General features: G+C 43.5%; 3 protein-coding genes and 1 long non-coding RNA gene across 9 annotated transcripts; all 4 read right to left on the bottom strand.

Moving 5' to 3' along the window:
* Window positions 1-22,938: 22,938 nt before the first annotated feature.
* On the bottom strand, window positions 22,939-100,796 carry GAK (cyclin G associated kinase). Of its 4 annotated transcripts, XM_088658759.1 has the most exons (29): window positions 100,446-100,568; window positions 100,194-100,273; window positions 81,960-82,021; window positions 78,103-78,162; window positions 77,502-77,616; window positions 74,398-74,540; window positions 73,252-73,377; window positions 71,087-71,176; window positions 68,320-68,455; window positions 66,893-67,005; window positions 65,281-65,386; window positions 64,753-64,876; window positions 54,319-54,368; window positions 54,069-54,217; window positions 52,700-52,822; window positions 51,989-52,122; window positions 50,061-50,255; window positions 49,235-49,352; window positions 48,592-48,671; window positions 46,645-46,838; window positions 46,297-46,452; window positions 44,658-45,149; window positions 40,865-41,035; window positions 32,605-32,742; window positions 30,823-30,942; window positions 29,836-30,075; window positions 29,129-29,277; window positions 27,519-27,695; window positions 22,939-23,811 (listed from the first exon to the last, which is right to left on the bottom strand). In XM_088658759.1, the coding sequence occupies exons 4-29, from the start codon at window positions 78,103-78,105 to the stop codon at window positions 23,710-23,712; spliced, it is 3,744 nt and encodes a 1,247-aa protein (XP_088514885.1). In that variant the 5' UTR covers window positions 78,106-78,162; window positions 81,960-82,021; window positions 100,194-100,273; window positions 100,446-100,568; the 3' UTR covers window positions 22,939-23,709. The 4 variants fall into 4 exon arrangements, with proteins under 4 accessions (XP_088514885.1, XP_034953022.1, XP_088514884.1 ...); XM_035097131.3 differs by lacking the exon at window positions 100,194-100,273 and having other exon boundaries at window positions 100,446-100,796; XM_088658758.1 differs by lacking the exons at window positions 40,865-41,035; window positions 100,194-100,273 and having other exon boundaries at window positions 100,446-100,796.
* A 3,710-nt stretch (window positions 100,797-104,506) lies between these two features.
* Window positions 104,507-118,160, bottom strand: LOC118075409 (S-adenosylmethionine synthase-like). Of its 3 annotated transcripts, none has more exons than XM_035097368.3 (9): window positions 117,973-118,160; window positions 116,332-116,409; window positions 114,620-114,742; window positions 113,136-113,248; window positions 112,586-112,729; window positions 110,821-111,039; window positions 108,398-108,580; window positions 107,183-107,316; window positions 104,507-104,910 (listed from the first exon to the last, which is right to left on the bottom strand). In XM_035097368.3, the coding sequence occupies exons 1-8, from the start codon at window positions 118,043-118,045 to the stop codon at window positions 107,245-107,247; spliced, it is 1,005 nt and encodes a 334-aa protein (XP_034953259.3). In that variant the 5' UTR covers window positions 118,046-118,160; the 3' UTR covers window positions 104,507-104,910; window positions 107,183-107,244. The 3 variants fall into 3 exon arrangements, with proteins under 3 accessions (XP_034953259.3, XP_034953260.3, XP_088514887.1); XM_035097369.3 differs by lacking the exon at window positions 117,973-118,160 and adding an exon at window positions 116,874-116,991; XM_088658761.1 differs by lacking the exons at window positions 104,507-104,910; window positions 107,183-107,316 and having other exon boundaries at window positions 108,440-108,580; window positions 110,850-111,039.
* A 6,897-nt stretch (window positions 118,161-125,057) lies between these two features.
* On the bottom strand, window positions 125,058-130,161 carry LOC132591266 (uncharacterized). Its single transcript, XM_088658757.1, has 2 exons — window positions 130,035-130,161; window positions 125,058-125,620 (listed from the first exon to the last, which is right to left on the bottom strand). Exons 1-2 carry the CDS (start codon window positions 130,102-130,104, stop codon window positions 125,214-125,216), a joined length of 477 nt encoding a protein of 158 aa, XP_088514883.1. The 5' UTR covers window positions 130,105-130,161; the 3' UTR covers window positions 125,058-125,213.
* A 580-nt stretch (window positions 130,162-130,741) lies between these two features.
* LOC148683414 (uncharacterized) lies at window positions 130,742-134,322 on the bottom strand. Its single transcript, XR_015947310.1, has 3 exons — window positions 131,249-134,322; window positions 130,943-131,013; window positions 130,742-130,866 (listed from the first exon to the last, which is right to left on the bottom strand). It is a non-coding gene; the product is annotated as an uncharacterized LOC148683414 (long non-coding RNA).
* Between the last annotated feature and the right edge of the window lie 4,806 nt (window positions 134,323-139,128).

Raw genomic sequence — 139,128 nt, 5'->3', positions numbered from 1 at the left:
CAATTTTCTGCACTGCCTGCACTCTGCGTTGCGGAAACGACAGGTCCTCCTCTCGTGGTTCTCCCCGCAGCTTGCACAGTTCCCTCCTTCTCGTCGAGGCTGCTGTGGTGTGTGTGCTGCTTGAGTGCGCCGCTGTACTCGGTGTACTTCCTCCCTGTCAGATTCGGATTCGTCGGTGAGGTCTTCGTGGTAGACCCTCGGTTGGGATGGCGGGGCCGGTCGTGCCTCTTGCGTTGACCTCTCGGCGGCTTCGGTTGCCAGGGCTTCCTCCAGAGCAATCTGGAACGTGAGGTCTTTTTTGGCGTAGAGGCGTCGTTGCAACATCTCGTCCCTCAGGCCACCGACGAGGCGGTCACGAAGCATGTTCTCCAATTCTGAGAAGTTGCATAACTGGGCGGCTTGGCGGAGGGAGGTCACAAACCCAGTTATGGTTTCCCCCGGGGCTTGCCGCTTTGCGTAGAAGGCATTTCGGCAAGCTACCACCGAGGGCTGTGGTGAGAAGTGCTCCTTCAGCCGTTCCATTATTGTTTTGTAAGAGACGGTAGCGACATCTCTAGGTGCAAGGAGAGCCCGGGCGATTTCAAACGTCTCCTCTCCACAGACGCTGAAGAATGTCGCCCTCTTCATGGCATCGTTGGTGACTTCTTTCGCTTGCAGGAGGAAGTTGAAACGGGCGGCGTACCCTTCCCAGTCTCCTGATGCTGGTTTGAATGGCGAGAAGCTGCTGTCGGTTGCCATTCTGGGTTCCTTGGGTCCTGGAGCTGAAGCCTGGATGCACGGTGCGATGCAGCGGTGCAGCAGGTGGCGGTGCTGCGGTGCAGTGCGTGGTGGCGGTCAGCTCAGCAGGATCCCATCCTCGTCGCCAGTGAAATATACTCAGAGTCAAGAGTGAATTTCATGCTCTTTATTCAGCTCATAGTCATCAAGGAGGAGAAGAGAAGACGAATGGCTCTTTTCCCCAAACCATCTGCTTATATACATTATTTACACAATGGGCCTTGCGTGATTGGCTACTTCAGGGCTACACCTGTGGGCCAATTATATTATGGATTGACTTCTGCCTGCAGCCTGATTGGCTGCTCCTACAGGCCAATCAGGTAGCAGATTCACTTCTGCCAGCCGCCTGATTGGCTGCTCCAGCAGGCCAATCAGGTTGCGGATTCACTTCCACCTGGAGTTGGATTGGGTAGCTCCCGCTGATTGTGAATCCTATTGTTCTAGGATTCAGCTCAGTACATAACACCCCCCCTCTCGTAAAGAGGCATTGACCACTTCCCTGGCCCAGCCAGCTGTTCCCTCCCTGCTGGTTTTATCACCCAAGAGAGGCAAGGGGCTAGAGCGCAAGTGGTTGTCCTGACCGATCCGAGCACCTTGTCCACATCCCCGAAACTCATCCAACACTACAAGACTAGACTGTGCTCTGGACACACCATGAGATTCATCTGCTATAACAGCAGAGCCAAGGTCTAGGTGGATGCAAGTGATTTTATCCTCAAAATGCTTTGCAAACAAGTCACATCACAGCAAGCTACCGTTAGTTCTACCACCTCCTTTGGGCCAGTCGGAAAAAGCTCTGCCGGATGACATATTAAGGATGCCATGGAGGCAGCAAAGTATGCCTTCTTTACTGCCACTAGGTAGGCTCAGTAATGAGCCCTTACCAGTGTTTGGTTGCATTCATTCAGCTCTTTCCTCCACTTACATTCAAGCCGTCTCCCAGCTTGCTTCCTTGCCCTAAGCTCTGGAGTATACCAGGGGGCCAAATGGGCTCGACAAAGTGGGAGAGGGCGCTCAGGGGCGATCGTGTCAATAGCCTGAGCCATTCGGATGTTCCAGAGGTTGGCCAGGGCTTCGATTACATGTAAACAATGCTCAGTGGTTGGCACCATCCATGCTTCTCATCGTTTTAATTTCAAGAAACAGTAACTGTCTGCAGGGCTGGATTTAGCTTTGATGAGGCCCTAAGCTACTGAAGGTAATGGGGCCCTTTATATGTCCAGCTGTCCTTTGTCAACAACAAATTGTCACTGTTTTTTGTTGTTGAATATATGGTGTATGTTAATTTATGGACCTAATAAGTACATGCAGAATGTAGGTACCCTATATACAGAAATGAGCAAACCAGTGATATTTTAGGGAGCAGGCTGGCAAGTGGGGCCCATGACTTACATCATAGGAGCCTACACAACACAAAACACTGTTGCTGTATGTAGGTTTTATTTTATTTGTTTTTTTATCTTATATTTTGGAAATGTACATCCAAGTTCTTTTCCTTTAATTTTTTTTGGGGCGCCCCAAGAGAGTGGGGCCCTAAGCTATAGCTTGTTTAGCGTATACGTAAATCCGGGACTGACTGTCTGCGGGTTTTGACCTTCAGTGACTTTCAGTGCAGCTTTGGACAAAAAAAAGAGGAAAAAATTCACATTTTCTCCCATGTTAAAAGAGATCAATATAATAGTTCCCTTCCCCTGCCCCCCTTTTCAGCACCAAAGGCTCATCAGAACTTTTGGTTCTCCCCATGACACTTTTCTTCGGCTAATTTACAAAGTGACAAGCCTGACAATCCTTTTTAGCTTTCCTTGGCTTCAAAGTTTGTTTTAATTTCTACAAAATCTCTCTTTAGTTACCTTTCAAAAAAAGGGGGCCTCTGTTAAAACTCTTGGCTGCTGGCACTGCAAAGCTTTTTGCTTCCCCCACTGCCTTTCTTTTAAATTCAACTGTGACTGAAGAGGTTACTATGAGGAAATCAGTTCTCTTTGAAGTTGGAGCTTGGGATATGCACCAAACTGTGAAGCTTTTAAAAAAAAGAAAGTTGGTCGTTGCTTCCAACAGGTATGGGGTGGGGGGGAAGCTTTCTGTTCAAGTCACTCTCATTAGGGACTGAACAACCTCTATGACCGGCCACAAAAATATTAATAAACTCAAAAAAAAATTAGCATCAAGGATTTTTCACAAGTTACACTGTGCAGCACATTACTGTATAATAAAAAATTCCAGTGGTAGCCCAGCAACAAGATCCCTACAGAGTGCATGGCTAATGCCAGTGTTCAACCAAGTGGCTCCCTTCTCAGACACCCCTCACACTCCTATTCCTCTTAACACCACATAGATGTCTTTGCTTGTATTGTGACACCACTCCCAATACATATAGGGCACAAGGAAAAGGTGGAGGTAAAATATGTTTATCATCACCTCTCCCTCATCCCCCCTTCCCTTGAGCATCACAGAGACCAAAGCTCTTCCAATGGACCACATCAAGAGGACAGACCTATTTTCCAGGGACAGTCCCAGATTTACAGAAGCCATCCCAGTTTCTGATTTGATCCCAGAATGTCCCGCCTTTCCTTAGGACATCCCTATTTTCATCTGACAAACGTTGGAGAGTATGGAATTATGTGACACACACACACACCCCAAGCCAAGGAGATAAGTAAACATACAATAAGATGTCTGAAGGCAGCCATGTATAGGGAAGTTGTTTAATGCTTAATGTTTTATTTATTTTTATTTTTTCACCATCATTTTTTATTTTATTTAAACATTTCTAAGTTAGGTACATACAGCAATAAAATTAATATATATACAGAAATAAAAACAAACATACAAATCTGTGTACCTCTCCAATAAACTTACATTTGTACAATCAAACTTTAGTTGTGTCATATTTATCTTTACTTCTGTTATAGCGTTCATCTTCTCCACTTGTTCTTTCGAACTGGACTTCCTCCTGTTTTCTTTCTTGGTTTTATTTATAATTTCACCGTTTTCGGTGCCATACTCTTTCTTGCCTGTCCATTTCCCTTTATATATATATATATATATATATATATATATATATATATATATTCTTTCCATTTATTCTCATCTGTGTTTAACACATAGTTTTACTTATATTTTTTGTGGACAATGGCTTTATAATTCTTTGTTGTATTTTAAATGTAATTCTACTAGTGTTTTTGATCATTTGACATAATCCTTCAAATATTTCCTAAACTTATTCCATTCTTTTCGGTACCTTTGTTCTTTTTGGTCTCTTAGACTTCCTGTCATTTTTGCCAACTCTAAATATTCTGTCATTTTCTCTCTCCACTCGTCTACACTTGGGACCTCTGGTGTCTTCCACTTTTGGGCTAAGACGATTCTCGCTGCCGTAGTAGCATACATGAAGAGGTTTTGGTCTTCCTTCTTAATCTCCCTCCCCAGTATACCCAACAGCATTTCTTCAGGTTTCTTTGGGAAAGTGTAACACAATAATCTTTTTAATTCATTGTAGATTAATTCCCAATAGATCTTTACCTTGTTGCACGTCCACCAAAGATGGTAGAAATCCCCATCTTTTATATTACATTTCCAACATTTCTTATTATTTGTTTTATATATTTTAGCCAGTTTGACGGGCGTGAGATGCCACCTGTACATCATTTTCATGATGTTTTCCTTCAATATTATACAGGCAGTGAACTTGATCTGGTGGTTCCACAACTTTTGCCATTGATCTATATTTATATTATGGCCTAGGTCCACTGCCCACTTAATCATACATTCTTTTGTCGCCTCGTCTTTCGTGTGCCATTCAAGTAAAAGATCGTACATTTTGGACAGTAGTTTCTCGTTACCTTCCACTAATTCTGATTGGAATTTAGATTTTTTGTTTTCAAATCCGTGGTTCTTCCTATCTTTCATGAACAGGGCATTAATTTGATGATACTGCAGCCATCCTATTCCTATTTCTTTTAGTTGTTCGTATGGCTTAATTTTCCAACCTTCTTTCGAGTCTATGAGGATATCATCATACCGTAACCAATTTGCCTCCATGTTTGTCTTTTTTATACTTAGGACCTCTGTTGGCGACAGCCACCTTGGAGTTTTCCTTTCTAGGAGATGTTTGTTTCTAACCCAAACCTCATATAGTGGTTTCCTAATTACATGGGTTATAAACCCTTTATGTCCCATTTTTTTCTCATACCAGAGGTAACTGTGCCAACCAAACACGTTGTTAAACCCCTCGAGGTCCAGGAGGTCAGTATCTTTAAGTGTCACCCATTCTTTCAACCATGTAATACAGGATGCCTCATAATACATTTGGAGATCTGGTAATGCGAAACCGCCTCGTTCTTTTTTGTCAATTAGGAGTTTATGTCTTATTCTAGGCGGTTTCCCCTGCCATATATATTTCGAAATCTCCTTTCTCCATTCTGAGAATTGCCCGGTACCTTTTATAACCGGTACCATCTGAAATAAGAACAGGAACCTTGGCAAAATGTTCATTTTCACGGTGGCAATCCTGCCCCATAACGACAGCTGTAGATTCTTCCAGATTGCCAAGTCCTTTTTAATTTCGTTCCATGTCTTATTATAATTGTCGTTGAACAGATTAATATTTTTGTTGGATAGCCAGATTCCCAAATATTTTATCTTTTTAACCGAATCAATACCAAATTTTTCTTGCAACTCAGTCCTTTCACTCTTCGTCAAGTTCTTTGTAATCATTTTTGTCTTTTTCTTATTTAACTTAAAGCCGGCTAAATTTCCAAATTTTCCCAATTCTCTTAACAACTCTTCCATGCTAGATCTGGGTTCTTCTATCGTTATCACAAGGTCGTCGGCAAAGGCCCGTTGTTTATATTCTTTATTTCCGACTCTTATCCCCTTTATATCTTTATTTTCTCTTATCTTGTCCATCAGGACCTCTAATACTAATATGAATAGCAAGGGTGATAAGGGGCACCCTTGCCTCGTACCTTTGGATATATCTATCTCCTCCGATAATGTGTTATTTATAATTAATTTAGCCCTTTGCTTTGAGTAAATTGCTTCGACGGCCCCTCTAAATTTACATCCCATTCCTCTTCTCTCCATTAATTTCTTCATGAATTTCCAGGATACATTGTCGAACGCCTTTTCGGCGTCGACAAATACCAGAGCCGCTTTTTTTATCAAATTTCACCTCCAAATATTCAATAATATTGATTACGTTCCTTACGTTGTTTTTCATGTAACGGCCTGGTAGGAAACCTGATTGTTCTTTGTGTATTATTTCTGACAAAACCTTTTTCAATCTGTTCCCGACAATATCCGCAAATAGCTTATAGTCTAGATTTAACAATGAAATAGGTCTGTAGCTCTTTACATCTAGTAAATCTGAGTTTTCCTTTGGTATTAAGGTTATATGTGCTTCCTCCCAGGATCTAGGTATCTGTCCTCCGTCCAGAATCTCATTCATCATTAATGTCAATATTGGTGTTATTTCGTCTTTCAATTCTTTGTAATATTTTGCTGTAAACCCGTCTGGGCCAGGAGCCTTTCCTATTTTCATTCTACTGATTCCTGCCTGCACTTCAGCCGCTGTTATTTGGGCATTTAACATACTGACCTGTTCTTCTGATATTTTACCAAGTTTACATCCTTCTAGATATACTTCAATCTCTTCCTCCTCTTCTTTCCCTTTCCGATATAAGTCTTCATAAAATTTTTGAAAAGCTTTTCTAATCTCTTTTGGGTTTCCTGTCACCTTATCTTCCTTCCGAATTCCATGTATGTAGTTTTGCTTTTGTCTTTTCTTAAGTTGCCAGGATAATAGTTTCCCGCATTTATTTGCGTATTCAAAGTTCCTTTGTCTTAACCATTTTAATTTCCATTCTTCCATTAATGCTTAATGTTTTATTATGTTTTTTATATATGTTGGAAGCCGCCCAGAGTGGCTGGGACAACCCAGTCAGATGGGCAGGGTATAAATAATAACATCATTATCATTATTATGGAATAGGATGTCCCTATTTTCATCGGAGAAATGTTGGAGGGGATGAGGGGATCCGATAAGTGGAAACACAGGAAACTGTTCTATACCACGTCAGACTATTTGTCCATCTAGGCCAGTCGACTGAGAAGCAGCAGCTCAAGGAGATAGCCTTTCATATTACTTACTGCCTGATCCTTGTAAATGGAGAGACAGGCGATGGACTCTGGGGTCTTTTGCATGTAAAAAAGAAGGGAGGGGGGAGGGAGGGGTGGAAGGAAGGAAGGAAAATAAATGTTCCCTACCAATCACATTACTTATAAGGTCCAGATCTGGGGTCTAGCTTGTGCAGAGGAATAGTCAGATACATTTCTCCAAATAGCGTTATGATGCACAGCAGAAGAAAAGCTGGGTTTTTACCAACCTCATTCTAGTGCATAATCTGGCCTTAACACCTGGAGTTATCAAACATACCCCTTGCAAACATACCCATCAATCCATCAGTCAATAGCCACACTCAAACCACTAAATCACACTATTTCTCTTTCTCTCTCCCTCTCCCTCTCTCTCTTGTACACACAGCTGAAAAAGCAGAGGAAACCCTTCAGCAAATATGAGAGGTGCCATTTGCCCCATACATTTCTCTGCCTCCTCCACTGAGGCGCTTTGGCCCCTTGTGCATTCTCAGAGCGAGACATAAAAACTTTATAGATTGAGCAAAGCGTTGTCACAAAGCAACAAGAATGAAACAATCGTTTAGCTGGTCGCAAGGAAGAATCTGCCATTCATCTAATTCTCTCTCTTTTATTGAGTTTTTGAATAGCTTTTTCGGTAGTGCTTTTCAGGCCAAGTACAGCCAAAGCAAGTCAGAGCGCTTTGCCTATCAACATTTCAAGGCGCAGGATGCTGTCACTTTGCCATTTTCAAATGCCACCATTTGTGACACACCTGGAGCACTTGGTATAACAATAACTCTCCTCCTGGAATGGGGACGCAGCAATTACCTGGGAGCACATGGTCTCCTGGAGAACACAGAGCACAGGAATAGCACAGAGCTTACCTTGAAATGGTATCTGAAGTACTTGCAAACATCAATAGATTATTAATGTCAGTAGTAGTCAGGTTCCTTGGTACTACATAACATAGCTAGCCGAGGGACATGAAATGTTGTCTCTGCAGGAAGCACAGAGAAGTGAGATGACGATTAATCTGGGGCCATGAAACTAGAAGGGACCAGTTGCCAAAGAAAACCATCAAGGAGGAATCTGGCATTTCATTCAGATTTCTGGAAAACTAGGTCCAGTTCTTCAAATGTCCCAAACCAGGCATAGGTAAACTCGGCCCTCCAGATGTTTTGGGGCTACAACTCCCATCATTCCTTACCACTGGTCCTGTTAGCCAGGGATAATGGTAGTTGTAGTCCTAAAACATCTCGAGGGCCGAGTTTTGCCTATGCCTGCCCCAAACAAACTACTGGCTCCTCAAAGCCTTTGCTTTTCATAGAAGCAACCACTACAAACATTTTCACAAATGAGGCTTAAATCAGCCTCGTTTCAAAGGAGCTCCTGATGCAGCCATTGCTGTTTGCTGTGTACAGAAGTCCTGCTCCCACCCAGGGGCGTAGCCAGGATGAAAATCAGGGGGGGCAAGGGGTGGGGGGAGGGGCCACAGCGGGGCAAGGAAAGCTCCCTTCTCCCTTGCCAGCTTTCCCTCCTCCTGCCCCGGCGATCACGGAGGGGGAGGAGGGGATCAGAGCAGCCCGATTTCCCCCTCCGCGATCGGCAGGGGCCAGGGGGAGCCAGGATCAGCCCGAAATCGGGCTGCTCCGACTCCCTCCTCCCCCTCCGCGATCGGCAGGGGCCAGGGGGAGCCAGGATCAGCCCGAAATCGGGCTGCTCCGACTCCCTCCTCCCCCTCCGCGATCGGCAGGGGCCAGGGGGAGCCAGGATCAGCCCGAAATCGGGCTGCTCCGACTCCCTCCTCCCCCTCTGCGATCGGCAGGGGCCAGGGGGAGCCAGGATCAGCCCAAAATCGGGCTGCTCCGACTCCCTTCTCCCCCTCTGCAATCGTCGGGGCAGGTGGAGGGAAAGCCCCAGAGCCGCGCAAAGCGGTTGCCTGGCTTTTCCTCCGCCCGCCCCACAGCCAGCCAGGGAGAATGGAGACGGCACCGGGCGGGCAGTGGGGCAGGCTGGCCAGCGGCCCTGCTTCTAGGGGGGGCAATTGCCCCCTCCTGCCCCCCTGCCTACGCCCATGCTCCCACCTCTCCAAACAAATTAGCCCTACTGCAAAGAAAGAGAGTCATATTTGGTCCCATGGGAACTAGCAAGAGTTAAATTAGTTCCCAAGAAGTTTAGATGTAACTCACTGTCATGAGCCTGGAATGTCTCGCTTTTCCTTAGGATGTCCCTGTTTTCATTGAAGAAATGTTGGAGGGTATGGTATAACTATCTATTAATTTGGCAGAAGCAGAAACCCAAGTTTGGGTTCTTCATTTGGCAATGAGGCCTGGGACGCTGTCTCTAAATGGGAACTTGTTTTCATACATGCTGCAATCCTGCGCATGGCTCCTCAGGGACTTACAGCTGTACTCCCAGGTTCATGTGCTTAGCATTAAATTGCCTGTCGCCTTATTCTTCCTATCTTGCCATTTATGCTAAAAGCTGGTGCAAAAGAAGAAAATGTGGTAGAGAAGCATGTGCTTAGGCCAGCGGCAGCCACTGATGTGTTGTCCAGTGGTCCAAATAGCAAATGGTAAGGGACAGTGGTGCCCTTCAGATGTTGCCAGACTACAGGGCCGGCGGTGGCAGACACACAACTATTTAATCGCAAAAAGTAATATACAACAGCATAGATAAGACAACACAAGTAGCTATATCACAACTGATACCACTGAGTAAAGGACAAACGTGTTTATTCTTTGGTTCTGGTGGACTACCAGAGCAAGTGTTAAAAAAAAACACAGTAGGTATGGTATTTCCTGTTAAGTTACAAAAGGCACCAAAGTTGAAGGTTTGGCAACATGCAAATTTATTTAAATCTGACCTTCATTGCAACCATCTACTAATCTAGCATATGGCACCTCACTCATCAACTTTCATTAATTGACAGCCAGGAGGGGCTTGTAGATAGTGCTAGGTATAAATTTATATCAGTTTTCTATAAATAAATGCCACGGCATCCTGGGAATTGTACCACAGTGAGAATTCTCTGTTGAAAGACCTTTGCTAACCCTTCTAGAACTGCAATTCTCAGGGACCCCTGGAGAGAAACTATTAAAACAACATAAATCTGTGCTGCAGAAATACCCGCCTCCCAGTTGTGCTTTAGGATTTCAAAACGCTGCCCTTCCAACATTGAATATGTGATTATTTCAGTCGTCGGATAAAAATATCTGCCCAGCTGTCTCAATAAAGATGCATCATATTCCAAAAGATGACACACACACACACACACACACACACACACACACACACACACACAATCATTTTGCCATTTCCAGTTTCTCTTGAAATAGCGGACACGCTTGGAAACCCATTATTTTGTGAGCTGTTTGACAGCAAATTCCAGCATTATCAGGACATGTAATGCAGAACAAGTGTCTCCCCCCCCCCCGCCGCCGCCCCCCAGCTTTAGTTTGTCCACAGATGGTAACGCAGATAAGCTACAATTACCAATTTCTGAAACAAAAGAAGCCCTTTGAGCGATAGCAGCTAGCAGCATTATCAAGCCACACACCCTGCATATCTTGACAAGGCTGTCAGCAAAATTATCCTGCGCGGCTCCAGGGAGTGGAAGCTGTTTATGAAAAGGACGGAGAAAAGTACATTTCCTGGGAAAAGTACATTAACGGAACTGGTCTTGACACCAAAGTCGCTCTCCCTAAAAACTGATACGACACACCTCTCTCTTTTTTGAAAGGTGGATTCGATTATGAGGAAAGCAACCATACAAAGCAGAAGTGGGGAGACTTTAAGGGGTATGGGATCTACATTGCCACCCCAGATGTACAAGATCCAACAGCTGAAGCAAAGTATCTGCATAGCAGATCAGTGGGGCAAGCACACACTTAGAATTACAGCACATTTTAGAATGGCAGCACAATCCAGTATAGAAGAAGTCAGTTGAAAAACGAGTCTTACTGAAGTCAACATGGCTTACTTCCAGGAAACTGGGGATGAGGCTGCAACCTTTAAAGAAATATAAAACGTTATCTCCAAGCACGCAGTCAGCCCAGGGTCTGTTTTCATTACCAGAATAAAATGTGAAGTCCGAGTCTTTCCCTCACAAAAATATACTCCTGTTCCCCCAAATATTGTTTTAGGGGTGAGAGAGTTGTTAAATGCTTGAGAGTTCAGAGACCTATCCGTAGGCCCCTGTCTACTTCTTGCCCTCCTCTTCTAAGGGATGGGCAAATCTATCCCTTCTGATTTCTAATATTTCCAGTCTTAAGTTCAGTTCCCCAGATTCCTGCACCAGTTTATGCATCATTATTTTTTTAAGTCCCAATGAAAACCCACTAGCCTTTTAGTGTGAATTCTCTTGGTACTGTGGTACCTCGACTTACGAATGACTCGACCTACGAATGTTTTGAGTTACGAACAGAGTTCCGTCCGCCATTTTGGATGTGGTTTAGATTCGACTTACAAATTTTTAGATAGGATTTTTTTTTACTTATGAATTTTTTTTAAAAAAAATCCCCATTGCCTTCGACTTACGATTTTTTTGACTTACGAAGGTCCGTTTCGGAACGGATTAAATTCGTAAGTCGAGGTACCACTGTATACATGTTCTTGTTTACAATTTTGCCTCACGTACTCGTTTTTTTGCAAAGCAATTTCCCCATGTGTCCAAATTGGCCCCTGAAGTTTCTCCATCCCTGGGTCTACCCAGTGTAGCACTGTCTACTCTGACAGGCCTTTCCCACCTGAAGTCAGTTCCCCATTTGTGGAAGGCCTTTTCTGATGAGGTGTGTCAGCCTCCCTCATTATCAACCGCCGAGAGGAATTTTACAACATTTATTTTCTCTGGAGCACCACACAGTAGATGCGATTAAATGACCTTTTTAATTTTTTCCCCCTCAAAAATTCTTTCCTGTAGCACAAATGGATGAACTTTTGCCTATTAATGACTAAAATGAGGTCTATTCCATTGAAATATTTAAAAAGGTCACGCACAAATGGTTTTTAATTTTTTTGTATGCCGTTTTACCATTTCATAAAATTCTATTAACAATTCTATATATATTTCGTATCAAATTTGGACACCACACCACATTCCACAATGGGGAGTGTTCTTAGCAACATAGGGTATACAAATGTCACACCTGCGCAAGGTAAAAGCCCCTTTTTGGGACCTCAAAACTCAGCCAGCAGACCCTGCCGGGCATGCTGGGAAAAGAACCTACAGGAGAGGTAGCAAAACATCGTCCTCTAGCGGCGTCTATACTGTTACTGCAGCTAAAAAAAGCTTCCTTGTGTGTTTGATGACCCTATATAATGTTGTATATATGTGACTCTAAAGCTTGGGTTCAATTTTATATCTGCTTACAGTGACTTCAAAAATGGTCAAAAAACTGATACATAAAATTTTTTAAATCATTTTGTGCGTGAGGGTTTTTTTTAATCAAAACTCTTTGAAAGTAAGATTTTATCTAATCTTTAATGAAAGCTCATCAAATTATGATACAGGGAAATGAGGTTGTAAAAAAGCCATCACCCTAATGCACATTCTAGGCTTATAGGCCCCTTGAACTACTATCTTAATTTCTCTGTCTGTTTTCTCATGGCCACACCAGCGTGCAGCCCAAGGTTTGAGCACTGTAGCGTTGCAGCAATAAATAAACAGCAATATCCCTCACCGCCTGGTCGCATCACCGTCTTCCCCTATTGTCAGATGGATGCCTCTTCACACACACACACCCCCACGACATTATATTAAAGCGCTCCAATACTGCAATTTTCTCTCAGAGCTCTATTGTTGTTGCAATATGCCCAGAGGCCATTAATCTCTGGTAGTTACATGCTCTTTGACCTGCTGAGAACTTGGGCACCCTTGAGAACTCCCAGTACCGTAATAGTATTTGCACCGGGCTGAAACTCATTCTGCCCAGTACCGTAATAGTATTTGCACCGGGCTGAAACTCATTCTGCTGGTGTAAAGTGTAATGTAGTGCTCTGGTCTATCAACCAGAGCACTACATTACACTTGACACCAGCAGAATGAGTTTCTAAAGCGAGGCTAATTGTGTTTACCATACACAACATTTTAATGAATGTTAAGCTCTGTCGGATGCAACAGGAGAGGCTGGGCATGAAGGAATTAACCGTGACACTCCCCCTTCTCTCGAATCAGGTCCCATACCACCAAATGCCACCAAAGGTGAGAAGGGGAGGCCTAGTGATATATTTCATGGTTGGTTTTGTCTTATCAGCGGTGGGGAATTTGTGGTCCAGAGGCATGGACAGCCCCTTGGGCTAACTTTATTCACCAGTTATTTAATAATAATAATAAGAATAATTTATTATTTATGCCCCACCCTTCTGGCTGGGTTTCCACAGCCACTCTGGGCGGCTTCCAACAGAAAAATAAAACACAGCAATCTATTAAACATTAAAAGCCTCCCTAAACAGGGCTGCCTTCAGATGTCTTCTAAAAGTCTGGTAGTTGTTTTTTCTCTTTGACATCTGATGGGAGGGTGTTCCACAGGGCGGGCGCCACCACCGAGAAGGCCCTCTGTCTGGTCCCCTGCAACTTGGCTTCTCGCAACGAGGGAACCGCCAGAAGGCCCTCGGTGCTGGACCTCAGTGTCCGGGCAAAACTATGGAGGTGGAGACGCTCCTTCAGGTATACTGGTTATATAAAATAACCAGAGGCCGTACCTATGGTCCCTTGTCCCCTTGGGAATGAGTTGCATTGGCACCCCCCTCAAGGAAAAAAATCGCTTCACCGCAATAGCCACATTGGAAATGACGTTTTACATGGCCCAAGTACTCAAAATTGTGCAGTGTGTGTGTGTGGGGGGGATCACATACCTTTGGCTCATGGTGCAAGGATAGCAAACTTCTCCCACATTTGATCTCTCTGTGTCAATGGTGGCACATTGCCACACACATATGCATCATATACTTGATAGGAATCTGTTGTGCCCCTCCGCCTGGGCCTGGGCCCCTGGCGGAAAACAGTTTTGCCAACCTCTAAGTGCGCCTCTGAAAATGGCCGCTGACTGGACCAGACGACTGAATTACACGGTTGGTCTGATTCAGCAGGAATTTTTATATTTACATGCGGCTGCTTATATCCCCTTTTCCCCCTCTGTCCTTAACGTCAAGTTTTGCAGCAAAGAATCACAAGTGCATTCCCAAGGATTTCTCCCTCCTGCCTGCAATCATTAAAGAAGAAGAAGCGGAGATTCACCGATAGAAGCAGCAGCCATCAACAAGGGACGAGAGGTCAAGTATTCCATTAGCAGCTGTCAGAAAGGACGCCAACATCACTTAGTGTTATAGACAGTCATAGTGAAATTGACGGGATTCAACTAATGGCCATTAAGATTCGAAATCACAATGGGTATTGGAATCACATCGAGGCACCGCCAAAGAACTAGGAAGGGGAGGCTGGCACAAGTGGAAGGACTGGGCTTGAATGTTGTTATTCTAGATGGAAAAGGGGGCAATACTAGATGCCGCACTGATGATGTAGATCCAAATGAATGTGATAATGGCATACTTTCCTGTGTGGCTGTGGAGATGGGAGAGGTGAGGGAAGCATCGTCACTGGCAAAAGCCGGACGCTCATGAGTCGAGGGAAACGAGAAACTACTACAGAGCCCATGCATGCGAACTGAATCCTTATGAGGATGGAGGTCCTTCAAAACAAGAATCTGCAGTTTTCTTTTCATGTGTATTTAGTGGTAGGGGAATGGAGGGAAAAGAAAGGAGCATTTAAGCTTATAAGAAGTTGTGGTTAGATTGCCAGCTGAGCAAGAGAGCAATGGGTGGGAGAAGGGACTCAAGCAATGGAGGCTGATCCATTCTAGGGCGAGGCACTATCCCAACTGTCTCAGCCGGTCCAACCCTGCCTCCCCTCCTGTTTACAACCAGCCCAGGGAGTGGAAATACATGTCAGTTACCCTCAGTCTCAGTGTTGCCCCTTGCGGAATGCAGCAGGGAGGACGATGGGAACAAACCTAGAATTCATTGGCTCTGGCGCCACCTGCTGTTGACCTCCCTGCCTTCTGCCCAACCAGTTGCAATGGGCTGTCAACACACACAATGCAAGCTGGAATAATAATAATAATAAATTTTTATACCCCACCCTCCCCAGTCAAAACCCGGGCTCAGGGCGGCTCACACCATGTGGGTCACCTCCAGACTTTTAGGAAAGACTCCAATGCATACTGGAAATTTAGGTTTGCACAGTTCTTGGACTGCACTGACATCAACAGGATAGTGCTGAAGAAAAGGTTTCTGCTGCTACTCTGGTTGGCTTCAATACAATAAATGCGGAATGGGATGCTATAAGAACATAAGAAGCACTCTGCTGGATCAGGCCAAGGCCCATCTGGTCCAGCATCCTGTTATCACAGTAGCCAACAAGATGGCTGATTGCGTCCTTTGCCTCAGATGGCAAGAGGTCTTGCGGCAGCCTTGAGTCAGTTCAACACAGTTATGTTTCATGTATCGGTTTATGTACACAGTTTAAAGCAATGCAAAACAGGGCAGTGTGTTCACCCACCACAATCCATACACCACACGTTACCAAACTGTACACACCCAATTAACAACCTCCTCCTTTTTATAAGGATGAATAAGGAAAGCGATGTTCTGCTTTTGTTTTGTTTTTTAATGATTGAATCATGATAATTTCAAAGTAAAGTACTTTGATTGAGCACATTATGTGCCAAACATTCGAACAGATTATCTGCAATTGTTTACAAGGTGCAACCTCAGACAATGCTCATTTTATATACACACACATTTATACATTTTTTTTCATTTGACTGTTACCAAAATTACTCAGCACATAACAATTCCCATGAAGAGGGGGGAAAATAAGATTTAGGTTTCCCATTGCCCATCCACTTACCAACCCCAACCCTCCACCACCACCCCCAAAAAAACCCAAAACAGACAGACTACCTATAAGACAAGGACATGAAATGGTGGCATGTCATGGAGTAAATAAAATCCTCATTCATTGTTCCTCAGTTTCATGAAACAATGTACAGTACATTCACCAAAAGATAAGATTGCCAAAAATGTCCGCAATGCTCCTGTTTTGATTTTTTTTTTTAAAAAAAGTTTAAATACATGCATCCTTCATAAAAACAGTTGCATTAATAATTTGAAGTTTGATTCTGAAACACAAGAGCCATTTGGAAATAAGAGCCAAAAACGAGAAATCAAGTATGCGGAAATCAAGCACCCCCATACACCTTCCCATACAAATGTAATAGATCCCTTTTTTATTGCCTTAATATAGTTGATCTTAAAAAGCATTTTATACCCATTGCTTAATATTTTGCACCTACTGCACTGGTCAACGAAGCAATCCTAAGTGGCAGGTGGCCACTCCAGATATTCCAAAGAATTCACTTCAAAGCCATAAAAGCAATGCAAAAATCAACCCGAGAAAAAGTGATTCAGTCATCTTTTGCTTTGGATTGCTTAGCGGGGTAGCTAAAAAGAAAAAAAAAGGAATTACAGGGTGTCTAACTGTGTCAATAATGCCAGGGCTTGTAGCAGGACCTTCAGCCTGTGGGTGGCCCTAACTGGAGTTGACCCAGATCTACATGTTTGTATGTTCTACAGCAGTGGTTCCTAATTGGTGGTCCATCGACCCGATAGTCAACGTGGCACCATTCACATAACAAAAAATAGCATAGAGCTATCAATGTTTTCAAAAGTAGGGATTCCCTGGCTTGGCCTTTGGGGGGGGGGGAAGGGGTCTGCAGTACTTAGCTAATGGGGAACCAATGCTCAGTCTACAGCCTTCTTCAGGCAGGGAGAATAGATAAGTGCAACACCACCCTCTGTGAATGGCAGGCAGCAGGGGAGGGGCTCTGGATTGGTCAAGTCATATATAAATACAAGGAGTCTTTAAGGACTCTTGGTTGGACAAACCCATTCCAGGCAGGTTCCTAGCTTGGCCCAACCTCGGTTCACCTGTATGTATTCATGCCAGTTACATATAAGCAAGACTGCCTGCTTGATAAAGAAAAGAAAGCCAAGATATTTTTTTAAAAAAATCAGGTATGCGTTAGCACTGCATCTAACTCAATTTATACGTCTGTGGTTACAGTACTTGTTCCTATGAAACACCCCCATGTGGTGAAAAGTGGATAATACCATGGGGAAAGCAAAACTGGAAGTGTTTTGCAGGATTGGACCACTGATCAATATGTTGGGCAGCTTTCTCTCCCCCTTCCCCTTTCTTAATTCAAAAGAACCTTGGGAAGAAATGGATAAAAGGGGGGGAGCAGCTCTGAAATCAGACAAAAAGCTAGAGATATCAGGCATTAACATTACATTCTGAAATACCATTTTGGGGCTTTGTGGTCTGAGCGATTCCTTTTGATGCCACACTGCCGCTGGGAGAGAAAAGCATAAAGCAGTCTTCACTGAACTGTTTGAAACACTTGGCATGGAGAGCCTGGATAGCTCAGCTGGTTAGAGCAAGGCACAGATAACGCCAAGGTTGCAGGTTCAATCCCTGTATGGGACAGCTGCATATTCCTGCATTGCAGGGGGTCCGACTAGATGAGACATAGAGAAACTCCGGCCCTCCAGATGTTTGGGACTACAATTCCCATCATCCCTGACCACTGGTCTTGTTAGCTAGGGATGATGGGTATTGTAGTCCCAAACATCTGGAGGGCTGGAGTTTGCCTATACTGTACCTGGACTAGATGATCCATGGGTTGCCTTCGAACGCTACACTTCTATGTTCCTCCCATGACTTGTAGAGCAAGTGTGGTTTCTCACCCCCCCCAATCCGCCCATTTCACAGATTGCCCAGAGCCCCACTGATCTCCGCGAGTCCATGGTGAGAAAAGCTATTCTTGTACAGCTGGAGCTGACTTGCTAGGCCGCAGTGTCTGCGATTCAGCCAGTGGGCAGGGAAACCGTAGCTCAGCGGTAAACCACAGGTTTGGCATGCGGAAGGTTCAATGTTCAGTCCAGCTAAGAAAGAGTCAGGGAGCAGGTGATGAGACAGTCCCAGGGGAGGTGCTACCAGACAGAGTAGACAACACTGGACTAGATGGACCAAGAGTCTTGGTGTCATGGCAATGTCTTGTGCTAAGCTGTGACCTCCAAACACATACAGTACCCACAGCACGTACATCCCACAGAAATCATAGGAGCGAGTGAGAGTCTCAACGGCTGCATCAAGGGTCCTCAGTAGCCATATTAGAAATGAACTTTCCTTTAGACAACAGGGAGGAGTTGCGACAATTGGCTCCTAATTCAAAGAGGCATTAACATAGCCTAGAAGTTCAGAACTGCTTCTGGCTCCAGGGAAGACCCTGTAGGCACGCCAAACATCCGAAGGCAGTCTGTTGTCACTGGGGATATTTTAAGCACAGATGCACACCTCCACTTCTAACTCCCTTATAAAATATCCACCTTTCTTCCATCCCTCGTAACACTGTTGTTTTTTTAAAAAAAATAAAATAAACATCCTTTACACCAGTTGGTAACATTTAAATAGATTTGTATTTTACCAAAACCACAATATAGGCGGCCTTAAAATAAAATAGTCAGAGAAGTATAAAACTGCTTAAAACTTAAACTGAAAATTTCACTCCTTGCCCATTGTTTCAAAGCAACTTTTATTTTGATACCGTGTTACAATAATATACCAGAGCCAAATAGTCTTCAAAACAGGTGTGCCTTCTTTCAAAATTAAAGACTGTACTCCCACTTATTACCCTTCCCTTTCGCCATTCTCCTAATGCCTCTCTTACTACTGAAATTCAGACTGCAGACATCTGGGCAAGGACCTGCCTTTCATCTCACATTGCTCTGTAAAAGAACCATTAACACGGACGGAGCAATATTCATCTCATTTAAAGTACTTCTTACCCGAGTGCTCAATGCAGATGGCACTATAAATTTCCACCCACCACCAAAGGTGCAAAACAACTCTTCAAATCTGGTCTAGCAGCCCAACCACTTTATCAAAATAAAATGATACACTCGGGCTGCAGCATTTGAAACAATGGATTTTCCTTTAAACGAGAAATGTGTTCTCCCTCACCAAATGGCATGATCTATCCACCTTTCACGCAGCCACGAAACTCTGAACTTCTGTGGAACTCTTACAAACACACCCATTCTATAATAATAATAATAATAATAATAATAATAATAATAATAATAATAATAATAATAATAATAATTTATTATTTATACCCCAACCATCTGGCTGGGTTTCCCCAGCTACTCTGGGCGGCTTCCAACAGAAAAATAAAATACAATAATTTATTAAACATTAAAAGCCTCCCTAAACAGGGCTGCCTTCAGATGTCATCTAAAAATCTGGTAGCTGTTTTTCTCTTTGACATCTGATGGGAGGGTGTTCCACAGGGCAGGCGCCACTACCAATAAGGCCCTCTGCCTGGTTCCCTGTAACTTGGCTTCTCGCAACGAGGGAACCGCCAGAAGGCCCTCGGTGCTGGACCTCAGTGTCCAGGCAGAACAATGGGGTGGAGACACTCCTTCAGGTATACTGGACTGAGGCCGTTTAGGGCTTTAAAGGTCAGTACCAACACTTTGAATTGTGCTCGGAAACGTCCTGGGAGCCAGTGTAGATCTTTCAAGACTGGTGTTATGTGGTCTCGGCAGCCGCTCCTAGTCACCAGTCTAGCTAGTTGTAGTTTCCGGGTCACCTTCAAAGGTAGCCCCACATAGAGCGCATTGCAGTAGTCCAAGCAAGAGATAACTAGAGCATGCACCACTCTAGTGAGACAGTCCGCGGGCAGGTAGGGTCTCAGCCTGCATACCAGATGGAGCTGATAGACAGCTGCCCTGGACGCAGAATTGACCTGCACCTCCATGGACAGCTGTGAGTCCAAAATGACTCCCAGGCTGCCCACCTGGTCCTTCAGGGGCACAGTTACCCCATTCAGGACCAGGGAATCCTCCACACCTGCCCGCCTCCTGTCCCCCACGAACAGTACTTCTGTCTTGTCAGGATTCAACCTCAATCTGTTAGCCGCCATCCCTCCTCCAACCGCCTCCAGGCACTCACACAGGACCTTCACCGCCTTCACTGGTTCTGATTTGAAAGAGAGGTAGAGCTGGGCATCATCCGCATACTGGTGGACACCCAGCCCAAACCCCCTGATGATCTCTCCCAGGAGCCGCATGTAGATGTTAAAAAGCATGGGGGAGAGAACAGAACCCTGATACACCCCACAAGTGAGAGCCACAATAAAAGCACTGGGGCGGGGAGAGGTGGGAGAAGAGAATATCAACTGTTTCTAAAACGTTCCGCAGAGTTCTGAGTTGAGGCCTGAGACTGGAGCAGGGGCATAGTGTGGAGAGAAATCTGTAGTCCTCACTGTTGTTGAGATCATCCTAAAAATATCCCGGAAGTTCTGCCTTTACTTTTGAGATGGTTCACACAGGTGTCACCGCAATTGGTTTTTCTTTGGCAGGAACCAAGATGGGAAGGATTAACATGGAAGTCACTCTTTGAAGACAGGCTGGCCATCGAAACCGGAAGCATCAAGTTCCTAATATTGTGTTGCTAGAACCTTGCCAATATTTTGACATCACACTGTGCACTTCTCTGTCCCACACCACTGGCTGGTGAGGAAACACACAGAAAGAAAGAGGAAATCATTTTGCTCCCGATTACAGGGGTGGGACCTGGCACAGGGCTGCCTTTTCAACGACAGACCTGTGTTTGTTGAAATGTCTCGTTCACACATGCACAAACCCACCCCTTCTCCCATCATCATTCTGAGAGAGACAAACAAAAGGCAATAATAAAAAAATAGACACTGGTCCCATACGACAGGCTTGAAGTCTGTGTCCATAACTGGAGTTATTATTGAAGGAATCAGCCTCTTCGAGTGAATGTAGCCGCTTAGAGACTACTGAGGTGGATTGATCACAAAGCACCAGACGCAAGGAACACGTTAAAAAGCACATCCTTATGCGATGCTGACTGCACACAAGACTTATGCCCACGTCCACAACAGAGATGACAGGGAGATTGGGGTTTGGACATCCAAATACGGCAGCTGAAATGCTGTTCTGCAGCCCAATCACCCAAAGCAGAATTCTCTCGCGAAAGCAGGAATAGCAGGGCATCTATCTAACTGGGAAAAGCAGTGTGTGACATGCACTGCAGTGCCCTCTGAATTTGTTCTGCCAAATTGGATAGGTATGCGATGCTTTCTCCTTGTTGCTGCCGCCACTGCTAACATAAAGGGCTGGGCTGCCATCAATGTACAACATTTCTGCCCCGTTCTTAATGATCTCTCCGCCGTGTGACCAATTCTGCCGCTTGGTTCCTTCAGAAATTGCGTGGCTCAAGATCCAGGTTTATATCCAAAAGCTGTGTTAGCAACCCTGCTGACTGAATCTAGGAAGTGTGGCTTCAAACGCCTCCCAAGATAAAATTTTGGTTTGATCAAGGTTAAGGACAGAAACTCTGTTGAGGGGTGCTTAAACAACGAAGGGCCACAAAACTGAAGTTGCATGGAATCTTCTACTAGGGCTATTCTCTCCCTCTGTCCCAGCAGCTTAACATAGCCTGTCTTCCACAACTCCCATGTTGGTTCAGCTACACGTAACAGACAGGCCCATAGCTAAGCTCAGAGCCTATTCAGCAATCCAGAGCCCGATGTCACTTGTGCACACAAAGCAGATGTCTCACTGCCCCCAAGTGAAGTGCAATCCCATTTATTTTTCACACCTATGACTACCAGTTACAGGCTGAAGCGCCTGCTTGTTTCAATATGGCCTACCTAAGTGTGTATGTGTGAACTATGAGTCAATAAAGAGTAGTTTAGCTTATGCATGCTATTTTGGAGATAGCCAAGAAATGGCCACACACTTGATCAGCCTTTCCAGGGCCTTATAAAGTACGAGAGAGAAAAAATACCTGCAGTTTCACACATGAGGGGGGGGAAAGGAAATTCTTTTCAAAAAGTTGTAACTGATACACATTCTTCACTTCAGTATTATCTCTTTGGGCTTGGACATCTTCCCCAGGCTGACAGCCACGTTGCATGACCGAGTTTGATCGCTCTGGTTGTATCCCAAAGTACATTTCTTCCCTGCCTCCTCTAAGTCCACTCTCTACAGAATAGAGCAGCACTGACTGAGAATACTATAGAATTAGCAAGTAATTTGGCAGGTCTCTGTTTGCTGCAGCGTGGGTGGAAGGATAGGAGAGGTCTAACTTTGTACCAACTTTGATCAGAAAGCTGCTTGCCAGAAAAAAGCACTGCTCCCTAACAATGCCAGGAATTCTCCTCTGTGGCAGAACCAGAATGAATAAACCTTGATTGGCTTGCAGACGGATTTAAAAGTGGAATCCACCTGAAAGCTACACTGTATATTGAAAAGATGCCACCACAACCTAGACAACATATCGCTGATTGAATACAGAGCTGGTCTTGATGCTCAGCAGAGAATATTGTGCTCAATTCTTCGTTTTTTAGGTGAGACCAATCACCGGGCAAACAGTGTATTTTCCTTTACCATAGAACTAGCTGGTATATTCAGGGATATGTCAAGGCTTCAAGACAGTACATAGATCATCATCCTGTTGTTTGATCCACACGCATGAACTTCCAGAATCAACAGGCTTTCAGACACGTGGGGGGAAGTTGTCCCTGGTTGGCAAAAAGTGCACACACACCTTTCCAAATGCAGCTATGTGATGCAACACATATCCTTTTCAGCCTATCAAAAGCAAAAAAAAGTAAACCACTGGGCTCACAATTCAAGTCTCAGCATATGTGTCAACCTGCCAACTTAACAATTCAATTATGCCAACAGAAGGCACATATACCATCGAGGAGAGTAGGAGACAATGCAAATATATATAATTTCAAACAAACATTTTGGAATAAATATTTAAAGTCTTGCCTCAAAGGAGATCATAATAAATAGGACAAGACCATGCAATCCTTAAATTAAAGCCAAACTCTGCCTCCATCTTTACATATATATAAAAAAAAATGGGGGGGCGACCACAAACACATCAAAGAGTCATTCATGTCTTTTCTTCCCCACCAAATGGGACTGTTTTGGCTAAGCTACTGTTGATGCAGTGTAAGGAACGCAGGTGTTGTCAGAAAAAAAAATGTTTTAATTATTTACAGAATGATTACCGGAATGATTACATGAAATACCAAAGAAAAATGTACACCTCGCACAGAAACCAGAAAAAGAGATGCTGAGCAAACTCACAGCTGATAAGGTAAACTAAAGCACTTTGAATAAGGCAAACATGTAAATTTAAAAAGAGGAAAACGAAAACAAAAAAACAACCAAGACAAATCATAAAGACTACATAGAGGGGGGGAATAGAAATGCAAATTGAGGCTGGGTGTTTCCTCAAACAAAGGGAACACAAAACACACACACACACACAAAAGGGATTTGAAATGGATGATGCTTCCCATAGAAAATCTTGCCCACGCTAGCCGCCATCATTAAAATTACATGTGTGTTCAAACCCTCTCTCAGATGGCTTGGAACTTTCCACTCTCAGGGCACCACCTTCCGAGTGTCGATGGCCCCAAAGTGCCATTTGTGCACTGTGTCCTACAAGACACACCCCGTTTGTGAGAGTGTATAGATTCAAAGTGTGCAAGAACCGGGAAAACGTTCCCTGCCCCCCCTCCCCTCCTCAACCTAAGGAGGTGACACTATAACAGCACTCAGAAGATTCGGTTTTTGCTGCAAATACATTTTGAAATCCACCCCCGCTTTCAAAAAGGGAGCATCTTAGAAAAGTGATTTTGATCCTTGGTTTTCAAATTCTGACCACGCGTCGCTCAGTTCCATGAAGATCATTTTGGCGTATTGTTCGTAAGGTTGCCCCGTGGCCTGTAAGGAAGCAAAACAGAGCAGGAGTTACAGGAAACGTGGGTGTTTTCACTCCAAACGTGAACCAAGCAAGAATCCTCCGAGTGCAGGTGTGCTGCCAACACAGCAATTCTGCAGCCATGATACAAATGTACAAACAGTCCGCCCCTTCCCTGACTTGGGAGTGTCTGGTCAGAAATCTTGGAATCATGGAAGATATCAAAACACCTTGCCTGCCTCTTCTGCATCATTGGCTAGGCTTAGAATCATAGAGTCATGACATTGTAGAGTAAGAAAGGGACCGCGGGGGTCATCTAGTCGAACCCCCTGCAATGCAGGAATCTGTTGCCCAACATGGGGCTCGAACCCGCGATCCCAAGAATGAGCTATCCCAACAGGAAGTCTCCACGTAATCCTTCCACCTCCAACTGAACATTCTCGAGAGTCGAGTCAAGTGACAGTTGCCTGTAACAGCTCCATTAAAGGAAAGCAGACCTCCCCCCACCCCCACCGGAAAAGGGCTGCCTCTGAAGACAGTTCAGAAACTTCAGCTGGTGCAGAATTCAGTGGCCAGGTTGCTCATCGGAGCAAGACAGTTTGAGCATATTACACCAATCCTGGTCCAACTGCACTGGCTACCAATTAGTTTCCGGGCCCAATTCGAAGTGTTGGTTTTGACCTATAAAGCCTTAAACGGGCTCAGGACTGCAATACCCCAAGGACCGCCTCTTCCCATATGAACCTACCTAGACCCAAAGACAGGCACCCCCAAACTTCGGCCCTCCAGATGTTTTGGACTACAATTCCCAACATCCCTGACCACTGGTCCTGTTAGCTAGGGATCATGGGAGTTGTAGGCCAAAACATCTGGAGGGCCGCAGTTTGGGGGTGCCTGCCCTAAGATCATCTTCTGAGGCCCTCCTCCATGTGCCTCCCTCCTCAAGAGGTCCGGAGAGTGGCAACACGAGAAGGGGCCTTCTCTGCAGTGGCCCCCTGCCTGTGCAATGCTTTCCCCAGCGAAGTTCGCCTAGCGCCTTCATTATGCACCTTTCCGCGCCAGGCAAAAACATTCCTTTTAAACCAGGCCTTTGGTTGATCTCTTTGACATCCTACGCCCTTTCAAAATGTGGCTCCTTTTTTGGGGGGGGGATCGTTATTGGGTTGTTGTTTTTATTCTCATTATATATGTTGTGAAATTTTCTGCGAACCGCCCTGAGACCTCTGGGTATAGGGCGGTATAAAAACTCAATAAATAATAACAATAAACAACAACAACATTACAGAGGGAAACAGTAACACACCTTATCTAAGCAGCTCAAGCTGTCGCTTACTATGAGGTAGAGATGCTGTGGGGACAATATGCCAGCCTCACGTTTAAGCACTTGCACTGTTGCCATAGGCAACCAGAAATGCCGTGCGGTTCCAAGGCAGGAGTGAGTGAGCAGGCTGGTGGAGGAGGAACAGAGCTCTCCAATCCTTAAATCCAGCACAGGAATGTAGCTAGCTGCTGCTGCAAGCCCCCTTGCAGGCTTATATTTATTTATTTGCAGGCTGGTAATGTTTAGGGCAGTGTTTCTCAAACTTGGCTACCCGTGTCAGTTTGCATTTCTTAGTGTAGAAAGTATTGATCTGATGTGTAGAGTTCTTTCCTATTCTACTTAATCCAAGAGGGTTCTGGAAGCTTCTCTGTGTGAAAGAAACAAGCAGATGGTTCACGATGTTTGGGTTATTCCTTCAGAGAAGCTGAGAACAGCTGGCTTAAACTGGTTCTCTTATCTCTTCTGACAAGGTCACACTGATTATAAAAGTAAGGCCAGAAGGAGCCTGGGTTTTAGTTTCTCTTTCCATCTCTTTTCCTTCTGGTGTGGTGTTCTGTACATAGCATGCTTAGTGTTAAGGTTTAGTCTTATACAGTGGTGCCTCGCAAGACGAAATTAATTTGTTCCACGAGTCGCTTTGCCTTGCGATGAAATTTGCCGCGGCAAAAAAAAAAAACATCCTGCGAAGCACGGCCATAGAAAACTTTGTCTTGCGAGTCACCAAACACATCGCAAAACGCTTTCATCTTGCGAGTTTTTCGTTGTGTGAGGCATTCGTCTTGCGAGGTACCACTGTACGTTATTGTAAGTTAAGTCTGCTGCAACTGGATTTCTTATGAACTGTGCCAATCCTGACTGTATTGGATTTGTGACCATTATGCTCATTTGCCTTCAGTACCAGTAAAGCTTTGCTGGATGAAATACAGTTGTCTCTGGTCTATTTTTGGGGGAATCCTGCAACATGATTACGTTTTTACTCTGCTAACAATACATTGGAATCTGCTCTGGTTCAATACTGAGCGGAATTCCGTGACATCCCAGCTGTTGTGCAACTCCCAACATCCTCGGGATCACTGGTCCTGCTAGCTAAGGATAATGCGATTTGTAGTCCAACAACAGCTGGGGAACCAAGTTAGGGGCTTATCTACAAAGCTTCTGTAAGCTGCCGGGTGTGCTGCCACAGAGCGGATTCAGGAATTGTGCCCAGCTGTAATGGACACTGTGCAAAGGCTGCCTCACGGGTGTTACAAGCTACACACACGGAGGCCAATTCCTATTTCTGAGTTTATTTATTTTTTAAAATGTTATATACCGCTTTTCGAAAACTGCAGAGAGGTAAATGAAATCTCTGTGCAGTTTACAGAGAACAGGAAATGGATATGGACAATGCAAAATAAAAAATAAAATAGAAGGTAAAAGCAATTTCTGCAAAGAATCCACTCGTTAGATGCTCATTATTAGATCACTGCATTTAAGGAAGCTATTGTTGCTGCTATTTATTAAACTTATAAGCACCAAGTCCCTCAAAATGACTTAAAACAATACATGTTAAAACTGGTATAAATCAAAACACAGAAAAACCTAAGAATCATTCATATTTTTAAAAAAGCAGGATCAAAACATCCCACCCACTGAAGGCAGTCACCTGCCTGGCAGAAAAGAAATGTTTTTGTCTGGCATCTACAGGCAAGTAATTATGGTGCCTGTAATTAGAAGAGAGAGGTCTATTCATGCCTGTAATTATGGTGCATGGGGTCATGAAGAGTCGGACACGACTAAACGACTAAACAACAACAACAACAACAACAACAACAACAACAACAACAACAATTATGATGCCAGATGAGGCTCAATAAGGGTAACATTCCACAAGCGGAAAGCAAGTAACCCGGATACCTTTATAGGATTTGGAGGGAAGCACCTAACTTACTCAGGCTTAGAGCCTTCCTTGCTGTTATGGCCCATCTCCCCGCAGTTCCCTGCTCTGGCTAAGAGATGGCAGTAGCAACACATTTAGCATCCCTCTGGTCATCAGTTTTAAGACCCATGGCTGGCTCAAGTCCTGACACGTTTGTTGTGCTGTATGTTCCATTGTGCATTAATTTGGACCTCTGCAATGCCTCCTACAGGCTCTGGTTGAGCTGTCCTTCAGAAGTACCTACCGGGTGGATCACAGAATCAGAGTTGGAAGGGACCCTGAGGATCATCTCGTCCAACCCCCTGCACTGGAGGAATATGCAGCTGTCCCTTATGGGGATCGAACCTGTGACCTTGGCATTATCAGCACCACGCTTTAGCCAACTGAGCTACCCAGCTTAAGCAGGGAGAGCTCAGCACCTTGAATCTACCCTTAGGAATACAGCAGTAATTTGGCACTAGCAGTTTGTGAAATCTGCCAGAAGCACGTACCTTATCTGGATGAACGACAAGCACTGCCTTCCTATAGTACTTCTTGACTTGATCTGGGGTAACCAAGTCAGCCATGCCGACCTGCTTCCATTTGGTCTCTCCTTCCCAAAGCACAGTGTGAAGAGTAGATAATAAAGCTCTTATATTCCTCTCTTTTCCATCAATCCAATCTAGAATCTAGAGAGAGAGAGAGAGAGAGAGAGAAGTTCAAACGCAAGTATTGTGTTATTTTATGCACAGTTGACTTGCTGTTATTTTGATTGATTCTAGTTTAGAAATTTTGTATTGTAACTGTTAAGAGTGAATTTCAGTTTAAGTATTATTTGATGATATTTATTTTTATTGTGTACTACGATATTCTAATGGATTAGTGAATACTACTTTATTTGATATAAATTGTTTAAAGTTATGTTTTTAGTATGACATTTCTGTATTGCATCAAGATTGTTATAAGGTGTGTGATCGTTGTTGTTTCTTCAGCTTGTAAACTGCCTTGTGTATTGTAAAATAGAAAGGCAGTGCACAAATTCAAAGTGAAATGAAAAAGAAGTCTAGGTTTTTGGCTCAAGCAGGCAATCCCAAACTCCTCCACCTGTTCACTTCCAACAGAAGAGAGAGGTCTATTCATGCAAAGGAATGCAGCCGCAGAACTTTCTGTCCCTCCCCCTAAAAGAAAACCCTCAAATGAAGAAGCCCTCTCTAGCAGCAGTTCTGGATGTGTGTGTAGGGGGGGGGGGTGAAATTATGTGTGTACAGTATGTATGTACTGTACACATGTATGCATGCATGCATCTTCTATCAGTCCTGCTACTCCCTAAAGCACAGGAGGTCTTGTACATTCCCCCTCTGTATTATCTTGCTTGTTGCCTCAAACTCAAACCCAAGCTGTAGAAAACTGTGAACTTCTGAAGCCGAGTGATATGATATGTCTTTCACACCTTAAGGTCTTTTAATTACCTTTTTAAGAGCTCCTTTTAACAGGGGATGCCAAGGACCTTCTGAAAGCCAAGCATGTGCTCTGCCACTGAGCTACAGCCCCACTTAGGGCCAAATCTAGGAGGCTCATTTGGCTTGCACCCCAAGCTCAAAAGAGGCCTCAGGTTTTAGCCACTTGGCGTTTGATAAACTTTGAAACTCGTTTTTATGCGCACCAGACCGAAACGTGACACGCACACTCGGCTTACAGCTGCAAAATTAGGCAAGTCAAATGCATGACTTGGCAAAAGGCACACTTTTTTTATTACATGTTAATGAATTTTGTTGCAGTGTTTAAAATTTTCACAAATATTAATAAAAAGTCTGCCAGTTCTGATGGCACAAGGTTAGACCATGACCTCTCTGGTCAGCTAATTATATAAACAACCCCACTTTTGTTTGGTGCCTTATTTTGTTTTCACAGATCCTCATTTTTATTATTATTATCATGGGCTAGGGGCTTCTGAGAGGGCCTGGCCCCCCACTTTCCCCTCTCAACCAACAGCCATGCATCATCCAGTGACCGCCCTCCTCCACTTTTATGCTTCCACTTCCCCCACTTAGATGGCACGCCGCTGCTTTTCCAAACACCAGACGTTGCAGGATGAGAACTATTTGGTTTAACATCAGCCAACCTTTAGTTTCAGAGGGTCCATATCTTTAGACATTTCTTGCTTTCTCATCTCAGCAATTGTCTTTGGTCCTTTTCTGTCGGTTTTAGCTGCAAACCCTTGATTCGACAAAAGATCCTCAAAATGGCTTTCTGAAACTTTGGGTTTTTGTCCTAGCAAATGAGATAAAGAAGATGAAGCTCCTAGTTCACTAGTAAGTGACACAGAAGTGAAAAGCCTTAAATCATACATATGTACAAGAAGCCACATGCATCATGCTTACATTTCATCCAAACCCTATCACCTGGGGAGGAGTGGCATGGGATCGCACATCAGAAGCAAATGTAATCTTCTGCAAAGGGGCTTTACAGACCAATGCAACGACTAGATAAAAAAAAAATCTTTTCTCCAAGGTATATCATGGATTATGATGATTTTGCTGTACTTTTTTTTTTGCTGGTATATTTTTGCTGCTGTTTAATTTGGGTTTGCTACCTAGGCTATTGTATGGCTTCTGTTGTAATGCGCTGTTCTTTTTTCTGATTCATGCCACTCTTTAGGGTTTCAGATTTTGTTATGTCGTTTGGAGACTCTTGTATGCCAAGCAACTACCGTAATACAGTATAATAATAATAATAATAATAATAATAATAATAATAAAATTTTTATTTATACCCCGCTCATCTGGCAATATATGCAAATAATAATAATCATCAGGTAGAGGAACATACCAAAGCCAGGTGCCCTGATGCCTCTCTCCTCTCGTCCTCCAATGACACTGAAATTCACACTGTAGTTGGCTTTCGGCTGCGCACTCGGCTTAGCTTGTTCTGGCGCCTTTGGCTGTGCCTGGGGTTGCCACGATGTGCTAGCAGATTGTGTTTTGCTTGCCTGCCATTGGTTCCCTGCTTTCTGAGAGGGAGTGGACTTTGGAGCAAAACTACCGGTTGAGAATCCGCCGCTAGAAGCCCCTGGAAAGCAAGGATCAGGGTTTTGTTTTTTAATTTAAAAAGACATTCCATTTGGTTTAAACCTATGAAAACAAGCATGCCAGCATCTTCTGTGGCAAGGATGGGGAGCCTGTAGTCCTCGCAACGTTGGACTACAACTCCCATCATCCCTCAGCATTGACTGTGGGAACTGAAGCCCAACAATATTTGGAAGGCCACAAGTTCCGCAACCTTGGCTTGTAGCGAGTCATGTAGTGGTTCCTGAATGCATCCCCCGCTCCTCAGCATTACTTCCCAAAGATGGTCATAACTTGACAAGCAACCAAATTCAGACTCCAGGATGCAAATCTTATGGCATGATGCTGCTTGGTTTCAACTTTCTGCCTAGATCTCTCAGATTCACCCTTTCTGTAAATCTGGCTTTTTGTGCAGAACCCAAAATGTAGAAGACTACGGCACGTCTTCCTTCACAAGTTTAAAAGCCTTTGGTGGCCTTGTACAAAAAGCCTACAAGCACCAAACATGACAGCTAACACTCAGATCTGAACACGTTCTCTGCATGGCTGGTTTGAGGAGTGATGAGAGGGAAAGCCCCACAGCACAGAGGGGTTTCCTGCAGAGGTGCCCCAGTAAGCTGAACAAAAAGCAAACACCAAACAAAGTAAGCAAGGACTCTTGTATCGAAATGACCACATTTTTCTTATACAGACCCGCTCCAGCATTTTAACTACCCTACATTATCCACCCTAAATGCACTTAAACACTTACCTGGGAGGCCGGTTCTCAGGTTAGCAAGGTCAGCAAAAGGGTCAAAGTTCTGTGATTTTGCTTGACTGAATGAAAGGCCTGAAGTGGCATTTGTGGGTCCTCCTGTCGTAAAAGCTGGGCCTATGTAATAAGACACAATTATTACGCTCTACAAAATATCACATGGGTGGCTGCAAATACTGCTATGCCACACTATTCAGCATTCTTCAATCAATGGATGAAATATGCTTCTGTTCATTCCTTACGATTGACACTTTCGCATGCTATGATCTGTATATGTATATATGTGTACACACACAAAACTCGGAAAATTAGAATATCATCAAAAACTGCATTTATTTAATGCAATTTATTTATTTATTTATTTATACAAATGCTTTCTTTTGGAAATTCTACAGTAATAAAACAAATTTATAACTGACCCACCTAACGACAAATAATTACAATTACAACAAATAAAGGCTTGACATATCTTGCTTTGCATGTCATGCATCTATCTCATATATTGGTTTCACCTTTTAAGTTGCATTACTGAAATAAATGCACTTTTCGATGATATTCTAATTTTCCAAGTTTCACATGTATATATGGCTTTTTGTTTAACGATGAGCGGCACTTGGGAATTTTTATCTTTCCTGCTCTAATCCGTATTGAATTAAGGATGTTTACATTTTGGTGTTAATTTTTATCTGTGTGCTTTTTACATCGAACCACGCACTCACCTAAAACAATATCAGTTTATATTGTTCCAGGTGAACATGACTGCTAAAAAAGCATGCTAGGCTGTGCCTTGTGTATGCTGTCAACATTCAGTTAATGCTTTAGAACAGGCATCCCCAAACTGCGGCCCTCCAGATGTTTTGGCCTACAACTCCCATGATCCCTAGCTAACAAGACCAGTGGTCAGGGATGATGGGAATTGTAGTCCAAAACATCTGGCGGGCCGAAGTTTGGGGATGCCTGCTTTAGAAAGAATATGGCAGGGACAGCTGCATTGCTAACCACAGTTATTAGTTACAGGTAGGTAGCCGTGTTGGTCTGCCGTAGTCGAAACAAAAAAATAAATAAATAATTCCTTCCAGCAGCACCTTAGAGACCAACTAAGTTTGTCATTGGTATGAGCTTTCGTGTGCATGCACACTTCTTCAGATACACTGAAACAGAAGTCACCAGACCCTTATGTATAGTCAAAAGGTGGGGAGGGGTATTACTCAGAAGGGTGGTGGGAATGGGTGAGTGGCTGATAGGAGTGGTAAACTACTATCCTAAAGAAGTGTGCATGCACACGAAAGCTCATACCTATGACAAACTTAGTTGGTCTCTAAGGTGCTACTGGAAGGAATTTTTTTTAATATTTGGTTTCGACACAGTTATTAGGCTATCTGTCAGTATGCTTTTTATTATGCTTATATTACATTGATGTTCTGCAATGTGTTTTTAACGTTGTACACTGCCCTGGGAACTTTTGATAAAGGGGGGGATATAAATTGAATAAATAAGAGTAATAATAATAATAATAATAATAATAATAAACTGCCTTGCATGCAGAAGGCCTCACTCAGGTTCAATCCCCGGCATCTCCAGGCTGAGCTGGGAGAGACTCCTATCTGACAGCCGCTGCTACTCTATGTCATGGGCTTGGTATAAGGCAGCTTCCTATGTTATTTGATAAAAATCCAAGACTATTACGTGACCAAGTGTTTCACATACACACAATGGTTTGGTAGCTCTGCGTATACCGTCAGCTGCCAAATAAAAGTAAGCGACTCCCTTGCACGATACCTTCCAAAGTGGACTTCTTTGGTGGTGCGGGCGCCGCAGTGCTAATTGCCGGGGCATCTGCCCAGGAATCCCAGCCACCTAGGAGGTCAGGCTGGCTTGCGGAGGAAGCCATTTTAGGTGGGTCTGGTGCCAAATTCCCTAGAGGGATGCAAATCAAAATTCATGGATAAGGTAAAAGCAAGCAGGTAACGCTGCATAATCTTAGCAAGGAATATGATTCAAATGCAGCAATTATACTGGATTTTTTTTTTTAAAAAAGGTTATCTCTTAGAAATCAATTAGTTTGTTACACACACACACACCAAGTGGTAAATAAACAATCACTCTAAATCTGTTTCCACACATACTGAGAAACATGAACCCCCATATTGAGAAATAGTAATAGTAATAATAATAATAATAATAATAATAATAATAATAATAATAATAATAATAATTTATTTGTACCCTGCCCATCTGGCTGGGTTTCCCCAGCCACTCTGGGCGGCTTCCAACAAAGATTAAAATACATTTAAATGTCACCCATTAAAAACTTCCCTAAACAGGGCTGCTTTCAGATGTTTTCTAAATGTCAGGTAGTTGTTTATCTCTTTGACATCTGATGGGAGGGCATTCCACAGGGCGGGCGCCACTACCGAGAAGGCCCTCTGCCTGGTTCCCTGTAGCTTTCCTTCTCGCATTGAGGGAACCACCAGAAGGCCCCGAGAGCTGGACCTCAGTGTCCAGGCAGAACGATGGGGGTGAAGACGCTCCTTCAGGTATACTGGGCCAAGGCCGTTTAGGGAACTCTAGAAGGTTCTGTGGTGCTTTCATTCACAATAGTACACCATAGTTTAGTGCAGCGATGGAGAACCTGTAGTCTAGATGCTGCTGAACTACAACTCCCCTCATACCTGACTGCTGCTGATGTTGCAGGAGTAAAACAACACCTGCAAGGCAACAGATTTCCCATCTATGGTTTAGTGTTGTAAGGCTGAGCCTGACCTTCTCCAAAGTACACACACGCCTTTTCCTCTGGTTTGGCATGGCCGTGTGGTTGGAAGCTTCTGTTTCTTTTTCGGATCAAACCACAGCTTGTTGCATCACCCAAACCCTAAACTTTCATTACTCTTAAAACAAGCCTGGTTCATCTACTGTTTATTTCGGAAAGTCGCCCCGTGTGTTTGGATACAACAGTAGGGCACTTTGAATCAAGATGCTGAGCTGAACCTTTCAAAACTTCCAAAAAAGTTATGGATTTCTTAGAATTCTCAAGCAATGCTGCTGGGCCCGAGGCTGCTAGTAAACTATGGTCTAAAAGTGGCGGGTCTTTCCACTAACCATAAAAAAACCAGTATATGGTAATATTCTTATTATGGTGTCTGTGTCCTGCCTTTCCTTGAAGAAGTTCAAGGGATACATGAAGGAAGGTGTAAGCTAAGAGACATGATTTTCCAAAGGTCACACTGTGAATTTCATGACCAAGTTGGAACATGAATTTCCGGTTTCCCTCATACGAAACCCCACACAGCCTATCTTCCAGGCTCAATGCCGACTACTCTTTTGAACGTGGCCAACTATGTCAAATATATAAGAACTTGCCAGGCATTTCTTGCAAGCTCTGTCAGCCTGAAGCAGGATGAAAAGTTTTCGATGTTACTATCTTGATAATTGAGACTGAGAGACCCAAACTAGTGTAAGGTCATAGAGATAACTTAACCCAGTGCCACAAAACAGCCCTAGATTCACAAAGCTAAAGTGAAAGTGGACAGCACCCCTTCAAGTCAGCTAAGGCATTTCTGAGCTGTAGCAGGAAGTGGCAGCCTAGTAAAATGGGTCATTTGCTCCCCCTTGGGTGGAAAAGGAAATTGTCTTGAAAACGTCACACCAAAAAGTAATAGGCTTTCCTTGAGAATTTCTCAAGGTCCTAGGGAGTATTCCCTTTCCTGCCAGGGAGCAATGTCCCCTTTTCAAACATGAAATGATGGTGGGACAACATGCTTAATAAAGCAGCTCAAACCCACATTGTATTTTTCATGCCAGCTTTTGTTTCATTCTGTTCCAGCAGAGCTCTTTTTATGACATTATAAACAATAACTTGGGGTCACCCAAATGGACTGGCAACAGCTTCAGAGCAGACAAAATACAGCTCTTCTTCTCATGTGTAACATAACATGGAATTCAGCACCTCAAGGTGAAGAACCCCACCGCTAGCTTAGATGACGGAAAACAAACTTCTCCTTCATCAATTTGTCTGTGAACAGCTAATTGGCCATAGAACCCAAAGAGACCTTGTCTGCAGAGAAGCAATATGCCACTGAATAATCATGCCCTCCCTACCTGGAAGAAATTTGGTTTTCCTAGACCAGGGTTTCCCAAATTTGGGTCTCCTGCTGTTTTTGGACTACAGTTCCCATTATCCCTGGCTACTGGTCCTGCTAGCTAGGGATGGTGGGACTTGTAGTCCAAAAACAGCTGGAGACCAGAGGTTGGTCATCTAGAACTCTGGTCTAGATGAAGGTTTGAGCTGATCCAGCTCAAAAGGGTCTTACATTGCACTCTGAAATGCAACACGGACTGTAAACCAGCCATCCTAGCACAAACATTATGTCATATAGCTCAAGGAGATTACACACAACCAAGATATCGATTCTTCTTCGAAATCTGATAGTATGGAAACAGAACTATAAGCTATTGTAGCTGGCACCCAGTTGCAAATAGACTAGCCGTTAATGTTCACATAGGCTTACTTTTTTAATTTAAAAAAAGTCTCAACAGAAGATTTGCTTTGCAATGTGAAATATTTATCCAAATTTCAGCTACCAGCTGTGATCACCTAATCAAAATAATCCGTTGCACTTTTCAAATAATTAAATTGCAGCTGCAGCTGGGTCTAAAACTGCACTCAAAATAGTATGAGCCAAATCTGTACGTTGATTGTGGCTCCGTTCTAAAATTATTTACCGGACAGTCATCTGATACAGAAGCACTAAACCATAGCCTACAGGGCTATAGATCTAGATCCCGTAACTAACAAACTTCCCCTTCCCTGCTCATCTCTATCATTCCAAGAAAGCTATTAACACAGGACATTAGTGTAGCTAAGCAGGTGTCCCAGGGGCCTTGTTGCTCTGTGTGTCCAGCTAAAAGTTCTCTCTGGACAACCAAGGCACAGGCTAAAGTGTCACAGCTCTGATAAGCAAGGAGCTTATCTCCATGCCACTACAGGAGACTGTGCTTACCATACACCTAGACAACCACCTACGGTAGTCAAGAGCTTTGATCCATGAAGCTCAGTACTGTCTACACTGACTGGCGGTGGCTTTAGTTTCAGGCAGGAACTGGAGACACCAGAGATTGAACCTAGAAACTTCAGCATGCAAGGCAGATGCTCCATCAATATGCTGCGGTCCCTTCTCTGCTGGCGACTAAAGATTACATTGAGTCCTAAAGTGATCACAAGAGTAGCACTTAGCCATTAAAAGTTAGAGCTGTCTGAAGCCAAGGAGGGAGGCATCTCAAGCAGAAGGCTTTCAAGCAGTTTTAACCTGCTTTATAGCAGAGGCAGTTATAGAAACTCTGGTACAGTGGTACCTCGACTTACGAAGGCGATCCGTTCCGCAGCGCTCTTTGGAAGTCAAAGCGTCCATTTTGCGCATGCGCAAAGCGCGTTTTTGCGCTTTGCGCATGCCGCACACACCACTTCTGCACATGCGCAGAACACGCGCACGGCGAAAATGCTTCCAGGTTAGCGGACTTTGGAAGTCGAGGCATTCGTAAGTCGAGGTACCACTGTATATAAGCTAAGGGCCAAATGGCTCCTTAAACCAAGGTTGGAGTCACCAAAATGGAATGTCTAGTGGCCATTTTGAGTAAGATCTTATTTTTCAAATGATGGGCGGACTGTGATTTATTCTCAGTTAAACATCTGGCTAGTTCAGATGATAACACTAAGCCAGGCATCCCCAAACTGCGGCCCTCCAGATGTTTTGGCCTACAATTCCCATGATCCCTAGCTAACAGGACCAGTGGTCAGGGATGATGGGAATTGTAGTCCAAAACATCTGGAGGGCTGAAGTTTGGGGATGCCTGCACTAAGCATTACATTTATGCTATAAGCCCCAATAACAGAAATCTCCGTTGCTGCTATACTAACAGATCTCCAGCAAAGCCTTAAGGCAACTGTGCTCAGAAGATCTTTTAATTCTCTAATTAAAGATGACAACCAGGACGTCCTGAGGAGGAAGACACAGGTTCAGCATGACATAAGATTTAAGCCTGTCTAAGACTGATACACATACTATCACTTCGCAATCCAGCCACTGCCATCTAGAAAAGGCAAGATGATTCCATTTAAGATTTGTCTCCTTGCACTCACCACCTTAGGACCTCTTATGCAGGACCACAAATTTGGTGGCCAGTCTTTCTAGAGAACGCAACACTGAGAAGCTTGGAACTGTTCCAACTTTGGAAAAGACAATACAGTTTAAGTACGCTTCGGTTTGAGTATTTTCAGTTTAAGTACTACCGCGGACCTGTCTAGAACGGGTTAATCTACTTTCCATTACTTTCAATGGGAAAGTTTGCTTCAGGTTAAGTACGCTTCAGGTTAAGTACGGACTTCCAGAACCAATTACACTCATAGTTCAGGTTAAGTACGCTTCAGATTAAGTACGGACTTCCAGAACCAATTACACTCATACTTCGGGTTAAGTATGCTTCAGGTTGAGTACTCTGCGGACCCATCTGGAAAGGATTAATTCACTTTTCATTACTTTCAATGGGAAAGTTCACTTCAGGTTAAGTACGCTTCAGGTTAAGTACAGACTTCCGGAACTAATTGTGTACTTAAACCAAGGTACCACTGTATTGAGGTAGATGGAATAAGGGTCTGTCTCAACATAAGGCAACTGTAGATATATGAGTTAATAAGATATGAATGGGAAATGTGGATAAGCAGAATTCTGTACATGACCCATTCAGTATGCATGTAGGCCAACACAACGGAGAATGTGCATGCACTTGACAGCATATGCAGAGAATCTTGTAGATTAGGCAATCTGTATAAGTCTCCAAATGATATCAAAGAAATGCTAATTCAATTTAGGGATTTCATGCATTGCCCAGTCAATGAGAATTTCCATTATAATGTCCACACTTCACATTGCAACTCCTATCAATCACATCTTTTGTGATTAAAAAGGGCAACAGTACTAGTGAATCATAATACAATAACACCAAACAAACAGTCGCCAGAACCATTTCACAGAAAACCACAGTGTTCTTTTCAGAAGCTGGTAATGGAAAACATGTAAGTCTTGAAACAGGATCATAAGAGCAACTTGACAATGTAAATTCACTTCTGAAAACCTTGGTTTCACAATCAGCCAAGCAAATAACTTGTGCTGGGATGGTACACTGAGGTATGAATAGATGACCGCTTCAGTGATTGCTTTGTAAGTTTGCTTAATTCATGCATTGCCTTGGTTCTGTCAGAATGGCCCATGAAACAGAAACCCGGCTTACGTCAAATTGAACAACTTGCCCATCTAGCTCAGGGCCTTGAGGCCTTCTCGCTGGTAAGACACCTGAAGGCAGCCCTGTATAAGGAAGCTTTTTAATGTTTAATGTTTTACTATGTTTTTATATATGTTGGAAGCTGCCCAGAGTGGAGGGCAACCCAGTCAGATGGGCAGGGTACAAATAATAATTTGTTGTTGTCTTTGCTGTTGTTGTTGAGCTCAGAACCAGACAGAAGCAACCTATGTCCCAACAAGTCCCCGCTCCAAGCTTTCAAAGTTGTAAAGGCGTGCGCCCCCTCTAAAGTTTATCACGCAAGTGTGCACTCCTTTGCAACGAGTGGGTCTACTCCCCTCTGCAAAGGTGACATTTGGTTTTACGCAACAAGGCTACACCCTGGATCAGGGCTGGATTTAGCTTTGATGAGGCCCTAAGCTACTGAAGGTAATGGGGCCCTTTATATGTCCAGCTGTCCTTTGTCAACAACAAATGGTCGCTGATTTGTGTGTGTGTGTGTGTTGAATATATGCTATATGGTAAGTTATGGACCTAATAGGTATCTAAAGCCATTTGCGCATAACAAATGGGAGCCTACACAACACAAAACACTGTTGCTGTATGTAGGTTTTTTAATCTTATATTTTGGAAATGTACGTCCAGTTTTTTTCCCTTAAAATTTTTTGCCCCCCCCCAAGAGAGTGGGGCTCTAAGCTATAGCTTGTTTAGCTTATACGTAAATCCGGCACTGCCCTCGACCAAAGCGGCCTCCAGCTTCCTCATTCGGTTGATCAAAGCTCCCCAGCCTCAAGTCTCCACAAGGAGGTCGGGGGGAGTAGAGCTGGCACCCCTGCTCCTGCTTCCAAAGTGGCAGAAGGAGGAAGGAGGAGACCCTCTCCTCCTCCAAGCCAGGTTTCCCACCCCTCCCCCTCCCCAATTTCTTCCTCTTCCTGTGTCTAAGCACGATCCCAACGATGCTCATGACAACCACAGAGGTCACTGCCCAACGTGCCCGCAAATCTCATTCAGTGACCCACAGCTGATAATTTTAGAAAGACTGTGCATCTTTATCTAAGGCACAAAGCGGGTGCTATTTGTGTGCCATTAAGTCAGCAGAGAGATCTCTTCCTGATTCCACAAGCAGCTATTTTTAGGTTTAATCAGGAGAGAAGCCTAAACAACAAATGTGTGCGTACTTCTTCTAAGAGTTCAGAGTTGTTACAAGTAGGAGATCAGGGTTATTTTACACATCCTGTTAATACCCACACATGCAAGCCTTCAGCAAGAGCTTTTTTTGTGTTGAGCGGCATTAATGTTGTGCTCCAACATAGAGACACTATCCCACATCATTTTCGCACCCAACAGGATTCTAAGAAATCAGTAAGGAAAAGGGAGGAAATAGCTGCGACTTGATCTCTCATTTCCCTGTGCCTATGGTGGAAACACACACACGTATAGTAAAAAGCAATTGCAAACTTGCAGTTTTCTCCACTCTCCTTAAATGAGCCGGGGAGAAATGCATTTTCTTAGCACAGAAGAAAATGAGAGTCCTCCTGTGTGCAGTGGGCATTTGATCGGATCTGTGTACAGCACACTGAATTCATAGCATTCTTACTGATTTGATTAAAGCCAAGTGCCTATGCCATAATTGCCACAGGTGTCTGCATTCAATTCTTCAGGTTTGTTTCTTTTTCAATCAGAATGAAAAGAAGACTGTCAGAGGAATTCAAAATGCACAGGTACAAATCTGCAGACAATTTGCTTTTTAATATTATGGCATAGTTATTTATGTTTGCCTTTATGATTTCAGAGATCTAAAACTCTGCATTTATGCATCTCCACCTCCCTTACCTTTTCCAGCCTAAAGGAACTTCTTTTGCCAAACAATTAATAGTTACCACCACTAGTTCTCAAGTATTTGATTTCAAATCTACGGTAAATAAGCTTGAACTTAAGTTCCATTGAAGTCAACTAATTTAGGCTGTAATCCCAATTCCTCGGAGTAAATCTTGCTGAATTCAATAGGCCTTACTTCTGAGTAGATATGGTTGGGGCTGTGCTGTTAGTCGGGACCCAACCATTATCAGTTAAATCTTTGTCTAGCTTGCTTTTTTTTAACTGGAAAAAGTGATATCAGACTTCCTACACCATACAGAAGATAGTACTGAAATTAATATCTCCTAGTTAAAAGGATATGCAATCTATAAGTGCCAGGCGGTACAAAATGTTGTTACAAGACACAAGTGGTTAAGGATGCCAGCACACAGAAAGTTTTGAAAGTCAACAAGCTGATTTGTTCTATCATTCTAGAAGCTGAAATAAACTGTAGCTAGTGACCAATTTCATGCCTTAATGTTAACCCAAAGCATGGTATAAATTTCTCCATAATTTCACTGTTGTGTGACAGTTTATATTGGCAACATACACTGTTAACTCCCAGAATATTGTCTGGAGAACAGTGGAAGGGGGAATACTTACAAAGTTTAATAATTTTGAAATACAATGTGCTGGGAACCCAATTTCAATTATCTTCACCGAAAAGGAGCTTGTAAAAAGGTAAATTAGCAAAACTTTAGCTATGTTACAGAGGGAAAGATAAACATACACCTGCGACACAAAGCTTGTTAAAATAGCAACACCACCAAGTTGATCCGTTAGACATTAATCCACCTTGACTAATCTGAGTGGAGCATGTCACTCAACAGGCTATGTGACTGTCGGGGGAAGAGGGGGAGTGAGGAAGGCACATCAAACATGCACTTACCTAAATTAAGGAAGTCTGTGCTAGAGGAAGGTGGTGGTGCGCTGTGTGTGGAAGGAAATGTACCAGGTGCGGTTGGCTCATTCGGACTAAGGAAGTCACCAAATAGATCGGGACCAGTAAGAGTCGGATTGTCGGAACCCGAGGGCACTGTGAATGGGTCAAACGGGTCAGCTAGAGACAAAACACAGCATTATTGGTGTAACTTGAGATGCTTCAAGACATCCGATGAAAAAAGAAGAAGTGATTCTCTCGTGAGGATGGGCAAAATGAGAACATGGCACACCAAACTTTTTAGGGTATCTTGCTTCCAAGCACACTAGCACAACTCTGCCCTCTGCCACCCACCCATGTCACTGGGGTTTAGACGCTATTGCACAACACAAGGATTTCTGCCAATCACCAACAGGAAGAACGACGATCTGCTGAGACATTCGCCTGTAAAGTCCCCCCCCACCCCTTCTCCCTAAAAAGAAAAAACAAAACCTGGAAAACCCTACGACGTCAAGTCAACCACGTAAGCCCAGTAACAATTCCACCCAAGCAAATCAAGTTGCAAACTGAAGTTAGTGGAAAGTTTTTCAAGCTGGCAGATTCCCCTAGCAGAAACAGTTACCCAAGTGGACTTGCTACCCCTAATAGGAATATTTAAAAAGCCATACTGTACCAGTCTGCACAATGGAAGGCATTGCTGATCTTTTTTTCCCTTTCCTTTTAATTTTTTTTTTTAAAAAAAATTTAGAGCAGTGACTGCAAAGGCTGTGAAATAAATAAACGGAAGGATGCCAAGAAGGCAGCCTCCAGCCGGAAGGTCTTTCACTGAGCACTGTCAAGCAGCAGCTAATTGGAGCTGCTCAGAGGACAGTATTTATAGTTAGCAGGGAGTGGCAAGCAATGGCCAGCAGGGAGCCGGGCTGACACTCTTACCTTGCCACAGGGCTGTATTCACAGGCCAAGATGCTTTTAGAGTCCGGCCGGTTCTGACACACCCACCCGTCAAAGCTAAAGCTGAACTGAGTCCCATTTTGAATGCAACCACGGAAAAGGAATCTGCCCGTTTTAGGGAACACCTGCCCATCCCACCGGCTCTTTATTTCCGTTGCAAGAAGGTTGGTTGTTAAAGCTACCACCCCGGGCACCGCTAGTTTTCATCACGCTTTAACAGGAATTCAATAATGAGCAAATAAATTCTCAGAGCCAGCTGAGGCTCCACGTGCAATCTCCTATCTGGAAGCACTCGAAACAATCACGGCACTGTTGCTCTCTCCTGCGATGTCAAGATGTATATTGACAAGCGATGGAACAAGACACTTCTCCCCAAAGCCTTTTCCCCCTCCTCCTCTGGGAGTGGTCATATGACACAACCATGCTGCTCTTGCCTTCCACAAACTGCCCCCATGCCCCAGTGTTAAGGAAATATTTCAATGTTGAAACTGCATTTCCAGCCATCGGAAGACCCAATAATTAACGTTTATGATGATCACAGAAACACAGAGCTGGAAGGGACCATGAGGGTCGTCTAGTCCACCCACCTGCAAAGCAGGAATCTTTTTGCCCAACATGGGGCTCGAACCCATGACTCTGAGATTAAGAATTTCATGCCCCACCAAATGTGCTTAAACTTTTTTTAAAAGTAAATGGCCTCTGGAACAGAATACACCACATATTAAATTCCGCATGAAGATAAACCATTCTAAACTAGGAGGTCCATTTAATCCAAGGCATTTAATCCAAGTGGATGCTTCTTGTTACAAGGAATCATTCAGAATCCAGAAAGCGGACTGACTTATTAGATGACCAACAGCCAAACTGCAAGTCACAGCTCACTGGTGAGTTTTGGGAGCCTCTGGAAGTGTGGCCAGTCCCAAACAAATTATTTAACTGCTAGGAGAGACTGGCTAGCCAAAAGTGTATATGCTGATTTTGTACTCATTTTACACTAGCTAAGCTAAGAGACATTCTGCTGCAAAGTTCTGATTTGTAACTTTTTAATCTTCATTGAAGAAATGAGAGGAAAAGACTATCAGTGGGGCTAATGCCCCCCCACAATTGGTATGCTCTGCTGTCTGATGCAATCTGCTTCTAAATACTAGTCGCTGGAAATTGCTTTTGCTCTCAAGTCTTCCTTTGTGGGCTTCCCAGAGGCACCTGGTTGGCCACTTTGAGAAGAGGATGCTGGATGAGACTTGACCACTTGCCTCAGGGGCTTCCTGGGGTTTTTTGGCACCTGAGCAAAACATTCTGCTGCTCCCCATTGTGGGGGCCAAACTCCATAAGGCCAGGGAGACCAGCATCCTTTGGGGTACTGCTTGAGATGACCGCCTCACTCTGCCTCATGGGCAGGCGGGCTCTGACTGGCCTGATCCAGAAGGCTCTTTCTATGTTTCCTACGGGAGTAACTTTTGAGGCTCACAAGCACCCTCCCCAATGCCCATTACTCTGTGAAGAAGGCAACAGCTGAAGCAGACTGCAATGTGGTTTATTGGCACGTGAGATTGCCTCGATCCTGTAATTCGCCCTTCTCCTTTGGAGACAGATCATGGCATCTGCAAGATTATTATCTTTATTAATTAAAGGTGTATACTGCCCTTTATCCATAGATCTCAGGGCAGTTGACAACATAAAAATACAATATAAAAAACCACAAAGGACATGATAAAAACAAGAACAAAAAAACCCCACAAACCAACCAATAATCCTCTTCCCCCCCCCTCCCACAAATATATTGAAAAGGGGTACAGTGGTGCCTCGCTAGACGAAATTAATTCGTTCCACGGGTCTTTTCTTATAGCGAAAAATTCGTCTAGCGATTCCCATAGGAATGCATTGGATTTTTTTTTTTTGCCCATAGGAACGCATTAATTGAATTTCAATGCATTTCTATGGGAAACCGCGATTCGCTAGACGAATTTTTCGTAAAACGCATTCGTCTAGCAAGGCAAGCTCTGCTCGAAAAATCCTTTTCGTTAAGCGAAAATTTCGTTAAGCAGGGCATTCGTTAAGCGAGGCACCACTGTATAAGATTTTAGTCAGCCAAAGGCCTGGTTGAAGAGGAATGTTTTTGTCTGGCACCTAAAAATAGATAATGAAGGTGCCAGGAGAATCTCCCCTAGGAAAGCATTTCACAAACGGGGAGCCACCACAGAAAAGGCCCATTCTCAGGCTGCCACCCTCTGGACCTCCTTGCAGAGGAGACACATGAAGAAGGGCCTCAGAGGATGATCTCAGGGTCCAGGCAGGTTCATATGGAGAGAAGTGGTTTGCAGTTCTGAGCTGTTTAAGGCTTTACAGGTCAAAACCAGCACTTTGAATTGTGCCTGGAAACTAACTGGCAGCCACTGCAGTCGGGCCAAGATCAGTGTAATATGCCCAAACTGTCTTGCCCCCATAGAGCAACCCGGCCACAGAATTTTGCACCACCTGAAGTTTCCAAACCGTCTTCAGAGGCAACCCCACGTATAATGAATGCATTGTAGTAATCCAACCTAGAGATAACCAGAGCATAGGCGACACAAGCTAAGCTATCCCTGATGAGGCAGAGGCGCAGCTGGGTCGCTGGCCGGAGTTGGTGGAAGCCCGAGCCATTCAAATGTTCCAGAGCTCAGCCAGGGCTTTGACAAGAGTGCCAGCCGGAAACGTGCCAGAGCCATCTGGAAAACTATCTAAAAATTAAAGTAGAAGTGCACTACAGTTCTCAACAGTCCGTGCCTGTGGACTAATTGTGTACACTTCTAGGATGGCAGTGGACCCAACTGCTCCTCAGAATTCCAATGAAAGGAAAGCCCCAGTTACGTACCTGCAGAAGAAGAGGTGGCTCCCGTCGAGGGGGCACTGCTCTGGTGGGGATGCGTAGAGGGCTGTGCTTGGCCACCAAAGAAGAATTCTGCTCCTCCTCCTAGAAGGTCCGCGGCAGAGTCTTCCGAACTCTCTGGGGCACCGCCAACAAACAGTTCGCTCAGCAAGTCTGCGTTGCTGGAGGAGCTCTTCATCTCCGAAGGAGGCTGCAGCAGCTCGGGGGGAGCTTCTGAACCCAGCCCAAGCAAGTCAACGCTGTCTTCTGTGGGAGTCTCTTCCGGCTGACCGGGGGGAGTGTCAAAATCAGCTTCAAATAGCGGCTCACCATCCTCTTTTTCCAGGATGTGTTTCACCGTTTCCTCAACTGATCTGGCCTCACTGGGAAAGGCAGCAAATTCCTCGTCGGAAGGTTCGCTGTCATCCCTTTCCTCCATCAACCGAGGTCTCTCTTTGGGAAAGGGTCCCTCAGGCGCCGCTTCGGAACTTTTGCCTTCTGTTGGGTGAAGAGAAGGACATGACACCTTCTTGCAACAGGTTTACTGTCATGGTGCTATTCCACCAGTCTGCAACAACTTTTATTGGATTAGTGGAGCAAGACAGGGATGGGAAACCTTTGCTCCATCAATGGACATGCTCCTTTGGGAACCCAACCAAGGCTACATGCTGGTGGTGGGAGGAGCAAGAGTCAAAATCTGGTAAGGCAACCGCCCTTTCCCCTTCCTTGCCATAAAAGTGCCACAAAGCCAAGGACCATGTAAAATTGAGCCAAGGGCCAAAGGCATGGGCAGCCAAGGTCCCAACCCCCATTCCTCAAATCAGCCTGCTGCCAAGACCTAGTGCTGTGGACCTCAGTCGCTCCATAGCTCTCCTTTTGCTTCTGCATTGGCAACCATGATAGGGAGAGGAGGCCGGCTATCGCACAGGGCCTCTAATCACTGGCATTTATGGCACAGGAGCACATTCAGGACACGGGCCTAATGGCAAGACAGCAGCTCTGGAAGCCCGTATCCACCGAAACCCACAGGAACCCCAGGAAGCGAAATTGCTACTCTCTAGTGAAGGAAACTTAAGAGAAATCCTGACTTTTATGTGCTGGGGAATATTCCTTTGAAACTCTCCCCCCCCCCCCCAAACAGGCCTCCTATGAACACTCAAACTTCACGGTGGGATGGAGGGATTTTAAGCACTATCGTTCCAGATCCTTTGCAGAGAAATGATTGAAGACTCAGCTGCCCACAAATTGGGCTGCCTGAATGCTGCAATTCTGAAGGAGCAGGGCTTTTTTTTGTGGGATTTGGACAATTTCACACAGAAGGATCCTTCCGCTGGGGGGGAGGGGGGGAAGGAATTGAGCTCTGGCCAGAAATGAGAAAGGAATAGAGGTGGACAACACCACCACCCTGAGACCCCTCTATCAACATAGGGTCCTTGGGGACAACCTCTTACTTGGTGCCTAGTCAGAGACAGCATTGCAGACTCCAGCTTTTCTCAGCCCAGAATTTTTATTTTACTTTTGTAGGACTTGAGTACACAGAGGATGAACACACTGATGTCAAGATGACTACTGTAGCAAGCAGGGCTAGAGCAAGGCTGGTGTCAAGCAACCAGAGAAGTGCTATGAAGCCATTGGTTTGCCCTACCTTGCCAGTCCAGTGTGTGGAAGAAATCTGCCTCCGCACTGCCGCTCGGTGGGGAGTCCGACTCCATGGGATCACCTTCTGGAGATGATTCTGACTTGGAGGCTTCTGCTTCATACTGGGCAGTTGACCCCGGTTGTCTAGGTAGCTCGGGCTTACCTAACAGGCAAAAAGTTCAAATGCGAGAAATTTAGGAACCTGCCACCTGTTAGGGAGAAGGAAGAAATGAGAGCTCGTGGTAAAAACAAAGCAACGGGGTGGGGTGGGGACAGGAGATAACTCCCCCCACAATATGAAACGGAAGCCTTTGAAAACACTAAAACACAAAACTGGACACATTTTTCTCATTACCAAATTTTGTTAATATTTCTTGCTGCTCTTCTCGGCTGGAGAAAAGGATCTTGGGATTTAGACCCTTGGTGTTCAAGTTATCCCAGGGGGCTCGCTCAGTGCTGGGCCTGTCCCGAGGCTCTACTTCAACTTCCAGATTCACTTGGAATAAGTCCGGATATTTCTCTTGAATGTCACATGCATCCAGATCGTACCTGCAACAATTTTACACAAGTTGACGATGGCAACGAATTAGACCACAATGCACAGGGAAGGTATTCTGTGCAAGCCACAGTGAAGCCAGTGGGATACAAATTCAATCAACCATCCATCCATCCATCAATTGTATATAGCCAAAGGTCTTTACAATGTACAGCAGATGATAAGAACAAAGCTGAAATCACACAACATGACCTAAAAAAGCTAAAAACATAAAAATTTACAGCATGAGGTTTTAAAATTAGGAAGCATTAACATATCTAGGGGACTCGGGTGGTGCTGTAGTCTAAACCACTGAGCCTAAGGCTTGTCGATCAGAAGGTTAGTGGTTCAAATCCCCGTGACGGGGTGAGCTCCTGTTGCTCGGTCCCAGCTCCTGTCAACCTAGCAGTTCAAAAAAAGTCAATGTGCAAGTAAATAAATAGGTACTGCTTCAGCAGAAAGGTAAACGGTGTTTCCGTGTACTGCTCTGGTTTCAGAAGCAGCTTAGTCATGCTGGCCACATGACCTGGAAAAACTGTCTGCGGACAAACGTCAGCTCCTTCAGCCAGTAAAGTGAGATAAGCGCTGCAACCCCAGAGTCGTTCGCGACTGGACTTAACTGTCAGGGGTCCTTTACCTTTTTTTAAACATATCTAGAATGGAGCTTCTTATCTGCCAGAACTAACTTGGCTACCAGATTTGTCATCTGGAGGTCTTTATCGGCTAGGAACTCAACTGTCACCTCCTGGAGGGACTGGCCTGAGAGACAGTCAAGAACAGATGGTAAAAAAAATTCTCCGGGCATTGAATATAAGGGACAAAGCAGAAGGTTATACCTGACATCCTCAACCTGATTGCATCCATAAATGCACCTGCGTTCCACAGGGGGAATTCCCAAGTATCTCCGCTCTAAATATGCTGAGGATACCTGTTGGAACCTTAGTCCAACAAACGCCCTACGCAGCTGCGGGGAAGTCAGTGTCTCAAGGTAATGGGGCCTTGAGTGGTTGATCTTGATTTGGGGGTACCAAATAGAATAACAGGCAGCCATAATGGATGCTCTATCTTGGTTGTCCTGATCAAAGATCCAATTTCTTAGGTCATATAGACTGATACAAACTCGCCTTACCCACCCATGTGTTTGGTTATTATGATCGACAATCATCAACGCGGGTCAATGCCAACTTGGAGCAGCTCAGGAATAATTTTTAGAGCCCCAAATGCAGAGTGCCCACAGGTTTACCCGCTTAACCCATGTTTGGTGTTGTCAGAAGCAACAAACAGCTCTGGTGGGGAGACTCTGCACGCAGGATGGAAAGGGGCTGAGCCATGCAATCTTCAGCCTGAGGCTGAACCCTTAATTCCAGTTCACGTTACAATGCTGTGATAGCTCAGAGACAAAGTACAGTGGTACCTCGGGTTACAAACACTTCGGGTTACAGACTCCACTAATCCGGAAGTAGTACCTCAGGTTAAGAACTTTACCTCAGGATGAGAACAGAAATCGCACACAGCAGCAGTGGGAGGCCCCATTAGCTAAAGTGGTACCTCAGGTTAAGAACGGACCTCCGGAACGAATTAAGTTCTTAACCTGAGGTACACAGCTAAGGAAGAGTGTTAAAGAGAAAGCTACAGTTTAAACACACACACACACACACACACACACACACACACACACACACACACACACAAAACTGCAAAACTACTTCTGCAGTTAAAATGGGAGTACTTGTTGCCATTAAATCACCAAACAGGTTATCAACGTACTTCGCAAATTTCACAGTAGTGGCATTCCGTGGGACAAATCCTGTATGAAACTGGATCTGGAACATCTTCATTGATGCCATCTTGCAAAGCAATGCAAAGAAAGAAAGAAAAGGACAGGACAGGACATTATTTCTATCTTTGTGATGAATTTTAAGTTGTTCTCATTCTCTGTATGTTTGGTTTAAACAAAAAACAAAAAACCAACACCACGTTTTATGAACACCACATACAAATTCTGAGCATTGAGTGGTATCTAAATATCTAAAATTAATTAAACAAATAAGATATAAGAGAAATAATGTGAAACGAAGGAATTAATGCCAGGCAATATCGTGCACTGCATCAGAGATATTCCCTGCCTGCTGATGTTATTAGTGACTTTGGCCAGGGAAATCACTTTGTTACTTCTATAATTTATTAAAAGCATGTGAAGCGTTGTCTCCTCTTCTGCTTCTACAGATGTAGGGCAACTATAATCAGTCTTGTCCAGCCCTGTGGGCAAATGTTTTGCCCGAAATGTATTGCTACGGCAAGTAAAAATATTCCTCAAGAACCCCAGTGGAGTTCCATACAAAACGAAACGAAACAAAACAAAACGAAACAAAACAAAACAACAAAACATAGTTCTATCTTTTCAGCTTACCTTGGCTTGGAGTCTGCCACCCAACGTGGACCTGGCATGATAGATAACAATGAGAACATCTCCTTGGACTGTTATGCCTAATGGGATCAAAGCTTTGCCATCTTCCATCTTAAAATCCCTAAGCGAGAGGGAGAAAAACCAGGCATCGCACGTCAATATGCAGCAGTGCAATTTAGAAACATTACGGAACAGGTGGGGGAAGGCGCAGACCCGCTCCCTCAGATGTTGTCGGTCTCCAACTTCGATCACCCCTGCCACCATGGCCAGAGGTCAGGGATGATGGGAACTGTAGCCCAGCAATATCTGGAGGGTGCCAGGCTCGGTTCTTGAACAACTCCATTGACAAACGTTTCGAAACCTGAACGCCGAAAAGCCAGGAGTAAATGCTTTCATTTTCAAATGTGCCTCAGAAGTCGAATGGCTTCCACTGCGTGCGTGTTTTTCAATTTTCACAATGCAATTTGCAGACTGCTCTTTGCACCTGTTTTCAAACGTTTTGGAAGTCGAATGGTCTTACGGAACGGATTACATTCGAGAACCGAAGTACCACTGTAACTGGTTACAATTTGATTTCTTCAACCCCCAAGGAGCCCAGAGGGTGCGAGGTGGTGGGTTGCGGCAGCGAGGCCAAGCCCAGCTTGCATCAAACTACGCACACGGGGCTCCTATTCCTTCTCACAGGAGTGTTTTAAAAGGAAGCTGAGCTACTCACAAGTTGCTACACAAGAAAGCTAAGGATGAGAAAGCTAAGTGGGAAGTTTCTGCCTGGGCTGTAGATGACATTAACACGGATCCCTGAGAAACTCAGGCCTCGCTACCCACTTACTTCATTTTATCATATTCTTGTGAGGTAGTGGCTACTCTTTCGTCCCCGACATAAACTTCACAGAAAGGCCTGCAGCCATTGCGCTGCTTGTTGAACTGAGGGACTGGAGTCATGACAATAGACTTGATGAGGATTAGCTTGCTGTGAGGGATGATGGGCTCTTCAGCCATCATGTCGCACATGTACTCTATATACCTGTGGAAACAAGGACGCAGCAGAAGTCAAACAACGTAATGCTTCGAGTCGGTGAAACTGTGAACTCAACACTGCACACCCTGGTCGGTCGTTCACAGCCTTGCAAGTCCACAAAAAGTTTCTAGTCCATAGGAATATTTCCCCGCTCCCTCTAGCCACATGTGTTACATGCCAACATTTGAGGCCCACAGATTATTCAAAAAGAATAAATGGGCAGTTCTCTTCCATCGTTAACGCTTCCCTGTGCAGGGAAATGAGTCCTAGAAGACCAGTTCTCTGCCTTGCAGGCCTTTTCCCAGCTGGCCTGGAAGGGTGGGGCCTTGGCTAACTCCAGCCACAAAAACTGAAGCTGAACAAACTCTTGGGCTGAGGTACTATTGCAGATTTTAATTTTGTGTATCTTTATATTTTTACTCTTACGATTTATGTGAAAATCGTTCACTTTGTGTGCTTTTCAACGTTTTGTTTATGACTGCTTCTGTTACGTTTGCAGTTATGTAATTTTTTAATATATTGTACGCTGCGCCTTTGTGGCGCTGTGAGTTAAACCACAGAGCCTAAGGCAGGCATCCCCAAACTTCGGCCCTCCAGGTGTTTTGGCCTACAATTCCCATCATCCCTGACCACTGGTCCTGTTAGCTAGGGATCATGGGAGTTGTAGCCCAAAACATCTGGAGGGCCGCAGTTTGGCGATGCTTGGCCTAGGGCTTGCCGATCAGAAGGTCGGCGGTTCAAATCCCCGTGACGGGGTGAGCTACCGTTGCTCAGTCCCTGCTCCTACCAACCTACCGTGTTTCTCCAAAAATAAGACACCGTCTTATATTTATTTTTCCTCAAAAAAAACCCGGTGGCTTATTTTCAGGGGATGTCTTGTTTTTTTATTAAGTATGGTACAGTTTAACCTACAAGGTTAAACTGCCTATCACTACGGCTTATTTTCGGGGTATGGCTTATTTTCGGGGAAACACGGTAGCAGTTCGAAAGCTGTACGCCGGCTCCCTTGGCCAGTAAAGCGAGATGCGTGCCGCAACCCCAGAGTCGTCCGCGACTGGACCTAATCGTCAGGGGTCGCTTTACCTTTTAAGCTGCCTTGAGCATGGTTTTAACTTTGGGAAAGCAGCAAACAAATAAAATGATTTGCTGAGATTTTACACGTCACGGTTAGTCAAACAAGCGGCTATTTACAAGTGTATCTTACTGAATGCATATCTAATAGGGCATAGTTAAAGCTCACACAAATGATTATGGATATTTACAGAAAAGGGCCATATTCTGCAACTTCTGCGCAGTTTGCTACTTGCTTAGGGCAAACAGCCATTATTCCAGCCAAACCTGTGAGTGGCAGATGTCACTTGTTTCCTGCTCACTAAAGAATGAATCAACCACACCAGACCATATAGCTAGTCTGTGAAGTGCTTTCAAGCAAGCACCAAACAGATATTCAAATCCTATCAATGAAAGGGGAAATGAGGGCCATGCTAGCTGGACTCTGATCCTCACAGAGCCCCAGCTGCCATTCACATCTATATAAGGCCCCCAACATGTTTAGGCTTAGCCGGAGGCGGGAGAGGTAGCCCCGTGATGCAATTCAAAAAAAGCAATGTAATGTGTAATGTCTGCATGAGATTTTTTAAATCTTCCATCTATCTCCATTTTCATAACATATATCAGGGCTTCTGCAAAAGAGAGGGGGGGGGAGCACAGCTTCATTGAGCAACTGAACAATTGCTCACCTCTTATGGGATGGCCAAATGCCTGGCGGGCAGCGCTTCATGCTAAACATATAAACAGCAGCTTCAGCCGTAGTGAACAGACGGCAGAAACATAAGAAAGAACACACAACAACAGCTGACGCTGCTCTTCCATCCTACCAAAAGGAAAAGGAAAGAAAAATACAAGGGTAGGAACAGTAGCTATTGATGGGAAAATGTCATTTATTATATACCAGCTCTTGGATAATGTTTTCAATCAAAGGAATGTCACAAGTCCACTACCGAATTCACGAGCAATTAGGCACAAGCTCAGAGGGAGGAAGAAAGATCTCTTTGTTCCAGCGACAGGAACAGAGAACAGATACTCCTTGGACATTTTGATACAGTTTTGGTTAAGTCCCAACTTCCATATTACTTCAAATTCCCCCTTTTCTGTATACTTTTAACGGGGGTGGGTGGGAGTTGAAATTCTAAGTGGATCAGCTGCTCAGTGGTTTCTCCTCCAATCCTATCCTATCACCTTTCAAATGTTGATTCTAAGTTATGGTATCTCTCTTCTCTTTGCAATCTACAATGCTTAGCTTTTAAAACCATTCTATTTGCTTCCCCCCCCCCCGCCCAACCCACTCAACCTATCCATTCGTGGAGGGTTTTGAGACAGTCAACATTTCTTTCCAAGTTTCTTGTATTGTTGGGAGCTGGAGGAGCATTTCAAGACCTATTGCTACTTACAAGGCAGTGCACTATGCAAACGTTCTTTGGGTCTTGCTTCAGCCATAAATGCATGTTCTTGCAAATGCTATAAAGGTTTTGAAGATTTGGCGAACGCCTTGCTGGCCAGCCACATTCGGACACCTGTTTCAGAGACAGTACAGGGTGGGGGTGTGCATGAATTTAACTCATTTTAATCAGAAACTTGTGTGTAGCTTTCAAGTCTGCTATATAACAAATGAAATTTGTTCAACTTCCCTCCCCCCCCCCAAAAAAAATCCCCAGAAACAGACAAGGTGACCAAAGCCAAGACGTGCTATTTCAGACTCTGAACCCTCGATTATATTTTGCAAATTTCATAAAAGGAAGCTCAGCAGCTTAGCAGGCAAGTGACGACCTGCCATCTGTTTCGTGATGTTAAGAATGTGCTACAGAAAAATGCTAGGCTAACCTTGCTGAATTTCTGCACATTTCCGACCATCCTCATGATTTAGCAACATAACACAATTTAGATTAAAGTGTAGCACTGATATAGGTATAGGCTTAAAAAAAAGGGAGGGGCCTCATCTTGGTCTCACGGCATCTGTTCATACTGCTGCTCTAAACCAATTTCCACACTTTTTTGGAAACCAGAACCTGCACATGGCCCTTTCCCAATTTTCTGAAAGGAGTTAACATCCCTGTTATAAGAAAGCAGGGTGTGATAAAATACGTCTCTCTCACATGTTTTATCACTTATTTCAGCCAAGCAGCTCAGGATATAAGCAGAATGTTTCATTTTACTACAATGCTGCAAGAAGGGTGAGGGATTTGTGACTTGCCTAAGGCCACTGAGGAACTATCACAGCAATGCTTTCTCCCTAGGTTTCCCCATCTAAATCCAGAAGCTACCAATCAACCCCAAAGAAGTGAAATATAAACACACAATTGCGCTAACCTGGTGGCTTCCAGATGTTTTGGACTAGAACTTACATCAGTCTGAGCCAGCCTCCAGCCAACATGGCCAAAGGCCAGAAATATTATTATTATTATTATTATTATTATTATTATTATTATTATTATTATTATCATATCATCATCATCAAACTTATATCCTGCCCTTCCTTCTGAAGGGGTCCAAGGCACTAAACACATCAATACCAAAAACACTTTTAAAGCATTCTGGAAACAGTCCAAACCATTCAAAAAAAAATTCTCTCATTTGTACAGGGAAGCCAAGCAGGTAGAGGAGAAGAAAAATAAATGACATATCACTCCTCTCCCTACATCCTAGCAGGTCTTACAGCTTCCCACATGTCAAGGAAGCACCAGGTTACAAGTTTCTACTGGAAAAGAAGAAGACATTGCGATGGCAAAAGGAACAGTGGCAAAGCACCACTGGCTTACAAACCCTATTGTGAAATCTGGAGGGTCTGTACGTTCTCGGAGACAGATTGTAGACAGCATAGCGTCCGGGATGTTTCGAGTCTAAGAACAAGCGCACGTCTTCTATGTTATTTTTTATTGCAGACTCCACACCTTCTGCCGGAAAGGACATCACTGGGGAGGAAGGGGGGGGGAAACGATAGCAGAGGCTCAAGCCTTTGTTTTCATAAAAGCAGCTAGAATGTGCAATTTGATAAAGGATGATCTTATCATACCAGCAATTCTGGAAGTGATGTATGATAAATCCAGATCCCCCTTGGCATAACTGAAATATAAAGAGAGGAATACTCAAGTTAACATTACAGAACTTCTAGGCTAGTTCGAAAATGGAGACAGAGTTTTCAGGATGGGAAGTACCTTGCTAGCTTCTCTATGCCAGCTTCCCTTCAAGCTGGAATACCAACACCTCCCACCCACCTTTGGAGAGTCTGTCCTACACCTGTCTCAAATTTCCGAATTATAGAAGGTATCTAAAGAATCTAGCACAGCAGTGTAAGTTAGCAAGCAGATGGCACCGTCCCATTCATGAAGCTCTCTGTCTCCAGGGCAGAATATGTCACACCCTGAAACTGAATGTTTTGAATACTTAAAGCAACAAAGAAAATTCTTATGGGGGGCAGGGGGAGAGAGATAAGACTATTCTCAGTGATCTACATCAGCTTTCCCCAACTTCATACCCTCAAGATGTATGGGTCAATTCAGCTACCAGTCAACACGGCCAAGTCAAAAATGATGGAAGTTGTAGTCCCCAAGCCTGGAGGGCACTCGGATGGGGAAGACTGAGGTTTGTGAGATTAATATCCCATTATTCTCATGGCTACTGCAGCACTAACTTCAAGCCACAGGGGCTGTAGAAGCTTCCTTGACCAACAGCTACAGGTGTCCCAACACTGAGGCCAAGATTCGCCACCAATATGAAATTGACAAGCTGCTTCCCACCTCTCAGATCTGCTGAGTAGCACCTTGAGGATCTGGCAATGAGCTGATGGGGTTAGAGTAGGAGGGTGTACACTCCTTATTAAAATAAAATAAAATCAGGACTATACAAAGCAATACAATTTCAATGACTTCTCTCATCTTCTACCGCTTTTGGAGAGGGTTCAAACAAAATATGATTTCTGGGGCTTTTCTAGGTTCCCACAATGCTGACTCACCTAACCCGGTTTATGCTTCACTTGGCCACTAGTAAATAGTTTAGTCTGTGGTTTTACACAGAGGGGAAAAGGTTTAGGAATGTCTCTAAAGCAGAGCTTTAGAATCTGTGGCCCTCAAAATATTGGACTACAACTCCAATCCTTCCTCACCACTGGCCTGTCTGGCTGAGGCTGCTGGGATTTGGAGTCCAACAACATCTGGAGGGCACCAGATTCCCTTGCCCTGCTCTATGGTTAAACAAAAAACAGAGACGTTCCTAATTCATGAGCGCACAGAAAGAGCCTAGCTTAAAAGAGAACTGAATTAAGAGAGATGGATTAGCACTTTAAGTGGAAATACACAAAATACTATCAATAAACCAGCATAAAGGTATATCAGTTGCAAGCAAACAAGTGAACAGAAATGAGAAGAATTGAACAGAAGCAGGTTAACCTAGGTCAGCACCACAGGTATGTTCTAGCAGAGATAAGTGTGTTTATAATTTGAAATAGAGGATTGGCACTGTTAAAGAAATGTTGTGGAGGCAAAATATTACAGAGCAAGCACAACCCATACTCACCCTCCAAAAAGATAACCTTAAGATACACAAACTTCCCCCACACATTCCAGTAAGGCACAAGTTTCCTTCTTCTAACAAAAGCCATTGAAGATTACTGGAGGGTAGGGGCTTGGGGGAAAGAGTTTCATTTTTTAAATATCCATGTTTATGTTAGGAAAACTCCCACCAAGTAGAAAATTTGCACATTGGGGATGGCAGTTGTAGTCTAGTCCTTTCCACGGTGTATAGAAAGTTGTGTTTGCACATATGTGTGCACACAGAGAGAGCACTTTAAAAAGTACAATTATTTTCCACCCCTTCATTTACAGTCCAGTGTGGTGCAGTCCCTGGATGGAGTCCATTTTGCTGAATGTTTAGGTCAGCTGGTCAGTCCAGTCTTCTATTTCACTACTTTTTATGAGATGTGTGTGTCTCCACTCAACATGAAAGAATATTCCTAAACTAGAATAGGTTTATGTGTTGCCAGCTAGGTACAGTCAAACCTCAGTTCCCAAATGCCTCCGTTATTTTGTACGTTTCGGCTCCCGAATGCCAAAAACCCGGAAGTAAATGCTCTGGTTTTCTAACGTTTCTCAGAACCCTAATGTCCAATGTGGCTTCCACTTGAGTGAAAGAAGCTCTTGCAACCAATCGGTTGCTGAACGTTTCAGAAGTCAAACGGTCTTCCGGAACGGATTACGTTTGACAACAGAGGTTTGACTATACTTGTCAGTCAATCACACAGGTGCTTTTAGAAAAGGTCACCGACTTTCTTTTAAGCATTCACCCTTGGGGTCCAAGTGCATATGAAACGCTTCGTTTTATTCTCTTTAGTTCCACCACCCTGTGTGCCCCGCCATGCAACATGTTGCTTCTATTTCTTCAATGTGCTACCTGCCTTGCATATTAAAACCAGCTAAAACTTGTCTCCCAATCATTCCTTAGTTACTATCTGGACCAGGGCCAGATTTAGGTTTGATGAGGCCCTAAGCTACTGAAGGTAATGGGGCCCTTTATATGTCTAGCTCTCCTTTGACATATTGTCACTGTTTTTTTCTGTTGAATATATGCTATATACACGGCCCATTACTTACATCATAGGAGCCTACACAATACCAAACACTGTTGCTGTATGTAGGTTTTGTTTTGTTTTATTTGTTTTTTATCTTATATTTTGGAATGTACATCCAGGTTTTTTTTCCTTTAATTTTTTTGGGGGCCCTCCCAAGAGAGTGGGGCCCCAAGCTATAGCTTGTTTAGCTTATACGTAAATCCGGCACTGAACTGGAATAAGAGATGTAGGGCAGGATTCAGCTAAGTTGCTGCAGTTGCGGAAAGACGTCTGCTAGCGCAATGGGACTTTCCTCCTTCCCCCAGAGCATCCCCTACTAAACTGGTTCTGTAGTGGGGCACGACAGCTGAAAATAATGCCTATGCATTTCACATCTGGCAACCAATGTGCCCCTTTGGTTTCAGATGGGTAAAAGGTAAAGGGACCCCTGACAGTTAAGTCCAGTCATGGACAACTCTGGGGTTGTGGCGCTCATCTTGCTTTACTGGCTGAGGGAGCCGGCATACAGCTTCCGGGTCATGTGGCAAGCATGACTAAGCTGCTTCTGGCGAACAAGAGCAGCACACGGAAACGCCGTTTACCTTCCCGCTGTAGCGGTACCTATTTATCTACTTGCACTTTGACGTGCTTTCGAACTGCTAGGTTGGCAGGAGCTGGGACCGAGCAATGGGAGCTCACCCCGTCGCAGGGATTCAAACCGCCAACCTTCTGATTGGCAAGCCCTAGGCTCTGTGGTTTAACCCACAGTGCCACCCATAGACGAGTCTAAAAAGCCCGGGACGCAAAATTTCACAGCTCTCTAGTGCTTATGGTGACTCATTTACCAGAAGTAATACATCCAGCGTTAACTCTGGAAGTGCATACTCAATTCTGACCAAACTAAGCCTCCTAGAGCATCAAGAGGAAAAAAAGATGTAGAGATTTGGCAGATTTGTTTAAAACAAAAACAGAAGCTCTGAAGTTATACATGTATTAAGACTATCAAAAGATACTTAAGTAGAATGAAATTCGGCATCTACAGGACAATCCCTTTATTCATATTGCTGTAGGTCTATCAATCGTGTTCAGTGCATTGAACACGATTAGCGTGCCATCTCTTATGTATAACTTGAGAGTTCAGAAACTTCTCTGTATGACATAGTTAACGTTAGCAGGTTAAGACCAGAACAATCCTGTTAGCATGCAACACAGAGAACACAGACAACTGAGGCATATTTACCTTGGACTGCTAAGAACGTGGGCATGGATTGATGAAAGTTGAAGGGAGGGGAAAAAATGGGCAAGGAAATAAGCATCACACGCAAAATCAAGATGCAAAATAAAAAGAGAATGAGAGAAAGCCCTCTCCAAAACAACCATCTCATAACCCTCTGAAAAACAAAACTTGCTTCCCCTCCTTAACGAATGCCTTAAGTCACATTAGGAAAACACTACTATAGGTAATGAAAACCATTAATGCTAGGAATCTAAAAATAAATAAGAGCGCCAGCCATTGCAGTTTTATTTGTTTGCATTGCTTTGAAAAGCATTTAATGGCAAGATATACAGTGGTGCCTCGCTAGACAAATTTAATTCATTCCACGGGTCTTTTCTTATAACGAAAAATTCGTCTAGCGAATCCCATAGGAATGCATTGAAAAAAATTTTTGAATTTCCCCCCCATAGGAACGCATTAATTGAATTTCAATGTATTCCTATGGGAAACCGCGATTCGCTAGACGAATTTTTCGTAAAACGAATTCGTCTAGCGAGGCAACCTTCACTAGAAAAAACCTTTCATTAAGCGGAAATTTCGTTAAGCAGGGCATTCGTTAAGCGAGGCACCACTGTATAAAGAAAATAAGAAGCAATTTAAGGTTTGAGCTTCAAGTGATAGTATACATCCAACCAATTCATATCAGAACTGAAAAGAACGTTAAGCAAGTGCAACATTGACATAGAACATAGAAACCTCATCAGGAGTCAAGGGAATGGCATTTCATTTAGCCCAAAAGCAATTTGCATGAATGTTCCTAATACCCCACTGTTAGTCATGTTGCACTTCAGCGATATGTGCCAGTTGCACAGAGACAATGGATCTCCCCACCTACCTACCCCCAGTATCATGTTTACTTGGCACACCATCAGTCTCAAACCTGTTTGCTTCCAAGTAAACATGCATATGGTTACGGTGCAAGTGGCAATCTCACAGTTTGGAAATCACCTCATGCTAACATTATGGAAACTGCAGTTTCAGAATTACAAACCTCAAGACATAAGACCTTTCATCATCCACGGGGCCCCCAGATTACTTAAGATGGGATCCAAAAATTATTGTTAGCAAACCCAAAAGGCATTGGGATTTCTATTCATTTCTGTTTTCCCTCGGAAAGCATTCTGCCTGCTCGTTAGAGCAAGACTGGAGTGAGGGTGGGAGCAAGTCTGCTATTCAAAACTCCTTTCAGCGCCATGTTACAACGAAAGAGCAAGAAGCAAACACCAGCTACAAGACCCCTTCCGAAGTGTGGAGCTCATGCATAGTTCTTCGGATCTAGGCCTCAGTAGAGATGAAATATATATTTTGTGCAAAAAGGTATGAGCTGCAATGTGCTATGTTGTTGTAATCTGCCCAGGAGCCTTGTGGTGAAGGGGTGTGTGTTAAGAAAGCCAATATAATAGCATAAATAAACCTTTACACTGCTCATGCAAATTATTTCTTTTGGGGAGCAAGCAGGTATCTATCTATAAGTTAAATATGGCATCAGCTAACAGCGAGAACACAGAATTCATGCCAAACCCTTTGCTTTGGTTTTACCACAATAGCTCACCAGTTTGCAGTGGGAAAATGTAGGGTTTTTTTTACTATTTACATTCATAACATGTACATACAAGAGACTTTGATTTATTGCACATTAATGATTTCAGCACGGAGGATGCCAGCAATATGGCTTGGCTCATTAAGAACTAAGCACAAATTCTGTAGTGGGGTTTTGCTTTCGGTTTGGGGTTTTTTTTGACTCGGTTGCTATACAGTTCTCCCTACCGTCACTAACCAATTCCCCATGGTCAAGTCCATCCACACCTGGGCCCTCAAAAGATCTTTACTGAAGGGTCAGCTTTTTCACCTTGCCCAGGAAAGGCCCTGCTTGAAAGAGACGGTTCCAGTCCATCCCAGAGGGGTTTCTCTCTGGCAGAAGACGGCGGCTAGCATTCAAGCACCACACTTGGGAGAGAGCAGAAAGATGGGAGGAGGGCTGGCTGATCTACCCTTGGGCCTATGAGGCCTCTGCCCTTGGGTAACCAACAAAAACTGCATCATGAAAAAGGTGAATGAAAGATGGCTTACCATTGGTTAGCTTAACCTTGAGGTCATAATCACTCCTCAGTAATAAGCCTCAAGCCTCTCTTATTTTCCCCTGTATAAGACTAGGGGTTTTTTAACCCAAAAATTAGGTTTAAAATTGGGGCTCGTCTTATACACGGTAGTGGTGAGGGGGTCTTTTCTTAATTTGGAGTCCCCAAGGGGGCATCTTATACATGGGGACGTCTTATACACAGAAAACTTTATTATGTATAATGAGATAAGAATCCAATGTCCTTATTCAGGCCAGGTCTCTCCATGGTTTTAAGCTTGGTAATGAGTTGCAATTCAGCAACTTCTCTTTCCAGTCTGTTTCTGAAATTTTTCTGTAATAAGACAACTACCGTGTTTCCCCTTTTTTAAGACACCGTCTTATAACTTTTTTTTCTCAAAAAAAAACACAGGTTGTCTTATTTTCGGTGGGGTGTCTTATTTTTTTATTACCTGTCATCTAGCCCAAATTCTACTATCAGGTTACCCCAATGCAGATGCAGCACATGAGTGTCTGATGAGAGGGGAAAGAGACGGAAAAGGAGGGAGGGAGAGAAGTTCCAGAGCAACCCCCTAGCCCTCCGGATGCTGTGGGGCTGCAGGTCCCATCATCCCCAACCATTGGCCATGCTGGCTATTGGGAGTTGGAGTCCAGCAGCACCTGAAAGCCTGGCTTGGATTAACATCTTCTCGTTACCCCTCCCCATCCGCTACGCTTTGAGCAAAACGCCTAAGAGCAACGTGACGATGGGGAGGAAAGGTGGGGTTGGATTGAACCCTGAGAAAAGCAAACCCAAAAAGGTCCATACCTCCTGTTTCTTGTGCCCATTTCTGCTTTGCTGCAGATAACTTTTTAAAAGGAAAAGGAAACTACCCAGTTATATTCCCTTTTAAATGTGAAATTTAAACAGACAACAGAGTTCAATGGTTGTAAAGAACTAAAGAAAGACGTCTGTGCATTTCTCAATTGGCCGGGAGGGTTCCACAATTACACGCACACACAGAAACGAAATGGAGGGGGGAAATTGTAATAATAATGATGATGATGATAAGATATAGTTTGCATTTCTGTACATTACAAAAAGGGAAGAAAACAAGAAAGAAAATGCAAGAATCCAAAAGGCACACCCCAGTCGCCCTCCCACCCAGTCCCCTGATTTCTGCCGATCCGGAGGCCGCTGGCTCAGGCACTCCGCCCGTCCCGGCAGGGCGCTCTAAGCGCTTGCCACTGCAGCCGCCGGTTCTGGGCGGCGGGGAGGCAGGTCTCCTCGGCCAGGCCAAGCAGAGGCCGCTGGCTCAGGTGCTCCACCCGGCTGAGGTGCTCTGCCCGGCAGGGCGCTCGACATGCTCGGTGCTGTGGAGCGCTCAGCGTGCTCCATGCTGCAGCCGCCAGATCTGGGCACCGGGGAGGCAGGTCTCCTTGGCCGGGCCAGGCGGAGGCAAGACCGCTGGCTCGGGCGCTCTGCACGCTCGCCGCTGCAGCAGCAGCTGGCTCCTGGCACCGAGCCGGTAGGCCTCCTGCTGCTGCAGCCGGCGTTATGAGTCCCGCTGGCTGGCTGGGGCGCTCAGCGGTCTCGCTCCACATGGCATGGAGGTATGTCTTATTTTGGGGGTATGTCTTATATTTCGCAAATGTTTAAAAATCCTGCCATGGCTTACTTATGGCTACGTCTTTAAAAAAGGGGAAACACGGTACTTTGAGATCTTGTATAGAATGTCCTGGGAGATTGAAGTGTTCTCCTACTGGTTTCTCTGTCTTGTGATTCCTGATGTCAGATTTATGTCCATTTATCCTTTGGCGTAGGGTTTGGCCTGTTTGTCCAATATAGAGAGCTGAAGGGCACTGTTGGCATTTAACAGTCGTCAACAGGTTTACCACTCCTATCAGCCACTCACCCATTCCCACCACCCTTCTGAGTAATACCCCTCCCCACCTTTTGACTATACATAAGGGTCTGGTGACTTCTGTTTCAGTGTATCTGAAGAAGTGTGCATGCACACGAAAGCTCATACCTATGACAAACTTAGTTGGTCTCTAGGGTGCTACTGGAAGGAATTTATTTTATTTTTTGTTTCGACTACGTCTGACCAACACGGCTACCTACCTGTAACTTATACACAGAAAAATGTGGTACTTATTAGCTAAGTGCCTTATGACAAGGGCTTTCCCTCTCCATAGTCTCTGTCCATAGAGGCTAGGCTGATGGGTGCCAGGGGCAAGAGGAATGGCCTACCCCCAAAATCAACATTTTCTGCCAGCACTCCCAAGTTGCCTTCTCCCATAGAAGTACATGTAGGCACAGTACTAAGGGGAAGCCATGCTACAAATAACCATTCAGCCGTGGTGGAGCGTTTTTCGGTAGAGCCTGGGGTGGGGTGGGGCATGCCACAGGAGTGACCCCACCCACCCACTGGAGCTAAGCAGGGCTGTGCTGCACCACCTACCCAGCTGTGCAGTGCGGAGCCCAGCCGGCCGATGCGGTCGACCTTCTGAGACTCGCCAAAGCGGTGCAGGGCTGGCAGGTCGCGAGGCTGAGAGTGGCATGAGAAGGACGCAACAGCTCATGCGCCCCTCCAACAACAGTGCCTGGGGCAATGTGCTCCCCACAATCCCCCCTATGCTATGAGCTAGGCTATGAGCCTCTGCATTGAGCTAGGAAACTGTGCCCCCAAAGCCCGCTGATGCTTTCAGCTGCAGTGGCTGCCGGTTATCTGAATAGGAAAGGTAAATAAAGGCTGGCGAACCCAGAACACAAGCACACTGCAGAACTGCACTGCGATTATAGACACACCCATCTTGAAAGAGTTCCACTGGGTGCTGGGAAGCAGGGTGTTGGAGAATCCCTTCTACTAACCTCGAGGCTCTTCAGATATTGGGAACCACAACTCTCAGCATCCCTGAACATGGGCCATGCTGGCTGAGGTTGAGGGTAGCTTTAGTCTGGCATCACCAGGACGGCACCAGAGGATGGGTTAGGCTGGCTTATATTCGGGGAGGGGGGGGGGCTCTTGAGTGCCTCAGCTGTCTCGAAGCTAGACTGGCAGCTTCCAGTAGCAAGTATTTTCCTATGGTAGCCCCAAGCTTGTGTGTTCCCTCTCTCCCCACACCCCCCAAAAAGTAGCCAATCTGTTCCACAATTTTAGTTTGTAGGAACCGGTTCCTACCTTTCCCCCACCCCCAGGTTTACTGTTGATCCTTATGGGTTTAGAGCTGTACTATTCTTTGTATTTATAATATGCTCATGTTTTACTTAAAGAAACAAACAAACCATACATATGTTAAGCACCATCTTTTCCCTTCTTTTACACCACAAACTGAAGTATGGCAGTCACAAGAGACAAGGCCTTTTCAGTGGTAGCCCTGTCCCTGGGACATTCTATCTAGCTGTGTGTCTGGCTGTGAACGTGAGTCTTTAAAGACTTCACTATTCCAATCTGCTTTTAAAATGAATGAACTTACTGATTCTAATTACTGCACTTTATTTATGTGCTGCATTTTGCAGTTCCTGTTTTAGGCTTTAAATAGTTACATTTTTAATTGTGAGGCACCCCTTTTTGGCCCTGAAAGGCAATATAAGAACAGCTAAATAAACAAGTTAATTTGGAACACCCAGTAATATTTGGAGCTTGCCAGGCTCGGCAGATGGGGATTTCTGTGCCTTTCACAAGTTTATTTTTACAGGTGGGGGAATCAAGCCAATCAGAAACTGCTATGCTTCAAACGTTCCGTCTAAACATTCAGCTACTGGGTTATTACATATTTCTTAACCTATCCTGGCTAGGATCCCACGTTTGCCACTTGCTTTTAGCAGGTGGTCTGTAAACCAGATGGCATGGAATTGCAGGATATCACATTGCCAAATTGCACTGCATGAAACAGAAGGGTAGGAGTGAAGCCACAAACCTGGCTGCTGAGTGGGGCAGAAGACCTTATGCCCACTATTGCATCTAGTTCTGTCCTGAACTTGTGTGATTGTGTCAGTACAACATTCTCAGTGTGAGAGCTCGAACCTCTCCAATAATGTAACATTTGCAGTACAGTATAAACCAGGTTAGGGATTATTATTTTAAAGCAGCTTTTTCTAGTGATGCTCACATATAATGCTTCTTACAGCCTTACCTTGGATCCCGAACACTTTGTGAGTCCAACTTTTTGGCTCCCGAACGCCACAAACCCGGAAGTGAGTGTTCTGGTTTGCGAACGTTCTTTGGAGCCTGAACATCCGGCATGGCTTCTGATTGGCTGCAGGAGCTTCCTGCAGCCAATCGGAAGCCACGCCTTGGTTTCCGAACATTTTGGAAGTTCCAAAACCACATAAACCACAATATCTTGAAACAGGATAGTGCCCAAAGCACAGATTCACCAGCTGATCCTATCATAACCCACCCCTTTCTGCTTTTTCACAAGTTTTGGAGAAGGCCATCTCTTTTTAAAAAACACATGTGGGGGCGGGAAAGACACAGTACATAAAATACCCAATGCAGTGAGGGAGAGGTGAATTATGTTTGTGGATCTGCATTCCCTTTATCAGCACAGTTACGGTTCTACTTACTTGGCCACAGACTGAATAACTTTCGAAGATGTGTCCTTGATATTTGTGAGAAACCTCTCCGTCCCGCCCCTAAGAATATCAAAGAATCCGCTGTAAGTCTGGTCACATTCGGCTACTGTCAGACCTAAGAGCCAAGGGCACAGAAAAGTAACTGAGCACAATTTCAGTCCATTAGCTTCAGTGTCAAACAATTTGGTGATGTACTTATACTCTATCCCAGGCATCCCCAAACTGCGGCCCTCCAGATGTTTTGGCCTACAACTCCCATGATCCCTAGCTAACAGGACCAGTAGTCAGGGATGATGGGAATTGTAGTCCAAAACATCTGGAGGGCCAAAGTTTGGGGGTGCCTGCTCTATCCTATATTTTTTGCATTTCTTTAGAAAGGCTTAGTCCCATTATTAAAAACAAATGGTCGGAAAACCAATTGCCAAGAAGTACAACCAGATATGGTACTGGGAGATCTCACATATTTTGAAGTTCTGATTAAAAAAATAAAATAGGGGGGGAAATAATTCGGGAATATACCTGCATTGTACATGTTGTTGAGCTGTCCTGCTGGCTTCTGTGTTACTACAGCTGAAGATGTCCTGGGCGGAGCATTATTTCCATAGCCTCCATTTTGTTCAAGGAGCTGGAAAGAAAAACCAGCAATTTCCAGAATTAGCACTTCTATCTCTTTCAAACACACAAAGGGTACAAACAATACAGGGCATCTTAAAGCCCTTTGTCAGGCAGGATCCAGAAATCAATTGTATCCTGGCCATAAAATGGGTTCCGCCACTATTCTCTATTTTATTCATTTGGGGTTTTCATCTAATGAAGTTGGCAGAAAAATTAATTGAGGTGGGGGAAAACCCAGAAATCTTTATATGGAGGTCAATTAAGGACAAAGGAGGATAATGCTCCTTTACTCCGGAAGAGGAAATGTCAGCACATACCACTTCCCGCAGCCCTGCATGACAAGCTATACTTGCCAAGATAACTCATCAAAGCTGGAGGGAAATCAACAAACAGTGGTCCCTCGACTTACGAATTTAATCCGTTCCGAATGCACATTCGTAGGTCAAAATGTTTGTAAGTCGGAAAAAGCGGTTTCCCATAGGAATGCAAACAGAAAAATTTGGAAACAGAAAAATTCATAAGTCGAGTAAACCGCATCTAAAATTCGTAAGTCGAGAAAACCGCAACTGGTTTTCCTTTCAGATGTCAAAAAACCGTAGGCGTGTGGCCATTTTTTTTTCATTCGTAACTTGAAATTTCGTAAGTCGAGTACTTTGTAAGTCCCTCGAGAGACCACTGTATACAGTATGTGTGTGTGTGTGTGTGTGTGTGTGTGTGTGTGTGTGTGTGTGTGTGTGTGTGTGTATGGTCCCATAACACAGCACAGAGGTTAGAGGAGAAGAGCCCAGGTCCAAAAAGGCTGAAGACTGAAGCTCAAGCTCTTAGCCTCTACACCAGCAAAGTCCTTGTTTCAACTCTGCCCTCCAAAAGCAATCTCGCTAGGTAGCTTTAGGCAAACTATCACCCTCTCAATTTCCTATCGGCCCAACCTCATATTGCTTCTTCTGCAACACAGAGGTAGTACTGATCTACTTTACAAGAGGGACGCAAACATCACATTGCATGTGAAGCACCAAATGTGTTTGGTAGATTGTGGTAAGGGAATGTTGCAAAGTCTGATCAGCACTTACATTTCAAGCAGTTCAGAAATAATAAAAAAGATTATTCACGTGCAAATGGCAAGGTGACTAGAAATGAAGCAGAAATGAATGCTCCCTACCAGCCTCCCCCAAACTCATGCCCACCAACTGTTGTGTACTACAGTCTCCATTAGCCTCAGTCTCCATAGCCAATGGCCGTGGATGATGGGAATTGTAGTCCAAAATGCTGAGGGGCACCAGGTTGGGGTTCCTCTATACCTGCTACTCATTTCCCTTATTCCCTGACTTCTGAGATCAGAGTCCTGAGGATGGGAAACAGAACAGAATTTATTTGACAACATTGCTTTTGGGAGAATTGTATGAAACACGCCAATCTATTTGCCTTGTTCCAACATTGGCGCATCTTCAATGGGCAACTTGGAGTTTCAGTGCAGAGAACCCCAAACCATAAGGCTTTGCTCAATAGCTCCAGTTACCTCTGTGATGGGGGACTTGGGGTTCACATTTCTAGCAGCTGCGATCTCCTGCAATTGATTCACAATCTCCGTGATGGACAGCCTCTCTTCCGGATTCACTTTCAGACTCCATTCTAATAAAATTTTAGACACAATAGATTATTAAAACAGAGGTTTAATCTGCAGATCTCAAAGGCAAATTTCTGATTTCCCCTGCCCTAAGATTTCTATCCTGCCAGTCATCCAAAGAGACTTTCAACATGGGTAAAAGATATCTGGCTAACAAATATTTGCATTAACTTCAGTTATACCACAAGATGTGGCTTTAATTGTTTCAGTGATCAAGGGCTTCGAACTGTGAATAGCCGAGAATTCTCTAAGAAAAGGGGAAAGCTCAGAACATGCTGGGCTGTAAAATGCTTTTAGTCACCCAGGAGTGGTGAATCCCTTCCACATATGCTAGAACAAGGCTTCCCTGAGCTGGTGCTTTCCAAATGTTTAGGACTCCCAACTCCCATCATCTCTGATCACTGGCCATGCTGGCTTGAGCGGATGGAAGTTGTAGTACACATCATCTGGTGGGCCATAGATCCCCTACCTGTGCACTGGAATAAAGTCAACACTACAGTGATACCTGGGTTACAGACACTTCAGGTTACAGACTCTGCTAACCTGGACGTAGTACCTCAGATTAAGAACTTTATCTCAGGATGAGGACAGAAATCACGCGGCGGCAGCGCGGCGGCCCCATTAGCTAAAGTGGTACCTCAGGTTAGGAACATAGAATCATAGAGTTGGAAGAGACCACAAGGGCCATCCAGTCCAACCCCCTGCCAAGCAGGAAACACCATCAAAGCATTCCTGACACATGCCTGTCAAGCCTCTGCTTAAAGACCTCCAAAGAAGGAGACTCCACCACACTCCTTGGTAACAAATTCCACTGCCGAACAGCTCTCACTGTCAGGAAGTTCTTCCTAATGTTTAGGTGGAATCTTCTTTCTTGTAGTTTGAATCCATTGCTCCATGTCCGCTTCTCTGGAGCAGCAGAAAACAACCTTTCTCCCTCCTCTATATGGCATCTTTTAATATATTTGAACATGGCTATCACATCCCCCTTAACCTTAACAGTTTCAGGTTAAGAACGGGCCTCCAGAACGAATTAAGTTCTTAACCAGAGGTACCACTGTACACTCAAATAATAAAAAGATGCAACGGTTAACTTCACTGCCACTTCTAATTTCTTATATTCAAGGGTTTTCTCTTCAACCTGCATATATACTGTCATTTCCCATTAATTACATGAACAGAAACTGTTTTTTAAAAACAAAAATAAAGGTGCATTTTTGCAAAGGAAACAAACAAAAAGAACCTTAAATCCATACAAAACTATCAATTCATTCCCCTTTTATTTGCCCCAAGTGCATTTAGCATTACAGTCTTAAACTTACGAATGAGATCGTGAAACACTGTGTATCTTGTGTCATTCTGTGGAATTGCATATTTTCCATTGACTATTCGAAGCTTAGCTCCATCTTCAAATGGATGTTGCCTGAAGCACAACAGATAGAGGATGCAACCCAATGCCTGCAGCGAAAAAATGCAGAGGTTACCAAAAGAAAAAAGAAAACCCTCCCCAAATTCCTAAATAGTTAAGTTGTTCAAGCTTAAATCAAATCAGCTATGGGAGCTATTATTTCGTTTCATCCAATAACCTATAGTATTCAATTACTTCAGAGCAGACTACAGCATTGGATGATCTGCTGCAAGCATGCAGCCATAATGAGTGCCAACCACAGTTTGTTGCCTTAATCCTGGTTAAAATCCCACATGAAACCATGGCTTGGCTTCCCAGATTGAGCCCTGCCAATGAAAGAGGATACCAATGAGCCTTGGCTGCCACCCCAAGTTTGTATCTCAACCACAACACAACAGAGGGTGGCAACATGAGAACGGACCTTTCCAATGGTGGCTCACGCTCTCTTGGGGAGGCACACCTGGTGCCATTTACTTATCTTTAGGCGCCAGGCAAAAACATGCCTTTTTTCAATCAGGCCTTTCACTATCTATGGCCTATTTGTGTGGCTGAGATGTTTTAATGCAATTCATTCTTTTTTAAAAAAAATATACCAGTTATGATGTGCGTATGTGTTTGTTTTTTTTGCTTAAAATACTGAATGTCGCTTTGAGCTGCCACGGCAAAAAAGCAACTAATAAATTTAATAAATAATCGTAACACTGCAGCAGTTCCCATATCCTGCTCTCCAACCCATGAATCTGCTCTGTCAGAGATGAGGACAAGAAACGCAGGCGATCATGTCAAAACTGAGCAAGATGTGCATGTAAGCACTGAATCGATTTCTCATCAAGTACAGAAGTTTGGTAAGCTTGACACCCAGCAGAGCAATACAGAACAATCTGCCTGCCCATCAGTTCTCATGCTGCTTTCACCACCCTATACAGAGTCAAACCATTGGTCCATCTAGCTCAGTATCATCTACACTGAGTGACAGCGGCTCCCCAGGCTCTCAGACAGTACCTTTCCCCAGCCCTACTTGGGAGCCACTAGGTACTGAACCTGGGAATTTATTGCATTCACGGCAGATGCTGTACAAACTGAACTAGTGTCCTTCCCCACAAACTGATCCCGAGTGCCTCAGGACAAGATCTGTACTGCTCATGCTCCCACGTGTTCATAGTGTAAAAGGTAAAGGTAAAGGACCCCTGGACGGTTAAGTCCAGTCAAAGGTGACTATGGGGTTGCGGCGCTCATCTCGCTTTCAGGCCGAGGGAGCCGGCGTTTGTCCGCAGACAGCTCTCCAGGTGTGGCCAGCATGACTAAGCCGCTTCTGGCGCAACGGAACACCGACACCAGAGCAGCGCATGGAAACGCCATTTACCTTCCTACCATTTATCTACTCGCACTGGCGTGCTTTCGAACTGCTACATTGGCAGCAGCTGGGACAGAGCAATGGGAGCTCACTCTGTCGCGGGGATTCGAACCGCCGACCTTCTGATCGGCAAGCCCAAGAGGCTCAGTGGTTTAGACCACAGCGCCACCTGTGTCCCTACAATGTATTCACAATGTATTCACCAGTCAGACTGGAACATTGTCTGCTGTTCACTGCATTGTGCTTAAGGCATTCCTATCAGTACATTCTATCAAATCCGTCAACAAGAGAATTATTCTCTCTCCCGCCTCTCCCTCTTCCTTCCCAGCTTCAATTAGAAAAACTGAGAGTATAGCCAGCAATGACTTCCAAATACCTCTTTTATTTTAGCTGTACTTCCTTAGAACTGGCTGCCCCCACTCCCACCAACCACTTACATAAAAATGCAAGCCTCCTATCCCTTGTTTGGCTTTAACATTCCCAATGTTCTTGAAATCTGCATGCTTGCTTATCTGTCTGTTTTCTTCCAGTTCCTTGTGTTGTGTTGTCCTTGTAAATTTCCAGACGATTTGGCACAGGCTTGTCTATTTTTAATTCAATGTACAGTGTTTGGTAGCTTAAAGCACTTCAGGTTGCTTCCAATGTCAGGGCAGTCCAACCGAAGAAATTAAATGGACAGGGCTAACCTAGGTCCATTGATTCCAAGGGCTTTAACCTATTGGGTCTGATCTGGTGAAAGTGTTAAACAGTGAACTCACCCATTCCTAATAAAGGAGTGAGAGGTTTTCACGACTACGACACTAGGCAACAGAGAAAGAGATAACGGCACATACTCCATTGGCTCACCTGAGAAATTCTAGATGCCTTTGGCTCCTCCTTTTCCTGAATTGTTTGTTTAAGGTGGTCACATTTTAAGAACTATGTAAGCTTGCCTGTTTTCCTCTTCCTTCTCTATCCCTTTTCCTTGTGTGCTATGTGCTTTATTAGATTGAAAACCTGTGGGCAAGGACTGCCTTGTTTTTAAATCTGTATGGTGCTTAGTGAAATGTTAGGTGCTTTATAACTGATAATATTTAACCAAAGGAAAGAGTATCAGGAGCAAAAGTTATTTTATTTTATTTATTATATGTGTTAAGTCGCTGCCACATTTTTGAAGTTTTAATGTCTGTATTGCAGTGGTGTTATTGTGTATGTTTTATTGGTTTACTGTGAATCACCTTGGGGTGAAATGGAGGGGTAGAAATTCCCTAAACAAATACAAATCCAGAAAATATTCAGAAACAAGGTATCACACAAGGTCTAATCTATGTATAAAGAAAATGCTTACCCAAATATCCTGTTTTTCATCAATTGGAAAGTTTGAATATAGATCTATTATTTCAGGAGTCCTATACATTGGTGTTGTGTTCCTAGTGATCTGTAGGCACACAAAATAAAAAGACCGCCTCAGCATTTTTCTTCTTCTATGCACTTAGCAGAGGGTCAGACACAAAATAAAATTTAAAAGGAACCTAGAACACCCCAAGCACAAAATGCTTTGGTTTTCATCAAAACAACCTGTATTCCAAATTTAGGTTTCTGTAACTCCTGCAGCATCAACCAATAAAAAGAAACAAAATGATTTTTTGCCTTTGTGGCATGCAAATCAAGATTAACACTCAGGAAATCAATGTGAAGGTCAATTCTTGTTTCTAAGTTCAGTACAGTAGTCTGTTAGTAGTCTGTTAGGTGTAAAAGTAAGGGATCCCTGGATGGTTAAGTCCAGTCAAAGGTGACTATGGGGTTGCGACGCTCATCTGGCTTTCAGGCCGAGGGAGCTGGCGTTTGTCCACAGACAGCTCTCCAGGTCATGTGGCCAGCATGACTAAACCGCTTCTGGCGCAACGGAACACCGTAACGGAAACTAGAGTGCACTGAAACACCGTTTACCTTCCCACCACAGCGGTACCTATTTATCTACTTGCACTGGCGTGCTTTCGAACTGCTAGGTTGGCTAGGACATGGGTGGTGCTGTGGTCTAAACCACTGAGCCTCTTGAGCTTGCCAATCAGAAGGTTGATGGTTCAAATTCCCACAACAGGGTGAGCTCCCATTGCTCTGTCCCATCTCCTGCCAACTTAATCTGTTAGACTGGATATCTATGTATATAGCAATATCCTCCTCTTATAAGCCATGGGATGCTGCAGGGAACTCTCAAAGAAGGCGGATCTTCTTTAATTGGTTTCTTGGTTATTTATTCATTTATTAAAAGCATTTATATGCCACTCAATATTTTAAAAATCTGTAAGCAGCATAATGGTATTCCGGGAATGATTTCAGATGCCTGTAGCAAATGGGCCACCCTTTTGAGAGTTCCCCACCACCACTCATGGTTTACAACCTGATGACGCTATGACCAGTAAATTTGCAATCCTCCTGTTCCCACAGGGCCAGTCGACTGACCACTGCAAACTCCTTCATGCAGCACTGCCTTAAAAGCAGCAAAATATAGTGGCCCCTGGTGACTAGGAGAGGGCACTGCAGCACCCTAGATCATGGCTCCTTGGTTTTCTTCTAAGACTGCTGCTCCCTAAATTCAGGTTCCTGTTGCTATTGTACCAGCCCTTGCCAAAAGCGTTCCAGGTTCTCTGAAAAGCAGCTCCCAGAAGTAATGTAACACAAAACAGGGCGACACAGGCAGCTCACAATTCATTTTGGAAACCGAATGCAGAACTTTTGGATGTGACTTTTACGTTATTTGCACAAAATACATTCAGCTCTTTAACCAACAGAGAAGACCGAAGTACCCAAGAGATGTAGTATTTGTGCTGTGGTTCAGAGAGAAAAGGACACTTTATGTGGTGATTCTTAGCAGACAGCACAATCTAATGCATGACTATTCAGAGGTAAGTCCGACCGAGTACAGTGGGGTAAAGGTAAAGGGACCCCTGACCATTAGGTCCAGTCGTGACCGACTCTGGGGTTGCGGCGCTCATCTCGCGTTATTGGCCAAGGGAACCGGCGTACAGCTTCCAGGTCATGTGGCCAGCATGACAAAGCCGCTTCTGGCGAACCAGAGCAGCACACGGAAATGCCATTTACCTTCCCGCTGTAGCAGTACCTATTTATCTACTTGCACTTTGACGTGCTTTCGAACTGCTAGGTTGGCAGGAGCAGGGACCGAGTAACGGGAGCTCACCCCATCGTGGGGATTCGAACCGCCGAACTTCTGATCGGCAAGCCCTAGGCAAGCCCTAGGCTCTGTGGCTTGACCCACAGCGCCACCCGCGTCCCAGGTTAAATGTGTACAGGCTTGCAGCTATACACAGCTGAAGGCTACTATTTTGTTACAGCAGTAGTTTAAGAATGTCTTGTGTAGGACCAGGAAAAGAATACCTCACCACCACCACCACATTTCCACTGCGACAGAATTTGGTCTAATGTATTTAAGGGATCCCAGAACGCCTAGAGTTACAAAAGGTTGAAAATAAATCAGAGTATCAGGTTTCTCACCTCCTCTTCAACTGCTGCTCTTTTCTGTGCGGACCAGTTGTAGTCAGGGTAATGTGCTATGGTTGTTGCACTGCCAAAGTCACACAATTTAATTGTTCCTTGGTTACTCATCAGCATATTTTCTATCTGTACGGACAATCAAGTGAGGAGTTTAAGGGTGCACATTCAGCAGACATGCTTACATTTATTTTAAAAAAGGCAGCTTTTCACACATATATCCTCCAAGTTCACGGCCTCAAAGCACACAAGATTTATCAATTCTGCACTAATCACACTTCCCTAATACGTGTGTTTATTTTAGAAGAGGCCTTCCCTCTTGAGAACAGCGAACGCTGCTTCTTAGATTAGCCTAATGGAATAAAGTACAGCGAAAGATGCGATAAACAGCATGTAGCTATCAATACGTTGCAGAGTACTTTTAATTAGGGATTGCACTACAAGAATGTTTCCATATGGCTGGCTGTATGAACCGGCCCCAAGAGATCTAAAATGTAGTGACTGTTATAAAAGCATTCTGAGCACTATTTGGTATGGACTTCCGTATCTGCCCACTGCTAAGCTTGCACCTAGCTTCTGTGTGGGCTGCATACATGTACGACCAATCCTTAACATCCTCCTACCTCTTTATTCTCAGCCAATATATTTTAGTAGCAGTTTTTGCCAACCAGGCAGAGGGCCTTCTCGGTAGTGGCACCCTCCCTGTGGAACGCCCTCCCATCAGATGCTAAGGAAATGGACAACTCTCTGACTTTTAGAAAACATCTGAAGACAACCCTTTATCGGGAGGTTTTTAATGTTTGAGGTTTTATTATGTTTTTATATGCTGTAAGCCCCCAAGAGTGGCTGGGGAAACCCACCCAGGGGCGTGGAGTATAAATAATAGTATTATTATTATTATTATTATTATTATTATTATTATTATTATTAACCGATACAATGCTTTTCCATTTACTAAATGACAAACTCAAAACACACTCAGTCTAAATATTATAAACTGCTTTTAGATTCATTCGTTTTCTACCCTCAAGCAGTATATAAATTTTTATGAAAAGATTAAATAACTAGCTACTGGCTGCTGCTCCAGATTCATAACAAAACTCCTCCTTTGCATAAATGAGCCGTTCAGCTTTTTTTCGGATTTTGTACCTTTAAATCTCTATGAATAATAGGAGGTTTCTGCTTATGCATGTGTTGCACTGCACGGCAGGTCTGATAAAAGATCTTCAACACCGTATCGCACGAGAGGGGCCCTTTGGATTCAGCTTTCTTCAAAAATTCCACCACTTGCCCTGTGGACAAAAAATGCATAAAACTCTGTGAGGGGAATACGAGGACCCCCTAACAACTCTCAGCGCCCTTTAACAAACTACAATTCCCAGGGGAGTTGTACGCTACCAATTTAGGGAAGCCATGGCTGTTTAAAGTGGGATAACAACACTTTAATCATGCAGGTGTGGCGCCACACAACAAACCAACCAAGCAAGGAAGCAAACAACATGGCTTCTTCTATACTGGAGTGAGAATTTGGCCCAATCCTTGGCCCCCACCCCAGACCAGAAAGGGTAGAGCCCACCCTACTTGCCAATCAATTTCCTTCCTTAGTTCTTCCCTTCTTGGGAGTGAACACACCACGAAATGGGGGGGTCCAAGTCTCCACCCTCAGAAGTCTCCCACCTCAAACCAGGATGAGATGGGCGGCCATCTTGCCCTGTTATTAGCCCACAAACAGCAAACCTCTCATGCCCTCCTACACAATATTACATTGCTAAGCAAATCTTCCTGTCCTGTTCCTAAGCAGTAGCTCCTGCACATAGAAAACAAGGAACTCCAGCGCATGTGAAATGTTAATTCCCCAGCCCTCAATTCTCAAATCATGGCCAAGATCCAAGGGCAGCAGGAGGGAGGGTGAAGCAGGGAGCAAAAGCAAATACTGAGCCCTGTCAGTCTCAGCTGCCTGCAGTTCTCACTGCAAGAAGAAAAGGCCGACTAACTTCAAAAGCAAAACATCTACTAGCTCTGGATACAGACCAAAGGGGAAAGCCATTAAAAAAAAACTCTTCCAAGTGTTTCTTCTCTTCCAACTTGGCACAAGGACAAAGGAGCCATCGTGTCTGTGTGATCTGCACGGCAGGGTGCCCTTCAGTCTCGGTCACACCAATTAATTAGAGAGCAAATTTTAACCGGCAATTAAAGCTGTGATTAAAGCTCACAGTCCTAATTAATATCCGTCTCCAGTGGGGGGGGGGGAGAGAGAAAGAAAAAAGAACAACTGTGTGGGAGGAAAGAAGAGCCAGTCATTTCTACGTCAATTTAAAATGCCTTTCCCAATGTGGTTTCCGATAAACGAGAAGGTTATGAGGGAGGGATCAGGGGAGACCGATGCATGGATTGCTTATGTGTAAGGCACACAACCGAACATTGGATATTCCTTTTTTATTTTTAAAAAAAGGGGGGGAGACAACCATCTTGTAAAGGTAAAGGGTAAAGGACCAGTCAAAGGCGACTATGGCGTTGCGGCGATCATCCCGCTTTTAGGCCGAGGGAGCCGGCGTTTGTCCACAGACAGCTTTCCAGGTCATGTGGTCAGCAGGACTAAACCACTTCTGGCACAACGGGATACTGTGACGAGTGCCAGAGCTCACGGAAACACAGTTTACCTTCCCTCGCAGCGCACAGCTCGGCTTTGCCGCACAGCACCCCCCCCGCCGGCCCCGCGCCACCGGGACTACACCTAGAGCCGGGCCTGGCTAGGTTGGCAGGAGCTGGGACAGGGCAACGGGAGCTTACTCCATCGCGGGGATTTGAACCGCTGACCTTCTGCTCAGCAAGCCCAAGAGGCTCAATGGTTTAGACCACAGAGCCACCCACATCCAAACCACATTGTATTGCGTGCTAGCGTCTGTATAAGGCGGCCAATGAGCAAGCTTCACTTTGTATATAGGGCAGTGAGCAGCTGGAGACCCAACATTAGGAAACACTGGTATAGGGGCTCTGCATAATCCGGACTCCTGGTTGTGTGGGTGCCTGGCTCGGAAGGAGCACCTGTAAATGAGGGGGAGCTCACAAGTTGGCTTTAGACAAACACATGCAACACATGGTTGTTAAAAAAGACGACCTGACATCAGGTGCAGGGCAAATGCAGAGCTGGGGGGGCTGAGGCTGTACTCTAAGAACCCCCAGCATAGAACAACATATCCATAGATGCGAGAGTGACTTGCAAAGTAGCTTGCCGGGTTGGGAAGAGCCGCTGTGCTAGCTTCCAGGCAGGTGCATCACAGTTGCTTTACCAAGAGGTGATGCGGCCCAGACGTCAGTGCAGTGTGAACGCACCAGAAAGAGTGCTGGATTGGCTCTGCCCGTGCATCTGCACCGCACCAACTGTCCTGCCCCTCTCCCTCCCAGGAAGCAACAACGGGAAGGTCCAGCTTCCAGGAAGCTAGCGTAGCGTCTCCGCCCTACCTGGTGGACAAGATCTGTGACACTGGCTATAAGTGGCAACCCCTTTGTGACAAGAAAACAGCCTTAATCTGATTTAATAGATAGAAGATAGGGTGCAGCAGAAGGGGAGAAGCAACAACTCCATGGAAAGCAAGGTGGGAAGTCGCCGAAATCAAGAGAAAAGACAAAATTGTATTTTTGATTGTGTATGCTAAAAATGTTGAAACTTGGTAAAATATAGTTGAAAAAGAAAACAGCCTTATCTTACTGGGCATGAGCCCAGTAGCCATAGCCAGGAGTTCCATGAAGGAATGGAGTACTCCATCCCTTCTCAGCATCCAGCATCAAAACCAAAGTAGGCTGCCAGGAGGCATAAAAATGTGTCTGGTATAGAAATGTAGTACAGTGGTACCTCTACTTACGAATAACTCTACTTATGAATGGAGCTCCATCCGCCATCTTGGATGTGGTTTAGATAGGATTTTTTCTACTTACTTAATTTTTTCTCCCAATGCATTCCTATGGCATTCGACTTACAATTTTTTTTGACTTACGAATGTGCGATCGGAACGCATTAAATTCGTAAGTAGAGGTACCACTGTACCAGAGGTCTCTTGTTCCTCCTCTGCCAAGACCCCAGCTGGCCACTAGAAGTTTTTGCTGACTAAGTAAACTTGGTCAGCTTATCTACAAAGCTGGAAGGCTGTTTCGACCAGCCTCGCCACAGTCATCTCTGAAGGAAGGACCGGCTTGGCTGAACTGCTACATTAGTCCACCAAACAATAAAGAGCCCATATAAGTCATCATTTTACCTCTGCAAAGCTCGGTTAGCAGAAGAAACTCCCCTTGCCCAGTATCAGATTCCTCTTTTCCAATCGATGCAGCAGAACAGAACTGGACAACGTTCGGGTGACCAGATAGCTTTTTCTGGAGGATTTCATCTGTTAAAGTTTCAAAGATTGCTAGATTTGGAACACATCTTTTGCAGCCAGGTTATACAATAAGGAACAGCTCGTTTCCTTGAGAGATTACAGTCCCAAATCCATTGTAATTCCCAGCTTTCTCTGGAGGCAGGGAGCGTGCGGGCAACTCTACCGCTACAGAAACATTTCCAATAATGTTTTAAGAAATAAGAAGAGGTCACACAGCACATTTATTTTTATAGTGCCTATGTGAATTGGAAAAATTAAGACAAGCCAAAATTTTAATCTGCGTGCCTTCACTTAATGTGTCAGAAAAAAATCCTGGTGCCACAAACAGAAAGAAGGGTCTTTTGTACCAAACTATGGAATTTCTGAACTACCACTGATATGATCCCTTAGACAACCTGTGACAACCAAAGACGGATATGCATAACTGTATAATTAAGGATTGCTTTACCCAAAGCGTTTCAGGTTGTCTCTAAAAGGATACCATAAAACAAACTTCTTGAATGATGGCTTTGTTCTTTTCTTCTTCATTTGATAATAATCTCTGTCAGGAAATAAAAATGTTATAGAAATGTAAAATTGTTAACAAGGCATTATGCTTTTTATGAATGGATTCCAAATATTGTTGCATTTATCCATACACAATTTGCGTCGAAAAGCGATCTGTTCATGTGTTGCTAGAGTTGCCATATCTTCTATCCATTGATCATAGAGAGACATGGCATTATCTTTCCAATAAAATAGTATCAGTCATTTTTATGACAGCATATGTTCTTTATATGAGACATTTCACAGCCCGCACGTGAATATCAGGGACAGCCTGCCTTGCCATCTTCAACATCCACTGTGAAGCACTGGTGACAAAAGGCAAGACAGCACCAGAGACCCATCACTTAAAGCAGGCATCCCCATACTGCGGCCCTCCAGATGTTTTGGCCTACAACTCCCATGATCCCTAGCTAACAGGACCAGTGGTCGGAGAAGATGGGAATTGTAGTCCAAAACATCTGGAGGGCCGAAGTTTGGGGGTGCCTGGCTTAAAGAGTTCAAATTATGTTACCATTATGAAGTCACCTGCAAGGTTAAGGGGTGATATGATAGCCATGTTCAAATATATTAAAGGATGCCATATAGAGGAGGGAGAAAGGTTGTTTTCTGCTGCTCCAGAGAAGTGGACACGGAGCACTGGATTCAAACTACAAGAAAGAAGATTCCACCTAAACATTAGGAAGAACTTCCTGACAGTGAGAGCTGTTCGGCAGTGGAATTTGTTACCAAGGAGTGTGGTGGAGTCTCCTTCTTTGGAGGTCTTTAAGCAGAGGCTTGACAGGCATATGACAAATGGTGTTTCCTACTTGGCAGGGGGTTGGACTGGATGGCCCTTGTGGTCTCTTCCAACTCTATGATTCTATGATTCTAATAGTTCCAACATTTTGGGGGGATTTTGTCGGATCACGACTCCCATCAGACACCAGCTGCATGGCCAATGGGAGTTGTGGTCCAACAATATACCAAGGGCATCCGGTTGAGGAATGTCATTTTGCATGGAAACACCTTTCAGACGTCCGCAATTCCACATGCATGTGGTTTTGCTTGTGCCCTAAAACCATGTGCAAGCTTAGTGCCTAGTGCAAATTGCCGGGAATCTTAATATTCACTTGGAAAGTTGCAGATTGTTAGGGTTAACGACCAACTGTTGAACACATGCAAGTAACCTCTATATGCACACTGTTTCAGAAGGCGAAGCTTAAGCACCCAGTGCTGTGCATACACATGAGCACACGTGGGCTGGAGGCTTCACACATTTACACCCATTTCTCTCCCTCTGGTGCAGCACCATGATGAGAAGGTCTTAGAGATCCTTCTAGAGCAGGCATCCCCAAACTGCGGCCCTCCAGATGTTTTGGCCTACAACTCCCATGATCCCTAGCTAACAGGACCAGTGGTCAGGGATGATGGGAATTGTAGTCCAAAACATCTGGAGGGCCGAAGTTTGGGGATGCCCGCCTTAGAGGAAGAAAGGCTTGCATGTTTTAAGAAATGTGACAAATACTGTATTATGTTTTCAACAAGTCTACTCTTGGGCAGAAGTATCCCAGGCAGAAGGAACACGCCTTACTGTTAACCAGTAATAGCTAACTCGTAAGTTGCTCTGACTCATTCACTAATGACAACTTTAGTCCCGGGGAGGGTGCAAGCTAAGGTTTCATGGCTTATTTATTGTTTAAGTGTCTGCATAGCATCGATGGCACTATACCCCAGAACTATCCAAATGCACACCTCAAGTATTTCATTGTTCAACGCTCTGGAAGCATCTGGTGCAAGTTTAAGGGCTTGCAATTTAAAAAGCAATAAGCAAAACGCCTGAAACAAAGGTTTAACACTGAAAGCTATTCTAGGTTGTTCTGAAACAAAAGCCAATTGGGGGGAAAAAGGGGGCACCATTAGCCTCCTGCTATTGTTTCAGATGAGTTTGCAAAACCATTCAAACCTCGACTGGCAAGACCCCAATGATTCTCTACAGCAGCAATGCACTAGAAAGGAAGGTGCCCTACAGACACACCGTGAAGCAGGAATGCCGGCATTTGGAATAGCAATAGTTTACTTCTCAGGTGCAGCAAGAAAGTATATGAACTACTAAATCGCAGCAAAGGTCAGCCACTTAGGGCGAATGATGCACTGCCCCCAAACTTCAGCTAGCCCCCACTGTCTGCCTTAATAGTTATGAACAGTCCAGCCGGTGGCAATGACTGTCTTCTTCCTCTTCCTTAGTCTCAGTGTTGCCCTTGTGTAACTTAACAAGGAGAAGGATGAGGAACAAACTAGAATTAATTGGTCCTGCCCATCACTGGCTTTGGTACCACCTACTGTTAGCCTCCTAAGGGATGAGGGTGGCGCTGTGGTCTAAACCACATAGACTAGGGCTTGCCGATCAGAAGGTTGGCGGTTTGAATCCCCGCGATGGGGTGAGCTCCCGTTGCTTGGTCCCTGATCCTGCCAACCTAGCAGTTCGAAAGCACGTCAAGTGCAAATAGATAAATAGGTACCGCTCTGACGGGAAGGTAAACGGCGTTTCCGTGCGCTACTCTGGTTCGCCAGAAGTGGCTTTGTCATAATGGCCACATGACCAGGAAGCTATCTGCGGACAAACGCCAGCTCCCTCGGCCAATAAAGCAAGATTAGCGTCGCAACCTCAGAGTCGTCTGTGACTAGACCTAATGGTTAGGGGTCCCTTTACCTTTACCTTTACTGTTAGCCTCCTACTTTACTAATTGTACAAATCATCACCATAAACATTGTCTCCATACATGTCCTTAAAAGGTAAAGGTTGCGGCACCTATCTTGCTTTACAGGCCGAGGGAGCCGGCATTTCTCCACAGATAATTTTTCCGTTTCATGTGGCCAGCATGACTAAGCCGTTTCTGGTGCAACGGAACACTGAAACCAGAGCAGCGCACCGAAATGCCGTTTACCTTCCCACTGGAGCAGTACCTATTTATCTACTTGCACTTTTTGGCGTGCTTTTGAACTGCTAGGTTGGCAGGAGCTGGGACCGACCGAAGGGGAGCTCACCCTGTCGCGGGGATTCGAACTGCCGGCCTTCTGATCGGCAAGCCCAAGAGGCTCAGTGGTTTAGACCACATGCCCTTAGAATTAAAAAAAACCACACATACAGAGAGATGCTTCCTTTCAACTAGGACATACCGTGGTACCTTGGTTCTCAAAGGCCTTGGAAGTCAAACAACTTGGAACCCAAACACTGCAAACCCGGAAGTGTTCCAGTTTGCGAACTCTTTTCGGAAGCCGAACATGCTCCGTTTTGAGTGTTATCCTTCCAATTTGAGTGTTACGTTTCCAATTTGAGTGCCACGCTTCCGTTTTGAGTGTTTCGCTGAGGTCTGTGTTTTTGCTATTTATTTTGTGTTTTTGCGGCTCTTTTTGTTTTGTTTTTGTGACTGTATGGAACCCACTTCAGCTACTGATTGATTGATTGTGTGACTGCAGTACATTGTTTATTGCTCTCATTTTATGGATCAATGGTCTCATTAGACAGTAAAACTGATGTCAAATTGCTGTTTTAGGGGTTATTTTTAATAGTCTGGAACGGATTAATCCCTATTGCATTACTTTCTATGGGAAAGCCTGCCTTGGTTTCGAAACACTTTGGTTTTGGAACGGACTTCCGGAACGGATTAAGTTTGAGAACCAAGATACCACTGTACATGGCTTCCGAATGGATTCATTATAAGCTACGGATATTTTCACGTTTGCTGCCTTACTGTTAACCATGTCAACAATGTAAAGACATGCGTTGAGTCCCAAGAAACTGAGGATATTTACCTTTAAAGCATAATCTTTGCCACTTCCAACATCCTGAGCTTCATATACAAAAGCAAAGCCACCTAAGGAGAGAGAAAAATCGAGAGATGGTGGTGAAATTTAAATGTTTCTAGTAAATTAAGGCAATCTAACACAAACACGGAGTGATCACCCAGGTGAGGAAGCAGGGTACATTGTGCCAGAAGGGGCTGGAACACGTGCAAGACAACACCTTTAATTCAAGACAAGCAATACAAACAAACAAACACACCAGCATTAAAGCTTGCATTGTTCATACCTAGGAATTGAATTAAAGAGGAACCAGCAGGAGAGTACAGATTCAGCAGGAGTACAAATTCTTTTCTATTCATTTGTTGTTTTTTGCATTTACATTCCATCTTTTTCTTTAAGGAGCTCAAGGAAGCGTATATGGTTCGCTTCCCCCCTCCTCATTTAATCCCCACAACAACCCTACAAGGTAGGCTAGGCTGAGAGGCAGTTAGCTTCATAGGCAACTGGGGATTTGAACTCTGGTCTCCCAAGGTGCTAGTCCAGGCATCCCCAAACTGCGGCCCTCCACATGCTTCGGCCTACAACTCCCACGATCCCTAGCTAACAGGACCAGTGGTCAGGGATGATGGGAATTGTAGTCCAAAACATCTGGAGGGCAGAAGTTTGGGGATGCCTTTGCTAGTACAACACTCTAACCCAGGGGTAGGCAACCTACGGCCCGGGGGCCGGATCCGGCCCAAACACCTCCTAAATCCGGCCCACGGACGGTCCGGGAATCAGCGTATTTTTACATATGTAGAATGTGTCCTTCTATTTAAAATGCATCTCTGGGTTATTTGTGGGGCATAGGAATTTGTTCAATTTTATTTTTCAAAATATATCCGGCCCACCACATGATCTGAGGGACGGTGGGCCGGCCCACGGCTGAAAAAGGTTGCCGACCCCAGCACCACACTGGATGTCAGAAAGGAAGAACAGCCTAAACGCTGCATTTCTTGTATTAACACTGCAGGATACCTCCTGAATCAAAAGATTATAAAGAGCTGAAGAAATGTCATATATTTCAAAAAATAAAGATAGAAGCTGTGGAGATAGATAGATAGATAGATAGATAGATATAACGAGAGTGAGTATGTATCTCAGAGTTTATAGACCAAGAAAGTAGGCAAATCAGAATTAATATGAATTCATTTAGGCTCATAACTGTACCAAGAGAGATATTAATTGTGGTTTATTAAGGCTGATGTTTAAGTATGCGATCCAAATTCGCTTACAGATTAGATATACAGTCATATCTCGGGTTACAGCCACTTCAGGTTGCGTCTTTTCGGGTTATGGACACGCTGAACCCGGAAGTACCAGAACGGGTTACTTCCGGGTTTCGGTGCGCGCGCATGCGCAAAAACACTAAATCATGCTTTGCGCATGCACAGAAGCATCAAATCACGACCCGCGGATGCACAAACACAGGTTGCAAACACTGTGGGTTGCGAATGCGCCTCCCACACGGATCAGGTTCGCAACCCGAGCGTCCACTGTAATATACAGTCGTACTTTGGATCTCAAACGGCTTAGCTGCCGAACATTTCGGCTCCCGAACGATTGAAACCTGGAAGTGAGTGTTGCGGTTTTCAAATGGTTTCTTTTGGAAGCCGATGGGGCTTCCGATTGGCTGCAGGAGCTTCCTGCAGACAATCAGAAGCCGCGCTTTGGTTTCCAAACGTTCTGGAAGTCGAACTGACTTCCAGAACGGATTCTGTTTGACTTCCAAGATACGACGGTACTTGTATTGCTCTGCTCTTCTTTTACACTATATGTTATAGTCTTGGAACATTTCTAACAACAACAACAACAACAACAACAACAACAACAACAACAACAACAACAACAAGAAGAAGAAGAAGAAGAAGAAGAAGAAGAAGAAGAAGAAGAAGAAGAAGAAGAAGAAGAAGAAGAAGAACACACAAGTTACTGCTGAGCCATGATTCTTTGCCCCTGCTTTGAAGCATGAATACAGTAATCAGCCAGCGGCTAAGCTGCCACATTCAGCAAGTGTGCAAGACACTCCTAGATGGTAACCAGAAAGTCCTCCTGCCTGCATCTCCCTCTTGCAATGCAGGCAATACCAGTGGAGAAGCACAATATTCTTAGGGGTGCAAAATTTCAACACCCAGTGCTGCCGCAATACAGCTGTGTGCTTCCATCACTGGGTTCCACTGACAACGGCTTCTCCATGTGAACCAGGAAGTGACCTCTCCAGACAACGGAACGGCTCTTCATTTCTTATCTCTACGGCTGGGATCTCCTGGGTGACGCAGACGCCGTTAGGCAACTGAATGTGTATGTGTACTCTGTCCGTTTCCCTCCCACCCCACTCCGCATGACCCCGGACGCTGGAAACCCACGCTATGCCACTGGGCAATACTAAACGGTCCCTGGGAATGCATACTGCAGCACACACTAGAGAGCCAAGCTTCTCTTCTAGCTAGAGCTTGATTTGTGGCACGCTTGACAAAAACCTTAAGTGGGACTATTTTACAACTGAATGCTGACAACCTGCCCTTTAAAAGCACATCACTCACTGACCTAGGAGGCTATGATTTGAGAAAGGATTCAAGAACATGATTAACTGGGCCCAGGTCTTGTAATTTGCTATCATAAGCACATGATTTGTACTCTCAGACTGTTGAGTGGGTGATTGCACAACACGAGCTCTGAACAAAAATACGTTCCCTGTTAACAGGAAACACTCCCTGGCTGAGTCATAGGTTCAACTAAGTCACAGTCAAAAGTTTATTTGCAAAATTGCATCTTATCCCTGCTTCATTTGCATCTCCAGCTGTCTCTTCCTGGAATCCTGATGTGTTTTAGGCTGGTTTATTGTGCACCAACCCCAAACACAAATAAAGGAAGCTTCAAACTCTCACAGATGGCACAGTCTTCAACTAGAATAGATTTTGTTAATTGTTTTTAGGCAATTACTGAAGATGCTGCAGTCAACCTAAACTGTGGTGGCCAATTTTTTTTAGTTTACTGTTGTCTTAACATTTGCTTAACACAGGCATGGCCAAACTTGGCCCTCCAGCTGTTTTGGGACTACAACTCCCATCATCCCTAGCTAACAGGACCAGTGGTCCGGGATGATTGGAATTGTAGTCCCAAAACAGCTGGAGGACCACGTTTGGCTATGCCTGGCTTAACACATTCTTTTAAGATTCTTTTATCTTCTATAACTTAAGATTTTTAGTAATAATAATAATTTAATAATAATAATAATAATAATTTATTATTTATACCCCGCCCATCTGGCCGGGTCTCCTCCGCCACTCTGGGCGGCTTCCAATACACATCAAAATACATTAAAATATCACAGACTAAAAACTTCCCTAAACAGGGCTGCCTTTAGGTATTTTCTAAATGTCAGGTTAGATATTTAGATATTATTTATTTTGCTTTTCTCTAGTTTCTGTCTCAGGGTCCCTCAATGTTTATTTATTCATTTTGTAGAAATGTGTGCTTCATGGTGATACCAGCCCTGGCTAGGACGAAACCCAGATATTATGTAGAATATATGTCCTCTCACGATCTATGTCCTCTGTTTGTTAAAGCTTGCTCGCAGTTTGGCTGGTGTTTCAACAGATCATGGGCAAAAACCCTACAAAAAAATTCACGGCATGAAGTCCCTAATGCCTCAGGAGCACAGGAAGTCCGGGCCTGGAAATAAATCAAAAACCTGCCACATCACAACAATAAATAACTTAAGGCTGGAAGAAGGAAGAAAGATCTGTTCTCTTGATACTTCCACTGCCTTAAGAAATATAACCGCCATACTCTGTGTGTGTATATATAAGGGGGAGTGGGGTTTTGCTAAGCATTAAATTCCCATAAATGGAATAGAAGAACTATGTTGAATTAATTGTCAAAGAAGGCTTGAATTATTAGTGAAAATGTGCGGGGGGTTATTACTGACTGAAATCTTACAAGGTCCACCTGACTTCAACTCCCCACCAACACCATTTTAGCTAAAACATGCCCTGCTTCAACCTTCTAGAAACAATAGTTCAGAGGTTGGCACAAAAGTTAAACAGGCTTTCCCTGCCCACCACGCAAAACCAGTTTGAAATCCATATCGTGATCTCAGTTTCATAATTTCTGACCTGGCAATATATCGCGAATCATGATCTGTGTTTGTGGGCTAAGCAGGGTGGGTTTATCAAATTGATTTAAATCACTAGGCAGTATGACTTGATTTAAATCATTTTTTTACAGAAAGACTCATTCTTGCTGGTATAATCTTAACATTTTCAACCAGATGAAGGTTTCATTTCTGGAATAATAAATTTTCAGAGTAGTTTTTACAGTTATATCAAAAATTGCTGATTTGATTATGCTATTAGAAATACATAGACAGATGATTATGAAATCATTGAGAGGTTTTAATAAGTTAACTGTTTATATTCGGACAACTTTTCTGCTTTACCATATTGGAAGGGGAAAAAATAATCATTTCCTTAACAACAATTTAAACAATTTATTTCACAAAAACAAAAACATTATAGCATATGTATCCATGTTTGTTAACTGATGTGGTTAAAAAAATTTTTAAAGAAACTTCAGCACACATGAAAAACATAAAACAAATCCTTTGGACTCTAATGTAACTTAAATAGATCTGTAGGAAGATTTTCTCCTCCAAAAGCATTTTATTTTACTAATCCAATTTAAATAAATAAAAAATCTGATTTTAATTTTAAAAAATCTGATTTAAATAAATAATAATCCGAATTTTTTTTGGATTTTTTTTTAATTACTGATTTTCCCCCCACCCTGGGGCTAAGCAAAAATCACAATGTGGGGAAAACCATGAAGCAAGCCAATGCCTCTACATAGTTCCATCCTTATTTCAAACATTGCGATGTTTAGCTGGTGATATAATGCAATGTTGAAAGCCAGGTATTGCTCAGCCCTACCCCCCACAATCCTGCGAGTTGAGCACTATCACCGCCTTTGTACATTTGAAGGAAGGTTGGCCAAGAGGTTGCTTTTGGACTAAAATGAGATATCTAGATGAGGAGGAACTAGGTTTCAACCAGAGAGAACATCCTCCAGAGGACGCATCACAAAACAAAGGTCCTATGACTACTAATGTGAGCATCTTACACCCACCGTCCGAAATCAACAACTTCAATCCTAAAAAAAGCTAAGCAACTTTGGTCGGCCCTCACACATGTTCACTTCATCAAATCTGGCCCTCTTTGAAAAAAGTTTGGGCACCCCTGTCCTTAGGCTGTGCCCACAATACACCTTCAAAGCACAATTTCGCCCTCAAAGAATTCTGGGCACTGGAGTTAAAGGGATGCTGGGAATTCTAACTCTGTGAGATGTAAACTACAGTTCCCAGAATTCTTTGAGGGAAAGAATGTGCTTTGAAGGGTATAGGGCTTATACAGCCTTAGTAATTTTCATAATGCTTCTGGGCTTCCTGAGCAGACAGGAGAAGAACAAACATCACCAACCAATACAGTGGTACCTCGGTTTATGAACACAATTGGTTCCGGAAATCTGTTCATAAACTGAAGCGAACTTTCCCATTGAAAGTAATGGAAAATGGATTAATCCGTTCCAGACGGGTCCGCGGAGTACTCAACCTGAAGCGTACTTAACCCGAAGCATGGGTGTAATTGGTTCTGGAAGTCTGTTCATAAACTGAAGCGTTCATAAACTGAAGCGAACTTTCCCATTGAAAGTAATGGAAAGTGAATTAATCCGTTCCAGATGGGTCCGCAGCGTTCGTAAACCGAAAATTCATAAACCGAGGTGTTCATAAACCGATGTTCCACTGTACAGTGCTTCAGCCCTCTGGCCTTGATAAAACCATGCCATTCGGCGTAAACCAGCTAAACCACAGCTTTACAAAGACGATGCCAAAACTTGCATTTAAGAGAGTGCACAAACCTGGCACAAATAGCCTCAAAAAATGTAGCTCTGTGACATTCTAACACCTACCCAAAACCGAGGAGGAGCCCGTATCACTCTCTCATACAAAGCCAGTCTGGGAATTGTACTGAACAGCCGGGGTTTTAAAGCCGTCAAATAAATACGGTAAACAAACCAGGACAGAAAGTCTATAGCAATGTTGTGCCTTAATCAGGCTAATATAACAACTCTAGATTTAAAACTAAAGAATCCAAACTACCTTTGGATTTAGTTTATATGAGGTGTTCTAGTGAGATGGTTTTCAGGTTTTATACACACATACTGTAATTTTGGCTCAAGGAGTTAAGGCAGCTTGCAGTCTGATACAGGACTAGCATAGAATCATAGAATCATAGAGTTGGAAGAGACCACAAGGGCCATCCAGTCCAACCCCCTGCCAAGCAGGAAACACCATCAAAGTATTCTTGACATATGCCTGTCAAGCCTCTGCTTAAAGACCTCCAAAGAAGGAGACTCCACCACACTCCTTGGCAGCAAATTCCACTGCCGAACAGCTCTTACTGTCAAGGAAGTTCTTCCTAATGTTTAGGTGGAATCTTCTTTCTTGTAGCTTGAATCCATTGCTCCGTGTCCGCTTCTCTGGAGCAGCAGAAAACAATCTTTCTCCCTCCTCTATATGGCATCCTTTTATATATTTGAACATGGCTATCATATCACCCCTTAACCTTCTCTTCTCCAGGCTAAACATGCCCAGCTCCCTAAGCCATTCCTCATAAGGCATCGTTTCCAGGCCTTTGACCATTTTGGTTGCCCTCCTCTGGACACGTTCCAGCTTGTCAGTATCCTTCTTGAACTGTGGTGCCCAGAACTGGACACAGTCCTCCAGGTGAGGTCTGACCAGAGCAAAATACAGTGGTACTATTACTTCCCTTGATCTAGATCAGGCACCCCCAAACTGCAGCCCTCCAGATGTTTTGGCCTACAACTCCCATGATCCCTAGCTAACAGGACCAGTGGTCAGGGATTATGGGAATTGTAGCCCAAAACATCTGGAGGGCCGAAGTTTGGGGGTGCCTGATCTAGATGCTATACTCCTATTGATGCAGCCCAGAACTGCATGGGCTTTTTTAGCTGCTACATCACACTGTTGACTCATGTCAAGTTTGTGGTCTACCAAGACTCCTAGATCCTTTTCACATGTACTGCTCTCAAGCCAGGTGTCACCCATCCTGTATTTGTGCCTTTCATTTTATTTATTTTTTATTTTTGTCCAAGGGTAGTACTTTACATTTCTCCCTGTTAAAATTCATCTTGTTTGCTTTGGCCCAGTTCTCTAATCTGTTAAAGTCATTTTGAAGTGTGATCCCACATGGGCTGCTTGTGGCCCATGGGCCTTGGGTTGCCGACCCCTGTGTTAAATTAAGGGTTTGTTCTCAAGCTAATCATGGTTTGTTTGGAGTAAAACAAACCATGCTCTCCAGTTTGGATGCAACCCCTAATTTGTTGCTCCCATTGGTTAACAGGAAGGAGTTAAAAAGCAGGGGCGATCCTGGCATTCACAGGAAACTGGAAGTGAGAATAAACTTAAGACCTTTACATAGCTATTAATGCAATGGACAGGGGCAAGAACCTAGAAAAAAATGAGTACATTTGTATGCATTTATGGTTTAGCATCCAGGCACCAAGCCAAAAACACAGAAAACTAGATTGTTGCAAGGTTACAGAAGCAAGGAAAATGTAGTCACAATAATCAATTCAACACCATTTCCATATGTAAGCTCTCTCTCTCTCTCTCTCTCTCTCAGAAGTGTTATAAAAATGAATGAGATGAAACTGTTACCCATCTTAAGACTTGAAAACAGATGTGAGAAAGAAGCTCTGTCTAGTTTAAAAGTGTCCCCTTGTGTCTAGCTAGAATCCAGAGACGTTTATGATCTGGGCATAAATTATTTCTCAGGGAACAAAACCTCTCTAAGCATCTAAATCTAAACACCCACTGTTGGCATTTCCCCCCTTGTATCAGAGAAATTATAATTTCACTCCTTGAAACACCTTAAAATAAAATGCCAAAATCCTGAGAATGAACACAGGATTATTTACTACCATGGAACTTCCAAGGCTGCTAATCATTAAGTGGGAATGTTAACCGCATGCAAGTGTCCTTCCTCTTCTCATACAAAGCCCTTAAACAATTCGTGCCAAAGGATACTGAAAGTTGTCTTGTGTTCAGAATCACTACTGTTTCATTCCATACAAAAGCTCTACAGCTTGAAGCCGGCCAATTTGACAAGACTGCAGTGAGCTTTATAATTGACTCCTCTGCTTAAGACTGTCTTGCCGCTTGGTATTTTTATACGCCCTCCATAAAAACCACCCTTGCGAATGGCTGAACAGTTTAATAGTTTTTGTTTATTTTCCATTTCACTACCTGCCACGCAAAAAGGAAAGCAGGCAGCTAAGAATCAGTTAGATCAGAAGCTACTTAAAACTACTATTGTGTATCTTCCCAGGAATTTTGGGAAGTGGGTGGGTGGGAGAATTTATTTATTTTTTCCAAAACAATACGAATTATTCTCACGGAAAAAAGAAGCTACTTGAACAGGGCTCAGAACAGCTCGGAGGTTACTTCATACATATCCTTAAATCCACTTGCTGAACAGCATTGTTTTAATGGCTTCTCCTCTGCATTTTATGCCGTCACCGCAAGACAAATTTTCTGGTCCCCCTAACATTCACGTAAACAGAGGACAGTGTTAGAAATTCATAATGTAGAAACTACATTATTCCTCACTGTTATTCAAAGGCACTTCAGATTCCAACAATTTTTTAGTATGCCAAGAAGCTTAAAACTGAAGAATGTGGAGATATAAAGAGGCTTAGGTAAAACAGTTTAAACTAATACTTCTTATTCAAGCAAGCATTCAAGTTCGGTTTAATGCAACAAGCCAACACCAATAACACTGCAATGTGGGGTCTATGCTATTTAAATTATTGTGCCAGCAACTTCCTCCCCAATGAATTATTCCAATTCCTTTCCCAAGTATCTATTGGGCTAGGATGCAGATACAGAAAGATTCATACTGCTATTGTAAAGATTCTCTATTGTAGAGAGGGCATCACAGCTCAAAGATTCTAGGGTACCGTAAAAGAAGCCATAATAGTGTACAAATTTCAAAAAGTCCCAGACATACACAAATAAAAAAAAGACACATTCTGCAGAGACTGTGGGCTTTTTGTCAAGTTTAACTGCTCCTAAATGGTTAGCGCAATCTGAATTCTCTACTTCATATAATGCTAGAATTTTTTAAAAAAGAAAGTTGTGAATATTTGTTGATCCTAAAATCTATTTTACACAACTCGTAACTAGCTTGTGGAAATTATACCCACAATATTTGCTAACTACCATTAGCATAGAATTAAATTTTCAAAAAAAAAAAAGTTTAAAAAATTATACAAATTCACAAAGACAAGCCTTTGACAGACATATCCACCATGACTGTTAATTGGAGGCTATAGGATGAGAAATGTGTAGCTCTGGACATTAGAGGCAGTTTAAAAAAAGCAACAGTGGATAGCAATTGCCCCATTTGTGAGCTTTCCAAAAGCATCTGGCTGCATACCACTGCAAACTTGATGCTTCAACGGACTTTGACAGGCAGAAAAGGAGGATTCTCCAGCACTTGCTAACAAACCAAAGATTCCAGAGAGCATATTAAGGTCTAGATTTCTATGGCACACTGGCTTGCTATTGTAATCCACTTTGCTGTGTCTCCCATTGTAGTTCCTTGACATCTTATACATCACCGGAAGGATGAAATTCACTATCATTTAGGCATACTTCACTAATTGCTGTGTTCCTGACACACCTTACTGTCCGAGTCACATCCTTTTGCAGCCTGGCCCACTAGGGCATTTGCATATCAAGAATCAATTCCCTCCTCCTGAACAGCGCCTTAAAAAATTCTCTACCAGTCAACTTCCTGCCTTTTCTCTTTTAAGATTGGAAAAATATCCACTTGCAATGTAAACACCAGGTACTTGGTAAAGCTTCAGGATTTCTGAGATAAGGTGCAACAAAAGTTCTTAGAACTTTGAAAAATTACTAGATTCTCACAGCAGCAGTCAGATCTAAGTTTCTAAGAGTATAACCAGGTTAACAACTCATCTGTGTATATGGGGAGTGTTACAACACTTTAATAATAATATATTTTCTCCAAAGAATCTTGGGAATTTGTGATGGAAATGCTTGAAGGAGGACTCAAAGAAGAGATATGTTTAAAGTTAAAGTAGGGAAAACTTTTGGTCCTATGATCTTCAGATGAAGAATGGAATAATAATAATAATAATAATAATAATAATAATAATAATAATAATAGTGTCAACAAAGAATGGAATAATAATAATAATAATAATAATAATAATAATAATAATAATAATAGTGTCAACAAACTCCTATCAGTCCCAGACAACATGGCCAATGGTCAGGAATGGTGGGAGTTGAGATTTGTAGTTCAGGAACATCTGAAAAGCCACAGGTCTCCAACCTCTGTTGTAGCCTTTGCTTCCTACTCAGTTCAATGCCCTTTCCTACCAATTTCCTCCTCTAAATTTTTGTCCAGAGCTTTCCAAGACTTAGTGGAAGGCAATTACAGCTACATGAAAGAATCAACATTTCATAAAGGGACCCCTGACCATTAGGTCCAGTTGTGACCGACTCTGGGGTTGCGGCGCTCATCTCATGTTATTGGCCGAGGGAGCTGGCGTACAGCTTCCAGGTCATGTGGCCAGTATGACAAAGACGCTTCTGGCGAACCAGAGCAGCACACGGAAATGCCGTTTACCTTCCCGCTGAAATGCCGTTTACCTTCCCGCTGAAATGCCGTTTACCTTCCCACTGAAAGCACTTTGACGTGCTTTCAAACTGCTAGGTTGGCAGGAGCTGGGACCGAAGAACGGGAGCTCACCCCGTCGCGGGGATTCGAATCGCCAACCTTCTGATCGGCAAGCCCTAGGCTCTGTGGTTAAACCCACAGCGCTACCCGCATCCTCTAAAAGATCTGGAGATGGAAAGCGGCAATGACTTTTCAGAAGTCATCAGTAAGATAGCTAGTCAAACAGCTTGACACAAATTGCCAGTCAGAGACATAGCAGACCACAGACGCTTCTCAGGAACCCCAACACATTGGTATCAGTGAACCCACATAGCCTGAGGGAATGTTTTAAAACACCACCCTGTCCACAATGCAGATGTATCTAGAGACAAATGAACACAAGCACCCTTCTCGCTCCTGATTCCTCTCCTTTCTGTGACAGTATTCATTGTGGTTAAATAGTTACATCTGCCTCAACCTTACCAATGGTTAACTAACATTAACCAGCATTCCATGGTGAGCACAGTTTGAAGGTGGTTTGCAAACCCTGGTTAATGAGAACCATGGCTAAGAGGGAATCTGGCCATGGTTGTCGTGGAGAAAGTGGAGAGGCGGAATCTGAAAACATAAGAGCAGCCTGGGAAGTAAAGAGACAAAACCTGTGGCTAGCTCAAAAGTTGGAGACATATGCGCTGTGCCTAACTGAAGTTTCCAAAATGGAACCCAATGATAACTACCACAGCAACTCACCATAAAGTTAGCAGGGGTGAGACATTTTTATATTCTCCATCGCCGATTTTTAAAATGTCACCCTTTTATAAAACGGGCAAGCCCCTATTTCCAAGGAATATTTTAACATATGTTATCCCCAGGGAAATTTGCCTGGCGCCTTCATTATACATCTTTAGGCACCAGGCAAAAAGGTTCCTTTTGGTTGATCCGATTTACATCTTATGCCCTTTTAAAATGTGTTTTGTTTTTTTGTGGGGCTATTGGGCTGCTGTTTTGTTTTTATTAAGTATTTTGTGGTTTTATGTCTTGATTTTATTCTGTGAACTGCCCTGAGACCCCTGGGTATAGAGCGGTATATAAATTCAATTAACAACAACAAACAAACAACCAGCAACAACAACATATCAAACCAGAAACAACTCATAGTTCTAGTTACAGGTAGGTAGCTGTGTTGGTCTGAGTCGAAGCAAAAAAAAAAATTGCATGCACACGAAAACTCATACCAAAATAAAAACTTAGTTGATCTTTAAGGTGCTACTGAAGGAATTTTTTTATTTTGCAGAGACAACTCAGTTGGAGTGCTAGCTCTTGCATGAATTACAGAAGTTTGTGGAGGGATTTTTTTTAAAAAAAACCCACTCCATTATTTTGCATTCTACTTTTTAAAGATTTCCTAACTGCAATGTTAAGAGGATCGTGTCGGCTACTTCTCTAAATAAGCCATTTTCCAAATGGCAAGCATGGTTATTCCTCTGGCTGCGAAACAGCTCTGCCAGGAGAAGTAATGTCTTTCAATCTTCTTATCTTGTCACGTCACATCTGGAAGAGTGACACTGACAAGCCGACACTCACACCCAACCTTTATGCTCATGACTCACCAGTATTTCGATAACTTTAGCACGGCTCTACACCTGACACACAACAAAATCATAGAATCCTGGGCGTTTTCACTTTATTCCGCGGGTAGAGGAATCTAAATACACAGGTGAAGCTTCCTACATTCAATAAATTATTATATCAGAGATAGAGCTACCATAAACCTCTCTCCCTCGTGTGCTAGCTTATCAGATGCAAGCAGTTTCTATGTGGGAGATCATTCAAACAGCCTGTCAAAAAACTAAGACAGACCGAAACACTGCAAGAAATGTGGTGCTGCACCAGCCATACCGTATTTTGCATTCAATCCTTTATTAAAGAAAATCAGTGAGCTCTCAGCTAACCCGGTTCCTCCCCACAGTAACACCCTTCTTTTTCACTTATAGAAAGGGTGGTAACTGCCCACTTTTACAATGAATAAGCTGTATTATAGGATGATAGTACCATTTCACTCCATTGTCTATTTTTCACTCATCTACCTGCCACCCAACCTGTTGCACGTGCTCAGACATATCTGCATAATTGCCTACAATCCCTAAAGTGATGCTATTGTTAAATGCAGACTTTACCTGCTGTACAAAATACAAAGAGAACTGTGCAAAGTGGCATGATTCCCAACACATTCCCCCAAAAATGCTTTATCACAGGGAAAGCGTCTACACTGCTTAATGCAAGGTGATCCTGAAATAACATTTTTGCATTTGCTTTGGGTGCCACAACACAACACTTTGTTCCAAGCCGTTTTTTATTAAGAAATTTAGGCATTTCCTTCCATTATAAAAAGAGTTTTCTAAACACCCTGGGAATCGCACTAACTTGTGCAGCGATCTTGTGTGACTGATGCCTTTTGCGAAACCGAGTCTGTGTTTTTGTGTCTTTATCTCTTACAATCTGAAAAGAAGTTATGAATGAAACAGTAAACGAACATTTTATCATAATTTGGGTGGAAATCGGAGCAAGTAAACAGGTAATCCCCAGGGTGCCATCTGTCTGTTCTTGTTCCAAGGGGCATATACACAGCTCTGGTGGGGCAATCAGCCAAGCATATGGAACTTCAATAAAAAACCTGCATGAATTGAAAGGGCATCCACAAGCTACACCCAACACACACCTGTGGCTTTGCACTGTAAGATCTTGTCTTGGGCCCAGTCTTATTCAACGTATTTATAAACGACTTGGATGATGGACTTGAGGGCATCATGATCAAGTTTGCAGATGACACCAAATTGGGAGGGGTGGCTAATACCCCAGAGGATAGGATCACACTTCAAAATGACCTTAACAGATTAGACAACTGGGCCAAAGCAAACAAGATGAATTTTAACAGGGAGAAATGTAAAGTACTACACTTGGGCAAAAAAAAAAAAATGAAAGGCACAAATACAGGATGGGTGACACCTGGCTTGACAGCAGTACATGTGAAAAGGATCTAGGAGTCTTGACATGAGTCTTGACATGAGTCAACAGTGTGATGCAGCAGCTAAAAAAGCCAATGCAATTCTGGGCTGCATCAATAGGAGTATAGCATCTAGATCAAGGGAAGTAATAGTACCACTGTATTCTGCTCTGGTCAGACCTCACCTGGAGGACTGTGTCCAGTTCTGGGCACCACAGTTCAAGAAGGGTACTGACAAGCTGGAACGTGTCCAGAGGAGGGCAACCAAAATGGTCAAAGGCCTAGAAACGATGCCTTATGAGGAATGGCTTAGGGAGCTGGGCATGTTTAGCCTGGAGAAGAGAAGGTTAAGGGGTGATATGACAGCCATGTTCAAATATATTAAAGGATGCCATATAGAGGAGGGAGAAAGGTTGTTTTCTGCTGTTCCAGAGAAGTGGACACGGAGCAATGGATTCAAACTACAAGAAAGAAGACTCCACCTAAACATTAGGAAGAACTTCCTGACAGTAAGAGCTGTTCGACAGTGGAATTTGCTGCCAAGGAGTGTAGTGGAATCTCCTTCTTTGGAGGTCTTTAGCAGAGGCTTGACAGCCATGTGTCAGGAATGCTTTGATGATGTTTCCTGCTTGGCAGGGGGTTGGACTGGATGGCCCTTGTGGTCTCTTCCAACTCTATGATTCTATGATTCTACCGTATGATTCTATGAGTAGTGGAGGGAGAGACTGTTCACCATTATGAATCTTCACATCAATGAATCCCTCATACACTTCCAGATAACCCCTGAGTTCCCTGGAACAGAAATCTAAAAGCCACTGAATCATGAAACTGACATTTCCCATTTATGTTTGTTTCTGTAGTAAAGCCTGGTTTCTCAGGACAGGACTAAAGCTTCTAATAGAATTGCTATGCAACTTTTCCAAGAAAAGCAAAAGAAAAGGGAAAAGGGACCCAAAAGCTGGACAAATACCTACAAAAAAAAGTCTAAAATATTCTAAAGGCGCATGTCTTAACATATGACTATCATGTGAACTAGCCTGACTGCAGTATAAAGGCACGCTTTCCTTTCTGTGAATCATAAAGGCATATACAGTTATGTCTTTAAATATACATTAGAAGGGCATCTCAGTTTTTAGTGTCCTAGTTAAAAATCAAAGGCAAGAGATCAAGAACTTCAATGTCAGATTAGAAATCTGACACCACTCTTTATTTGTTCACTTCTGCTTTAGTCCAGTCTAATTCGGAGCGGGAAACATACCTATTATCAACAAAAGCAAAACTGACTTTCAAAACTGCAAACTGCCAAACTTATGAAACATAAATCACCCCCAGCAGAGTGAGAGATAGTCACATGAATGAACCGTCTTCTACAGGCACTGCAGATGTGTGTTCAAAAGCACTTCTGGAGGCATATCCCTGACTGCACTGGAATGCTCACTGGATCCTTGTTGAACAGGTTTGATATATTTTGACACAAATGAGAATGAGAACCTGCATCTAGTCACATGTAGCTAGAGAGACCCCATGTTGCCTATGCCTACAACTCGACCAGGAGCAATGCTTCTGCTGTGCGAAGGCCACAATATATGGTTTGCGCCATAATGCTTGCAAAGTGGCACCAGCCGTCTTCAACATCATTAATAGTTAACTGATATTTCTCCTGCTTAACCGTCCGAGACACTTGGCTCAGTTCACTTTTACAGGGCTGTCTTCACAAATCTATGCCCAAACGCACAAGCAGGCAACCTGACCAGCAGCGCAGATTACGCCATAGAGTTTACCCAGATATTTAAAGCTTGCTCCAACCACATATTATCCTTTGCCGGGTTGTTCTGTTCAAGCTGGCAGAAAGGTAACAGTACAGGTTCTCTTCCAGGTATAATGGAGGTGAGGATCACCTTTGCCATTTTTTATTTTTTATTTGCAAAAAAGCAGCGGGAGAGGACAGGAGGAAAGAGGCAGATGTGTCACAAATGGGAAGAAAGAGCAGAGAGTTTCTGGAAAACTTAATAAAAAAAAAGAAGCATTCGTGAACCAGGGAAAGATGCCAACCTTCCTTGCGTACTTTTTAGTAGAGGGTAACCACTGCCATATTTAAGTAGCGAGAGCCAAGCCTTTAAAATGCAAAATTATAACTTCAAAACTGGCAGAACATGGCACGGCAGGTAGAAGAGTTGTATCATGAGTCACTTATGATGTCACAGTCATCCAGAAGGAAATTGCAATGCAAACATGCTGCACAGCATTCGCTATCAAAACCAACATGCTTGTGGGAAGAAACAAAACACCCAGTTTTTCCCAACATTAATAAAAGCACTTCGGGAAACTATGACAACTCTGCAACCTAACCACTACCTCCAGGTAAGAAGTCCACAGCTAACCAACTTGTATATACATTTACACAGGGACAAACACAAAACTGAGTTAATTATTCAGGAGACCTCTGATTCAGAGAGAGCTAGGTTCACAGTTGCTACTACCAAATGCTGAAACAGAAACAGCAATCCTACCTACGGGGTGACACAGATATAATGTTCTCTATGTCACCACAAACATAGGAGGCGGCTTTTGCCCCTCTATAGGTGTAGGGAAACACATGCATCTGACATACGTGTCAAAGTTACTCATATGCTTTGTGTGCTATATGTTTTGGGGTTTGGAAGTCCCAGCATGCAGAAGCTTCCAGGCGTGTAGACATGACACTTGTCATGTGTGCATATTGCACGAAAGCTTCTGAATGTCGTATCTTCCAAACCCAAAGACATCACTTGTACATGGAGACTTGTAAATAAAGGTAGCTCCAAATTGCACCAGTGATGTTCTATGTTAGCTAAGCTAAACCAAACCCAGTCACTATCTCCCTGGTCCTGAATGGGGTAACTGTGCCCCTGAAGGACCAGGTGCGCAGCCTGGGAGTCATTTTGGACTCACAGCTGTCCATGGAGATGCAGGTCAGTTCTGTATCCAGGGCAGCTGTCTACCAGCTCCATCTGGTACGCAGGCTGAGACCCTACCTGCCGGCGGACTGTCTCACCAGAGTGGTACATGCTCTAGTTATCTCCCGCTTGGACTACTGCAATGCACTCTACGTGGGGCTACTTTTGAAGGTGACCCGGAAACTACAACTAATCCAGAATGCGGCAGCTAGACTGGTGACGGGGAGCGGCCGCCGAGACCATATAACACTGGTCCTGAAAGACCTACATTGGCTTCCAATACGTTTCCGAGCACAATTCAAAGTGTTGGTGCTGACCTTTAAAGCCCTAAACGGCCTCGGCCCAGTATACCTGAAGGAGCGTCTCCACCCCCATCGTTCAGCCCGGACACTGCGGTCCAGCGGCGAGGGCCGTCTGGCAGTTCCCTCACTGCAAGAAGCAAAGCTACAGGGAACCAGGCAGAGGGAGGGCCTTCTCGGTAGTGGCACCCACCCTGTGGAATGCCCTCCCATCAGATGTCAAAGAGATAAACAACTACCTGACATTTAGAAAACATTTGAAAGCAGCCCTGTTTAGGGAAGTTTTTAATGTGTGACATTTTAATGTATTTTAATCTTTGTTGGAAGCCGGCCAAAGTGACTGGGGAAACCCAGCCGGATGGGCGAGGTACAAATAAAAAAAATTGTTGTTGTTGTTGTCTAGGGCCCTCTCTTCACTTTACCCACAACCGTTCAACGGGGGTGGGGGATCTACCGCATAACTATCCTGGTTGGTATGATTCAGTCTGTCTTCAACAGCAACATGAAGCACACAAATAGCCAAATTTCCCCCAGTGCTTAGCTCCATACAGCAAAAGCTTCACCAGGTACAGATCTCCTTAAACAGCTCCTTGAGACAGCGGGCCAGAAAAAAAAAGTTAGCAAACCTTTACTGAGCTCTGTAAAACAGTAACAGCTCCTTAATAATGGAAATGGGAAGTCGAATTCCAGAAGGGAATTAAGCTGTTATAATTACGTTGTAAAGGAATTAAGTTGTTATATGTTGACACCAAACAACTGATAGAAAATTGCTACCTTCTTTACTCGGCCCTGATCCTAGCCGGATGAGACTCTGTGCCCACCATTTTATGTCCCTGCTAGGAAGAGTTTCGGCCACTGAATGTTGGAGCTTTTGTGAGTGGCGATTACCAGCCCTAGCTTCCCGCACCTGCAAGACCCTCCTTCCCTTTTACTTTCCATTCCTGCCAAACTTTCGATTCGCAGCCTACTGGGAGGGCCTGTTTCATAGCTGCCAAGTTTTCCCTTTTCTCGCGAGGAAGCCTATTCAGCATAAGGGAAAATCCCTGTAAAAAAGGGATAACTTGGCAGCTATGGCCTGTTTTGTTCTCCACTGCTGTACAGTGCCTGATATTATCATTATTATTGTTATTATTACTAATTTACTAAGAAAAAACAGGAAGAGAAAGGTAACAAAGCAGGTGTGGTAGTTGCCTTACTTCTTAAAACTATTGATTTTATGGGCTTGCTTGTTTTTCACCGATTTCCTGCCTTAGGTTTGGTATTTCTAAGGCGTTCACTGCAATGAATAAAATGAGAGGGGAAGAGAGAGAAGAGGAAGAGGCTGTTGAAGAGGGGAAGGGGATCCCGAGAAAGCACCTGGGGGGTCAGCGCTTCACTCTGCCCCCCAGCCCCCAAGATCGCCTCCCTGAGCCCCCGAAGGGCTCCCCCGCACCGCCTCGCCCGCCCACCTTCGGCGATGACCTTCTTGATCCGCAGCTTCATCTCGCCCATCTCCACCACCTGCCCCACGAAGTCGTTCTGGTCCCGGCTGGCGGCCCCCAAGGAGCCGGGCCCAGCCAGGAACTCCAGCGCCGACTGCAGCAGCGACATGGCCAACTCCGCCAGGCGCAGCAGCCGGGGACGAAGCAGATCGCCAGGCCGGTCCCTTCGGCCGCTCCCGCTCCTGCCGCTTCACAAGCACCAATTCTGACCCTCCGCGGCCACCGTACTCCCCACCACCCCCACACACCCGCTTCCTCCCTCCTCTCCCTCAGCCCATCGCCGAAACCCGTTTCCGCCAACGACGCTCGGAGGAGGAGGAGGAGGGGCCAATGCGCTCGCCCCGCCTACCTTCGCCTCCTAGCTCCGCCCCGCAGCTCGAGGAGCGATTTCCCCGCCTCCGCTCGTGGGCAGAGGTTGTAGAGAGAGAAAATTGAAGAGGGGTCGGCGCGCTACCTGATTCCGGGCACTGAGTTGAAAGCAGCACCGGCAACGGGGGCCGCGTCGTCGTTTGCCAGGGCGCCGTAGGTGCCAAGCAAGCCCCACACAGGGCCGGCCCAAGACTTTTCGGCAGCTGAGGCGACCCGCAACATGAGGCCCTGCCCTCCCCGCAAGGGAAGAAGGGGAGGGGAGCGAAGATCTACAACAGGAAGGGGGCGGGCAGGGATATAAGCTCTCCATTGGGATCTGCCAGCACTATGGAACCTGCTGCCTGAGGCGGTCGCCTCGCCTTGACTCCTGGGTGGGACGGCCCTGTGCCCTATATATAATTCTGCATTGGAAATTGATAGTGGAAAAGAATAGCAGATATGCCACTGGTTTGACTTGGAACCCCCAGTTTGACACTGACCAGAGAGGAACACTGCAATCCCAATGATCATAGAATTGGAGAGTTGGCTGTGACCCCGAGGGTCATCTAGTCTAATCTCATGCAATGCAGGAATCTCTATTAAAGCATCCCTGACAGGGATCCAACTTCTGTTTTGAAACGTCCAAGGAAAGAGAATATGCCACACTGCTGAACAGATCTTACTGTCAGGAAGTTCTTCCTGATGTTTGAGACTCCTTTCTTGTTACTTGAAGCCCTTGGTTCAGGTCCTAAGCTCTGGAGCAGGCATCCCCAAACTTCGGCCCTCCAGATGTTTTGGACTACAATTCCATCTTCCCCAACAACTGGTCTTGTTAGCTAGGGATCATTGGAGTTGTAGGCCAAAACATCTGGAGGGTTGCAGTTTGGGGGTGCCTGCTCTGGAGCATAATAAAAAAAGTTTCTCTATGTGACAGCCCTTTAGATATTTGAAGATGGGTATCATATTTCCTCTCAATCTCCTCTTATCCAAGCTAAACATACCCAACTCCCTCAACCATTCCTTGGTAAGGCTTGGTTTCCAGACCCTTTGATCATCTTGGTCACCCTCATCAGCACAAGTTCCATCTTGTCAATATCCTTCTTAAATTGTGGTGCCCAGAACCTAATGTTTAGGTGGAATCTTCTTTTTTGTAGTTTGAATCCATTGCTCCGTGTCCGCTTCTCTGGAGCAGCAGAAAACAACCTTTCTCCCTCCTCTATATGGCATCATTTAATATATTTGAACATGGCTATCATATCACCCCTTAACCTTCTCTTCTCCAGGCTAAACATGCCCAGCGCCCTAAGCCATTCCTCATAAGGCATCGTTTCCAGGCCTTTGACCATTTTGGTTGCCCTCCTCTGGACACGTTCCAGCTTGTCAGTATCCTTCTTGAACTGTGGTGCCCAGAACTGGACACAGTAATCCAGGTGTGGTCTAAGGTGAAATAGAGCAGGACTGTTTCTTCCCTTGATCTGAACACTATACTTCTATTGATGCAGCCTAAAACAGCATTAGCTTTTTTTTTTTTTTTTTTTTTTTTGCTGCTGCTGCTGCTGCTGCATCACACTGTGGACTCACGCAAAGCTTGTGATCTATTAACTAAGACTCCAGCCCTAGAGGCTAAATCACTTGCGTATGTACTATTGGCAAGCCAGGTGTTATATTACGGGGTTGCATTTCAATAAAAGTCGGCCCGTCTACACACGAAGGAATTGTCATTCTTAATTTTCGAGTCTATGGTCCCTATGCCACGAAATGATGAAAGCGCCTCTTCCGCCAGAACGCAAGCCTGCTTCTTGCGTCCTAGCCACGCCCATCGTCCCGCCTCCTTCCAGAGTTCGAATTAGCCTCCCGTCTGTGCTGCCGGCTTGCTCTGGTATTCGCCGCGCCCACGCTTAGTGTATCCTGTAGCTGTTGCTGCAACCGATGACGAGCTGCTGCAATTCTGATGATGCAATCGCAGATACCCTTCAGAGGGCTTCTCTAATATCCAAGGAACCCGTCTAAAAACTAAAAAGTTTCCTTACCTGCAGCTCACTACGATACTTACTTTTCGCAGAAGGAAGTCCTATTGATTTCAATAGGTTAACAGCCCCCCCCCCCCAGTAAGCATGCATAGGATAGCAGCCCTAAGATTAGCTTCGCTGGTTCGGATGAATTGCCCCGTCTATTTCATCTTTCTGGTTCCAGCCGCCAGCTAGATATCCCTGCATGTTCACAAGCAGGACAAAACTGTCATGACAACATCCTGTATAGGTATGGGGTATTCTGAGGTTCATTGCCACTTGATAAAGGGTATCCATTTGGGTATCATGCCAACAAGCGTTGCCAGACCTATTCTCCTTTATTAATTGCTCTAATTCTTCCAAAAGGCCAGCTAACCTAGTGCTATCTTGTGATTCCAAATTAATATAAAATACCAATAAACTCAAACAGTGCACTTCAGTGATGTTTTGTGCTCCCATATCATGACTGCGGTCCTGATCAAACATTTTGAGTGCAATGTAGTTTCTTTCTTTCCAAAGAGTTACCACTTAACATCCTGCCTCAGGCAATCTTTCAGCCACTGCAATATCTTTAACTGCAGCAGACTACCGGTAAGAGAGAGGAGGGATTACAGTATAACCTAATACTAGTAGAGCATATGATTTGCAAGCAAAAAGCTCTCAGGCCCAGTCCCTGGCCCCTGCTGTTAAAAGGATCACATAGTAGGCAATGTAAACAACACTGGATGAGACCCCAAAGAGCTGCTGTCAATCAGGCTAAGCAATATGGGGTTTGATGGCCAAATAATTCAACCTGTTGTAGGGTAGTTTCCTAGGTGAGTTCTTCCACTGCTCCTAGTGCAAGAAAACAGGTTATAAGACTTGCCCAAATTCCCCTTTGAACAGGGAATAATTCCTTTTGCAAAAGAAAATCATTTTGCACATGATCAGAGGCCAAAAACCATTCCACCCATAGTTATTAAACAAAACAAAAACTTCACCCACCTTGGGAAAAGAAATGCATACAAGACTCTTAATGCCAGGGTCATGGGTTCGAGCCCCACATTGGGCAAAAGATTCCTGCGTTGCAGGGGGTTGGAGTAGATGACTCTTGTGGTCCCTCCCAACTCTACAGTTCTATGATTCTGTGTTCCAAGGCAGGTGTAAAACAAACAGGGGATCTGTGATTCCTGAACCAAGCCAAAGAGAGGACTACTTTGTGTTAGTCCTGTTCTACAACTATCCCCATTAGCTAAATTGGAAAAACGATTTGGCTTATCTTTTAAAATTTCCGGACAAAATACTTCTGCTAGTTACAGCTGCAGAAAAGAGGGGATGCAGGGACTGTGTTTGCCCATTCTTCATAAGCCTGTTGATTTGCCTGGAGAACTAGTGGTGAAAGAGTGGGTATATGAAAATTTTCCTGATTTAACTTGCCCTCTCCCATACTGCTTTGCCTCATTGTACCTACCTACACACACACAATTTTATTTTCTTACATTCCCATTCTACCTTTCTTCCATCATGGAACCCATGGCAATGTACATGTACTTCCCAGACAGTTGCCCATCCAGACACAAACCACCCCCAGACCTGCTTAGCTTCAGTAAGGTGGTGAACTCTTGTTCTTTCATACTGCACCCTGGGACCTGTTCTACTTTCAAACCATTACCCTAATAAAAATCAACGAGGCACAGAAAAGTAATGAAGTTGTATTTAAAAGCTTATAAAATGACTTATTTGCAGTAACTTCACATTTTATTCCTCCGGACAGTTTAGATTTGATTGCTCTCTTTCAAACCTTGCCCCCCTTCTTTTTGAGAGTCATGTGCAACATTTTTAAAAACCTTAATCAGGTTTTTCTGAAAAGGGTAAACCCAGATTCAATGCGGGGATGAATACAGGCTGCATTTTGATGCCAACAATGTTGTGTGGATACTGTGAGTAATTTGTTGTATTCCACAATAAATGGCAATCTGCAAGCAACCCATAACTAGTAAACCAGCTTTTTAGGTTGTTCCCATGTAAATTCCTCTCTTCCAAAATGCCCGTAGCATGCAGTCTGTTGATAAATGGGACTCTTCAAGTTCAGTTCTCTGTAGGCAAAGAAAACACATTTCTGTTGTCTCACAAGACTACGGTAGCAGAGAAATCCTAAGTGTGCTTACTTTTTAGTAAGGCTCTCTGAGGATGCTCCCAGGTAGAGGGCTTAATATTGCAAGCAGGCCATTCAGATATCCCCAATGGGTAGGTGGCAATGGCTTTTTGTAACTTTTGGAATTATCCACAGAAAGTGTAAATCCAAATTATTTTGGGAGGGTGAGCAGATATGGGCTGGGGAAGACATGCATGAGGAGGACCAATCCCAAAACAAACTCTGGTCTAGAATCATCCCAAGTTCAATGGCACCTACTCACGAGTAAGAGTGTTTGGAATTGTAATGAAAAACAGCAAGCAAAGATGAACAATATTACCATATAGTTCTACTACAGATTATTACTCTTAATAACACAATTATAAAGTTATTACAATGTAACCCCCATTACATTTCAGAATCCTTAAAGCCAAAATTATGGGCATAAACTCTTAAAAGTGATACAAACAACTTCCATCTAGTTCAGGTGCATACACACCATATGTTTAAAACACCTTCAAAGCACCCCCCCCCCTGCAAAAATGAATCATGGGAAATGTAGTCCCTTCACAGAGCAACAGCACCCTTAATAAACTATCGTTCCCAGTATTTGGGGGGGGGGGTGGAAATGTGCTTTAGAAGGTATGGTGTGTAAGTTATTATTATTATTAGTAGTAGTATTATTAGTATTAGTATTAGTATTAGTATTAGTATTACTGGGGGCACAGCAGAATGAGCAGGAGGGGCATAGAGGCAACATGACTAGCTTACCACATTTTGAAATAAGTGAAGTAATACAAATTATCATCTAAAATGAGTTGGGGGACAGGGGAGAGACTAGACTATCAAGTCCAGAGTCTAAAATTACTTCATTGCACCACTGCACATACACACACCCAGAACATAAAATCACAAACTAGAAGACTCTGAGCAACAGGAAACAAATGCAGATTTAAGAGCCATCTACAGTGCCTGAAATGCAGCAGTGTTAACAAAAAAGGGCCTCAGCTGCTCTTACAGAAATATGTAATGACGTGACTGGTGAGAAACATTCACTCACTAAAGGGGAGGAAAAATTAAAGACACACAACCTTGGGGACACAACACTCCCTAAAGCCCCCTTAAAATAAGTAGAGGAAGAAAAGTTGCTGACAAAAATTAAGATCCAGTCATTCAGCCCTACAATCCCCCCAAAAACCTATAGGACAAAATGGTCCAAGAGTCAGCCCAAATGTGTTTGTATTTCCCCATTCCCTAGGACATTTATTTTCTTTCCCCGCCAACTTTTCAGGGATGGCTTAAGGTATTTTGCTGCCAAAATTTATTTTGTTGCTCTCACCCCACTGATAAAGGTTCAGCCTACCCAGACCTTGAAGCAGAGGTCTTCTCTGAAGAGGAGTAAGTAGAGCAGGACACTCCAACAGATCTCTGCACTGCAAGTAACACTGAATGTATTGTGTGTTCCCTGACCAAGGACTGGCTCCTAAACACCCCTTCCCTTCTCCCCCAGGGGCAGAGGAGATGGTGAGCCAGACAGGAGCTTTAGAGCTACCACAATTCACATGAGGCTACTCAGAAGTAAGGGGAACAGTGTGGAAGCACCTGCTCAGATCAGGACCTGTCTGAGAGGTAAGAATGGTTAGAACCCACAGCTTCTATGTAAGCTCTGTCTAAACTGTTTCATTGCTGAAGCTTCAGACATCCTGATTGGGATGAGATGGGATGAATGAAGGCAGACAACTCCACATCTTGAATTGGTCAAGTAGGGTTTTTTGTTCTTTACTTTTAACCTTCTTCCTTAAGGGTTTTTCAGGTGGCGGGCTCTTTTACCTTTTCCTCACATATGACTAGAATAAATAGAAGGGAGTTTCATTCCATTCAGATCAATGGACAAACGCTCCATCATTTCAGACCATTTTATTCCAACCATTTGAGATAAGAATGGAACTTAGATTCTCTAGAAGGTTTTCCTGATTAGTTTAGAGCTCTTAGGGGTCCTCTCTCCTAAGCAACTACCTGTGCAGTTGGGCTGAGCCCACCAGGTGTAGCACGGGACTAACAAATGCTATCTAAAGAGTCCACAAGCAAATTCTTGTGACGGTTTGAATCCTGACCTATCGTCAAAGTGAGAAATCCACTTTGGATTTCTTAAGGCAAGGACACATTCTTGGTCTCTCATTCGAAGGAAAAGCTTCACCGTAGGCATCCAAAGATCCATTTTTAAAAGGACAAACCTTATGATTGGCCCAAGGCGAAGGTCAAAGTTCTTCTGAATGATATCAAGCAGCTCATCTTCTCATCTGTCCGCAGTACCGTAATGGAACACTGAGATGGCCAGGGGGTGACTCAGTCCAATGGCATAAGACAGCTGAAGGATATATAAGTTCACTGTAGCTGAAGAGTATTTGAGTTCATATGAACTGATAGCATTACAGCTTGGGATCTGTTCCTGGTTACTTTATCAATGGATACCTGAACCAGGGTCGCCCTTGTCTAAGTCCAACACTTTCTCTCCACCACACCACACTGAATCTTTTTAAACCACTTTGGATGCAAGTGTGAAGCGTCTCTCCAAGTTTCATTCAGAAAAGGTACCCCTTGGTAATTAGGGGATTTGAGGAAACACTGGTATAACCTGTGCTATCCATAATACCAACATGAGGCACAGCAGTTATGTACTTAGGTACCCACACCCCCATAAAATTAATACATTTTATGATTGTGATTAACCCCTGTTGTTTATCACCCAGTTGGAAAGATTTCCACAATAAATGCACCATTTGTAAGATTGCAATGGTTCCCTTTGACTAAGGATGCTGCCTGGAAGCATAGCTGCCAAGTTATCCCTTTTTTAAAGGGAAATTCCCTTATGCTGAATAGGCTTCCTCGTGAGAAAAGGGAAAACTTGGCAGCTATGCCTGGAAGATAACCTTGATTCGCAAATAGAGAACCAGTAACAGCTATAGAAAAATCCAAAGGGGGGAAAGTTGCAAACAGAGTTCTTAGAATGTTTCAAGCAAACTCTATCAAGGGAAATATTTGGTGCTACTCAATAAAGACAGCCTAGGACAGTTTTTAACTATCTCCCCTAATGAGACTTAGGCTGTGCACACATTGCTGGCTTAAAAAACCATTAGGTCATGCTTTTTCTCAGCTCAGATCAAACTTGGGTTTGGGAACAACAGATCAGAAAAGCAGCACTTAGTAAGAAACAAAAGGATAGATATGAATGGCCGTACTGCTTCCCAAACGACTGGCAAGAGCTTACTGGATGCAGAGTAAACAGCAGTGTGTACACCACCTAAGGTTACCCGTGGTGCAAAGTTGTCCCAAGCAGTTTTTAATCAAGCAGCACTCAGCATAAAGGCTTTCTTCAAAACATATTGGCTTTCATCTCTATTGTGCAATTCCCCCACATTTGATCCAAGGCTCCACTGGCCCCCTCTTACCTGCACCAATACTCTCCTGCAAAGGCCTGCTTTCACCAAGGACTTTGCCACCCAACGAGCAGCATAGGCTGCTGAACGATCAACTTTGGAGGGATCTTTCCCCGAAAAAGCACCCCCTCCATGAGCTCCCCAGCCTCCATAGGTATCCACAATGATCTTTCTGCCAGTCAGGCCAGCATCAGCCTAAAAATAAAATACATTTTTTTTATTTAAAAAAATCACCAGGATGTTTACTTTGCTAACAATAAGAGTGTCGAATTCATCTCTCAAGATCATAACCACTTCAACATGCCATTGCAGTGTAAAAAAGCTGGCACCGGGACTGCAATCCCATCTCCACTTATCTGGATGTAAACATAAATCAACAGGACATACTTTTGAGAAGGCATGTATAGGATTCCACTACAATAGGGATGGGGAGCCTGTGCCTCTCCAGATGTTAGGTAAAGGTAAAGGGACCCCTGACCATTAGGTCCAGTTGTGACTGACTCTGGGGTTGCGGCGCTCATCTCGCATTATTGGCCGAGGGAGCCGGCGTACAGCTTCCGGGTCATGTGGCCAGCATGACTAAGCCATTTCTGGCGAAACAGAGCAGCACACAGAAACGCCGTTTACTTTCCCGCTTGGCGCGGTACCTATTTATCTACTTGCACTCTTAGTGCTTTCGAACTGCTAGGTTGGCAGGATGTTACTGGACTACAAATCCCATCATCCCATCTGGACTCCAGATGTTACTGGGCTACAAATCCCATCATCCCTGACCATGCTGGCTGGGGCTGGTGGGAGTCAGAGTCCAACATATTATGGTGTGGTTTTTACATGGTGGCAAACGCAGATGCCAGCGATGCATTGAAAGCCCAGTACTGGGTGGATCTGTTTTCTTCTCACGGTCCTTTCTCTCTCTAAAAATCCCACCACCAATGCTGTTATTTGCCCTAGGAGCTACAGTATACAGATATGACATGGGAAAGAACCTTGTTTCATCTTCCAGGAAAGCAGAAGCTATTTCTGAATACCGGTTCCTGGAACCAACAGGAGGGGAGAGAGTTCTAGCGCTCAGGTCCTGCTTGTCGTTGATTTCCCACAGGCACCTGGCTGCCCACTGTGAGAACAGGATGCTGGGAGGGATGGGCCATTTGTTTTATTTGTTTTAATTATTTTTGCCCCCTGCTGTCACATTGCACAAAGGCAAATTAAATCTATATATCAAGGAAGAACATTTTTGTCCTCAAAGGAAGCAGAGAGAGATATATACAGTGTGTGTGTGTGTGTGTGTGTGTGTGTGTGTGTGTGTGTGTGTGTGACACACACACACACACACCACTTTTCCTACATTTAAGTGTTTTTAACATTGCATTTCTGCACCAGTCTAGAATTCAGCTTAATGCAATGACTTCATTCGTTCCTGTTTGGAGTCCATCCCACACTACTTACACAGCATGAATTCCAGAAAAATAAAAGGTTCAGATATTACTGTGCCACTCCAGTAAAACATTCCAATAATCCAGAACCTCAAAATCTAGGAAGGAATTTGGGGGTTGGGCAAATTTGGTAAGAATCCCAAAGTAATGTTTTTAAAGTGCTACTGCCTGGTGGTCATCTTCAACCATAGTAACAGTATTTTTTTTAAAAAAACTACTTGAATCAGAGATGGCTGCTGCCTGTTCCATTATACCAGCTTGACATATTACAAATATATAATATTTGGCCAAGCCAGATGGGTGGGGTATAAATTATTATTATTATTATTATTATTATTATTATTATTCAGTATCTTGTTTTAATGGTGACATATACCTATTCCTATAAGCGTTATATAGTTCAAGGAACAATGGTCAATCAGGAGTTTTCTGAAGAGCATACATGTATCACACGCGCACAAACTGGAGCACAAATGTCTTTTTTAAGCAGCCTCAGGTTAAAAGGAAACGACAAACAAGGGTAGAAATTTAAGATTTAAATCAAACAATAGCCTGGTACCCTTGCGGTACTTTGTTTGTTGCATCAGGGTTGTTTTCTATCTCATTTACTGGCTTTGGCAAATGTGACCACCATCACCCCACCCCACCCTGCAGATTGACATTTGTTCTGATTCAGTGGTGAACATCGGTTTCCCCAGAGAAAGAGGCAGGCCAAATGAAAAACCAGTCAGATTCGTGCTTTCCAGGCACAGGACAAGTAGAAGTGTGCATGAGCCGTTACCCACAATGCCTCAGTCTTAGCATTTTCTCTCTCATATTATTGTATATCTAGAGCAGGCACCCCCAAACTGTGGCCCTCCAGATGTTTTGGCCTAAAACTCCCATGATCCCTAGCTAACAGGACCAGTGGTCGGGGATGATGGGAATTGTAGTCCAAAACATCTGGAGGGCCGAAGTTTGGGGATGCCTGATCTAGAGGTTTGGAGGTTAGGGGTACAATACCTTAGGACCACCAGCTAGAAAGGCCTTACTCGGCAGGAGGTGATAGACTGTGTTCTCATCCAGATATTTTGCTGGAACCACTTCTTTCACAACTTTGTCCATCAGCTCTTTCTGTATTTGCTGCAATGGCACGCCAGGAGCGTGTTGTACAGAAATGACCAAGGTGTGCACCCGAATTGGCTCCAGTGCACCGCCAACATCTCGGTATTCCATCGTGACCTGCAAGATTGGCCGTAGGTTTAAACAGTTATATTTCTTGCTTCTGCCACTTTATACAACTCTGCTGAACAAGTCTGAGCAACTGTTTTCTTTTTCATTTATCTTCCACAAGCTATCTTAGGTTACATTATTTTCTTGCATCTTGATCCTAAAAAGTAAGTTCCACCGAACTCCCAATAGAACCTTTCCATTAGTCACTTTAATTTTCCTTTTACTGCAATGCAGACATGAATCAGTATAGACAATAAGAACATGATAAGAGTTTCTGAATCAAGCCAATGACCCATCTGGTCCAGCATCCTGTTCTTACAATCGCTAACCAAATTCTTGCGGGAAGCCTGCAAGTAGTATCTGAGCACCAAGAACACTCTCCCTTCCTGTAGTTTCCAGAAACTGGTATTCAGAATACTGCCTCCAGCAGTGAAGGAAGAACACAGCCATCAGGGTCAGTAGCCACCGACTACTTGGAATATTGTGCAGAGAATGCTACCCTGATATATCAAGAAAGATTCATCCACCTGCTGCTAACCAGATAGCAAAGGGGATGCAGGTAGCGCTGTGGTCTAAACCACTGAGCCTCTTGGGCTTGCCGATTGGAAGGTCAGCGGTTCAAATCCCTGTGATGGCGTGAGCTCCTGTTGCTCTGTCCCAGCTCCTGTTGCTGGGATTTGAACCATCGACCTTCTTGTTGGCAAGCCCAAGAGGCTCAGTGGTTTAGACCACAGCACCACCCGTGTCCTAGCCAACTTAGCAGTTCAAAAGCACGCCAGTGCAAGTAGATAAATAGGTACCACTGTGGCGGGAAGGTAAACAGTGTTTCTGTGTGCTCTGGTTTCCGTCACAGTGTTCTGTTGCGCCAGATGCGGTTTAGTCATGCTGGCCACATGACCCGGGAAGCTGTCTGTGGACAAATGCTGGCTCCCTTGGCTGAAAGCGAGATGAGCGCTGCAACCCCATAGTTGCCTTTGACTGGACTTAACCATCCAGGGGTCCTTTACTTTTACCTTTACCTAACCAGCTAGCTTACTACCGTAATAGTCAGGACTGATGGACTGTGGAAGCTAAAGTATAAGCAATGTTTATTCAACCCAATCTACAGGATAGGATATCGGATCAGCAATCTACCCGGCAGAAAAGAAAACAGCAGTCACACAGATCACTGCGAATTTAGCTGGACTGGGACACAGGAAGTTGCCTTGGCCCCTTTGAGAACAGGATGCTGAACTGGGTGGGCCTCTGGCCTGATCCCAGGGCTTGATTTATGTTCCTAGAGTATGATTCAAACAGACTAACAGTTTGTTGGGTGAAGCTGTAGAACCCAGCTTTTAAAAGCTTTATACCACTTGGCTCTGCCAGTTGTCTACACCAGGCAAGGGATGAACTGTATCCATATGTTGATGGTTTACAATATTCTAGCTTCAACATAGCTTTGGCCATGTTCACATGAGCAATTGAATGGATAGTTTCAATGGGACATAAGCACGCCTCACTTATTTCAGACTTCAGCTCTGCTCATCATATTCGACAGTCCTCGGTATATACCAACCTGTGTTTTCCCATCGGGTCGAAGCCAGGGCAGAACTCCATTTCTCTCCAGGGATTTAATCTTCATGTTAAGTTTGTGCGCAAGCAGGATAGTTAGGGGCATGCATTCCTCAGTTTCATCGGTGGCATAACCAAACATCAAGCCCTGCGTTAGAGATCACATGGCTGTTACCATAAGCATATTGGCTTCTTCTACAGCTTCGACTGCAGATTGGCAATAAAGCAATGCATGCGCAGGTAGAAGTGAGGCAGCTTTTTTCCCTCTAAAATTGAGCTACAATTTCCAAGAGACAGCTACAATTCCCAGAGTGCTTTAAGAAACAATCCCCCTTCCAGGGAACTCTGGAAATTTGAGGCCAGTGAGGAGGATAGAGAGTTCTCCTAACAACTTTCAGCACCCTTAACAAAAGACAGTTCCCAGGATTCTTTGGGGAAAGCCATGACTTCTTAAAGTAGTATGATGTATAATGCAGATGGGGTTACAGACAGAAATTGTAGGGGCCTGAAGTGATTCATAGAAGAGGGTGGGAACCCAAACAAAAGCATTTTACCTGGTCTCCAGCTCCAATATCATCTCCAGTCTTTCCCTCGGTGATGGCTTGTTTGATCTCTTGGCACTGCTGCTCCAGGGCTACCAGCACAGTGCAAGTCTTGTAATCCAACCCTGTGAAGTGAATAGCAAGCCGCAATAACGGGCAACTGGCTTGGACGCAATGGCCTGGTTGGCACTTCCCACCAGTGCTTGGAATGAATTAATTCAAACTAACTACTCACTGAATTAATTCTGAAAATCTCTGAATGACACCTGCAAGTAGTTTGTATGATTTCCAGGTGAACTGAACATTAAATTCCTTTTGTGGTGGAGTTTTGCATGATTTTCAACTCAATTTTAATTCTAATTCGGCATCTCTGTATCTTTTACTTCTGGATTTCATTACCCTTAACTCAGTGTTTGATGGCGGCCAATGCATTTACCATTTTCACCTATCTGGAAAGTGCTGCTGCTGTTTAAGCTTAAACATCATAATTGCTGGGAAAATAAATAAAACTCACTGAGTCATAGGAGGAGCAATTGTTGCAATCAAACTCCTTTTAACCATTTAGACACATTGTGCTGCACAGGCTGTCACTAATTTTGAGTGGGATTCAATCACATTCCAATATATTCAGGTTGTGTAATTTAAATTGATGGTGAGGTCTTGCGCAACAAACCTGCTACCATAAAATATCTTTTTACTTTTTGCAAAAAAAACGGAAAGGGAAATGATGACCAAATGTACTGGAAGCTGTGGGCTAACACTTGTTTCGACACAGCATCGTTGAATCTTCCCAGAAACAATTCAGAATGAATGCTCATTAGACAGCCAGTGTCATCCAAGCTAGGTACAAAAAAATCAAATTGAATGCTCAATAAACAGGACATCCGGAAGCGCCCTTTATTTCTAAACCGAAAGCAGGACTCCAAACAACTATTACTAATACTAATAATGTTTAATAGATTATTTTATTTCATTTTTCTGTTGGAAGCCGCCCAGAGTGGCTGGGGAAACCCAGCCAGATGGGCAGGGTATAAATAAATAAATTTATTATTATTATTATTATTATTATTATTATTATTATTATTATTATCTTACAACAGCACATTAAAACATCAGAAAGCATAAGCATCTCAACAGTCCTCAGTTTTCTCCAAAGTTTCTGCTGGACAAGACAGTACCTTGCATACCTTCCTCTAGACTGCATCCACTATTTTCACATCGCTGAATGCAATTTTTTTAAAAAAGGTTTGAGGAACAAGCCAATGCATGCCTGTTCCAAAGAGATGATACTCCTTATAACATGTTGGAGCTGCTTCAAAGTTCTCATTTCACACAATACCTTTTACAGCAGTTAGTGAAGCTTGTTAAACGAGAAGGTTCTAGGTAAAATAATATTATAGTCACCAAGAGGCTCTGATGAGCACCTACTTGTTTCCTCTTGCACAGAATCCCTATTTGGTCTATCTCTAGTGGCTTATTCAAGTACCACAACCCACCTTTGGAAGAGTCATCATAACCAATCTTCTGGAGGGTGTCTCTCACTACTTGCTGGTAATCAATGATAGCTTTTGAGGTAATTTCACCACATAGCAAGATCATCCCAGTTTTGGCCACACATTCTGCAGAAACATAATTCAAGAAAGCTAGTAGATAGATGATAGATAGATAGATCGATCGATAGATAGATAGATATAGATATAGATATACACACACCAAATATTTATTTTCCCCAATATAGACAGTGTGTACTTATGTCCCTGCTTCTATCTTTAAGGCATCTAGTTAAGGCGTTGCCCTGGATACCTGAAATTAGGGACATACCCTGTTTCTCAAAAAATAAGACATACCCATAAAATAAGCCGTAGCAGGATTTCTAAGCATTTGCGCAATATAAGCCATACCCCGAAAATAAGACATCGTGACAGGCGCAGTTCTGGAGGGTGCCAAGGAAGAGGCTAGGCTGGACACGTAATTAAAAAATAAGACATCCCCTGAAAATAAGCCACCGTGTTGTTGTTTTTTGTGGAAAAATAAATATAAAACAGTGTCTTATTTTTTGAGAAACACGGTATTCCACTCAGAGCAGGGCCTTCTCCAAATGGAACATTCTCCTTTGTAATGGTGATGACTTGCAAGTAAAGACCTTTCCATTTTGGGGGGCATTTGCATTTTGAAGGGTGTAGGTTCTGCAAATTTTTATTGGTTCAAATTAAACAGTTTCAGCTGCCCTTCTAATCTCATAGGGCTGTCATGCATCCTGATTTCCCAGGACATTAATGGGATTTCAAAGGTGGAACATTACATGACATGTTACCTGACAAAAAGTTGTTTTCAGGAACAGAATAACTTAGGAAGAAATCGGCAAGGGCTGGTTTTCACTTAGCATGCATGGAAGGAAAATGTACCTGAACTGCTGCCTTAATAAGCATTTCTCATAATAATTCAAAGTCCAAAGGGTTAAAACGGCTCTTAATAAGCTCTTTGTAATCAGTCCTCTGTGATCCTTGCCCATCTGGCTCCAAGCCAATTAATAGTCCATAGAATGAAGGTTGCACAAATGGACACACATATAATAGTGGTAGTCTGCTGTACAGAAGTGAGGAGTCTTGCTGATTTCTGTATATTCAGTTGCTTCCCCCTGCCTTATTGTTTAAAAAATAAATATAAGCATTTTGGCTGTTCATCTACTAAAATAGTCAGAAAAATAGATGTTACAGGTGTTCAAAATAGTGCAGAAGTGGACAGAGGAGTTGTGCTGACACAGGAAGTGGCCAATATATGCCAATACCGTGTTTCTCATATTATAAGACACGTCTTATATTTATTTTTTCCTCAAAAAAAAACACTATGGCTTATTTTCAAGGGATGTCTTATTTTTTCCCTCCTCTTCCTGCCGCGGCCGGCATTGCTGCTGCGCCTATCACTATGTCTTATTTTCGGGGTATGGCTTATATTCCTTGAATGCTTAAAAATCCTGCTATGGCTTATTTTATGGGTATGTCTTAAAATATGAGAAACAGGGTATTAGTTGCCCAGCTGCAGTGTACGCATCACCTTGGGAGGGGGAAAGGGAATATTTATTTTCCCAGTAATAAAGCTTATCATTGGGGGAAGGCCATTTCTTCCTCAGTAGCGAACACCTGCATTTTTACTGCACAAAACAAAAACCCTCTGTAATTTGCTCTGCTAGGCCATGGATGAGACTTACCACAAGCAACCTTAGCATCTGGATCAACCTTAATATGAGCATCAAGAACAGCATCACTGATCTGGTCACACAGTTTATCTACAAGGGTGGAAAGGGGGAAAACAAAAATAAGCTAGGTTTCTATCATTCATTTAGTTGTCAACTGTATAAGAACCGGCTGTCTAGGCTGCACTAGTTGGCCTGGAAGCCAATCCAGGTGGAATCTACGCACATATAAAAAATGTCCTGAAAATGCTTTGTTAATATATATTAAAAAGTGCTTTTAAAACTACATTGAATTTTCCATAAGGCTCACCATCGCCATCTAGTATCACATTGTATACTACATTTAAAAACATACTTAAAACCTTTTATTTGCAGCTGTATAGCTGAGTCACCATTGTATTATTATTATTATTATTATTATTATTTAAAAAGAAATATTTTTTCTGAGTTTTTCAGAGGTCACAATACCCCCACAAGTACATCAAACATCCACTGGGGTTTACTAGAAAGCAGTTATATAAAGAAACCACTGGGATGACATTTGAGAACGAACATACCTCAGTAGCAGAGCACTTGCTTTGCATGCAGAATGCTTCAGATTCAATCCCCAGCATCTCCAGGTAGGTTGTGACAGACCTGTGCCTGAAATCTGGGGGTGGGGTGGGGAAGTTGCTGCCAGTCAATGTAGACAACACTGAGCTAGATGGACCAATTGTCTGACTCAGTACAGGCATACCTTGGATCCCGAACGCCTTGCGAGTCTAACGTTTTGGCTCCCGAACGCTGCAAACCCGGAAGTGAGTGTTCCAGTTTGCGAACATTCTTTGAAACCCAAACGTCTGATGTGGCTTACGCGGCTTCCAATTGGCTACAGGAGCTTCCTGCAGCCAATCGGAAGCCGCACCTTGGTTCCTGAACATTTTGGAAGTCGAACGGACTTCGGGAACAGATTCTGTTCAACTTCAGAGGTACCACTGTATAGGGCAGCTTCTGGTGTTCCTGAGAAGTTCAGGCATTCACTGGTTTGCCTAATTGACTGTTAGGCCATTATGCATCCAGCCAGCGGCGTAGCTAGCTGTCTGGCTGCCCGGGGCGGCAAACGCGAAGGCACCCCGCCAGGGGGCGGGGTGTCCGTCACGACGCATGCGTCGCGCGTCATGACGCATGCATCTTGACACATGACACGACATGCACGGTGCATGCGCGCACAGGAGGCATGCAACGCGGCAAACCCCGCGGAGTGAGGCAGCCTCGGTTGCGTCGGGGCTTCTCTTCCATAGCGGCGGCCACGTCGTGGCGGCCGTCGGAGCTGGTGGTCAGCCCCATCCAGCCTGCTGCGCCCTCCCTATTACTACACCACTGCATCCAGCTCTTTCATGCGCTCTTGCAAATAACTGAAAATAGCACTTTTAAAAGAGTTCAAAGCAAGACCGTACCCATCACTGAGCAAACATAACAAGCACTAAACCTGCTGTATAAAGAACAGTGAAAGCCACCTGAGCCATCAGGTGGGGATGGAGCAAGAATTGAAAATATTCATGGTTGGAAGCTTACGCTCTTCCATTCCTTCGGAAATTGGAGGCCTCAGAAGAGGCTATTAGAAAGTTATATTTTGCATTCACCAAACTGCTGGACAGGAAATCCACATTCACTCACCTGAATGTCCTTCGGCAACAGACTCAGACGTGAAGAGGAATCTCTTCTCTTTCAGGGTGACGTTACATGACATGTTACCTGACGAAAAGTTCTTTTCAGCAAGAGAATAACTTAGGAAGAAATCGGCAAGGGCTGGTTTTCACTTAGCATGCATGGAAGGGTGACTCTGTACCTGAACTGCTGCCTTAATAACCATTTCTCATAATAACTCAAAGTCCAAAGGGTTATAACGGCTTTTAATAAGCTCTTTGTAATCAGTACTCTGTGATCCTTGCCCATCTGGCTCCAAGCCAATTAATAGTCCATAGCTAATAGACTGTGGTCAATATCGCCTGCCATGTTTTGATATGCCCCCTTGGCTGTAAGTTTCCAGCCCTTGTAAATGATACTGACACACCTTCTACATTAAATTGCTACACCATACTGACATATGCCTTCCAGAAATCCCATGTTCCCCAAGCACAGAAATTCCAGTGAATGGGAGAAAAGTGGTCAATAGGTTTCAATGCATTTTAGACAATGTCAGCCTAGGAAGTGGAGCTGAGCCAAAGGGGATTTTCGTTTTATATTTATATGATTTTCCCCTTCTTAGCATTCTGAGGTTTGTCTATAGCTGCACACATACCATGAATATGAAGCAGTACCCCCCCCCCCCACACACACACACCGCAAATCCTGGAAACTGTAGTTTACCCCTCACACAGCTACAATTCCCAGCACCCTTAACAAACTACAGTTCCTGGGGCCTTTAAAAATTTGATGCATATGCAGCCAATATCTAAGGATCTGAAAGCAAATGCTGTTCCTGCAAAACCGGCATCGCCATGTAATGCTGGCAAAGAAGCAGAACGGGAGGCAGAGCAGCCATCGGAAAATGAATTAAAATGAAGGGTTTTTTTCTGTTCTATCCTGTTTCCTCTTTGTTTTTCTTTAAACCAATTCACAAGCCAAGAACTTATACACTGACCACGAACTATGGAACCGTATATTATCTAGAATCATAGAATTGTATTGTTAGAAGGGACCCTGAGGATCATCTAGTCCAACCCCTGGCAATGCAGGAATGGGGTTTTTTGGAGAGGGGGAGGTTATTGGGTTGTTGTTTTAATTTTGATTATATATATATTTTTTGTTTTTATATTTTGATTTTGTTCTGTGAACCGCCCTGAGACCTCCAGGTATAGGGTGGTATATAAAATCAATAATAATAATAATAATAATAATAATAATAATAATAATATTCAGTTGCCCCGGGGGATCACACCTGCAGCCTTGGCATTACCCCTAGGTTGTAGCCATTACTGCAGATTCATTATGCTGTTTTCTGTGGTGTGCAAATGACACAGGAATATTGTTTGCATTTGTTTAAAAACCAATTTAAAAAGGTTATTTATGTATGCCACTACTGCAGCCCATGTTTTGTTAGCCTAAAATTGGGAAACAAGCGATGTCCCAACCAAAGAAGAATAGCAACTTAAGTTGACAGAATATGCGCAGCTTGCAGACTTAACATACAGAATAAGAGAACAAGAATTCTGAACATACTTTTAGAGAAGATGAGAAAACGTTTATTGAATATATGGGAAATAATAGTGTACAGCTGAAAATGCTGGCAGCATTAAGATGAATTCAACAGTGTAAATACAGGTGAAACTTGGAAAATTAGAATATCATGGAAAAGTGCATTTATTTCAGTAATGCAACTTATTATTATTATTATTATTATTATTATTATTATTATTATTATTTTTGACAAATGCTTTCTTTTGGAAATTCCACAGTAATAAAACAAATAGTTACAATAATACAAAAATATACATCGCTATTACATTTCATTAATTACATTCCATTTATAATTGACCCACCTAACAGCAAATAATTACAATTACAACAAATAAAGGCTTGACATATATTGCTTTGCATGTCATGCATCTATATCATATATTGGTTTCACCTTTTAAGTTGTATTACTGAAATAAATGCACTTTTCGACGATATTCTAATTTTCCGAGTTTCACCTGTAAGTTTTGATGGATGCAATAATGCAGGGATGGGGAACCTTTTTCAGCTTGAGGGCCACATTCCCTTCTGGGCAACTTTATAGGGGCCATATCCCAGTGGTGGGTGCGGCCAGAGGCAAAAGTGGGTGGAACAGTGGCAGTAAATGTTACCTTTGTTCAAGCTCATTTCTGTACACATTCACACATACCCTTCGATCCTCCATGCAGGCAACGGAAAGGTGCCATCAGAATTCAAGGAAATGTTCCAGCCAGGCAAAAGCATTTTAGGCGGGTGTAAAGCACAGCCGGTGAGAGTTGGAGAGGGGTGGTGGTTGGAGAGAGTCCCAAAGACTAGACAAAGATGCCTGCAGGACCACATTTGGTCTCTGGGCTTGATGTGTCCCAACCCTGCTGTATAATAAATCCTTTCCCAGCCAGCTGTAGCCCAAAACACATGCACTGCCAGTTCTTTTGCCTGATAAACTAATGTTGTAGTACCGTAAGATCTTCTGTTATGACAGGAGGTTGATAGTACAGTAAACTGAAGAAGCCACCAGTTTTTTTAAAAAACACTCTTCGTTTAGATGGCCTGTGTACAAAGAGAATAAAACACCACTCTACCTCGCTCCACAATGGCATGGAGTTTGCCCAGCATTTCTATTCCATCTTCATGGAAATACTACTGAGTTGTCCCTTTTATAATGATTTAAGGCAATATCTTATAGACCCGTATTTATCTCAGTTTAGTTCCCGACCAAGAGAACGGCAGGCAGCATATTTGCTAAACAAGCCCACTGGGAAAATAACCTTCTCAGTGGCTAAATTCCTCTTCCTGGCACTCAAGTGTCGGAAGCGTATAATCGAATGTCTTGATGTGGGTTATCTGTAGGAGGTTTAGTAGCGCGGTCATACCCCATTTATGTATCCCTCTGATGCCTTCAGTTTTATATGTTTATCTTTGTATTGAGAAATGTTTTTGTTTTTTGTTTTTTGTTTCTGACTATCAGTTGAATAAAGTATATTGATTGATTGATCTTCATGGAAATAATTCTCTTATGGAAAACATGCCTGATACCCAGAGGAACCCGCAGTAGCAGCTTCTACAGATGGATGTGGTTGAATGGGAAATGAGCAAGAACACTTGTAATCCTTCCACTTGAAATTGATGGGATATGAAGTGTCAGTATTGAAATGTACACAGAGTCTCGCCGCTTGCATCATTCTTACCTGGTCTTCCATTCTCTCTGTGCCCTCCAGGACAGCCTTCTGAATGTGTTCTTGCCTTTCCTAGGCATGGGGGGAAATTGTTATTTTTAAAAGAAAGTTTCTAGTACATTTGTTCATGTTTTAACCCACATACCGTACAGCCAGCATTCTATAAAAAGACATCAGATCCACAACGACCCCACTAAGCTGCAGTATCTTAGTCAAAACAAAATCACATTCAATTCTAAACAGGCTAAAAGAAGGAGATCTGTGTTCAGCCATGATCTCAGTGAGTAGCTTCAGTCTGCCTAGATGCTTTCAGCCTAACCTAGTCCACTGAGTTCTTGTGAGGTCAAATGGAATAATATCACCACATATGTGTGCTGCCTTGAGCAGCTCTGTAGTTGAGTAGGGTCAAACAAACAAAAAAGAGAAAAACTTCTGATTTGAGTGACTTACTTCCACACAGCTGCACTTCAGATCATAAGATTTTTCTTCCAATAAAGCCCAAGTGTCCCATTCTAAAACGAACTAGGAAGGTTATACTTCCTGAAAAGACCAATGCCTTGGATATTTCCCAAAGTAATTTAAGCACTTAGAAATGTCACAGTTATTCCAGGTTGCTGTGCATTTGCTTTTTGCTTTTATGGGTTGCTACAATATAACCCTATTTTTATATATTTTATATAAATAAAAAACAAACAAACATATTCCTATATGTGTGTAATATATATTTGCATTAAACGCCTTGTGCACGGTGTATTTCTTTTGCAGGCAATGATCAAGACGGTGCACGAGAACAGACCACCTTGTTATTTTTTCATGAAAGTGTGGTTGACAAATATTTAAATAACAGAAATAAATAAATACACATGGCCATCAAAGTCTTGAGCAGCGTATGGAAAAGTCGTACACGTATTTTACTAAGTAAAAATAACACACATTATTAAAAAAAATGAAGATTGATCTTCTTGTGTTGTTGTAAGTCATGTTAAAATTCTGTGGGAACTGCACCTGGCAGATAGAGCAAATTGGCTTTGTGTGTGCAAGGAAAAGGCTTCCTCTTGTGTAGGCATAATAAACTGAAAAATGATCATGCTGAGCTATGGATGCCACCCTCCAGATGTTTTGGACTACAATTCCCATCATCCCTGATCCCTGGGTCCTGTTAGCTAGGGATCATGGGAGTTGTAGGCCAAAAGATTTGGAGGGCCGCAGTTTGGGGGTGCCTGGATGAGAGTGTCAGGGCTCGCAAAGTCAAGGGTAGGAGGAGGAAGATCTTGAATTTATTTGGCTAGATCACCATCTGCTGGCAAGTATTACGCTTAGCCAATCACAAGGCTCCAGCCTTAAAAGTGGTCACCATGAAGAAGGATCCGTCCTTTTCTTATAATATGTGTCGGCCTATCGACACATACTCTGAGAAGGGGAAGGCAGAAGCCAAGCTCACTTTGCGGAAGGATTATCGATATCCATACGTAGCCCTGTCTTCTTTTCGCCTCTGGGCACCGTTGCGTGAGGGGAAAGGGGGAGAAGCTCGTGAGGGACGAGCAGATGAAGAGAAGTTCCTTTTCAGTTCAGGCTTTGAAATTATGCTGGTGATGGATTCATAGTATTGTGGAGCTGGAAGGGACCTGACAAATCTCCACTCACACATGTAAACGGAGAGTAAGGGTTACAAGTAGGTAGCCGTGTTGGTCTGGGTCGAAGTAAAATATAAAAAATCCTTCAGTAGCACCTTAAAGACCAACTAAGTTTTTATTTTGGTATGGGCTTTCGTGTGCATGCACACTTCTTCAGATACTTCAGAGAGTAAGGGGAAAGCGAGCCTAAGGCTTTTCCTAGGACTACCCCACCCCCACCCAACCGACCTGCTGTGCATTTAAAAGCCTCGCGACACGATGGGCAGTTATTTAACCGACAGGATTTGAAAGGACTCCATTGTTTATTCACTACGCTGGCTAAAGGTGCTTCTAGCCCTCCTGTCCCGCATTATGGAGGACGCTAAGTTCTGTTAATTGGGAACCGGACGTCTGGAGAGAGAGAAAAAACCTCATTTAGAAACTCTTTTAAGCCTGACGCTATAAGACCCGCCTCCTCGGTGTTTGGACAGGTGCGTTTTCCCCCACTTCGTTGCTGGTTCTTTCGTGGGGCAGCTTACAAGTCGACAGAACTTCTTACAAAAGAAGAAGTTCTTACAAGTGGGGCAGCTCAGTCGACAGAACATGAAAAACTGTTAATCTCAGAGTCGTGGGTTCGAGCCCCGCTTTGGGCAAAAGCTTCCTGCATTGCAGGGGCTTGGATTAGGTGACTCCCGTGGTCTCCTTCCAACTCTGCAGAGCTATGATTCTGAAGGGATTTTTTTGCCTCTTTTTCCAGGCCCTCATACTACACTGCAGGGAAGGAACAAAGCTAAAGAGGACAGACAAAAACTGTGCTGTGCCTTTTATATAATTAATTAATTGCTGTTGCTTTTTTTTTAATTATTATTTTTTCTCTCTTATGTCTTATTGAAATTTTATTGGTATTAGCCGCCCTGAGCCTGGTTTTGACTGGGGAGGGCGGGGTCTAAATAAAATTTTATTATTATTGTTATTATGATTATTATTATTATAAAAGTCAGCAACAAGTGAGAGCTGCCTTAAGGTGTGAGGTGACTGCTTTGGGACTTTTGCAGATTGGAGAACTGGGCCGAAACCAAGAAAATTAATTTCAATAGGGACAAATGCAAGGTTCTGTGTTTAGGCAGGAAGAACCAGCTGCACAAATATAAGATAGGGGCACCTGAATTGCCAGTAGTACATGTGAAAAGGATCTAGGGGTCTTAGTTGACCACAAGCTTAATATGCATCAACCGTGTGTTGCAGCAGCAAAAAAGACTGATTGGGTCGGCCTTATGTCCGTCTATTCTGGACCCAGTTTCAGTTGACTAAATACAGCAACACGCTCATCTTTACCCATTGGCCATTCCATTTCCCGGTTTCCATACTCTCCTGTCCCTTGGCTTGTCATCTGTTTTTGACACCCAGTAGCATACATGATAGGTTGGACAATAAACACAGTTGTTAAACAGATTGCCCTGTTTTCAAGTTTCTTAAAATTATATTAGACTCAGGTAGGTAGGCGTGTTGGTCTGACGCAGTCAAAATAAATAAATAAATGTCTAGTAGTCTGCAAGAACAAACTTAGTTGGTCTATAAGGTGCTAGCAGACAATTTATTATTTTATTTTTATTTTGATTAAAGTTATACTGTTTGCAATGTTGAGGAAAAGACTTGGTCAACGGATATATTCCATCAGTTTGTATCCTGGCTGCAATAGATTTACAGACAGATTTTCTGTGATCAAATTATTTAATAAATTCTTTCATTACAGCATTCCTTGATAATCAGCTAGTAGGTTTCTTAAAAGGGCAGGAAGCAATTGCATGTCTCAGCAACATTATTCAGTTGTAAACAATCAATGTTTATGATTTTACATGTTTACAAAATCACTGTTCTGCACCATAATATGCAGTTTGTTCCGCAATACAGTAAAGAAATATGGATTGAGTATGTGCTATTTTCAGAAGCTGAATTCCTTATTAATCTCAGCTTCCTAACTCTCAGATTCAAAAGCTTTTAAACAGGTTATGGAAATCATTAAGATGTGGTTTGTAGTTTTGATCCCAGATTTGCCATCTCAGTTTATTTGGTTTCAGGTGTGGTTATTTATTTATTTATTTTTAAAGGAGCAGCAATCATTACACCAACAAGTTCAGCTTTCTTCAAAGCCAGCTTCCAGGCAACCTACACTGTAAGTCCAAGAACATTCTGGAAAGGTCAGAAAACACAAGTTCGTTTTTTTATATACTGTATATTTGTATTTTTCATGAGAAATTCAGACCTGTATGTGCACATTTCTCAGGAGAGTTCTTAAAAAGCAGGTACAGCAGCTAACATCCTGCACACAGGCCATGTTTCTCATACCGTATGGATTGCAACAGGACAGCCACTGAAAAAAGTCTGACGAAAAAGTGTCCACGGTGCCCCGTTCTCATAGCCTGGAGGGCTCAAATTCTTCTTCAAAGATCTCCTCCACCGTCGCGTTCTCATAGGCAGGAGGGGGGGTGAGGGGCTCCGGGCGTTCTGCCCGCTCTTCAGCACCTTTGAGTTCATGGGTATCCGAGACAAATCGCTGCAGTTTCGGCGGCCTGAGCAACCTGAGGCGGAACCTGGACTGCAGATCTGCCTCCGAGGCACGCCGTGGGCCTGGTGCCACCGAGACACTGAACGCCTCGACCACAGTCTCTCCGTGGGCAGGAGGCTCAATGACCACACTGTACGGAGGGGGCTCCACTGGCATTGTCCCTGGACTGGATGTGATGGTCCAGATGGTTGGTCCCGATACGTAGCCAGTAGTCACCACCTCCTCATATGCCGGTGCCTCATAGGCCTCATTGTCTGTGCTGGTAAAAGAGAGGGGAAGTAGTTAAAAACTCAAATCATTATAATACCTCCATACTTCCCACAAAGGAGGATTATCTGTGCTCTCAACAAGGCATAATATCTACCATAGTCAAGCAATGGGATCATCAAGTGCATTCTGGCCCCCACAATCACAGGCCTCCTCTGCACCATGCATTTAAAACACTATGATTGTCGTGCCTTTGGCACGGGCAAAGTTCTTTTTTTTCCCCCATATCATTTTTTATTTAAACGTTTCTGAGTTAGGTACATACAGCAATAAAGTTAATACATATACAGAAATAAAAGCAAACATACCAGTCTGTGCACCTCTCAAATAAACTTACATTTATACAATCAAACTTTAGTTGTGTCGTATTTATCTTTACTTCTCTTATAGCGTTCATCTTCTCCACTTGTTCTTTCGAACTGGACTTCCTCATGTTTTCTTTCTTGGTTTTATTTCTAATTCCACCGTTTTTGGTGCCATACTCTTTCTTGCCTGTCCTTGTTTTGCTTAGGATTTCCCTTTGTATATATATATATATATATATATATATATTCCTTCCATTTGTTCTCACCTGTATTTAACATATAATTTCACTTATATTTTTGTGGACAATAGCTTTATGATTCTTTGTTGTATTTTAAATGTAATTCTACTAGTGTTTTTAATCATTTAACATAATCCTTCAAATATTTCATAAACTTATTCCACTCTTTTCGGTACCTTTGTTCTTTTTGGTCTCTTAGTCTTCCTGTCATTTTTGCCAACTCTAAATATTCTGTCAATTTCTCTCTCCATTCATCTACATTTGGAACCTCTGCTGTCTTCCACCTTTGAGCTAAGACAACTCTCGCTGCCGTGGTGGCGTACATGAAGAGGTTTTGATCTTCCTTCTTAATCTCCCTCCCCAGTATACCCAACAGCATTTATTCAGGTTTCTTTGGGAAAGTATAACACAATAGTCTTTTTAATTCATTGTAGATTAATTCCCAATAAATCTTTACTTTGTTGCACGTCCACCAAAGATGGTAGAAATCCCCATCTTTTATATTACATTTCCAGCATTTCTTATTATTTGTTTTATATATTTTAGCCAATTTGACGGGCGTGAGATGCCACCTATACATCATTTTCATGATGTTTTCCTTCAATATTACACAGGCAGTGAACTTAATCTGGTGGTTCCACAACTTTTGCCATTGATCTATATTTATATTATGGCCTAAGTCCACTGCCCACTTAATCATACATTCTTTTGTCGCCTCGTCTTTCGTGTGCCACTCAAGTAGAAGATCGTACATTTTGGACAATAATTTCTCGTTACCTTCCACTAATTCTAATTGGAATTTAGATTTCTGGTTTTCAAATCCGTGGTTCTTCCTATCTTTCATAAACAGGGCATTAATTTGATGATACTGCAACCATCCTATTCCTTTTTCTTTTAGTTGTTCGTATGGCTTAATTTTCCAGCCTTCTTTCGAGTCTATAAGGATGTCATCATACCGTAGCCAATTTGCCTCCATATTTGTCTTTTTTATACTTAGGACCTCTGTTGGCGACAGCCACCTTGGAGTTTTCCTTTCTAGGAGATGTTTATTTCTAACCCAAACCTCATATAGTGGTTTCCTAATTACATGGGTTATAAAACCTTTATGTCCCATTTTTTTCTCATACCAGAGGTAACTGTGCCAACCGAACACATTGTTAAACCCCTCAAGGTCCAGGAGGTTGGTATCTTTAAGTGTGACCCATTCCTTCAGCCATGTAATACAGGATGCCTCATAATACATTTGGAGATCTGGTAGTGCGAAACCGCCTCTTTCTTTTTTTGTCAATTAGAAGTTTATGCCTTATTCTAGGCGGTTTCCCCTGCCATATATATTTTGAAATCTCCTTTCTCCACTCTGAAAATTGCCCGGTACCTTTTATGACTGGTACCATCTGAAATAAAAACAGGAACCTTGGCAGAATGTTCATTTTCACAGTGGCAATCCTGCCCCATAACGACAGCTGTAAATTCTTCCAGATTACCAAGTCCTTTTTAATTTCATTCCATGTCTTGTTGTAATTGTCGTTGAACAGATTAATATTTTTGTTGGACAACCAGATTCCCAGATATTTTATCTTTTTGACCGAATCGATACCAAATTTTTCTTGCAATTCAATCCTTTCATTCTTCGTCAGATTCTTTGTAATCATTTTTGTCTTTTTCTTATTTAACTTAAAGCCGGCTAAATTTCCAAATTTTCCCAATTCTCTTAACAACTCTTCCATACTAGATCTGGGCTCTTCTATCGTTATCACAAGGTCGTCGGCAAAGGCCCGTTGTTTATACTCTTTATTTCCGACCCTTATCCCCTTTATATCTTTATTTTCTCTTATCTTGTCCATCAGGACCTCTAATACTAATATGAATAACAAGGGTGATAAGGGGCACCCTTGCCTCGTACCTTTTGATATATCTAACTCCTCCGATAATGTATTATTTATAATTAATTTGGCCCTTTGTTTCGAATAAATCGCTTCGACAGCCCCTCTAAATTTACTTCCCATTCCTCTTCTCTCCATTAATTTCTTCATAAATTTCCAAGATACATTGTCGAACGCCTTTTCGGCGTCGACAAATACCAGAGCCGCTTTTTTTATCAAATTTCACCTCCAAATATTTGATATTATCAATTATGTTCCTTACATTATTTTTCATGTGACGACCTGGTAGGAAACCTGATTGTTCCTTGTGTATTATTTCTGACAAAACCTTTTTCAGTCTGTTCCCGACAATATCCGCAAATAGCTTATAGTCTAGATTTAGCAGTGAAATAGGTCTGTAACTCTTTACATCTAGTAAGTCTGAATTTTCCTTTGGTATTAAGGTTATATGTGCTTCCTCCCAGGATCTAGGTATCTGTCCTCCGTCCAGAATCTCATTCATCATTAGTGTCAATATTGGTGTTATTTCATCTTTCAATTCTTTGTAATATTTTGCTGTGAACCCATCTGGGCCAGGAGCCTTTCCTATTTTCATTCTACTGATTCCTGCCTGCACTTCAGCCGCTGTTATTTGGGCGTTTAACATACTGACCTATTCTTCTGATATTTTACCGAGTTTGCAACCTTCTAAATATACTTCAATCATAAATGTATTTATGATCGAAGTATATTTAAATGTATTTAAATGTATTTAGTTCATAAATGTATTTAGTTTGTATGGGCTGTTATTGTACTGGGTAGCGCGGCTCCACCTACTGGCCAAAAAGAATATTGCAAGAACGACAGTTGCTGACAGTTGGGACAGTTGGTGGCTGAGGTTAGAGAGGAGGAGTTCAGTAGGTGTGAGGGTACCAGAGGGAGTGCTGTTACATGTTCTCCACCTGCAAGATTGTATCGTTTTACCATTTAATACTTGTCTTCACACTTATTATTTGTCTTATTCGATTTGTTTTACCTCGTTCTTGACTGTTAATAAAGTATAGGATTAAAAGTTTTAAAAAACAGTCTTTTTTCCGTCAAAGACAAGAAGGTTTAGCTCTATGTTGAACTACCTAGGTCACCAGGCACGGTAGTGAGGACAGCACAATGATACCAGATATGTGTGGTATAAATAATACAATTAGTATTATTATTAAACAGTGAGGGCTTCCCCCAAAAGAATTGTGGGAACTGTAGCTTGCCAAGAGAGCTGAGAGTTGTTAGGGGACTCCTACTCCTTTCACTGGAGCTACAGTTCCCAAAGTTTGCTGCAGAGAAGGAGTGACTATTAAACCTACTGTAGAATTTGATAGATTTTTAGGGTGCTTCCAGATAGAATCCCACCCAAAAATAGCAACAAACACCTATTGGCAAATTCAAGCAGCACAATTGTAGTTGATCAGTAGGTCTTGCGCAACAACCCACTTCTCCAAAAGTCTGGTGCATCATAACGACTACAGTCCTACACACACTTAGCTGGGAATAAGTCCCTTGAACCCAGGTGGGTTTACTCCTGAGTAGAAATGCATAGGTAGGGTTACACTGGAAATATTTCTGTTGACACTTTTTATTTCAAAAATATCTCTTTGACTTACAGGCCTGCCATGTGACCTCCAAAAACAGACCCACAGTTATGAGAAAGCACATCAAACAGAGGCCTCCTTGCACAATAGTTTGGTTGTACCTGCCAGTTTGAAAGCAAGCGAACATAGACACTGAACTTTCAAAGTTGCCAGAACACCTGTAATCAAAGTTGCATCTGCACCTGCATCACACATTGCCCAGGTCTCCTCCCAATTCTCCTTGCTTCATGATTCGCCATTTACTGACAGAAGATTGGTAAGCTATTGATCATGAATTGTTAAAAAACGAAAAAACAAAAAACACCACCCTACATAGCAAGCTCCACAGCATCCCCCCCCCAAATAAGGTCACCTTGTCTGTTACTTTTGCAGGAAGAATTGCTCCTCCAGTAGAGTCCAGAATGCAGACAGACCAGATCCATAGAGAGACTTATCACACCAATGACTGGGAACGCTAGGAGGGGAAGCAGCCACCTGATCCAGCCTAGACTTACAACCAGTGATACATGAAGTGAGCATCTTCCCAGCAACAGCACATTGCCGGGAAGGTAGTGCTTGAAATGGTCCTTTGGTGCAATGGTGGAGTTAAGAATCAAGCTCAGTCACTGAAGCCACCCTCCCATACTTTGGCTTAAGAAAAAGGGAGCCAATCGTTATTTGGGCAGTGTGGGATAGAGAGGGATAGAGAGACAGAGATAGAGAGGAATAGAGAGAGATAGCAGTTGCACTGGAAGTAAGCAGGGACACCGCAGGGATTTGAATCCCGTCCTGGGAACCAGGAGCGCCGAACACCAGTGTCTCTTGATTTTTTTTTTTTTGAGCAATGCAACAAGGGGAAAAGCAAAACCTTAGAGAACATTCTGTGAATGTTCTTTCAGGGACGAGAAAACCTTAAGATGTTAAGAAGAGATCTTTGGAGAGACCTGTGAAGAGAAAAGCAGAAAAGAAAATGGGAAAAATAAAAAAAATATTGTCTTGAAGAAAGACCACAGAGTGATGGAATGTGAACTTACCTAAAGCAGCACAGTCCAAATGCAGGTGACTCTCATTTCAGGTACAGTGAACTCTGCAAAGCCTGAAGGAAAGAAGAGCTGCAACAAAAGAAGAAGTGTTCTCCTACCTACAATGAGCCTCATTATGGTGACGCAGAATAGGGCCTCTTCTGACAACTCAGTCACTGCATCCTGAAAGAGTCTTAACACATTGAGTTGCAGACGGAACACAATAGATTTTCTCCCTAGCCAAGAAAGGGATACTCACCCAAATGTCCTTCAATTGTGGAATACCATTTTGACCACCAATTTTTGTTTGAAGCTGGATGATCCATTGATCTAGAGGGGTACAACAGAGAGATGAGATTCAGACTTAAACCTCTGCCATTAAGATTGGTGTGGAAAGAAGGAAGATTGTTCATCCTTTTGTTTGTCCATTTGAGGGCAACTTTGTGTCTTGCAGTTCCCTTTGTTGGTCTGCTATCTAGAGTCACTAGTTTGCCCCCAGCCACCTTCCACCAATCCTACAGATAATGAGTTTTAAATAATAATTTAAAAACCCAGGTTTTCTTACCGCCATGACTTCTGGGACTCTCCAGGAAGAGCTGGCTTCATATGAGGGTTGGGAGCTCTTTAGAGAGACCTGTGAAGAGACCAGCAGAAAAGAAAATGGGAAAAAGGAAAAAGAAGTGGCCAATACAAAAAAACATTGGCTTGGGGCAAAACGCTGAGTGGTAGAATGTGAACTTACCTAAAGCAGCACAGTCCAAATGCAGGTGACTCTCACTTCAGGTACAGTGAACTCTGCGAAGCCTGGAGGAAAGAAGTGTTCTCCTACCTGCAGCTGAGCCTCGTTGTGGTGACACAGAATAGGGCCTCTTCTGACAACTCTGTCACCGCAACCTGAAAGATTCTTAGCACAATGAGTTGCAGATGGAACACAATAGAGATTTCCTCCCTACCCAAGCAAGGCATACTCGGGAAGCCTGAAGGAAAGAGGAGCTGGAAAAAAAGAAGTGTTCTCCTACCTGCAGGTGAACCTCATTGTGGTGACACGGAATAGGGCCTCTTCCAACAACTCAGTCACCGCAACCTGAAAGAGTCTTAGCACAATGAGTTGCAGACAGAACACAATAGAGATTTCCTCCCTAGCTAACCAAGGGATACTCACCTAAATGTCCTTCAATCGTGGAATACCATTTTGACTGCCATTTTATTTGAAGCTGGATGAGCCATTAATCTAGAGGGGCAGAACGGAGAGATCTAGAATCACTAGTTTGTCTCCAGTCACCTTCCACCAAACCTACAGAAAAGTGATTTTTTTTAAAAAAAAACAAAACAGCTCTCCTTACCACCATTACTTCTGTGACTCTGCTGGAAGAGCTGGCTTCATTTGAGTGTTGCAGGATCTTTGGAGAGACCTGTGAAGAGACCAGCAGAAAAGAAAATGGGAAAAAGGAGAGACCAATACAAAAAACATTGTCTTGAAAAAAAGACAACTGAGTGGTGGAATGTGAACTTACCTAAAGCAGCACAGTCCAAATGCAGGTGACTCTCACTTCAGGTACAGTGAACTCTGCGAAGCCTGAAGGAAAGAAGTGTTCTCCTACCTGCAGCTGAGCCTCATTGTGGTGACGCAGAATAGGGCCTCTTCTGACAACTCTTGTCACCGCAACCTGAAAGATTCTTAGCACAATGAGTTGCAGACAGAACATAATAGAGATTTCCTCCCTAGCCAACCAAGGGATACTCACCTAAATGTCCTTCAGTCATGGAATACCATTTTGACTGCCATTTTATTTGAAGCTGGGTGAGCCATTAATCTAGAGGGGCAGAACAGAGAAATCTAGAGTCACTTGTTTGTCCCCAGTCACCTTCCACCAATTCTACAGAAAATGAGTTTTTATAAAAAAAACAAAACAGCTTTTCTTACCACCATTACTTCTGTGACTCTGCTGGAAGAGCTGGCTTCATTTGAGTGTTGCAGGATCTTTGGAGAGACCTGTGAAGAGACTAGCAGAAAAGAAAATGGGAAAAAGGAGAGACCAATACAAAAAACATTGTCTTGAAAAAAGATGACTGAGTGGTGGAATGTGAACTTACCTAAAGCAGCACAGTCCAAATGCAGGTGACTCTCACTTCAGGTGCAGTGAACTCTGCGAAGCCTGAAGGAAAGAAGTGTTCTCCTACCTGCAGCTGAGCCTCATTGTGGTGACGCAGAATAGGGCCTCTTCTGACAACTCTTGTCACCGCAACCTGAAAGATTCTTAGCACAATGAGTTGCAGACAGAACATAATAGAGATTTCCTCCCTAGCCAACCAAGGGATACTCACCTAAATGTCCTTCAGTCATGGAATACCATTTTGACTGCCATTTTATTTGAAGCTGGATGAGCCATTAATCTAGAGGGGCAGAATGGAGAGATCTAGAATCACTAGTTTGTCTCCAATCACCTTCCACCAATCCTACAGAAAAGTGTTTTCCTACCTGCAGCTGAGCCTCATTGTGGTGACGCAGAATAGGGCCTCTTCTGACAATGTCACCGCAACCTGAAACAGTCTTAGCACAATGAGTTGTAGACGGAATACAATAAGGATTTCCTCCCTAGCCAAGCAAGGGATACTCTGAGTAGCTTGAAGGAAAGAAGAGCTGGAACAAAAGGAAAGAAGGGCTGGAAGAAAAGAAGTATTCTACCTGCAGGTGAGCCTCATTGTGGTGACACGGAATAGGGCCTCTTCTGACAACTCTGTCACTGCAACCTGAAAGAATCTTAGCACAATGAGTTGTAGACTGAACACAATAGAGATTTCCTCCCTAGCCTGCGATCTATAATCACTAGTTTGTCCTACCAGCAGGTAAACCGAATTGTGGTAACACAGAATATGGCCTCCTCTGCAGTGGCATCCTGATGGCAGAAGTTCCTCTGATTGGAAGCACAGCTGGTGACCACATTGATTTTTCAAGTTCTCTCCTGAAAAAAAAAAGATTGAATGAACAGGATTGCTCAATACAGGCCCCTTAGAAACTTTAGTTTGTACTTTATGTGTAATTACATTTATATCCTACCTTTCGTCCAATGAGCTGAAGGTGGTGTGATGGTTGTATCACAACCAAAAAGAACCTTAGCAGAAAGAGCTGCGGACAGAACACAATATAAATTTTCTTTCCAGCAAAGCAAGAGATGTTCACCTAGGTGCCATTAAGTCAGAATGCATACATCTGTCTTGTTACTATCATTATGATATAGCATTTAAACATCACTTGTTCAGCATTTGTGTGTGTTGCCGCCTCTGAAAAGTCCAGAGTATTTGATAGTTACCTTCCTTCAACTGCAACAAGTGAGAGGTTAAAGGCAAAACAAGCAATTGGTTAGATCTAGTTTTTAAATCTGTATTTTAAAAGTATCACATTGAAAACTGAAGTACTGTACTGGAGATGATTCAAGTTTTAATATTATAGAGTCAATGCTTTGTGCTGTGTGAGCTATGAACTAAATAGCTGTTCCTAGCTTAGCAAAAATAAAACAATTTTAGAAATCCAAAAACATGGTTGCAGCAGATGAATTTCTCAGTGAAACTGTAGACTGTAATAAGAGAGTTATTGCAATCACATCCACATTATGTACAGTTAATAGTTTTGCCTGCCCTGTTGCATCGGTACCTGTTGAGGTCCATTTCCCATATCTTACATATATTTTTTTTGCACAGGTGGTACAATTGTCCCCCTCATATACCCCCTGTGAGGTTGGTTAGGCTAAGAGACAGTGGCTGGCCCAAGGTCAACCAGGAAGAACTTTCCTAAGAGAAATAAGACACTTTCATGCAGGGTCCTGGAGTTGCTACGTCCCTGAGCAGTTGCTCTGCATCTCCTCCTCCACAGGAGCCAAGGACAAGCCACCTCTTTCTTATCATTGCCGTCAGCGGCTTCACCCTCAAAATGCCTTCAGTTTGCTTTTCCACACTGGAATCTGCAAGTCGCCTTCAGTTTGCTTGTGGTTTTTATCTTCCTCAGATGCTGGCATGTTTGGAACCTTCTGGATTTAGAAACATCTCAAGGAGCAAAAAAAACACCCCTCAATATTTTGGTGCCCATCTTCTGCAATTCCTTCTTAGCTTTAAATTAGGTAAAATACTCTGACCTGTGACAGATGCATTTTGCTGCTGCTGCTGCTACCTGCAGCACTTGCTATCGTCCAAAATCTTGGCACACTCATTCTAAGGGGGGGGGGGTTACAGATGCTAGATGCCACTCTCAGGGCTAGATGAAAAACAAAGAACTTAGAGGAGGTGGTGCACACAAGGACTTTCCAGACTTTCTAGCAAGAGACAAAAAGTAAGTATGCCTGCAATGCTCCCAAAATCCCTCCCTTCTCATCTTTCCTATTCCTGGCTTCAGTAAAAAAAAACTTCTTATCAAAGTATTACTAAGAACATTGCAGAGGGATTTTAGTTATTGTGTTACCCAGGCATCCCCAAACTGCGGCCCTCCAGATGTTTTGGCCTACAACTCCCATGATCCCTAGCTAACAGGACCAGTGGTCAGGGATCGTGGGAATTGTAGTCCAAAACATCTGGAGGGCCGAAGTTTGGGGATGCCTGGTGTTACCAGTTACACTTCATCAGCCTGGATCCACCAACACTTCTTGCTTCTAAGTCTTTCCTGTGCTAAAGTCTTCCCAATCTTGGCTTTTCTAGTTTTAGCAATGAAAACCTCACACTTTTCCTAACACCAGAGGGCTTCTCTAGTTGCCTTTTAAAAGAAAAAACTTTCCATTTCCCCTACCCATTTTTCACTGTGCTTTAAGCCAACTTCATATCCATCTATGTGCTTTCATGTGCTCCTTTTTACATCCAAAGACTAGTTAGTTTGAAAAGTAAGCAAAACTTGATTTATCCCCTTCATGTTCCTTCATTTTCTCTTGACATCTCCAGTTGTCACATGGTGTTTGCTTGTTTGTTTTGGTGATTATCCTTAAAATCTTCATCTTGGTATTTTTCTGAGTTTTCAGTTTAGATTTTGCTTGGCTAATCTTTCTTTTGGGGACTTTCTCAAAGTCCATCTTTTGTCCACAATTGACTGTCCCTCTTTGATTAGGATAAATTCTTCTTTGATTTTCTATTTTCTTTCCATTCCCATTTAAAAATTATTGCCTCTCCTAACACTTTTTAGACAGATACCTAATACATATATATCAGTTCACAGGTGAAAATTACTTGTACTGTACCTCTTTTTGAAGTTGTAAACAGTAATGTTTCAGTAGAGTAAAATCCCTTTGTTTTCTTAAAAAATCTAACCTAAACTGGTTTCAGTCCAAACCTGTTTCATCTTCCCCAGTCGGGTCTCTCTCCTAATCCCTCTGCCCCTTAACTTCTTCAGCTTTGACCAGTGAGAGGGCTAACACCAGTACTGTACTATAGCCAGGAACAGGCTCACTCACTGGCATGTGACTCATTCACTCCACCACCTGTCATAATGACACATAAAAAAGTCCCTCGCAGCATTAATACAGTGGGTGTAAATGTCTTCATTTTCAGCAAGCAATGATTGCAGGGCTTTGGTGAGGAATTAGTATTCTCTTCCCACATTCATACATTCCGGAAATAAATGTGTTTCACACTGTTCCTTTCATCATCTCATTACAGTATTAAGGTGACTCCCTCGCCATTTCATCTTGACCCACAATTGAATAAACCTGCGCAAACAGGTGTGTTTACTCAGAAATTAGTCCTGGTATGTTCTATGGACCTTACCCCTTCGTGTTTTTAGGATTACAGCTGAAGATATTGGATTGGGGAGGGCATGCTCATCACTTCTTGGCATTTATTAACCCATCGCACTCTCGAGTGACCGCTGTGAAAAAGGGCTGAGGGATAAGCTATGGGAAGAGGGGCTGGCTTTAGACCATGGGCTTAGCCAGGGGGGCAGGTGCCCCCCTCAATCAATAAAAATACTTAACTAACTGAGGTTCTGCCCTCCCTAACAAATACCTTTCCCCCCCCCCAGCAAAAATTCTGGCTACGCCCATGCTTGGCACTCAGTGGCCCCCATTGAATTCTATGGAACAAAATAAACAGGCTTTCATTAAAGATTAGATAAAATCTTACTTTCAAAGAGATTTGATTTAAAAAAAACCTCACGCACAAAATGATTTAAAAAATTTTATTCATCAGTTTTTTGACCATTTTTGAAGTCACTGTAAGCAGATATAAAATTGAACCCAAGCTTTAGAGTCACATATATACAATATTATATAGGGTCATCAAACACACAAAGAAGCTTTTTTAAGCTGCAGTAACAGTATAGTCGCCGCTAGAGGACGATGTTTTGCTACCTCTCCTGTAGGTTCTTTTCCCAGCATGTCCGGCAGGGCCTGCTGGCTGAGTTTTGAGGTCCCAAAAAGGGGCTTTTACCTTGCGCAGGTATGACATTTGTTTACCCTATGTTGCTAAGAACACTCCCCATTGTGGAATGTGGTGTTGTGTCCAAATTTGATACTATATATATATATATATATATATATATATATATATATATATATATATAGAATTGTTAATACAATTTTATGAAATGGTAAAACGGCATACAAAAAAATTAAAAACGGTTTGTGCGTAACCTTTTTAAATATTTCAATGGAATATACCTCATTTTAGTCATTAATAAGCAAAAGTTCATCCATTTGTGCTACAGGAAATAATTTTTGAGGGGAAAAAATGAAAAAGTCATACATGCAGCGACTATTTTACGTGCATCCAATTGAGGTGTGACCATCAGACATTCATATCTGTAGACCTGGAAGTGGCTCGAAAAGTGGGTGGAACGAGACTGGGGCAGGGCAGGGCAGGGCAGAGGAGGGGAGGGGGTGGAGCGGAACAAGGTGGGCTTACGTGCGGTCCAGCAACACGCGTGAAGACCCGGAACACAACCCCCATGCAAATGGGCAGTTGCCTGTAATTGACACGGTCTAGAGCTATTTCACATCTTTTGTCTGAAAAGTGCTTCTTGAGATTGTGTACACCCTATGTGAGCAATTCACTGTTGTGTTATTATTGAATGTTCTCTCAGTGCAAGTGGTTCAACTTGCCAGATGGAACAGTCCCTCCTCCTCTCTGAGACTCCATCCCAGCATGCTTTTACGGGGGTTCTCCTGACCCTCCCAGAGCCATTTTGGGGAAACACACAGGCAGGGGGCAGCGGGGAAGAGAAGGGAGGACACTCAATTTCACAAGCAAATCTCCATATGCAGGGTTTCTGCTGAAAGAACTCATTAGGTGACTCCCACCCTATACCTTTACAGGACATTCGAAACATTTCCCTCAATCGATTCTGGACACGGCAGCTTGTTAAGGGTTTCTGGGGTCAGTTTCAGGGTCAGTCCCGTAACCTACGAGCTATGTAGCCTTTTGTCCTCAGGTAGGGAAATCAAAGCATCAGCTGATGTGTGAATGAGCATATGATTTCCTTCTTTGTACAGGTGCCCATTCATCCCCACTGCCCAGCAGAAGAGAACTTCATGGCTGGCTGTGCCCTTAAAATATAACTGTGCTGCAAGTTCTGTTGGAAGATAATAGTCCATTATATGATGTATGTTAGGCTGGAACTGGAATTTCAAACTATTGCCATTGCTGTATCAGCTGTTAGCAAATGCCAATCAGATCCAGGCATGTCAAACCTGCGGCCCTCCAGATGTTTTGGACTACAATTCCCATCTTCCCCAACCGCTGGTCCTGCTAGCTAGGGATCATGGGAGTTGTAGGCCAAAACATCTGGAGGGCCGCAGGTTTGACATGCCTGGGAGTAAACAGGTCCTGCACTGCTATGCCTGGAATGCTGCTGAGTAACACGACTCATATTCTGAATGTATTTCAGAACATGTTAACACCATAGCTGCCAAGTTCTCCCTTTTTTTAAGGGAAATTCCCTTATGCTGAATAGGCTTCCTCGCGAGAAAAGGGGAAACTTGGCAGCTATGGTTAACACTCACATCATCTGGGGAAATTCTACTAATGGCCCTTCACTCTACAGAGCATCATAAGGCAATCACCAAAAAATGGGCATTTTCTGCCGTTCCCCCTATGCTATGGAATAACATCAGTTTCTTTGGACAGCTTGTAAAGACTTTCCCTTTCCTTGACCCTTTAGATTGGACCTAGTTCTTTTGGGCTTGAATCTCTTCCATTTTTATTTGCTGTTACATATTTTTATACTGTTGTTTTATGGAATGCCGAATGGTATGGTTTTAGTAAAATATGCAGGGATATCTGATGTAAAGTGAAGCATGGAAAGAGAAGAAAGGAAGTCATAGATATCTTAAGGATGTAAAATTGAGTGCTTTCAATTGTAAAACAGAAAAATCGGTGAAACTCGGAAAATTAGAATATCATCGAAAAGTGCATTTATTTCCGTAACGCAACTTAAGAGGTGAAACCAATATATGAGATAGATGCATGACATGC

This window comes from Zootoca vivipara, chromosome 15 (genome assembly GCF_965207765.1).
Source record: "Zootoca vivipara chromosome 15, rZooViv2.hap1.1, whole genome shotgun sequence".
Classification (NCBI taxonomy): Eukaryota; Metazoa; Chordata; class Lepidosauria; order Squamata; family Lacertidae; genus Zootoca; species Zootoca vivipara.
This window is presented reverse-complemented; position numbering and strand designations above follow the sequence as displayed.

What these genes read in the sequence shown, in the direction of transcription:
- GAK (XM_035097131.3), bottom strand. Translation starts at nt 100,587, where the DNA reads ATGTCGCTGCTGCAGTCGGCGCTGGAGTTCCTGGCTGGGCCCGGCTCC. An exon ending in TTCAAGAAGTTTGTTTTATG is followed by an intron (nt 77,617 to 78,102) that starts GTATCCTTTTAG and finishes GAAATCCTCCAG; the next exon opens with AAAAAGCTATCTGGTCACCC. An exon ending in CCTCCAGATTTCACAATAGG is followed by an intron (nt 52,823 to 54,068) that starts GTTTGTAAGCCA and finishes TCTCTGAAACAG; the next exon opens with GTGTCCGAATGTGGCTGGCC.
- LOC118075409 (XM_035097368.3), bottom strand. Translation starts at nt 118,045, where the DNA reads ATGTCATGTAACGTCACCCTGAAAGAGAAGAGATTCCTCTTCACGTCT. An exon ending in AGATGCTAAGGTTGCTTGTG is followed by an intron (nt 114,743 to 116,331) that starts GTAAGTCTCATC and finishes ATGTTTCTGCAG; the next exon opens with AATGTGTGGCCAAAACTGGG. An exon ending in ATATTGGAGCTGGAGACCAG is followed by an intron (nt 112,730 to 113,135) that starts GTAAAATGCTTT and finishes TCTCTAACGCAG; the next exon opens with GGCTTGATGTTTGGTTATGC.
- LOC132591266 (XM_088658757.1), bottom strand. Translation starts at nt 130,104, where the DNA reads ATGGATCTGGTCTGTCTGCATTCTGGACTCTACTGGAGGAGCAATTCT. An exon ending in CTGCAAAAGTAACAGACAAG is followed by an intron (nt 125,621 to 130,034) that starts GTGACCTTATTT and finishes TTACCAGCACAG; the next exon opens with ACAATGAGGCCTATGAGGCA.